Source organism: Zalophus californianus, chromosome 4 (genome assembly GCF_009762305.2).
Source record: "Zalophus californianus isolate mZalCal1 chromosome 4, mZalCal1.pri.v2, whole genome shotgun sequence".
In the NCBI taxonomy this organism is placed as follows: domain Eukaryota; kingdom Metazoa; phylum Chordata; class Mammalia; order Carnivora; family Otariidae; genus Zalophus; species Zalophus californianus.
This window is the reverse complement of record NC_045598.1, coordinates 26,674,251-26,815,734: the sequence shown is the minus strand read 5'-3', so window position 1 is coordinate 26,815,734 and position 141,484 is coordinate 26,674,251. Positions and strand designations below refer to the sequence as shown.

The following is a 141,484-nucleotide window of genomic DNA, read 5'->3' as shown; positions in this document are numbered from 1 at the left end:
AGGGGTTGGTAAAGATACAAATGTAGGGATCCGAAGGGGTATGTGCACCCCAATGTTTACAGCAGCAATGTCCACAATAGCCAAACTGTGGAAAGAGCCAAGATGTCCATCGCCAGATGAATGGATAAAGAAGATGTGGTATATATCTACAATGGAATATTATGCAGCCATCAAAAAGAATGAAATCTTGCCATTTGCAACAATGTGGATGGAACTGGAGGGTATTATGCTGAGCGAAATAAGTCAATCAGAGAAAGACATGTATCATATGAGCTCACTGATATGAGGAATTCTTAATCTCAGGAAACAAACTGAGGGTTGCTAGAGTGGTCGGGGGTGGGAGGGATGGGGTGGCTGGGCGATAGACATTGGGGAGGGTATGTGCTATGGTGAGCACTGTGAAATGTGCAAGACTGTTGAATCACGGATCTGTACCTCTGAAGCAAATAATACATTATATATTAAAAAAAAGAAGAAGAAGAAGATAGCAGGAGGGGAAGAATGAAGGGGGGGAAATCGGAGGGGGAGACGAACCATGAGAGACTATGGACTCTGAAAAACAAACTGAGGGTTCTAGAGGGGAGGGGGGTGGGAGGATTGGTTAGCCTGGTGATGGGTATTAAAGAGGGCACGTTCTGCATGCAGCACTGGGTGTTATGCACAAACAGTGAATCATGGAACACTACATCAGAAACTAATGATGTAATGTATGGTGATTAACATAACATAATAAAAAAAGAAAAGGAAAGGGGGTGGTGCCTGACTGGCTCAGTTGGAAGACTGTGACTCTTGATCTCACAGTTGAGAGTTCAAGCCCCATGTTAGGTGTAGAGATTATTTAAAGAAATAAGTAAAATGAAAAAAAAAAAGAGAGTTAGGAAAAGACTTGAATAGATATTTTTCCAAAGAACATATATGAATGGCTAATAAGCACATGAAAAGATGCTCCACATCACTAATTACTAGTGAAATGCAAATCAAAACTACAATGAAATACCACCTCACACCCATTGGGATGGTTACTATCAGAAAACTATAACAACAACAAAAAATAACAAGTGTTGGCAAGGATGTGGTGAAATTGGAACCCTTGTACACGATTGATGGGAATATAAAATGATACAGCTCCTGGAGAAGACAACATGGAGGTTTATAAAAAAATTAAGAATAGAATTACTGTATCATCCAGCAATTCCACTCCTTGGTATATACTCAAAAGAACTGAAAGCAGGGTCTTGAAGAGATAGTTATACACTCATGTTCATGGCAGCATTATTCACAATAGCTAAAATACATGAGTGACCCATGTGTCCATCAATGGATGAAAGGATAAGCAAAATGTGATATGTACATATACTATACATATATAGTAATGGAATACTATGCAGCCTTGAAAAGTAAGGAAAGTCTGCAATATGCTACAACATGAATAAAACTTGAAGATATTATGCTAAGTGAAAGAAGCCAGTCACAAAAAGGCAAATACTGTGAGATTGTACTTATATGAGGTACAAAGAGTAGTCAAAATCCTAGAGACAGAAAGTGTAATGGTGGTTTCCAGGGGCCATCCAGAAGGGAGAATAAGGACTTATTGTTTAATAAGTATAGAGTTTCAGTTTTACAGGATGAAAAGAGTTAAAGGGATGGATAGTGGTGAAGGTTGTCCAGCAAAGTGAATGTATTTAATATCACTGAAATGTACACTAAAAACTGGTTAAGATGGTAAAATTTATATTATGTGTATTTTACTGTAAAAAAAGGAAAAAAGTTTGTTGTTCAATGTGACTCTTGTTCTACACTCTAGTTAACTGAAGTAATAGTTACTTTTTGAAATTTTATATGTAATTTCTTCTCTCATGATATTACCCATTATATTACTAATCTCATTTTGAACTCTATCTCAGAAGTGATTATTCATTTTGTCATTACTTTTTTTTTTTATTGATTGTACATGTTTGTCCTTTCTACAATCAAATTTCAAAATCATCTCTATCATACCCAGAAAATATCTTTTAATTTCTGGAAATATTGTGCTTTTGTTAGTAGCATATCAAAATATAATATTATTCTTTTAATAATACTATGCCAATGTTCTTTATCAACGTTCATATTTGTTTAGTGCTATCAAATGTTGCTCCCTTTTTAGCCTTTTTTCAGACATCTTATTAGATGTAATTTCAGCACTTCTAGATCCAGAGTGACAGAGGCATCCATGTGTTTTTTTTAATAAATTGTGGTGTGTGTGTGTGTGTGTGTGTGGTGTGCAAGACTCTCCAAAACACAGGGAACAGAGATGGACTTCTTTTCCTTCAATGTAAGGAGGCTACTGTCTGGACCCGTCTGTTTTCTTTCCTAACACTTGGTCTGTAGTAAGAAATTTTAAGTGTCCCAATATTAAGAACAGCCTTCATTTCAAATATTTAGGGCTATTGTCCCCATAAGTGGGAATAGCCAACATTTACTGAGTGTTTCCTACATCTCAGGCACTGTTCCACACATTTTATACTTATTTACTAATGAAATACTCAGTATTTACTCACAAGAACTCTATGAAGTAGGTACCGATATTATCCTTATTTTACAGATGAAGAGACTTAAGGATAGAGAGGCTAAGTGAATTGCCTAAAACATTAAAATATCCCAAGAACGTCAACACTTTGGTATTAAAATTTTCTCTCTCGAATCTAGGAGAAGCACAAAAATGCACAGCATGGTTCCCAGTTCTTGTTTCAGAAAATAAATCAAACCTATCATCTATCTATCTATCTATCATCTATCTATCTATCATCTATCTATCTCCAACCTTTCCCTGGAGTTCGAATACCAGGAGTACACCCGAGTCCTAGAGATAGTCTCCTGGGAGTCCCATGGGCATCTCCAACTCAGTATGTTTAAAATCATATGAATAGTTTTCTCCTCCAGTCTTGCTTTTCCTTCTGTGATTTTTACTTCGGTGAATGGCACTGCCCAGTCATCTGAGCCAGACCCCGTGGTGGTCTCAGCCTCTTCCTTTCTTCTCCTACCAAATCCTCCTTATTTAAACATATACTTTAGTGCTGAGAATGTGCTGTTTCTTGATTAGGACTGGTTATAGGACTGGTTTCTTGATTAGGACTGGTTATATATACTTTTTGACATATTCATCAAGTGATCCACTTACGATTTATGCATTGTATATAAGTAAACATATACATATGTAGGCACATTATATATAATCCAATTGCAATTCAATAGAATTATTTTGTAAATTTAAAAATGTAATTTATTTAACATTTTAATTAGTTTTAAAAAAGAAAAATTTACATTTTTTTAGAGAGGGTGGGGCAGAGGAGAGGGAGAGAGAGGATCCTAAGCATGCTCCATGCCGAACATGGAGCTGGACACAGGCCTCTATCACCCAACCCTGAGCTAAAACCAAGAGTCAGGTGCTTAACCGACTGAACCACCCAGGTGCCCCAAGAAAATTTTGCTTTTGAAAAGTATCTTAAAAACTGCTTTTAAATGATATAAATGTCACCGAATGTCATGGTTGGGTATGAACTGGGGCTCAGGGGTTTCTGAGAAAGGTTGGGCAAATCCTCCTCTCTTTGTAGCCATTCACATCTAGTGATTTACACAAAGTCTGAGGAATCCCCGGAGAGAAGCCCTGAACTCTTTTCAGAGATATACAAATATAGCCAATGGGATGGGTGACCCTAACAGATGTGGATGATAGGGAAGGAGACTGGAAGGAAGGGAAAACCCCCTATATAAATGGGAAAAGTTGTTGAGTACATAAACCAGCTCTAACAATAGGTCATAAGTAATGGGAAAGAGTACTGGTCCCAGATACAGGACAGTGGTTGAGATCAGAGATAATTCCAATCCAACTGCTCTAGCGGCAGGTGTACATCCTGGGAGACATGGATTATGAGTTTGAATTGGAAGAGTTAGATCATTGATCTCTAAACACCATGGGGCTCCATCCACCTTGCTGTGGCTCCGCTCCTCTCTTCCCCTGAGCATTTCTCAGCAGAGTCTCTTTCTTACTTCCAAGGAGTGAAGACATGGGCTTTCTGCCTTGAGTGCAAGGCAGTGTCTAAGTTTCACGGCCTTCAGGCTACAGCTGAATTCTACTTCTGCCAGTATGTGGCACAGCTGAATTCCTGCTTCACTGGTTCCTAGGGGTGATGGTGGGGATAACATCCATAGGAATGGGATTTCAACAGGAGTATGACTCTTATGTAGACATTAGGTCCTGAGGTTATGGAGTCCCTGCCTGGATGTCTGTGGCAGTAAGTAAAAGAAGGATAGGACGAACAGCTCAAGCAATTTCACACTGCAGGACCTCTCCAGCAGAGCATAACAGAAAAAGCATTCTCTCTATTTCACAAGAGATAACTTTAATCTCGAGCATCAAGCCAAAGCAGCAGCATTTCAGCTCCACTAACAATGGCTCATGGCAATGATGGGAGTCAGTTGCCACTGTGGAGTGGCACTTCCATGGATGATTGAGCCCTGAGCATGCAGATTTCTGGCGTGGCTAGCCATGGCCTAAAGTTCCCACTTCCTGTTTGCTTGCAAAAATCCTGGGTTTTAAGCCACCAGGATATAGTTGTGAATGCTGATGGGTGACATTTGTATTCACCAACTGGCGAAAGTTGAGATTTCTGGTTATCTTTGTGCAGTTACATATATGTGTGCACGTGCATGTCTGTGTGTGTGTGTGTGTGTGTGTATAAACTTTGGTCTATACCCACACTCTTGTTAGCCTGTTGTTTCTTTTTTTTTTTTTTAAGATTTTATTTATTTGTCAGAAAGAGAGAGAGAGCATAAGAAGGGAGAGCGGCAGGCAGAGGGAGAAGCAGGCTCCCCACTGAGCAGGAGCCCGACGTGGGACTTGTTCCCAGGATCCTGGGATCATGACCTGAGCCAAAGGCAGACGCTCAACTGACTGAGCCACCCAGGCGCCCCTAGCGGTTGTTTCTTAAAACAGACTTGATCGTGTCAGTCTTGCTCACATAAAAACTCTTCACTGACTCCTCATTGCTTAGGAGTTAAGCTCCTCAGTCAGGTTCACTGGACCCTCCGTAATCTTTGCTCTTGCTTGTATCATTAATCTCATCTCCTGTGGGTATCTCCACATAGTCTAATTATCCTGAAACTTGGATTCCCACTTTCATTGAGTGGGAATTTATTTAAATTTTTCTACAACTATTTTGGAAGTTATATACTCTCTCTGTCCTTTTATTGATTACTCTTGCAATTTTAACATATTTATTTATCAAGTCTGGAGTTAATCTCTTTATCTTCCTTCCCCCAAATACAAGGACCCTAGACACTTTAACTCTACTTTTTCCTTTCCAGAGATAGAGGTTACTGTCATATATTTTAATCCCATCTTTGAAAAACTCAATGGAGCATATTATTACTATTTTATATTCATGGTTTATTTATATGTATCCACATATTTGCCATTTTCTTTGTTGTTTATTAGTTCTTGCATCCTAGACCTCCCATCTGAGATCACTTCTTACACCTGAGATCATATTTTGTCTAAAGAACTTCCTTTATAATTTTCTTTAGTGAGGGCCAGTTAATGGCAGTCTTTTGATTTTTTTCTTTTCTGCAGTGTCTTTATTTCACCATGATTCCTGAAAAGTCTTTTTAACTGTGCACAGATCTCTAGGTTGACTGCTTTGTTCCCTCAGCACATTGGACATACCATTCCACTGTCCTCGGGGGTCTGTTGTTGCTTTGTGAGGTCAGTTGTCAGCTTATCCATTGTTTGTTTGAAGGCAAACTTTCTTTTCTCTGGCAGCTTTTAAATTCTTTGTATCCTTGATTTTGCAGTTTTTTAAAAAAAGATTTTATTTATTTGAGAGAGAGAGAGAGAGAATGAGTGGGGTGAGGGGTATAGGGAGAAGCAGACTCCCCGCCAAGCGTGGAGCCTGACGCAGGGCTTGATCCCAGGACCCTGAGATCATGACCTGAGCTGAGAGGCTTAACTGACTGAGCCACCCAGGCACGCCTTGATTTTGCAGTTTTAACATGATGTCATAGATGTGGATTTATTTCTTTTTTTTAAATTTTTTATTGTTATGTTAATCACCATATATTACATCATTTGTTTTGGTGTAGTGTTCCATGATTCATTGTTTGTTCATAACACCCAGTGCTCCATGCAGAATGTGCCCTCTTTAATACCCATCACCAGGCTAACCCATCCCCCTACCCTCCTCCCCTCTAGAACCCTCAGTTTGTTTTTCAGAGTCCATCATCTCTCATGGTTCGTCTCCCCCTCTGACTTACTCCCCTTCATTCTTCCTCTCCTGCTATCTTCTTCTTTTTCTTTTTTCTTAAAATATGTTGCGTTATTTGTTTCAGAAGTACAGATCTGTGATTCAACAGTCTGGCACAATTCACAGCGCTCACCGTAGCACATACCCTCCCCAATGTCTATCACCCAGCCACCCCATCCCTCCCACCCCCGACCACTCCAGCAACCCTCAGTTTGTTCGTGAGATTAAGAATTCCTCATATCAGTGAGGTCATATGATACATGTCTTTCTCTGATTGACTTATTTCACTAAGCATAACACCTTCCAGTTCCATCCACGTCGTTGCAAATGGCAAGATCTCATTCCTTTTGATGGCTGCATAATATTCCATTGTGTATATATACCACATCTTCTTTATCCATTCATCTGTCGATGGACATCTTGGCTCTTTCCACAGTTTGGCTATTGTGGACATTGCTGCTATAAACATCGGGGCGCACGTACCCCTTCGGGTCCCTACATTTGTATCTTTGGGGTAAATACCCAGTAGTGCAATTGCTGGATTGAATGGTAGCTCTAATTTCAACTGTTTGAGGAACCTCCATACTGTTTTCCAGAGGGGTTGCATCAGCTTGCATTCCCACCAACAGTGTAGGAGGGTTCCCCTTTCTGATGTGGATTTATTTCTATTTATTCTATTTGAAATTTGTTGGGCATCTGTAGTTTTTTTTTTTTTTTTTTATCAATTCTGGAAAATCATCGACCAAATATCCCTCCACATATTGCTTCTGTCCTGTTGTCTCCTTCTTTTTGGGGGGCTTCTGATTCGATGTATGTTTGGCCATCTCACATTACCCTTCATGTTTCGTGACCTCTCTCAGAGCTTTCTCTCTCTATGATCCCTTCCACATATATTCAGCTCTTTCTGTTCACTGGTTCTATTAGCACCTGCATCCAGTTGGCTGTTAAAACCCATTTATTGAGTTTCTAATTATAGTTATTATATTTTTCATTTCTAGGAGTTATATTTAGTTCTTTTTCTTATCTACTTGATCATTCTTTAAAATTCCAGTTCTTTGCTCATATTTCAAAATTGTCTTTTATTTTTTAATGAATCTGAGACACAGAGAATTAGATAAATCTCAATCCTTGGTTCATGGTCACTCACTGTCATCATTGGATATAGACCTCTTATTTTGTATACGAATGTATGTATGTATGTATGTGTGTGTATGTATTTACAAAAGAATGTAATGAATACCTGTAATCCCACCATCCAACCCAAAAGCTAGAAGAGCTACCTATTTGCTTCTTCCCATCCTAGAATTCTGCTTCCCCCTTCTGAAGTTTGTGATTATCACTCACTTTTTTTTATAGTTTTATCAAATATATTGTTCAGTTTGAATAGTTTCTGAATTTTATGAAAACAGTATTGTGGCGTATATAATCTTCTGGGACTTTAAAGAATATCTACATTATATTAACTAAGACTTTTCCATATTTTTGCACACTCTATATAATTTTCCGTTGTGTGACTATCCCATGATTATTTTATCCATTCTTCTGTTAATGAACATTTTGGTTGTTTCTATTTTTTTCTACTACCAACAATCCTGCTATGAATATTCCTGTATCTATCTCTTGATAAACATGAGCAGAAGTGTCCACTGGACACATAGCTAGGGGTGGAATACTGGGTTGTAGTGTACGTGAGATAAATAGCCAGTATGCATCAGTAGAGCTACTGGCTAGCATCCAGTCTGGTTGGCCAGGCATCTGCTCTGACTGTTCAGTATCCATGTGGTATTGGTTATTAATACTTTGAATATTATCCCTAAGGGTCTATGAATGGCAAACTTTGTAATCTAATGACAAATTAATTTAAATGGTTATTCTAATTTATACTTCTGCTTGAAATATATGAGATCCCATTGATCCACATGATCTCCAACATTTGGAATTGTCAGATATCTTAATTCTTGCCAATCAGAACGGTAGGAATTGGTATCTTATTCTGGTTTTGACTTGCATTTCCTGTTTACTACTAATAAGTTCAAGCCTCTCTTCAAGCATATACTGGCCATAGGCATTTCCTCTGAGAATTCCCTGCTCATATGTCTTGCTCATGTATCTTACTCATGTATCATGTACTTTTCTATTTGATTGCCTTTTTCTTATTGATTTGAAGGGATTTATAGAAAGACATTTAAAAATCCTTGATGCCACTTCTTGGTCAGTTATTTATGTTATGGATATCTCTGCACCTTTTATACCTTTTTGCTTTCTTTAAGATGATTTACGAAATAAAAAAATAATCAAAAAATGAAAAAAGATTATTTATGAATAGAAATTCTTCACTTTAATAGAGTCAAATCTATCAAGCTTTTCTTTCCTAGATAGTGCTTTCTGTATGCCTTGTTTAAGAAAATCTTCCTAGGGGTGCCTGAGTGGCTCAGTCAGTTGGGCAACCGACTCTTGATTACAGCTCAGATCATGATCTCAGGGTTGTGAGATCAATCCTGCATTGGAATCCACACTGAGCATGAAGCCTGCTTGGGATTCTCTCTCCCTCTCCCTCTGCCCCCTTCCTCCCTGCCTCCAGCTTGTGCATACCTGTGTGCACATGCACATACTTTTTCTCTCTCTCTCTCTCTCTCAAAAAAAGAAAATCTTCCTAATCCAAGTTCAGAAAGATATTTACCTAATACCTCTCTGAGGTGTCACCTTAATTTTATGTGTCAACATGACTGGGTCATGTGGTACTCAGATATTTGGTTTAATATTACTTCTGGGTATGTCTGTGAAGGTGTTTCTGGATGAGATTAACATTTCAGTGAAGGAGACTGCCTTCCCCAATGTGAGTGGGCCTCATCCAATACATTGAAGCCTGAACAGAATAAAAAGGCTGACTGAGAAAGAATTGTCTGTGTCTGCTTGTCTTCAAACTAGGACATGAGTCTTTTGCCTTTGGACCTGGACTCCAGCTGGGACTTATGCCATCTGCTCTATTGGTTTTCAGGCCTTTGGACTTGGACTAGAACTCTCTACCAGTAGTTCTCTTGGGTCTCCAATTTGCCTACAGTAGATCTTGGGACCTCTATGTCTCCATATTGCATGAACCAATTCCTTGTAATAAATCTTTATATAAATGTATATGTTCAATATATATGTAAACTATATAATTATATTCATATCTATATATTGGTATAACTCATAAACAAATATATTTGTATATATAAAATGTATTAAAATATAGTTCAATAGATTAAATATATATGTAAATATATGTATTTTAAGATTTTTTTATTTTTAATTGCTACATCCAACGTGGGGCTCGAACTCACCACTTCGAGATCAAGAGTCTCATGCTCTACCAACTGAGCCAAACAGATGCCCCATATATTTATATATCTTTAATAAATTTAGTAAATTTACTTTAAAATAAGAAAAAATATATACACATATACAAATATATATATATATATATTTATCTCCTATCGATTCTGTTTTTTGGAGAACCCTGACTAATACAACTTCTATTAAGGCATTTGAATTTATTTGACATTTAAGTCTTTAACCCAACTGGAGTTGAATTTTGTATATTATGTAAAGTAGGGATCCAATTAATTATTTTTCTAAATAGATCATCAGTTCCCCTCCTTTTTCCACTTATCTGCTATGCCACATCTGTTATACATCTAAGTGCCGTATATAATTTGTTTTGAACAATCTAGTCTATTGTACTGATCATTTTGTCTCTCTGAGCCAGCACCACATGGTCTCGATGTTATACCTTCTTAATAAAGTCCTGGTATCTGATAGGGCAAGTCACAGCTCTTTATTCTCTTCTTTAGAAGTGTTCAAAGTAATTAATTAGATCTCTTATTACCCAGTTTGGAACTCTTAATATGATTTAATATTAAAAGGGCCCTGGATTCTTAGAAAAATGGCTATCTTTCATATCTGGATAGAAAATATACAAAATGAGTTGAAATATTTTCTAATATTAGAAAATGAGGAAATTACAAATATTTCTGGGATTGCAAATGACCCAGTAGCCAACCTGAACCCTGGTCAAAGATGGGAAAAATAAAGCATAAATAGAATAATAATTTCAATGGATTAAAATACATCAAATATGTTTAAATCCATGAGTTTGTAATGATCCTAAAAAAAACCCTCACTTTGGAATATGCTAGTAAAACATTACTTTTATTTGATTATCTTAATTTTGTATTGGGTTAAAAAAGGCATAGTTAAATGCATCTTAAATATATAGATCTTAATATATACACTTTAATGTATAATCTTAAATGTATAGATTGATGAAATCTTTTTTGAAGATTTTATTTATTTATTTGACAGAGAGAGACACAGCGAGAGAGGGAACACAAGCAGGGGCAGTGGGAGAGGGAGAAGCAGGCTCCCCGCCAAGCAGGGAACCTGATGTGGGGCTCCATCCCAGGACCCTGGGATCATGACCTGAGCTGAAGGCAGACGCTTAATGACTGAGCCACCCAGGTGCCCCAGATTGATGAAATTTTACATTTATATGCATCTGTGTAACTATCACTTAAAAGAAGGTTTAGAGTTATTCTCAACTCTTAATGTGCATATGCATCAACTGGTGATTTTCAAGTTCTGATTCTGTAGGATTATTGGGAGAACTTGGATCCTGCATTTTTTTAAAAAAGATTTTATTTGTTTATTTGAGGAAGAGAGCACAAGAGAGATGAGAGAGCACAAGTGGGGAGGGGGAGGGGCAGAGGGAGAGGGAGAAGCAGCCCCCCTCCCCTGCTGAGTGGGGAGCCCAATGCGGGGCTTGAGCCCAGGACTCTGAGATCATGACCTGAGCTGAAGGCAGACGCTCAACTGACTGAGCCACCCAGAGTTACCACATTATTAGATAGAAATGTCAAGTTTTCAACAATATATCACAAAGCATACAAAGAAACAGAAAAGTATGACTCATTCAAAGAAAAATAATAAACCAACAGAAACTGTCCCTGAAAAAGACCTAATGGTAGATCTATTAGACAAAGACTTTAAAACAACTCTTTGAAAGATGCTCAAAAAACTAGAAGATGTGGAGAAAGTAAAAAAAAAAAAAATGATGTATGAACAAAATGGAAATATCAATAAAGAGAAACCTAAAAAGATATTCTGGAGATGAAAAATACACTATATGAAAATCCAATTTGGCAGTATTTTTTTTCTTCAACTTTGGAAAGTTGTATTAAAATACACATAACATGAAATTACCATCTTCACCATTTTTTAAAAAGATTTTTTTAATTTATTTGACAGAGAGAGACACAGTGAGAGAGGGAAAACAAGCAGGGGGAGTGGGAGAGGGAGAAGAAGGCTTCCCGCTGAGCAGGGAGCCCCCTGCGGGGCTTGATCCCAGGACCCCAGGATCATAACCTGAGCTGAAGGCAGAAGCTTAACGACTGAGCCACCCAGGTGCCCCCATCTTCACCATTTTTAAGTATACAATCAGTGGCATTAAGTACATTCATACTCTTGTACAACCATCACTACCATCCATTTCCAGGATTCTTCACCCCTTGCAAAACTGAAATTTCATACCCATTAAACAACTACTCCCCATTCCTTTCTTCCTTCAGTTCCTGGTAATCATCATTCTACCTTCTGTCTCTATGATTTTGATTACTCTTAGTACCTCATGTAAGTGGAATCAGACCCTTACACATATGGAATAATACAGTATTTGTCTTTCTATGACTGGCTTATTTCACAAAGCATAATGCCTTTGTCTCTTGAAATGTTTTTGTAAAGATTTTATTTATTTATTTGTGTGTGTGCGTGAGAGAGAGGAAGAGCGCGCACAAAGCAGGGGAGAGGCAGAGGGAGAAGAGGGCTCCCCGCTGAGCAGGGAGCCCGATGCGGGGCTCGATCCCAGGACCCTGGGATCATGACTTGAGCCAAAGGCAGACGCTTAACTGACTGAGCCACCCAGGCATCCCTCTTTGTAAATGTTTTTTGATTTAAAGTTTATTTTATCTGATATTAGCATGGTCATTCCTGCTCTTACATTTACTGTCCTCTCTTGTGTTTGTTTTTTGTAGTGAAATGTTTACATTCCTTTCTCACTTCCTATTGTGTATATTTTAGAGCTCTTTTCTTTGTGGTAACCATGGGAATTTCATTTAAAAATTTAAAGTTAACACACTCTAATTTGAATTTACACCAGCTTAACTTTAATGACACACAAAAAGCCCTATCACCACTGATTTTGGTTGTTGACATCACAAAATTATATCTTTATATATGGTGTGTCCCCACAAGAACTAATAATTATTTTAAATACATTAGTCTCCTAAGTTATGTAGAAAACAAGATCTGAAGTTACAAACTAAAGTTACAGTAATACTAGCTTTTACACTAATACGTTTTTCTTTAAATGCGTTAGTCTCTCAAATCATGTAGAAAACAAACAGAAAATGCAGTTATAAACCATTGTTACAATAATGTCAGTTTTTATGATTGCTCATATTTTTACCTTTATTGAGATCTTTATTTCTCCACACAGCTTCGAGTTCCTGTCTAGCATCCTTTCATTTCAACCTGCAAGACTCCCTTGAGGATTTTTTTGCAGGGAAGGACTAATGGTAACCAACTTCCTCAGCTCTTGCTTATCTGGGAGTGTTTTAATTTCCTCCTCACTTTTATTTTATTTATTTTTTAAAAAAGATTTTGTTTAGAGGCGGAGCAAGATGGCGGAGGAGTAGGAGACCTAGATTTCGTCTGGTCTCAGGAATTCAGCTGAATAGGGATCAAACCATTCTGAACACCTACGAACTCAACAGGAGATCGAAGAGGAGAGTAGCAACAACTATCTGAACAGAGAAGCGACCACTTACTGGAAGGTAGGGCGTGCGGAGAAGTGAATCCGAGGCGATATTCGGGAGGATAGACGGCGGGGGAGGGGCCTCCGTCGGCCGCTTCTGGCAAGTGCTAGAGCCGCGGAGCACAAAATCGGACCTTTTAGAAGTTGGCTCGGCGGAGGGACTCGCTGCAGTGGCTAAGCGGGGGGTGGAATCCTCCCGGGACAGTGTGGTCTCAGGACCCTTGGGGTCACAGAGAGACCGGGGGTGCCTGAGTGCGGCAGAGCTCCCAGGTATCAGAGCGGGGAAGCCGGCTGCAGAGACGGAGCAGAGTCGCGGGCTCTCAGCTCGGGGTTGCCATAATCTGTGATCTGCGGCCCAGTCGGGGCACGGCTCCCCCAGCAGGGACCCAACAAGCAGCAGATCCGGGGAGACTCCCCTTCCTTCCCGGGGAGGAGCGGTGCGGGAACGCACTGCAGGGATCTGCTGGGTTTGGAGACTCCACACGGGGTCGGGTGCCAGAGATAGCAACGCTTGATCACAGGCCGGGTGAGCACGGAGTGCGGCCGGAGACCGGGGACACGGAAGTGACTGCTTTTCTCTGGGGGCACACTGAGGGGCGGGGCCCCGAGTTCTCGGCTCCTCCGGGTGGAGATTGGGAGGCCACCATTTCTGCCCTGGTCCTCCAAAGCTGTACCGAGAGCTTGCAGGGAACAAAAGCTCCTGAGAGCAAACCGGAGCAGCTTCCTTAGCTCGGACCGACAAGGGCGGGGCAATTCCGCCTCCAGCAAAGACATTTGGAAACCACAGCAACAGGCCCCTCCCCCAGAAGATCAGCACAAACAGCCAGCAAGCCAAGACCAAGTTGATCGATCAAGGAGAATGGGAGAACTCCAGCGCTAGGGGAATACTGCACATAGATTCATGGCTTTTTTTTTTTTTTTTACCATGATTCATTATTTCATCAAAGTTAATTTTTGTTGACTGTTTTTTTTATTTTTCTTTTTCCCTTTTTCAACCAACATCTTATCAATCCCTTTTTAAAAAAAAAATTTTTTTTTTATTTTTCATTTTTAGAGTCATATTTTATCCCTTCATAGTAGTTACCCTTATTTTTGGCATATATATATAAGTTCTCTCTTTAAAATTTTGAGGTACAGTTTCTTCTAACCGATCAAAATATACCCTAAATCACTAGTGTATGGCTTTGTTCTAGTCTCCTGCCTGATCACATTCTCTCCCTTTTTCCTTTTTTTTCTCTTTTTTTTCTTAAATCTTCTTTCTTTTTTCAAACAACTTATCTTACCAAGTCCTTTTATAAAATCTTTTATAATTTTCATCTTTACAGTCATCTTCCATCCCTTCATTTTATCAACCCTTATTTTGTACATATATGTCTTTCTTCCTTTAAAATTTTAGGAGGCACTTTTTTCTAACAGACCAAAATACGCCCAAAATCTAGTGTGTGGCACTGATCTATGCACCAGCCTGATCATATTTGATCATATTCTGCTTTTTTTGTATTGTTTTGTTTTTGTTTTTATCTTTTATCTTTTTTTTTTCTCTTTCTTTTTTCTTTCTTTCCCTTTCTTTTCCCCTGCTTTCAGGTCTTTTCTGATTTGTATACAGTATATTTGCTGGGGACGTTGTAAACCTGTTAGCATTTTGTTCTCTCATTCATCTATTCTCCTCTGGACAAAATGACAAGACGAAAGAAATCACCTCAGCAAAAAGAACAAGAGGTAGTACCGTCAGCCAGGGACCTACTCAATACAGACATTAGTACGATGTCGGACCTAGAGTTCAGAATCATGACTTTAAAGATACTAGCTGGGCTTGAAAAAAGCGTGGAAGTTATTAGAGAAACGCTTTCTGGAGAAATAAAAGAACTAAAATCTAACCAAGTCGAAATCAAAAAGGCTATTGATGAGGTGCAATCAAAAATGGGGGCACTAACTGCTAGGATAAATGAGGCAGAAGAGAGAATCAGCGATATAGTAGACCAAATGATGGAAAATAAAGAGGCTGAGAAAAAGAGAGAGAAACAACTACAGGATCACGAGGGCAGAATTCGAGAGATAAGTGATACGATAAGATGAAACAACATTAGAATAATTGGGATCCCAGAAGAAGAAGAGAGAGAGAGGGGGGCAGAAGGTATATTGGAGCAAATTATAGCAGAGAACTTCCCTAATGTGAGGAAGGAAACAAGCATTAAAATCCAGGAGGCACAGAGAACTCCTCTCAAAATCAATAATAATAGGTCAACACCCCGACATCTAATAGTAAAACTTACGAGTCTCAGAGACAAAGAGAAAATCCTGAAAGCAGCTCGGGAGAAGAGATATGTAACCTACAATGGTAGAAACATTAGATTGGCAACAGACCTATCCACAGAGACCTGGCAGGCCAGAAAGGACTGGCAAGATATCTTCAGAGCACTAAATGAGAAAAATATGCAGCCAAGAATACTATATCCAGCTAGGCTATCACTGAAAATAGAAGGAGAGAGAAAAAGCTTCCAGAACAAACAAAAACTAAAGGAATTTGCAAACACGAAACCAGCCCTCCAAGAAATATTGAGAGGGGTCCTCTAAGCAAAGAGAGAACCTAAAAGCAGCAAAAAGCAGAAACGAACACAGACAACAGACAGTTAACAGTCACCTTACAGGTAATACAATGGCACTAAATTCATACCTTTCAATAGTTACCCTGAATGTAAATGGGCTAAATGCCCCAATCAAAAGACACAGGCTATCAGATTGGATTAAAAAACAAGACCCATCCATATGCTGTCTGCAAGAGACTCATTTTAGACCCAAAGACACCCCCAGATTGAAAGTGAGGGGGTGGAAAACCATTTACCATGCTAATGGACACCAAAAGAAAGCTGGGGTGGCAATCCTTATATCAGACAAACTAGATTTTAAAACAAAGACTGTAATAAGAGATGAGGAAGGACACTATATCCTACTTAAAGGGTCTATCCAACAAGAAGATCTAACAATTGTAAATATCTATGCCCCGAACATGGGAGCAGCCAATTATATAAGGCAATTAATAACAAAAGCAAAGAAACACATTGACAACAATACAATAATAGTGGGGGACTTTAACACCCCCCTGACGGAAATGGACAGATCATCTAAGCAAAAGATCAACAAGGAAATAAAGACTTTAAATGACACACTGGACCAAATGGACTTCACAGACATATTCAGAACATTCCATCCCAAAGCAACGGAATACACATTCTTCTCTAGTGCCCATGGAACATTCTCCAGAATTGATCACATCCTAGGTCAGAAATCAGGTCTCAATCGGTACCAAAAGATTGGGATCATTCCCTGCATATTTTCAGACCACAATGCTTTGAAACTAGAACTCAACCACAAGAGGAAAGTCGGAAAGAACTCAAATACATGGAGGCTAAAGAGCATCCTACTAAAGAATGAATGGGTCAACCAAGAAATTAAAGAAGAATTAAAAAAATTCATGGAAACCAATGAAAATGAAAACACAACTGTTCAAAATCTTTGGGATACAGCAAAGGCAGTCCTGAGAGGAAAGTATATAGCAATACAAGCCTTTCTCAAGAAACAAGAAAGGTCTCAAATACACAACCTAACCCTACACCTAAAGGAGCTGGAGAAAGAACAGCAAATAAAGCCTAAACCCAGCAGGAGAAGAGAAATCATAAAGATCAGAGCAGAAATCAATGAACTAGAAACCAAAAGAACAGTAGAACAGATCAACGAAACTAGGAGCTGGTTCTTCGAAAGAATTAACAAGATTGATAAACCCCTGGCCAGACTGATCAAAAAGAAAAGAGAAATGACTCAAATCAACAAAATCATGAATGAAAGAGGAGAGATCACAACCAACACCAAAGAAATACAAACAATTATAAGAACATATTATGAGCAACTCTATGCCAGCAAATTAGATAACCTGGAAGAAATGGGTGCATTCCTAGAGATGTATCAACTACCAAAATTGAACCAGGAAGAAATAGAAAACCTGAACAGACCTATAACCACTAAGGAAATTGAAACAGTCATCAAAAATCTCCCAAGAAACAAAAGCCCAGGGCCAGATGGCTTCCCAGGGGAATTCTATCAAACATTTCAAGAAGAATTAATACCTATTCTCCTGAAACTGTTCCAAAAAATAGAAATGGAAGGGAAACTTCCAAACTCATTTTATGAGGCCAGCATTACCTTGATCCCAAAACCAGACAAAGACCCCATCAAAAAAGAGAATTACAGACCAATATCCTTGATGAACATGGATGCAAAAATTCTCACCAAAATACTAGCCAATAGGATCCAACAGTACATTAAAAGGATTATTCACCATGACCAAGTGGGATTTATTCCTGGGCTGCAAGGCTGGTTCAACATCCGCAAATCAATCAACGTGATACAATACATTAACAAAAGAAAGAGCAAGAATCATATGATCCTCTCGATAGATGCAGAAAAAGCATTTGACAAAGTACAACATCCTTTCTTGATCAAAACTCTTCAGAGTATAGGGATAGAGGGTACATACCTCAATATCATAAAAGCCATCTATGAAAAACCTACAGCAAATATCATTCTCAATGGGGAAAGGCTGAGAGCTTTTCCCCTAAGGTCAGGAACGCGGCAGGGATGTCCACTCTCACCACTGCTATTCAACATAGTATTAGAAGTCCTAGCCACAGCAATCAGACAACAAAAAGAAATCAAAGGCATCCAAATCGGCAAAGAGGAAGTCAAACTCTCACTCTTTGCAGATGATATGATACTGTATGTGGAAAACCCAAAAGACTCCACCCCAAAACTGCTAGAACTCATACAGGAATTCAGTAAAGTAGCAGGATATAAAATCAATGCACAGAAATCAGTGGCATTCCTATACACCAACAACAAGACAGAAGAGAGACAAATCAAGGAGTCTATCCCATTTACAATTGCACCCAAAACCATTAGATACCTAGGAATAAATCTAACCAAAGAGGCAAAGGATCTGTACTCAGAACACTATAAAATACTCATGAAAGAAATTGAAGAAGACACAAAGAAATGGAAAAACGTTCCATGCTCATGGATTGGGAGAATCAACATTGTGAAGATGTCAATGCTACCTAGAGCAATCTACACATTCAATGCAATCCCCATCAAAATACCATCCACTTTTTTCAAAGAAATGGAACAAATAATCCTAAAATTTGTATGGAACCAGAAGAGACCCAGAATAGCCAGAGGAATACTGAAAAAGAAAAGCAAAGCTGGCGGCATCACAATTCCGGACTTCCAGCTCTATTACAAAGCTGTCATCATCAAGACAGTATGGTACTGGCACAAAAACAGACACATAGATCAATGGAACAGAATCGAGAGCCCAGAAATGGACCCTCAACTCTATGGTCAACTTATTTTTGACAAAGCAGGCAAGAATGTCCAATGGCAAAAAGACAGTCTCTTCAACAAATGGTGTTGGGAAAATTGGACAGCCACATGCAGAAGAATGAAACTGGACCATTTCCTTACACCACACACAAAAATAGACTCCAAATGGTTGAAAGACCTAAACGTGAGACAGGAGTCCATCCAAATCCTAAAGGAGAACACAGGTAGCAACCTTTTCGACCTTAGCCGCAGCAACTTCTCCCTAGAAACATCGCCAAAGGCACGGGAAGCCAGGGCAAAAATGAACTATTGGGATTTCATCAAGATAAAAAGCTTTTGCACAGCAAAAGAAACAGTCCACAAAACCAAAAGACAACCGACAGAATGGGACAAAATATTTGCAACTGACATATCAGATAAAGGGCTAGTATCCAAAATCTATAAAGAACTTATCAAACTCAACACCCAAAGAACAAATAATCCAATCAAGAAATGGGCAGAAGACATGAACAGACATTTCTCCAAAGAAGACATCCAAATGGCCAATAGGCACATGAAAAAGTGCTCAACATTGCTCGGCATCAGGGAAATCCAAATCAAAACCTCAATGAGATACCACCTCACACCCGTCAGAATGGCTAAAATTAACAAGTCAGGGAACGACAGATGTTGGCGGGGATGTGGAGAAAGGGGAACCCTCCTACACTGTTGTTGGGAATGCAAGCTGGTGCAACCCCTCTGGAAAACAGTATGGAGGTTCCTCAAACAGTTGAAATTAGAGCTACCATTCGATCCAGCATTTGCACTACTGGGTATTTACCACAAAGATACAAATGTAGGGACCTGAAGGGGTACGTGTACCCCAATGTTTATAGCAGCAATGTCCACAATAGCCAAACTGTGGAAAGAGCCAAGATGCCCATCGACAGATGAATGGATAAAGAAGAGGTGGTATATATACACAATGGAATATTATGCAGCCATCAAAAGGAATGAGATCTTGCCATTTGCAACGACGTGGATGGAACTGGAGGGTGTTATGCTGAGTGAAATAAGTCAATCAGAGAAAGACATGTATCACATGACCTCACTGATATGAGGAATTCTTAATCTCAGGAAACAAACTGAGTGTTACTGGAGTGGTTGGGGGTGGGAGGGATGGGGTGGCTGGGTGATAGACATTGGGGAGGGTATGTGCTACGGTGAGCGCTGTGAATTGTGCCAGACTGTTGAATCACAGATCTGTACTTCTGAAACAAATAACGCAACATATTTTAAGAAAAAAGAAAAAGAAGAAGATAACAGGAGAGGAAGAAAAGGGGAGTATGTCAGAGGGGGAGACGAACCATGAGAGATGATGGACTCTGAAAAACAAACTGAGGGTTCTAGAGGGGAGGGGGGAGGGGGATGGGTTAGCCTGGTGATGGGTATTGAGGAGGGCACGTTCTACATGGAGCACTGGGTGTTATGAACAAACAATGAATCATGGAACACTGCACCAAAAACTAATGATGTAATATATGGTGATTAACATAACAATAAAAAAGTTTAAAAAAAAGATTTTGTTTAGAGAGAGGGGGTGGAAGGGCAGGGACAAGCAGACTCTGTGCCGAGCATGGAGCCCACTGCGGGGGTTTATCTCATGACCCTGAGATCATGACCTGAGCTGAAACCAAGAGTTGGATGCTTAACCGACTGAGTCACCCAGGTGCCCCTCCCTCCTCATTTTTAAAAAACAGTTTTGCTAAACATAAGATTTTTGACTGACAGGTTTTTTTTTTTCTTTTAACAGTTTTGATATGTTGACCACTCTATTCTGGTCTCCAGAGTTTCTGATAAGATATCTGCTCATGATCTTTTTGAGGACTCCTTGTAATGTGACAGGTCACTTCTCTCTTGTGCCTTCAGAATTCTTCGTTTTTTGGCAGTGTGAATATAATATGTCTCAGTGTGGGTCTCTTTGAGTTCATCTTAGATTCTTGGAACTTCTTGGATATTTATATTCACGTCTTTCAACAAATTTGGGAAGTTTTCAGCCAATATTTCTTTCTTTCTTTTTTTTTAAGATTTTATTTATTTGACAGAGAGAAACACAGCGAGAGAGGGAACACAAGCAAGGGGAGTGGGAGAGGGAGAAGCTGGCTTCCTGCTGAGCAGGGAGCCTTATGCGGGGCTTGATCCCAGACCCTGGGATCATGACCTGAGCCGAAGGCAGATGCTTAACGACTGAGCCACCCAGGTGCCCCCCAATATTTCTTCAAATATTCTCTCTGCCCTTTTCTCTTTTTTATCTCCTTCTATGACTCCCACAGCATATATGTTGGTGCCTTTGATGGTATCCCCTTAGGCTCTGTTGGTTTTTCTTCAGTCTTTTTCCTTTCTGTTCCTCAGCCTCAATAATTTCCATTGTCTTACTTTCAAGTTCACTCTTATTTTCTTCTGCCTGCTCAAATTTATTTGAATGAGTGTAATGAATTTTTCATTTCATATAGTGTATTTTTCATCTCCAGAATATCTTTTTAGGTTTCTCTTTATTGATATTTCCATTTTGTTCATACATCATTTTTTTTTTACTTTCTCCACATCTTTTAGTTTTTTGAGCATCTTTCAAAGAGTTGTTTTAAAGTCTTTGTCTAATAGATCTATGATTAGGTCTTTTTCAGGGACAGTTTCTGTTGGTTTATTATTTTTCTTTGAATGAGTCATACTTTTCTGTTTCTTTGTATGCTTTGTGATATATTGTTGAAAACTTGACATTTCTATCTAATAATGTGGTAACTCTGGAAACCAGAGTTGTTCCCTATACCCAGGGTTTGCTCTTTCCTCCCTCCCTCCCTCCCTCTCTCCCTTCCTTCCTTCCTTCCTTTTGAGAAAGCATGTGAGTGGGGTTGGGGAGGGGCAGAGGGAGAGGGAGAGAATCTTAAGCAGACTCCATGCTGAGCACAGAGCACAATGGGGCTCAATCTCATGACCCCAAGATCATGACCTAAGCCATAATCAAGAGTCAGATACCTAGCTGACTGAGACACCCAGGGGCACCCTCCCCTTTTTCTTTAAACATAAATTCTTGTAAGCTGTTTCGGTGCCAAGGATCAACCTGAGGTGTAAACTTAAGGTCTTCTCAGCTCTTTTCTGAGACTGTGTCTTTTCTTGGACATGCACAGTGATAGCCTAATTTCTCCTGTATGTGTAGTTGCTTTTGAATATCTTAGTCTTTAATGTCTGGTTCCCAAAAAGGGAAAAGAGGAAAATGAAAGGAGAAAAAGGCTCTAGCCACTTAAAACCCCTGGAAGTCACTTTAGTCAAGGTGTGTGTGGGTGTGTGTGTGTGTGCTTTCTTGCAACAATGGGAGGAGGTCTGACAACAGTGGCCACCTCCTCTTTGTCTACATCCTGTTATTAGAAGTAACTTTCAGGGGTCAAGCAGAGACCCCTGATATTTGAAGAAAAGGGTCCTTTTGGCACCCTGGTTTCTGCAAGCTGCTCCAAGAACATATGCATAGCTGCCTGTCAGGTTGCTGGAGGTGGGATATAGGCAAATGCTACTGTGCTAAAATTGCTAAATTTGACCAAAATCAATAGCAACTTACTGTCTAAGTTTTTCCTGGAAGTTGCAAGCCTTTCAATAAACTCCAGAGTTCCAAAAACAGTTACATCAGACAGATTGACCAGTGCAATTGTTGCCTAGGTGAGAAGACAGTTTCTTTCTTTCTTTCTTTTTTTAAAAAAGATTTTATTTATTTATTTGAGAGAGAGAGAGAGAGAGATTGAGAGAAGGGGCAGACAGAGAAGCAGACTCCCCCCCCCAGGTAGCCTGAAGCAGGACTTGATCCCAAGACCCTGGATCATGAGCTGAGCTGAAGGGAGATGCTTAACCGACTGAGCCACCCAGGCACCTGAGGAGACAGGTTCTTGGTGCTTCTTACTCCATCATCTTCCTAGTATCCTTCTGTCAGTATTTTATTATATGGTTATCACCTTTTGCATTCTCTTAAGAAAGATTTGCCCATTCCCAAGTTAATAAAGATATTCGCCTATATTTTCATCCAGAAGCTTTAATATTTTACCATTCATATTTAGGTCTGCAATCCATTTTGCATTGCTTTTTTATAGTCAAGGTTTTTTGTTTTTCATATTTTTTGAGGTCAAGGTTCATTTTTAACCAACTCACTGTTTTTCAAACTTAAAACTAAAGGAAACAAATCAAGTGTTTTCTTGCTTTTCTTGTATGAACTATACATTAAGGTAATAAAATAGTGGAGGGGAGAAGTTTCTCTTCATAGAAGTGTTGCAGCTAATAATTGAGGAGGGAATTAAATAATTGGTATGCCACCATTTTGCAATCTTTAATTCATAAAAGAGAAACATCATAAAAGGAGAGATTACCAGATACAATACATCTACTGATGGAAATACACAACACTACCTATAAAGAATTGTTGTCCCCAAATTGAACTTGCATCTGATCAAACCTCTAGATCTACTTACCAATTTATAAAAAATATGGGGGATAGAGAAATGTTATAAACAATTTTGCAAGCAAAACCTGCAAAGTATTGGAAATTCTCAAGATAAACAATATTTTTTTCTGCAACAAATATATTTGCTGAAAAAAAGGGAAGGAATCTATAGATTAAAAAGACTTAAGTGATATCAATCAATTACAATGTATGAGAAAATCAGAGAAATTTGGCTGCATATTTTACTAGATATTTGATGATATTTGATAATATCAAGTGATTATTAAATTTTTATTTATTTTTTTAAAAAGATTTTATTTTTTATTTGACACAGAGAAAGAGAGCACAAGCAGGGGGAACAGCAGGCAGAGGGAGAAGCAGGCTTCCTGCTGAGCAAGGAGCCTGATGTGGGACTTGATCTCAGGACCCTGGGATCATGACCTGAGATGAAGGCAGGCACTTAACTGACTGAGCCACACTGGTGCCCCTAAATTTTTAGATATGATCATGATATTGTAATTATATTTAACAAAAAATGCTTGTATTTTAGAGATACATACTAAAATGTTTGTTAAAAATGTATTATGTCTAGGACTTGCTTCAAAATAATACAAAGAGATGGGGGAGTGGAAGATATAAATTAAACAAGACTGGCCAGGAATTTCTAATAATTGATTGGATAACTAAATAGGTAAATGGAGGATGTATTATATTATCCTCTCTTCTATATTTTTGTTGTGTGTGTGTGTGTGTGTGTGTGTGTGTATTTGAAATTTATCATGATAAAAAATTTAAAAACTATGCCTTAGTCATTCTTGGTTGTTTACTTTTCCATATTGATTTTAGAACCAGCTTATCAAATTACATGGTTTTTTATTGAAATTGCATTGAATCTAGGGATCAATATGAAAAGAACTGACATCATTATAAAGTTATATTTTTTTAATTCATGAATGTGAATTATCTTTCCATTGATTAGGTCTTCTTAAATGACTTTCAGTAAATATACTTTTCTGTATCTTAGATTTATTATTAAGTATCTAACATCATTGTAGATATTGTAAATGATGTACCTTTGCAAATTACATGTTTTACTGTTGTGCTAGTGTAAAAACATGCAAGCGACTTTTGTATATTGATCTTCTATCCAGGCACCTTGCTAAATACAGTTGCATGTAACAATTTGTCTTTAGATTCTTTTGTATTTTCTAGTTATGCCATCTGAGAATAATGTTAGTTTTATTTTCCCTCTTTAATCCTAACATGCATGTGCCTAACAAAGTGCCTTAAAATACATAAAGAAGGGCGCCTGGGTGGCTCAGTTGGTTAAGCAACTGCCTTCGGCTCAGGTCATGATCCTGGAGTCCTGGGATCGAGTCCCACATCAGGCTCCCTGTTCAGCAGGGAGTCTGCTTCTCCCTCTGACCCTCTCCCCTCTCATGCTCTCTATTTCATTCTCTCTCTCAAATAAGTAAATAAAATCTTAAAAAATACATAAAGAAAATTTGATAAGGCTATAATAGACATGAAATAAACAAATCCACCATCACAGTAGGAGATTTCAATACATTTCCTTAAATCATTGATAAGTCAAGCAGATAAAAATCCACTAACTATGTTGAAGACATGAACAATAAAATTGAACAGCAGAGACTTAACATATACATAATTCTGCCTCCCAAAATTAGTACAAAATATTCTGCAGAACTTAGTTATCTATTGCTGCACAAACTCAGTAGTGTAAAAATAAAAAAAGCATTTAAAAAACATCTCAATGTCTGTGGATCAGGAATTCAGGAGAAGACTGACTGGGTGGTTTTGGCTCAATATTTCTCATGAGATTCACAGAGATGTTGTTAGTGACTGCAGTTATCTGATGACTTGACTGAAGCAGGAGTATCTCACACTTCTTTTTTTATTGTTATGTTAATCACCATATATTACATCATTTGTTTTTGATGTAGTGTTCCATGATTCATTGTGCATAACACCCAGTGCTCCACGCAGAACGTGCCCTCTTTAATACCCATCACCAGGCTAACCCATCCCCCTACCCTCCTCCCCTCTAAGAACCCTCAGTTTGTTTTTCAGAGTCCATCATCTCTCATGGTTCGTCTCCCCCTCTGACTTACTGCCCTTCATTCTTCCTCTCCTGCTATCTTCTTCTTTTTCTTTTTTCTTAAAGTATGTTGTGTTATTTGTTTCAGAAGTACAGATCTGTGATTCAACAGTCTGGCACAATTCACAGCGCTCACCGTAGCACATACCCTCCCCAATGTCTATCACCCAGCCACCCCATCCCTCCCACCCCCAACCACTCCAGTAACACTCAGTTTGTTCGTGAGATTAAGAATTCCTCATATCAGTGAGGTCATATGATACATGTCTTTCTCTGATTGACTTATTTCACTAAGCATAACACCCTCCAGTTCCATCCACGTCGTTGCAAATGGCAAGATCTCATTCCTTTTGATGGCTGCATAATATTCCATTGTGTATATATACCACATCTTCTTTATCCATTCATCTGTCGATGGACATCTTGGCTCTTTCCACAGTTTGGCTATTGTGGACATTGTGAAGCAGGAGTATCTACTTTCAAACTGATTCACCCACATAATTAGTAAGTTGGTGCTAGTGGTTGGAAAGAAGCCTCAGTTCCTCATCATGTAGGTCTTTTCACAGGCTTCCTGGAATATCTTCATGACGTGGCAGCTGGTTTCCCATAAGGTGAGCAAATTCAGACAGCAAGGTTGAAGTTGCAAGGTGTTTTATGACAGCCTCAGAAGTCACATGCTAACATTTCTGCTACGTCCTATTGCTTGTACATATCAGCCTTATTCAGTGTGGGAGGGGATTACCCAAGACCATTAATGCCTTGAGATGAGAATAACTGAGGGCCACCTTGAAGACTGATAACCATAAGCATACGTGTTAGATTTACAAACACTGATTATATATTAGTCACAGAGCAAGTTTCAACAAATTTCAAAGAATAGTATCATACAGGCAAGGTTCTTTGATCACAATGCAATTAAATTAGAAGTTAGTAACAAAAATATACACTAAATACCGCTATTTGTAAATGAGAAACACGCTTTCAAGTGACTTGTGTCAAAGAAGAAATCATAATGGAAATTTTTAGATACTCAGAACTGAATGATAATAAAACATGTGAGACACAGTGAAAGTAGTTCTTCACTGATAACTTCTAGCCTTACTATTTACATTAAAAAAAGAAGAAAAGCTGAAAATTAAGAAACTAAGTTTCCAATTTAAGTGGTAAGTTAATGAATGAGTAAACCCAAAGAAAGTAAAAGTAAGTAGGTGATAAAAGAGCAGAAATCAAGAAATTAGAAAAGATTAACAAAACTAAAACTGCCTCTTTACAATGATTAAAATATGGACGAATCTTTGTCAATGAGAACCACAAAAATAGAGAAGACACAAATAAATATAAGGTGGGCACAATTACAGGGGATGCAGAGATTCAGATGATAATGAGAGAATTTTGTCAACAATTGTATGGGAATACATTTGAAAATTTAGACAAAATAGACATAGTATTAGAAAAATATAACTTATTAGAACTGACTCAAAAAGAAATAGAAAACCAGAAATAGTCCTTAAATAATCCTGTTAAAGAAACAGAAGCAATAGTAAAACAGAACAAAACAAAACAAAAAACTTCTGTAAAGAAAATACCAGTTCCAGATGGTTTTACAGATGTGTTTCACCAAACTTAGAAATATCAGATCATTCCAACCTTACATAAACTTTTTCAGAGAGAAGAAAAAAAGATAATACTCTTCCAACTCATACTATAAAACTTAGCTACCAAATAACTTAGATACCAAATCCTAATTACAAAAAATGAAAAAAAAATCAGGCTTGTTTTATTCATTAACACAGATGCAACAATCCAAAACAAATATTAGCTGATCAAATCCAATGATATATGTACAATGAATCATAAAATTCCTTGAGTAAGTTGAGTTTACTTCAGGAAAGAAAATTTAAATATTAGGAAAATCTCTAAATGTAATTGATCACAACAGATTACAGGAGAAAAACCATATGGTCATGTCAACAGATGCAGAAAAAGCCCTTGATAAAATTCAATATACATTTAATTAAAATTTTAGTAAATTAGAACTAAAACTGAACTTCCTTTACTTCATTGAGAGGTCTCCAAAAACTCTACAATAAATACCATCCTAAAGAAATACATCCTAAAGAATGTTAGAGAATTAAAATTACAAACAAGACAAACACACCATTACCACTTCTTTCTAACATTGTGCTTTAGGACCTGGCCAGCACAATAAGAAAAGGAAAATAAGCCAAAGGCGACAGGATTATTTTCTCTAAATATATCAAACATAGTTATTTTATATTCCATGTCTCATAGTTTTGAGTTATTTGCAGATGTCTTTCTGCTATTTGTTGTTTTAGCTGGTTCTTGTTCTTGATGTCATGCTTCCTTGTGCGTTTGGTGATATTTGATCGTGTTCATTCATTTCCTTTGGAACTTTATCTGTGGAATTTATTTGAACCTGAGATTTATATCGGCTTCTACCAGGCACCTGGGGCACTACCAGTTTAGGACCATTTTATACTAAATTCTTGGTTTGAGGTTTTTCAGATCTTCTAGATCTGATTGCATATGGTGTAAAGTCTAAGTTGTAGTTATGGAGTCTTAGGAGGTGATTCTTCTTTCCTGTATTTATTGCTATTGCTGAGGTTTAAAACAGTAATTTTCTGAGGCGCCTGGGTGACTCAGTTGTTTAAATGTAGGACTCTTTATTTTGGCTCAGGTCATGATCTCAGGGTCGTAAGATAGAGCCCTGCATCAGGCTCCCTGCTAAGTGGGGAGTCTGCTTGAGATTCTCTCTCTCCCTCTACCCCTTCCCCTGCTCGTTCTCTCTCTCTCTCTCTCAAATAAATAAATAAATAAAACCTGGAAAAAAAAACCCAATAGTAATTTTCTTGCAATTTCCTGGGTGTGGGGATGGGGCAAGTTTTTTATAGTTCACCTGTACCTTGGAGTAGAGAGAGCCCTTTGGGATTCTAAATTAATGCAAGGGAGCGTTTGCCCAACTTGGAAAGACCCTGCCTGTGCTTTATCTTCTCTCCCATATATACCCTGAGAGACCATGAACACTGAAGTTCAATTTCATCTGTTAGCAAGTACCCCTATATCACTTATTTATTGCCACAATAGTATGGCATAACATACCATTAAAAAATTCAGTGGCTTAAATTAATAAGCATTTATTATTGCACAAGAGTCCTCAAATTCATGGGATGGTTCTCATTCAGCTGGTCTCACTTAAGTGTCTGCATTCAGTTACAGTCAGATATATACCTCTGTTGCTCTTGGCTGGGCCCTCTCATGTTGAGGGTCAGCTGGTTATACCTGATCAAGAGATGGTTGTTTTGATGCTCTTGGCTGGGAAAGCATGGCTCTCTTGCAGGCTTATACTATTCCAGGCTTATACTCATAGTAGAGGCTAGAGTTCAAGAGAAAGAATAGAAGTATGCAAACTCTAAATCTTAGGCTTAGAACTGGTGCACTATGACATTCTCCCCATTCTACTGGGCAAAGCAGTCAGCACAAGTCAGATTCAAAGTGTGGGAAAATAGAATCCATCTCTTGATGCAGGGAGTTTCAAAGTTATATGGCAAAGGACATGGATTCAGGGAGAGGTGAATTGGTGCCATTTTTGTAGCCAATGTATCGCAGCCCCCAAGACTAAAGTTGGCTTCAGTGTTCTGCATACTTCTCTGATTACGCCTTCACTTGGATTTTGGCTGGGGTGTTTTTTATTTTCTTGCCAGCTCATTGATGCATTTAAGAAGATTAAAAAAAATTTTAATCTATCATTTTTTAACACTTAATCACGTTTTCGGTGGGAAGATCAACTAAGCACCTAGTCTGCCATACTGCTTGAATGACAGACAGTTTGATGAGTTCTTGTCTCTGCACCTGTGTGGTTCTCTACCCTAATTCTCTTTCCCAACTTGAAAATCCCCAAATGCCTCCTTTATGCTTCTTTACTTCTTTGACCGCCCCTCTTCACAGAGGCAGAGCTGACTGTTGCCTCTACACTCAAAGTATTTTGTGCCCATCTCTATTAAGGCATGGAATTTCTAACACAGCAATCATAATTTGTGAAGCTCAGGGCCCCTTGTTAAGAAATTATTAAGAATTTCAAGACAGTGACAGCAGAGCATTAAACCAAGAGTGGGGCCTTTTTAAGTAGGGGGCTCTGTGTGACTGCACAGCTCACACTCCTACAAAGCTGGCTCTGAGAGTAAATTATTGGTTTACATCTCCCTCTCCTTTATACATCACTGGATGGCTGTGAAAGAACACTGCCCAGGGTAAGCCTGTCTGATTCTTCTTAATCAGTAAATGGTTGTTGAATTAACAAATGAAAACTACACCATGTTCTCAATTCTAAAACATATCAACCCTTGGATAACAGCTTTAAGAGAAAAGTAAAAGCTGAAAAGCTGAAAAGAGAAAAGAAAACCGTATTAAATGTCCCTATCCATTGTAAGAGGTGTTCCATTTTCAGAATAGTTAACAAACTGTACATCTTGGAACTCAGAAAATGTGGTGTCCTACATGATGGCTGTTCTGACACTTCACGGAAAGCAAAATGGTTCTTTCAGTTCTAAAGCGGGTTCCTGGGACCAAGTTTCTATTTTATTTTCAGCCGTATCTGTTCTTGGCCAGTCCCCGGGCTAGAAATGATCTGTAACCTTAGCTCATGATTGAAAATTCTTGATGGAACCAGTCTTGTGGGGGCAAGATAGGTAACCATTCTGCGGCCCCCCACCCCCAGATTTCTAGGTTTCCTTGCGGAAGGGCTTCCCAAACTCCTTTATGTCATTTATGGCATGTGGCATCTTTAAACATTTCTCTGGAGAAGGGGGAAAGGGCTTAGTTCCCAGCTTTAACTCTTTTGGGCCTGTGACTTCTACGTTCCCTGCCTCAGTTTCCCCCTTTATACAAGGAAGAGAGCCAGCAACCCCAAAGGGGTACAGAGAAAAGGGAGTTGTTGGGTGAATGTTGAATCATAATTACTTCAAAGGTCTGTTCCTGGAGAGAAGGACAGTTGGTCTCCCAAGGCTCCCAAGCCCTCACTTCACCATCCCAAAGCTTTTAAGACCAGAAACGGTGGAGGAAGAAAGAGGGCTTTGAGGATGCACACTCTTCTCCACCCCAACTTTCAGTGCCTGAGGCAGTGTTCCTTCACACCCACCCTGGAAAATCAGAATCCAGGACCGGCCCCTCCCCCCACAGTTTCAGCCCCTCCCCCTGCGGCTTCCCCTGTGGGCGCCCCCCCCCCCCATTACAGCATCGCTTTGGGCGCCAAGACGGATTCCAGCCAGGAACTGCTGCAGTCAGCGCTCCTCCGCCTCTCCTGGCTCCTGCAGCCTTGTGTCCTGGCTCTGCAGCCTCCGGCTTGTGCTTCGGACAGTCCCCTTTCCCTTCCCCACCCCGCCCCCGCCATGGCACAACCCCTGGCTCAGGGCCTAGAGGTGGGCGGGCACAGTGGGTACGGGTGGGGGCCCCAGCAAAGTCGGCAGGTATAGCGGGGTTCTCCCTCCACACTGGGAATGCCTGGGCTGTGCAGACTGTGGGTGGGGGACTCCGGTCTGTGGCTCGGAGGCCGGGCACAGCGCCCCACCCTGGCAGGGGCTGGGGCAGAGAAGGGGCTCCTTGAACCCAGGCCAGGAGCCGAAGTCGGGTAGCTGACCGGGAAAACCCGAAGAGCCTCCTAAGGGGCTTTGTATGGGGGGCTGTGTGTGACATTCAGGGTGTGACTGTGCCTCGGTGGGCGCGAGACCGTGCCCGTGAGGCTGTGCGACTGTCTCCTCAACCGCCCGCCTCTGGGCTTGGGTCCCTGCGCCCAGGTCCGGCGGTGCGTGGTCGTGACACCGTGTGCCTGTTCCTGGGTCTGGCGGACACGGACCCGGTGGTCCCCGGGGAGGGGAGCTGGTTCGCACCCCGGAGCTGGGCCTCCCCAGCGCTGTCCCTCAGCCGGGCGGGCGCTCCTCGGAGACCCCGGCGGCCGTCTGCCGGCTGCGACCTCGGCCCTCCCGGGTCCGGTGCGGGGGCTGGGAGCTCGGTCCCCCTCCCTCTCCCGGGCTCCGGGCTCGGCAGCCCTGCGCGGGGGCGGGGGCGGGGGCGGAGCGCGCGGGCGGGATCCCCCCGCCTCCCCTTCCTGGTCCCCGGGAAATCCAGCCTCCGTGGCTTGGCCGCCTCCCGCTCCCGCGCCCGCTGCCGCTCGGCGCTCGCTCGGGGCTCCGCAGCCGGCGCGGCCCCTCCGCTGGGGGCTCCGCAGTGCCGGGCCCCGTCCCTGCGCGCCCGCCCGCCGCCGCAGCGCCCCCGGCCCGGGCCGCCGGCACCATGTAACCCGGCCGGAGCCCGAGCCGGGCCAGGTAAGCCGCGGGGAGGGGTGGGGACGGGGCCGCGCTCGCGGCGCCCTCTGCAGCGCCCCCCAGCCTCGGCCTGGCTGCGGCCCCGGCGCCGCCCACGCCCCGGGCTCCCGTGGCCTCGGCTCCCGGCCCCGGGGTGGGGGGGGAGGGCTGGGCCTCCGCCGCCGCCCCCGCCCCCGCCCCGGCCTGGCGGCCGCGGGCCTGACCCAGAGCACCGGCGGGGGCACCACGCGGAGCCGGACCGGCTCTCGCGGGTAGAGCCGCGGGGGCCCGCCAGCTCCGGCCCGGTGCTGGCCGGGGCTGGAGGCTCGGTTTTGGGAGGGATTAGCCAGTCGGGTTTTGGGGGGAAGTGATGGTGCTGGGGAGATCCGGGGAGAAGTTTCCTTTGCAGGTGTGTGAGTGTGAGTGCGTGTCACTGTGCCTGTGATGAGTGTATGAATGTGTCACCGTGTGGGTCTGTGGGTGATTGTGTATGCCAGTGTGTGCAGTGTGTGCGTGTGTCATTGTGGGTGAGAGTGTGTGCGTGTCAGTGGGTGTATGCAGTGTGAGTGTGGAGTATGTTACTGTGTATGTATCTGTAGACATGTGTGTGAATGAGTGTGTGTTGTCACCGTGTGTGCCTGTGTATGTCTCTGTGAGTGTGTGTGTGAATAGGATGTGTGTGTGTCAGTGTGACTGTGTCTGTGAGTGGTTCCAGGTATCTGTGGCTTCTGTGTGTGTGTGTGTGTGTGTTGGCTGTGTGAGAATGTATCTGAGCAGGGTTCACTCTGAATCACTGACACCTAGGCTTTGTCCCTCCTTCCCCCCCAGGGGGTTCCTGGCCGTGGTCTGGAGGCAAGGGATGGGGAGATCAGACTTTTCTGAGGTCAGATCATCCCTCCTCCCCTGTGACTCCTCACCCCCAACTCAGGCAAGAGCTGCATTGTACTCCCTACCTTGATCCTCACCTTCACCTACCTCAGGGGCTATCCTCTGTGATGTTACTCATGTCCTTCCTGCCTGCTGGGGCCCCTGGTGGTAGTAGGGCCAGGGGTGAGCTGGAGTGTGTGTGCTGCTTCTTGGAGCCTAGGAACTTGTGTCATCCCAGTAATGTTCACCAAGGGCCCTTTAGTCCAGGAGCTGAGGAGGCCAGGTGGAAGCTTCTGTCCTGTTGTTAGTCATCAGAGCAGGTGGCTGTCTCCGGGACTTCCAAGTCCTAAATTTCCAAGTTCTGGGTCATTTGTTCAGTCCCTTGGCTCCAGGTGGGTCTGTGCTAAAGCTCTTTGAAGTAATAATAGTAAGAAAACAATGCCCTTGTATCTGTCCAGGGCTTTTGAAAAATACTCCACCCTCAATTCCTTCTTCTTATCCCCCCAGTAGCTTCAGGGAGCAAGCAGGCCAGGTTAAGCCATATGAAATTGCCAGTATTCAACTGTTTTTGTTTTTTACCTACAAAACCAGCAACTTCACATAGTTCAACTTAATATAATGCCAATTTACAGATGAGGATGCTGAGGCTTGAGAAGTGAATTGCATTTCTCATGAAAGACTCCAACCCAGGTCTTTGGGTGAATCAAAGAGTTGGGCTGGGCCAAGGTTAAAGAGTGGTACCTCCTGGTGTGTTCTGTCTGACCCTGGGGGCACTGATCTCCATCTCCACCCAGCATTTCCTGAGTTCTGGGGCTACTTCTGCACCCAGCTGCCAAGGCCTAAAAGGGAGAGAGGGGGAGAAGAGAGGAGGGAGGGAAGGGAGAGAGGCTTCGTGAGTTGGCAGTGAATCAGGGTCTAAAAAGGGAGCTGGGAGGGCTAGGGTGGCAGGTGTTTCTAAAAGGAACATGAACATAGGATGAACAGCCTCAGATACAAACCCTGCAGCCCCCACCCCCACTGCCCCACTGATCTAGCAGGCAGTGCCCACTGCATTTTATGCCAGGGGGCTCACGTCCAAGGAGTGAGCTTGTATATAGGAGAGGAACCTTAGAATTGACTTGGTCTAACCTCTTAATTATAAAGTGAGGACACTGAAGCCCAGAAGGGAGGGGACTTGCCCAAGGTCACACAGCAAACTTGTGTGTTCCTGGCTAGTCTTAGCCCAGGAACTTTCCAACCCTCCCTGTTATTCTCCATTCCTGGAACTCCCCCCCACCCCAATCCATGCCCATCAGAGCTGAGAAGAGGGGATTTGAGGAGAAGAATCAAAGGCCCAATAAGCCTAAGGTTGTAGATCCTTTAACCTGGGACCCTTTTTAAAAGAGAGAACTAGATGTTATTGGGGATAGGAATTCATAACCATACCCACCACCGAGTAGGCCATGGGCTTGTCTTGATTCCTGCTGGTGAGGGGCTGGAGCTGCTGAAGGCCAGACTCCCAGACTTTCTTCTGTGGCAGTGCCTGCTTTCAGCTGCTGCCTGGCACCTCACATCATCTCTCTCCAGCTGATGTTGGGGCTTGAGCTGGCTGAGCTCCATTTTCCTTCATCCCACCCAGTTTCTGATGCATTTTGCCTCTAGCTGGCCTGACAATTCCTTATTTCATGGGTTCCTGTTGGGTAGAGAAACTTCTGGGGATTTTCTGGTTTTGGAAGGGTCTGTAGTACCATTAACCCTTTCTAATTAAACTTCCAGAAGTCTAGGGTAAATGATAACTGTCCCCATTTTACAGATGGGAAGACTGAAATTCAAAGAGGGGCCTTCTATTTGTTTTTTTTTTTTTTTTTTTGTCTTAATCTACTAAGATCAGTAGAAGATGTTCTTGGAGTGAGGGGATAAAGGAGGCAAATGACAACAGCACCTTTTGTCCAGAGGGGCTTCTACAGACCCCTTCTACTGTCTTACCAATTCCATGGTCAGGAAACCTTTCCAGAGTTTGATTTTATTCCCACTTGGTGGATTCAATGTTTTGTCTCAGTGGGAGTTGGAAGAACAGATGTGTACCCTCCTCTATACAAGCATTATGTCTTGATTCCTTCTTTACCCACCTGCCCCTCCCCACCCCAGTCTGAAGACTGCTGGCTCAGTGGGCCTCCTGCTGTCTGGGGAGTCTGAGTTTGAGCTGGGGTGAGGCAGTGGCACCATCGTTATGGTAACAAGCTGCCAGCTCATTGTTGCTAATAACTTGTCAAGTCCCTGGGCTCAGATGCAGCATGCCTTCCCACCAGCCCTTCTCCCCATGTCACAGAAAGAAAAAGTGAGGCTGTGAGGGAGGGGCTGACGAATAAGGGTGTCTGGGGAAGTGGATGGCCTTGTCCTTGGGTTGCAGCTAGAGAGCTAGGGGTAGGTCTCTTGGGGGCTGATTTGCACATTTGATTACATAAGTTTGTGTATGATTGCATGGGCTGTTACATGTGAATACACCCAAAACATACTTGTATAGACCTGTACATGCTAGCTGACATGTTCATGCGCTTTTACACAGCAACCCACATGTAAACATGCTTCCAAGCACCAGAACATGATTGCGCATGAATACTGCCTCTACCATCTGCACATAAGGCACCCAAGAAATCTGGGTTTGTGGGGGTGTCCAGGTGTGTGGGTGGGGATCTGATCTTTTTCTGAAGCAGCTTCAAAGTGTCTTGTTAACAAAGGGACAGAATGGTACCAGGGTTCCTTCCTCCTTCCAGCCAGGAGCTCAGAATGGGAGTGGGCTGGGAGTGATGTGGGGGCTCAAGCTCCTAGCTCCTGAAGGCCCTGCTTCTATGTCCTTCGGGTTCAGGTATCCCCTGCCCCCCATCACTCTCCGTTCTTTCTCATCCTCTCTTCTTCCTATGTGTAAATATTAAAGGGCTGAGCCTGCAGGGCTGATGTAGACATGGGGAGGGAATGAAATTGAAAAGGATTCCCTTGCCCCCATCCTGACACCCCCACGCTCCAGTCCCCCGCTCCTGCCTCCTCCCCTTTCCCTTCTCCCCTCCCCTCAATCAGTGCTTCCACATGTCTCTCCTCCCCCCAGTCCAGATGGGAGCTGGCTCCTTCAGAAAGGGGGCTCAGATCAGGGTGTGGGGAGCCACCTCTCTCTGCCTCCCCCCACCACATCTGCCTACAGGGCTGGGAGCCCCCACGTGAGTATTTCTCTTATCTTTGGGGTGGTGGTTAAGAAAGAAAAGTGGTTTTTAGAACCAGCTGTGAGTGGCGTTGAGAGGCTCTGGGCTGAAAGGAGGTGGGTGGGGTCCTCTCTCTAGGCTCCCTCAGGGAAGCCTCGTGTCTGGGTTTCTTTTCTCTCCTTGGACACAGAGGGAAGGGAGCAACACCAGGTGTTCCCGGTGGATGGGAGCGAGCGTGGGATGGGCAGGGGAGAGGGGCTTCTGTTCTAAAGAGCACCGGTGTGTGGTGAGGTAAATCTTTTTGGCATCCTGGGTTTCTGGCCGTCGTGCCCGGAGAGTGGCTGGGAGCTGTCCCGAGTGCTGAACGGGACTCGGCAGGGATTTGCTCCTTCGGAACTGTCTTGGGTCTTGAATGGGGCTGCATTGGAACCCGATGACGGAAATGTGACTAGGCAGTGCCGAGGGCTCACTAGAAAAATTCTCCCAGATGACCCATTTAACAAGGACGGAGTCCCTGGATGGAAAGATAGATTCTGGGATCCTCCTTCTGGCTTTAGGCCTCACAGTTAGTTATTAGTGGTATTTGAAAAAAAGAACTCTTTTCCTGTTTCAGTTCCCTCTCCCCTTTCCCAAATCACCTTTCTGTTAGTGTGGGGATAAGAATGGAGGATGATATTGTGGCTGTAAGTTCTCTTCTCCTGGATAGTTTTTAGTGCAACAAGATTGGGGGTATGGACACCAGCTTTTCTCCTACTGAGTCCCACAAGTTCAGGCTCAAGGCAGTTCTGGATTAGGACAGCTTAGGTTTTGCTAGTTAGGCCTGGGGTAGATAGGGCTCAGGAGTTCAGGACAATTTGACTGACTAGGTGGCACCCCTCTGCCCAGCATACTTTGGAATTGAGGACAGGGGACAGTGAAATATTCCGAAAGCCTGTCTCATTCTCTGCCCTCCCCAACCACAGCTTAGAGCAGCATTTGGGAGAGACTTTTATTGGGGAGGAGGATTTCCAAGCAAAGGATTCAAGGAGTGGGTGGGGTTGTTCAATGCCATGGAGCAGAAAAGGAAGAGGCTACTGGAGACAGGGCAATGGGAAAAGAGGAAGATCCGGGGAAGAGAAAAACCCCTCAAATTAGGGGATAGGGTCTAGGTTTTAATCTTCAGCTTCCTTGGAAATCTTTTCCCCACCAACCTAGCGTCATCTCAATTTTCTGGATTCTTGTGCTTTGTCTTTGTAACTCTGAAGGGAATTGAGCAAGGAGTTATTTCTCCAGGTCCCTTCCCTTGTCATCCCAGGGGAATGAGAGCCAAATGTCAGGACATGCAGATGAGACTGTGGGGAACAACAGGCAGGAAGGGTTGATGGCAGCTTCACCTTCTATCCCCAAGAGCACAATCAAATATTCAAATGGGATCCTTCTTGAGAGGAGAGCAGAGAGGGTTTCCAAATGATGCTGGGCAAAAATTGGGTGTGGCAGGGAGTTCAAGAAAAGGGGGAAGTATCTAGGGACCCCAAACTGAGCCAGTTCATTCTTTCCCAGATGTGACTTTTAGTTAATAAGGAGCCCATCACCCATCATGTTTTTAATGTAACTCATCAAGATGATTCTTCTCTTCTCTAGCTACTTGGGAGGAGCTGAGTTTTCCTATGCTGTGGGTGCTGGGAGGTGGTGGGTGTGGGTGTGGGTGCCTGTTTGGGGAGGGGAGGTGTTTGTGCTCCACTCAGCTCCCTTGGTTACATAACAGCTTTGATAAGATTTTACTTTGGAGCTGTAGCTACTGCTTGAAGCAGTCACCCCTCCACCCCCACATGGAATACTGGATGTCCACCCCCCTCTCCCTGGCCCCTTGGAGAGTCCGGCTATTCATGATCCAATGTTCCAGCAGCCACTTTCCTGCTGGGAGTTGTCTTCAGTTCCCCTCCCTGCTCCCTACCCAGCTCCTGTTTTTTAAATACTTGCTTCTTTTGTTATCTTGAGCCAAGGTCACCACCGTTACATTTTCAAGCCTTAAGGTCTGGCCTCTCTTTGGCAGGGTCCTTGGGCTGGGATGGAAGGGGTTCACTGGACATCATGAAGTTGCCCTCTAGGGAAGAAGAGCAGCATCCCAGGAGGTTTGAGGGCCCAGAGATAATCTTCTGACTGTTCCCTCCTGTGCCCCAATAACTGTTTTGGAGCCTGGGAGCAGTGGACTATACACAGAGGTACTGGGAGGAAAAACTCTGGTCTTGATATTTTCTTTTTATTTCCCCTTTTTGAATTAAAAACTTGTATATGTACATGGGGATGGGGGTGGGGGCTGCCTCTTGGGTGGGGAAAAAGTGCACCCATTCCAAGGTGCCCTTGCTTCGTTGCAACTGATCCCCCAGGTTGTCTGAGGAAATATTGGTTACTACAGGCATGGGACAAGGGCATAACAGACCATTTTTAGAATGACTTTTTTTTTTTCCCTGAGAGTGGGTGGGAATGGGGTGTGTCCAGGAGTGGGGGATATCCTATTGATAGTAGGAACAACTTTCCAAATGGAGAAGTGGGAGACTGGCAGGGAAGAGAGCAAGTGCAAACTTGTGATGTCCCTTGGAGAGAATATGGACTCCTGGCTTTGTGCGCAGGACAGAAACCAGGGGAGGGGCTGGATAGCTCCGCTATTCTGGTGCACATGCATGTGTATTGCTGCCTGTGAGTGGGTCTGTGACTGCGCGTATGTACACACATATGCATGAGCATGCTGTATGAATGTGTCAAACACATTTATGATTTTGTGTAGAAGTGTAGACATGTATATGTAGGTGTACGTATGTATACCTTTATGTGTGCATCCATGTATATATGTGATTTTGAAGGCAATGACTTAATTAAACCCGTGTGTGTGTGTGTGTGTGTGTGTGTGTGTGTGTGTGTGTGTGTGTTGGGGTGCTCACCCAACAATGCATATATGAGAGTGTAAGTTTGCTTGTGAGCATGTGTGTGGGGACACATGTGCACACATGAATTAATAGCATGTGAATATATCTACATAAGCTGGGTCATATGAATAAATGTGACAGAGAGAAAGAACGAGAGAGAGAGAGATTCTGACTGAACACTGGGGCTGTCCAAAAGTTGTTTTCCCACACACTTGAATTTGATCCCCCCTGATGCCTGTGGCTCTTCTCCAGAAAGCAGCCTCCTGGGGTGTCTCAAATTCTCATTCACAGGGACCCAACTGTTCCTCACTACCATCCATATGATGGGGATTTGCAGAGGAGAAACCTATACAGGCCTTGGAGACAGCTGAGTGAGGGAGCCCAACCCAAGGCTGATCGGATGCTATGGTGCTCAGGAGTGTATGTGGGAAGAGGGTATGGGAGCTTAAACACTAACATGACGACAGACATTTTAAGAATCCAGCAGAACGAGGGGGGCTTAGAGGGTGAAGGGAGCAGGGATATTAGAGAGGGCCAAGTGTGTGTATGAGCTTCACATTTGTGGGGCATGTGGCAGTATGTGTGTGTGTTACCTGTCTATGCTTTCATATGCCTATCTTGACATAAGTGCACTTTCTAACATGTACACACATGAACGAATCTACAGGAATGTGTAGATCAACACAAGGATTTGTCAACATGTACATGCATGCTAACAAACATACACATATGAACAGAGTGTGCAGAAATATGTGGGCATCTGCTAACACTGGCCCGATTGCAACTGGTGAGCACATACATGTGCACCTCACTCACCCACTTACATGTTAACAACAGCCTGCAAATAGTCCCTTTTCCACCACCTGCACCTCACCCAATGCATCCATTCATTCAGCCAATGTTTATTTTATGCCTGTGATCTGCTACATTCCGTGCTGGACACTGGGGGATGGTCCTTCATCTCAGGTAACTTATAATCTAGGGAAGGTGAAAGACCTGAAACCAAGTAAGGAGAGCGTTAAGGAAGGTGGGAGGACGTAAGTGGTCACTGGGGTGGTGGAGGCCTATAGAGACGTTGGTCAGTTCTGGAGTGGGGAAGGGAGGGCTTTGGTGAAGGAGCCATAGGAGAGGAGGCCTTTGAGCGACAACTTGAAGTTGTAACAAGTGTTCCCCAGGTGGACAACTGTAGGAAAAGGTGTTTCAGTGACAAGAAATGTCCCAGATGGTCTCCTTACTCCCACCATTGCCAGGCCCTCCTCCATAGATTCTCCCCTGCAAAAGCAGCCTGACTAAGATGAGGTCATGCATTTCCAATGGCTTTTCATCTCAGAGTGAAATCCATAATGCTTAGTGGGGCCTCAGTGACATAAGTGCCATGTGTAAAATGGCTTCCGGTGACCTCCCTGATCTCAGGTGCCACCCCTACAAGGGCTTCCTTTTGGTTCCCCGAAGATGGCAAGCACAGGCCAACCTCAAGGCCATTGTACTAATTTTTCCCTCAGCTTCATAGGTTTTTCCCCCAGATACCCATGTGATTTGCTCTCTCACTTTATTCATCTTTGCTCAAAAGTCACTTTTGTTTTGGAGAGGCCTCACCCACAGTCTACCTTAGATACCCCCTTGTCTTCCTGTCCCCTCAGCCCACTCCATTGTTAAATATATGTGAGCCGAGCCCAAGGCGGATCAGATACTGTGGTGCTCAGGGGTGTATGTAGGGAATATACATCTTATACGGTCTAACATACATTCTGTACTAGAAAATGAACTTCTTCAGAATGAGAGCTTCATCCGCTGTGTTTGCTACTCTACCTGCTGTGTCCAGAGGAGTGCGTGGCTTTAGTAGGTGTTCAATACATATTTTTTGAATAAACACAATTTAGGTAGATCACGTTGGCAGCCAGTGAGAATAGATGGGGTTGGACCAAGATGCGAGACAGGGAGATCAGTTAGAAACCCACCGAAATAGCTTTGGTGAGAACTTAGGATGAGGGCCGCTTCGATGTTGAACACTGGCAGTGGAGGTGGAGGAAAGGAGATAGAATGCGTGCACTCTCATGCACACATGTGCACACCTATGACTTTAGCCACTCAGATCTATTGTCTTAGCTGGAGAAGGCTAAGGAAGAAAGTAAAAATGTCTTTATGTGTGTATGCAGTGCGTATGTCGTGAACACCCATGGCAAGCTGGACACCCTCCAGCTAACCTTGGCTGACCGTTCTCCCTTCCTTTTGGATCTTGGCACCGCCACCACGCATACGCCCACCCCTGCCAGCCAGGTTGCAGAGGGCTGCCGTGTCGGGGTCCCTCTGGCTCCATTGGGTCAGTCATACGGGGCTCCTGCCTTCGGGAACAACGTCCTGAACAGTGGGAGGGGTATTAGGAGGTCAGAGCCACGGAGACTTAGAACTGGGACAGAGGCATGCGGACCCCGAAAGGAGTGCTCAGAGCCGTTGAGCTGAGGCCCAGTCCAGACTTCCTGAGGCCCGATGTGGAGGGAGGGCAGCCTCCTCAGACAGCATTTTCCCTCCTCTCTTCCTCTCCCTGCTCCATTCTGGGTCCTCTCTCTTGGGGTGGGTGCCTTGGCCAAGTATGGGCTCAGGAGTGAGTGGTCCCCCCAGGCTGTGATGTGAATTCAGGTATGTGGGGGTACCCAGGGAAAAGGGACCCGATTTCCAGAGGACAGGCCGGGGGTTTGGGGGTAAGGGAGGAATCTCTCTTGAGAGTCTCAACTTTGGCCGTTATCCTTTCTCCCAAGAGACACGGGGACTCGCGTTCGTGTAGCACCGTGAGGGACTGAGGTTAGACCTCAGGCGGGGCCAATCGGCGGCCCGCGGGAAGGGACAGAGACTTGGGGCGCGGGGAAAGCTGGGAGGAGGGCCGGCTGAGAAAGGGAAGAAGTGGGAGTGGTGGGTCAGCCCCGCCCCGTGCCGCTCCCGGACCTAGGGTAGGGGCGGTTAAGGCCTGAAATCCTTTGAGGGTTCCTCCCCCAGACCTCCAAGCTTGCGTCCGCGTAGCCTCATCCCGCAGAGGCCAGGGCTCGAGCCCCTTGCAGGTTCTAGGTGTTTGGGGGCCTTCTGCCCATCTCCCCTCCATCTGGACGAGGGGCGGGGGCGCTGCCGCCGCTCCCCTCCCACCTGGGCTCGGAGCTTGGGGGTTGGGCCGAAGCTGCCGCCAGAGCCGCCCACCTGCCCGCGGTGTCATGGCAACGACTCTGCCCACGTGGACGAAGAGGAAAGGGAGAAGAGAGGAGAGGAGGTATCACGACAGACGTGAGGATGGGAGGAGGCTCCTCAGGGTCCTGCGTGCTGGAGCCCCCACCCTGCCAGTGGTCCGGTCCTAGCTGCTTTCACCCCAGAGCCCCCAGGGCAGGGTGGGGCTTGAGCTCCAGGCCTGGCCTCAGAGTGCGCATGCCTTTGGGTGTCCTGAGTAACGCTGATGACCTTGGCCTCTTGTGCTGGGGGCCTCCCCGGGCAGCGTCCTGGGGAAGATGGGGCTGTGGCATGTGCAGATCTCTTCTCTCCCCACCCTGCAAGTCCGGGATGGTGCCTGGGGCTGAGGGGATGAGAGCCCGACCTACTTCTCCATTTTCTCACTATTTTTCAAAAGGAAAATGACCCACTTTTCAGCCAATGGGACTGGGGCCCGCTCCCAGGCTGATTTCCCTGAGCCCCCCTGCCCAGGCCTCTGCCCCATCCTCAGCCTATTAGTCACGTGCTGGACCCACTTCCTGAGGGAAGCAGGTGCACCTGTGTGGAGGGGTCCTTCCCTGCCATCTGCACCAGGCTGGGGAGGGGCCTGCTCTGAGTGAGGCAGGGGTGTGCCAGGGCCTTACGGATCCTACGTCGGCTCCACTTCGGTCGGAGCCCATTGGCAGCCACAGTCCTGGGCAGTTTGAGTGTCCTGTCTGCCATCTCCATACACTCCCAGGATGCATCCTTGGAGGGGCAGGAAGGCTCTGGGGAGGGTTGGAGGAAGACCGCTCTGTATTAGTGGATGGTGGTATGCTCTCTTCTCAAGCATGGACAGGGAGAGCTTGTGGCCCTTGAGAACCATGTCTGTCTGTCTCCCTGCCTGCTAGAGCTCCTCCCAGAGAACATTCCTAGAGGGTTCTGTCTACGCCTTTCTTCCCAAGCCCCTCCCCCTCTCTAGGATATTGGTCTGGGCCTCAGAGTCCCCTCCCTCCCTCAGCTATATTGGCCTGGGCTGGCTTGGGGGGTGATTAGGGATTTAATTATTTAGTTTCTCCAGCTCAATAGATTAATTCCATCCATCACAGGCAGGCTGAGTCTTCTCCCCGTTTCAGGGCTGCCTGACCAACCCCAGAGGGAGGGAGCATCATTGCTCACCTGGGCCTAGTACGGGATCTGGGAACAATGGATAAAGTTCTTGTTGGGGGAGGATTTGGTGTATGACATTGAGCAGATGTGGGTGCCTGAGTGGTGTGAAATGAACATGTATATTTGTTGTATGGGGATAAACACGTGAATGAACATGTATGTGAGGTTTGTATCTGTGCAGCTTCTGTGTGTATAAGCATCAACGTCCGTTGGATAAAGATGCAGAGGTGTGTGAACTCTTATGGGAACAAGTTCATGTGTATCTGTGCACATTATGTGACGATGACTATATATATGACATGCCACGTGAGTTGTGTTGGATGATCTGCATGGCTTTGTAATCTGACTTTGGATGAGCACATATGTTAAACTGTGAATAAGCAGCATGTGCCTGTGTGCGCGGGAGGGATGGCAGGGATGGAGGTTTTCTGAGGCTGAGTGATGAGTCAGGGCACACCGGGGGTCCACTTGGTGGCTTCATCAAACCACTCTGGTCAGAGAGACATGCTACTTTTGACCTGCTGGGGCTTGGTCTCTCCGTGGGTGAGAATGTTGGGCCTGGACTCAGACCAGATTCCCATCCCTCTTCCACCACCTCGGTGATCTTGGGCAGTTTTCTTTGCATTTCTAAGCCTCAATTCCTCATCTGTAAAATGGAAGTAAAAATGGTAGCTCCTGCAGAGGAGGGTTTGCGAGGGCGCCATGAAGAAGTGTAATGAAAGCGCTTGATACCGTGGCTTTTTAGTTGTAGGCATTCAAAGAGCTGTGCCTTGGACTCCGGAGTTGAAAGGCACCACGGCTTGTCTGTCTGAAATGTGTTCGGTGCTTGAGTCCATTCTATAGCATCCTCCAAAGCAGCCCTCCAATCTCTGCTTGCATGCCTCACTAGGCAAGACACGCCCAGTTCTTCAGGGAGCCCACCACCCTGGAGCGGCTCTGCCTGTTGGGGCGTTCTGGTCCAGCCGCACGCAGTCATTTCCCTCCTGCCTTCTTGTTTCTCCTCTGCTCCCTGTGCCCCAGCTGAGGGGTACTCCTTCTTGATGGCTCAATCACGGATCCTGAACTTACTGAGCACCTACTGTATGCCAGGTCTTGTCCATGCTGAGACAGATCAGATGGATCGGTTTTCAAGGAGCTCAGGGTCTGCAAACAAAATTTACCCTACTGTGTTGAAGTATGGGACCTAAGAGGAGGTCGCGACTGCTTTGTCCTGGGATTGATGGGGGGGCCACTCATAGGTAAGTTTTCTTGGAAGAACACCTCAGAGGGCAAAGCTGGGAGGACAGGCCTTCCATACAATACAGAAGGCTCTCCTCTTCCCATGCTGTCTCCCCCTGTGGTCCTGGCTCCTGCTAAGCCCAGAAATCTAGAGAGGACAGCAGAGGCTAAGACAACCTGGAGGCTGGATCAGGCAGAGCTGAGGAGTGGGAGGTGTTACCCTGTGAACCTGGCAGTCTGCCAACCAACCAGCCTTCATGGGGCCGTGTGGGGCCTAGCCCTGTGTGTGACTCCCCTGCAGGAGAGGTCCAGAGGAGGAGCCAGGCCCTGATGCAGGCAGCCACCATCTAAGCTCACACAGATTGCTTATAGGACAGTGTGCTAACCTGGGAGGCAGACCTAAACTCTGGACTCCATTAGACAGCTGGGCCAGAGGGTAGGAAAGGCCAGGGGCCTGGCCAGGCTGAGAAGCTGCTGCCCAGTGGACCCTTGCCATGGCCTTGGGATCCTACCTGTTGTTCTTTGATGGTTCTGGTAGGATGAAGTCTGGAGGCCAGAGCAGAGGCAGCAGCCCAAATTTCATCAAACACATACAAATAACAGAAGGCACTCGGGTGCTAAAGTCCAGAGAAGCCAACATATGGAAACATATGTGTCCATTGCTTTGGACAGATCAGCTTATTTTCTCATTGCCACAACCTTAGGAGGTAGGTATTATCCCTATTTTACAGATTAGCAAATGGAGACTCAAACAGATAAACAAGTTTTTCAGGGTCATGCAGGTAGGCTACAATATAATAGCTGGAGGCAGAAGACTGTCTTTTCAGTACCCAGCAATAAGGTCACTGGGCTTCTCCTTCCACATCCCAGCTGGAAGGGATTCCACCATCCCTGGCTGCAGGGATTGGTGGGGCCTGCAAATCAAGGGCCTCTAGTTGTCTCAGGCGCCACCACCTTTGGCCACCAGGGCTGCTCTGCTATCTTCAGCATTCTCAAGGTGCGGGGGGTTCTCAGAAGGAGCTCAGGCAAACAAAGTCCCGGATGAAACATGAAACAAATGAGTTTTCAGAGCACCCATTTTTGGTCCAAACCCAAGTCAGGCATGGCTACAGCCTCTGCCCAAGGCCATTTGAGAAACCCTCGTAGAGACCCTGCTTCCAGACCTCACACATTTTTGTGGTTCTCCCCCCTCTATTGTTAATAGCATCGATGGACATTTTACCTGCATTATCTTAATTTTTGGGACATCATGATGAGAAAGGAACCATTCTTGTTCCCATGTGGAAGTTGAGGAAACTGAACTCAGGAGAGATGAAGGGCCCCCTTAAGCCCCATGTCTAGTAAGTGGTGGACTTGGGGCATGAACCCAAATAGTTTAACTCAAGACCCACATTCTCTCTCACTAGCTGCTCCTGACGAGGGTCCTATAGGAGTCTGGTCCTGGGAGTCCTGCCTTGCAGCAGTGGGCAGGGATGACTGCCCCCAAGAAGGCTTCTGGAGACCTTCAAGAGGGAGAACATGGACATGACAAGGCAGAAGAGCCTGAGAATTGGTTCACTTGGCAGAAAGGGAAGAGCAGGCCAAAAGCTGTTGGCCATGGCTGCAATTAGGGAGCATGAGGTGGGGATGGGGATCAGGCTGAATTGTGTCTCACAGGGCCTTTGGCAGCCCCCTGGAGAAGGAGGAGGAAGCCTGAACTTTGCTTCTGGTGTCTCTTGGCTCTATGGCCCCAGCTGGGAGAGGAGCTGGGGCCCAGAGCATCTGATTGAAGGGACCTACTCGGGGCTGGCTGGTAGACCCTAGACCCTGAGATTCCCTCCCCAGAGTCTCATTCTTCTCTGCAGGGTGGGGGGAGAGTCATTTCCCCCACCCTTTCTTCCCATTTCCCCCAAAGGCTTCCTTGAACTGTGCAAAGGGGCACATCTGGAGAGACCCAGATGCAGCTGGAAAAGAACCATCTGTGTCTGCCCAATTGAGAAGGGCTAGATAAGTACAAAGAGCAGGCTGGGTGTGGAGGCTGGGTTTGGAGGCTGGATTTCTAATACCAAATCCTTCAGGGGCTCTCTAAAGCCTTTAGAGGGAAAGGAGTAGAGGTCCTTTCTGCGGGCTGTTGGGCACAGGAGAAGAGTGGATGAGGGTGGCAAGGGAAGACTTTCACTCATGCAAATAGATATATATTTTTTAAAGATTTATTTATTTACTTTAGAGAGAGAGTGTGCATGAATGGGGGGAGGGGCAGAGGGAGAGAGAGAATCCCAAGCAGACTCCCTGCTGAGTGCGAAGCCTGACACGGGGCTTGATCCTTGGACCCTGAGATCAGGACCTGAGCCAAAATCAAGAGTCGGCCACTTAACTGACTAAGCCACCCTGGTGCCCCCAAATAGATATTTTTTGAGCACCTATTAATGCCAGGCATTGTTCGAGACACTCAGAATACTGCAGCACATGAGACAGACATAGTCCATGTCCTGCTGGGGCTTATGTTCTACTATCAGAAGACATACTATAAACATGTAATAAAGAAGATAATTTCAAAGAGCAATAAGTGCTATGAAGACAATGAAACAGGGTGATGTAGAGCGTACCTGGGGGATGGGGTTCAACTTTAGTTAGCGAGTGGTCAGGGAAGGCCTCTCTGAGCTGAGACCTGAAAGATGAGGCAGAGGAAGCCATGGGAATATCTGGGGCAGAGCGTTCCAGCAGAGAGAACATCAAGTGCAAAGCCCCCTGAGGTGGGATTTTCAAAGAGATTATAGGTAGTGTGGGTTATTCACAGACTGAGCACTGTCCAATGGGTCAGGAGATGGATTTAGACTTGGCTCTGCCTAAATGTCTCGAGTGTTTTGGAGCAGTAAGCCTGTTTTCTGTAAAATTCCTACCCTAAGCCCCCAAGGAAGAGTTGATTAAATAAAGTAATAAAGGTGAATGAAAAAGACCCTGAGCCTCCCTCCTTCTATTCTTTTCCTCCTGCCTTCTCCATTTTCTGAGGAAGTAGGGGTTTTTCTCTGGGGTCCTAAGGGCAGGGGCTGGGCACAAGACATACTGAGTCTTCAGCAACAGGGCTGGTGGTGGGGTTGAGAGAGGCCAGGGACAAGGGCACCAGCCCAGCTACAAGAGATCCTGCCAAAGGCAGCTGGGCCGAGCCAGTGTGGAATGGTTCAAGGGGGCTCAGGCAAAACTGGATGCAGGAAGAGGCAGGCAGCCGGGGGAGGAACGCCCACCCCTGTGTAGAGGACAGTGGGCTACCGGTCCTTGGCTTTGTGTTAAGGCTCCCCAGTAGCTAGCCCTTTTATAGTGGATGTACAGCCCCCACCACAAATGCTGCTGTCAGGACAGGGGGTGGGGGAGGACTGGACAGGGAAACCAAGGCAGAGTCCTGGCCATTCTGGTTGACACATGGAAAGGGGATGGGTGGGCAAAGCCTGAAACTTTGGGGTTCCAAGAGCACACGTGGCCCACCCACAGGCTTGTAGGAGGCCAGGCCTGCAGCAGCAAAATGAGTTCCAGACCTCACTTGCTACAAGTTCTGCTGTGTTGGAAGTGGTATGGGGATGATCTCATAGGTTCCCGTGTGAGGGGACTAGATGGGGCTGATCCCCAGCAAGAGAGCAACTGTACCCCTTTGCTGCCATCTGGGCCGCTGTGTCCAGCTTGTAGCTTTCCCAGACAGCTCCATGGGGAAGGCATGAATTGGCTAATATTTGATTTTTGGAATCTTTATCTTCGCTTTGCCTACCGCATCGCTTTGTGTCAGCCTCTGAGACATTGGCCGTTGCCAAACACTCCTGGTTCCCTGGTGCCTAGGCGTGGACAGTCTTGACTAAGACCTGCCGCCTTTTCCCCAGCAGAATACCTTTGGTCTTATATGGTTGTCCAGGGGAGATTAAGTGACCCACACAAGGGTCACACTGTAAACCAATGGAGGAAGTTAAAAAAGAAAAAGAAAGAAAAAAGAAAAAGAAAGGAAAACAGATAATGAGAGCTCCTTTTATTAAGCATTCACCACGTGCCAGGTACAGTTCTAAGGGCTTTATATGCTTTACCTTGTTAACCATCACATTGTTGTTAATCCCTTTCTGATGGCTCTAATATCATCGCCATTTTACAGATGGGAAAATAGGCTAAGAGAGGCGAATTGGCTGCCCAAGTACACGGAGCTAGCGAGTGAGTGGAAAGGGACTTGAACCCAGAGAGCCTGACCACAGAGTCTGCACCGGTAACTGCTTCGATCCAGGGAGTTTGTGAGTTGCCTGGGTCTCAAGAAAGGAAAAGCACCTGAGTTGGCTGGGCAGGGCCCTGGGGGAGAGAAGAGGAAAAAACTCTGACTCGATCCTCTGCAGCCCTTTTCCTTCCTCCCTGTTCCATTCTTTTTCTGGAAGGTAATTGCTTGGGGCAGTGACAACCTCCTGGCGAATTACACAGCTGGTTTCCCAGTGAGATTTGTAACAACAACCCCGCCAGCCTGGCAGCCCCCAGCAAGTTCCGGTTTAAGAAACTAATTGCTGGATTGTGTAGTTGGTGCTAAATTGGGTAATTTCTTGGTGACGGCATGCGTGCCAGTTCTTCCATTCCCAGATAGATTTGAGCTGCATCAGAGAATTTGTCATACACGGCACCCTCCCAGACTCCTCCACTCCCCACTTCCCAGCTAGCGCAGGCAATTGCAAAAGAGGCTGCTTCCCTGGGCCCAGAGTTTCACCATCTGGGCGGCCCTCTCTGCCCTGGGATGGTAGATAGATGCCTTGGTGCAGGAAAATGGGGAAAATAGCACCAGCCCCCAGAGTTGTCGTAGGGCTTTAGGGAGCTTCCTTTATTCGGTACTTATCTGACCTTGGACTTGGTACAGACTCAGCACTTACTGCACAGGGGAAAAGGCGAAACCACACTCTGGTTAGCTCTGGAGGTTTTGTTTGTTTGTTTTCCTTTTCTTTTTTGAACAAATTCACTGGCATTACTGTGTTTACTTCAGAATGGCGGTTTAGTAAGGTTGGCTTCTCTGGGCTAGCGACATAGGTCAGAGGAAAGCTAAAGCATTGGGGTGAGGCAGCCCTGGGTGCGACCTCGGGCTTTGCCACCAACTCTGGGACCTGGGCTTCTGTCAGCCTCAGTGTCTTTTTCTGTAAAATGGAAGTGGGGGATAGTATCTATCCCTTGGAATAGTTGTGGGAGTTATATAAGATGGCATAAGTGAAGGGCTTACATTCACCCAACAAACACCTGCCCTGTGCCAAGCATCATTCTAGGGGTTGGGGTAATGCGGTAAGATGGACAGAAATTCCTGCACTTCCATGGAGCTTACATTCTGGTGGGAGAGGCAGACAATCTCCAAATCTCGCCAATTGAAAATGGTAACGGGTATAAGAGCTATACAGGTACCTAGTGCCTTGAGAGCAAACAGCAGGGAGATCTGACCTAGTCAGGGAGGCCAGAGAAAGCTGCCCTGAGGAAGCAACAACGGGGCTGAGATCTGAAGGGTGTGTAGGAGTTAACAAGGCAGAGGTGGGCGGGCAAAGCTTTCTGGACAGGGGGAACAGGTCCCTGATGGGAGGGATCGTGGGACTGCAAAAAGACTGGCCTGTTTGGAGCAGAGGAAGCAAGGGGGAACACGTCGTGAGAGGATTGTTGGAAACGTAGGAAGGGCCGGACCCTGCAGGCCTTGGTGGACAGGTTATGGTGTTTTATCTTAAGAACATCAATAAGCCATTGATGAGTTTTAAACAGAGAAGTGACATGATCAGATTTCTGTTTCCAAGTGGCCATTGGGATTGGAAGCCGGGTAGGGAAGGAAGCAGGGAGACCAGTTAGGAGCTTTTGCAGATGCTCAGGTAGGAGATGGTGTTCTGAGTTAATTGAATTAGTTAGCAGTGCTCTCTACTTACAAATACAGGAAATCTGGCTCACAATGGTTTAAGTAGAGAGGAGTTTATTCCTTACCACATTTAGGGCCGGAGGAAGGCAACTGCTTCTGTTGGTTCCAGGGCTCAATGATTCCAGGACCAGCGTTTCTGTGATTCTCTAGGTCTTTCTCTCCTGTTGGCAAGGTAGTTACCTTAGCTCCAGGCATCATGGTTGTATTCAAGCCTAGAAGAAAGCGGGGGAAGGATGGCACTAGCAGGCTCCACCCCTTTCATCATGAAGGCAAACTACTTCCCGGAAACTGTCAGATTTTTATGCATATATCATTAGCCAAAAGTGAATCGTGTGGCCTCCAGTTACGGGGGGGGGGGGCGCTGGGAAAGGGGAAAGAAGGTTGAGAGTGAGTTTTAGCTAGTCAGTCAACAATGATTTGGTGGATATGGAAATAAGTGGGCAGATCTATTTTTAGGAAGCAAAATCCATAGGACTTGGTGATGGATGGAATTATGAGTCCCCTCCTAGCTCGTTTTGGCTTCCGATCACTTAGTAATAGGGTGGCAGCAGGAGAATGTGGTGGTAAGCCATACTATATAGGAGGAAGACTATACAATTCAATCTACATCAATGAAATCTTTTCTTTAGGAAATCCATAAATTGGGTATCTCCTTCCCTCGTTAATTTGTATTTGATTACAGTTTAGTATTTGGACAGTGGGGATTTTGGAAATCCAAAATAAAGGCTTCACAGGAGGGATTATATTGTGTAATTTTTAGAGTTTATAAAATGGCTTCATATATATTTTATCATTTAATATTAAGATCCTGGGAGATAGATGAGCAGGCACCATTAGGTCACCTGTCTAGTGTCACACACCTTCTGGTTTCAGAACTTGTGCTTTTTGCACTGGACGGTGCTGCCCTATAGGACATGGGTAAGGGAGGTGGGGGTAGCTCGTTTGGAGAGGAGCAATTACAGGGGCCTGTCTCCCTTGAGACTAGAGCTGGAAGAACATGGATTGATGCTAAAGAGACTGAAGTTTGATAAGCTCTTGATGGAGGCTCAGAGGCTTGGCAGCAGCCCCTGTGCAGGGCGGGGCTGCAGAGTGGGGCGGGGGGCCGGGGGGGGGGAGCCTGGGAATGTCCACCATTGGGAAGCTCCGAGTGAGACTCCAGGTTGATGTGACCACAGACAAAGCAAATGAGATGGTCTGGGCTTTGGCCAAAGTGGACTTCTGTGCTGTGGGTCTTAAACGTGGGTCCTGCCTAGGGCAAGAGGAGGAGGACCATGATGTGGACAAAGGACCAGGCTATCAAAATTTCTCTCCAAAGCAGGGAGATGCTTCCAAGAGCTTTTCCAACAGCTGCTTGTGAGGCCCTCTTGGTCTGAAGTCACCTCTGCTCTTCCGGAGAAGGGAAGTGGGGAAGAACTGTTGTCTAAAGCCAAGCTGTGAGGTCACCCCCGGCTCCCTGCAGGCAAGATAACCAACAGCTTCTTCAGTCCAGGCCACAGGGTGGGCCAGGGACTGGGCGTGTCTCACCCTCTGCTCTATGGAAGATTTCCAGGAGACTCCACAATTCCCTTCATTGTCTCACATCCCTCAGGGTCAGGAAGTTCTTCCTGATGTCTGACTGTGTCTCTTCCACTACTATTAATCATGCCTGCAAAGCTAGCTCTTCTTCCTGACATCCCTGTGTCTAATAATGGCATCATTAGTCTTCCAGTCACGGCTGCTGCAAACTTCAGAGTCGTCTTCCTTCATGACTCTCTCTCTCCCCCACCTCGTCCCAGTATTTGCCGAACCCTAAATGTCTGCTGGAACTCTCACAGCCCACCCCCTAAGAAGTCCTTATTTGCCCACCTCTTCTGCCTTTGTGCTTCCTGTTTCCTCCTCCGGGAATTCTCTCTCCCCCACCACTTTGTCTTTGGAATACATGGCCATCTTGCTTCACAACACGAATGCATTCTTCTCTGGGAAGTCCTCCTCAATTTCCCTCTTTTGGGTCTGGTCTTGTTTTCATCTGAACTAGTGTAATGTTTTGGTACCCCTTTCTAGTCCAGTCATTTATTCATCTACTTGGGGAACATTTATTGAGGGCCTGCTCTGGACAAAGCCCTGAGTTAGGTGTTGGAGATTCAGAGATAATTAGGATATGGTTCCTACCCTGCAGAAGACCACATTCTAGTTGGGGAGACAGAAACTGAAACAGACAATTTCAGTGCAGTGTTATGGTTTCTTTCATGGAGGAACCAAGGGTGTTATGAAAGCCCAATAGAGAGACATAACCCAAAATAAGAGTACAGAAGGTCTTTGAGGGTAGGTGGGGCTTCATCTAAGTAAGTGTTAGCCAGGGGAGAGAGTTGAGGTGAGTAGATGTTGAAGGAGATTCTAGGAGGAGGGTACAGCTTGTGCAAAAATACTGGGACCTAAAATAACCCTGTCGTGTAGGACAGGGTTAGAGTATAAGCCTCTCGATGACAGAGACCACACTTAAATCACCTCTATACACTTCTCACTCGGTCTTGCTTATGGTAGCTGCTCAACAAATTTTGTGGAATGGAATCGTATTTGAGGGCAATGAAAACAAAATTGCAGTGGCTCAGCACCACGGACAGATCACACAGACACCTGCAGTTGGAGGTAGTCCAACCTGTAAGCTCATTTGCATGTATTTGCATAATGAAGCCAACTTCATTTCCCTGGGGGTCCAAAGGCTCTGCATCATGGGGGATCCAATCAGTCCTGGTTTGGGGGGTTGGGAAGGGAAACTGTCAAGGCCAGACACTGGTCCTCTGAGGACTCTGGGACAATCTCTTTCTCCCTTTGCTCACTACCCTTTTCTTTTCCATCAGGAGCCAGTGATCCTGAGCCTTCTGAAGTTAGGATTCTGTCTGGTGGTGGGGATCCTGACACCGAGGATGGGAAACCCCGGATGGTGAGTGGTAGGAATCTGGGAGATGGGGAGTAGATTGAGGTTCTGAAATCAGAATAACTTGGGTTATTCTGGAAGCAGCCTGAAACAGTGGGTATGGAGAGGTTGTGGTTGGGGAGGAAGGAAGGCTGGGTCTCGGAGGTGCTGCTGTCTGGAGTCTTTGAGGCTGTCATCCCTTCCTAGTCAGCAGATGGCCCAGGAGCCTGGTCTGGGATGAGGGAGGGCACCGTCTGCCAGCTCCTCAGAGCTGTCCCTCCTGCTGACACCCCCTCCTGCTGTAGCTCCTGTCCTGGCAGCTCTGGAGTCCTGATCGGAGGCAGTTCTTGCTGAGAGCTGACCTCTCTGTCTTGTAGCCTTGGCAAGCCTGGGATGGGGGCCAGGGGCACTGGTTCCAGTGCTTTCTCTCCATCACCTCCCTGCTCTGCCAGCCCACTGTTCCTGGGAGGAACTCCTGAGTTCCAATCCCAGTGTAGGGTTTATTTATTTTTTTCATTTTTAATTTTTTTTTAAAGATTTTATTTATTTATTTGGCAGACAAAGAGATATAGCGAAAGAGGGAACACAAGCAGGGGGAGCAGGAGAGGGAGAGGGAGAAGCAGGCTTCCCGATGAGCAGGGAGCCCAATGTGGGGCTTGACCCCAGGACCCTGGGATCCTGACCTGAGCCGAAGGCAGACGCTTAACAACTGAGCCACCCAGGCGCCCCGCAGTGTAGGGTTTAGATGCTGCCTTGGACAGCCAGCATTCCTCTTTTTTATGGTTTCTTCTCCCTTGGTGACTCCCCTACCGTGGAATGGGGGTGGCCAATGGGGGTAAAAGGCAAAAAGGGAAATTTTACTGGGGAACACTTGGAACCCAGAAGAGGAAGAGGCAGTCATCTTAGGTTATTCCTTCCTGTCTCAGCCCTGGAGTGGGTGGGTGGGGGCTTGTGGGAGGGAGGAGAATAAGCCTGCAGCCAGATGGAAGGAACAGGGTGTGGAAGGAAGGGGAGGGGGTGGATACGTAGATGAGGGTCCGGTGTTCTGTTTGGTTACTGCTGCTGGAGGCTGTGACCCTGAGGTCTGGCTCTTCACAGCATTGGGGCAGACGTATGGCTCTGGATCAGTTTGCCTAAAGCCAGCTTGTTAAAAAGCTAGTTCACCTAATGACTGCTTTCTTTGAATATATATATATATATATACACGTGTGTGTGTGTGTGTGTGTGTGTGTGTGTGTCTGCTTGGCTATCCTTTTATTTTTGGTAAGCTAAGGATTTTTATTTATTTATTTTATTTATTTTTTATTTTTTAAATATTTTATTTATTTATTTGACAGAGAGAGAGAGACAGTGAGAGAGGGAACACAAGCAGGGGGAGTGGGAAAGGGAGAAGCAGACTTCCTGCCGAGCGGGGAGCCTGATGCGGGGCTCGATCCCAGGACCCTGGGATCACGACCTGAGCCGAAGGCAGACGCTTAACCAACTGAGCCACCCAGGCGCCCCAAGCTAAGGATTTTTAAAAACCCTTTTGGCTGAGGGCATTTTATCTTGTGAATAAGTATCAAATTTGCAGCATTTGACGAATGATGGCATTATTTTGTGCCCTTGTGAGTATCTTTTTTTTTAAGATTTATTTTTTTTAGATTTTATTTATTTATTTGACAGAGAGATAGAGAGCACAAGCAGGGGGAGCAGCAGGCAGAGGGAGAGGGAGAAGCAGGCTCCCCACCGGGCAGGGAGCCCAATGCGGGGCTCGATCCCAGGACCCTGGGATCACGACCTGAGCCGAAGGCAGACGCTTAACCGACTGAGCCACCCAGGCGCCCCCTCTGTGAGTGTCTTTGTCTAGTATGACTGTTTTAAGGCATTTTAAGCTCATTTGGGGAAAGATAGTACTATTACTCACAATAAATTGATACGCATTACCTAAAGGGATACCAGAAAATCTAAGAATAGAGTTTTAGGTGAAGTGGCCTGTTGTTCATTCTGAATCCTTTTTCTCTCACTTCCCCAGGAGGTTCCTGGGGCCTGGCCCCCAACACCATGAAGAACCCTTGCTGAGGCCATGAGGGGTTACCATGGCGACCGCGGTAGCCATCCCCGCCCAGCCCGCTTTGCCGACCAGCAGCATATGGACGTGGGCCCGGCTGCCAGGGCCCCGTACCTGCTGGGCTCCGGGGAGGCCTTCTCCACCGAGCCCCGCTTCTGTGCCCCGAGAGCTGGCCTGGGACACCTTTCTCCTGAAGGGCCCCTGAGCCTGAGTGAGGGGCCATCAGTAGGCCCCGAGGGAGGGCCAGGGGGGGCCGGGGTTGGGGGGGGCAGCAGCACCTTCCCCAGGATGTACCCCGGCCAGGGCCCCTTCGACACCTGTGAAGACTGTGTGGGCCACCCTCAGGGCAAGGGTGCCCCCCGCCTGCCTTCTGCACTCCTGGACCAGTTTGAAAAGCAGTTGCCCGTTCAACAAGATGGCTTCCACACACTCCCATACCAGCGAGGTCCAGCAGGGGCCGGGCCCGGGCCAGGGCCAGCGTCCGGCACTGCCCCGGAGGCCCGCAGCGAGAGCCCCAGCCGCATCCGGCACCTGGTCCACTCTGTGCAGAAGCTCTTCGCCAAGTCCCACTCTTTGGAGGCCCCAGGGAAGCGGGACTATAATGGGCCCAAGGCTGAGGGCAGAGGTGGCTCTGGAGGAGACAGCTACCCTGGCCTGGGCTCTGGAGGCCCCCACACCTCCCACCACCACCATCACCACCACCACCACCACCACCACCAGTCCAGGCATGGCAAGAGGAGCAAGAGCAAGGACCGCAAGGGGGACGGGCGGCACCAGTCCAAGGCCGCTGGCTGGTGGAGCTCCGATGACAACTTGGACAGCGATAGTGGCTTCCTGGCGGGTGGGCGGCCCCCTGGGGAGCCTGGGGGTCCCTTCTGCCTGGAGGCTCCAGACGGGTCCTACCGGGACTTGAGCTTCAAGGGGCGCTCAGGCGGGTCGGAAGGCCGCTGTCTTGCCTGCACTGGCATGTCCATGTCACTGGATGGACAATCGGTCAAGCGAAGTGCCTGGCATACCATGATGGTCAGCCAGGGCCGGGATGGATACCCAGGGGCCGGGCCAGGCAAGGGGCTCCTGGGTCCGGAGGCCAAGGCCAAAGCCAGGACTTATCACTATCTGCAGGTGAGGCTTTGGTGGGGTGGGGCACAGGGTCCTCAACCTTCATCGGTGCTGTCACCCAGGGAGCTATCAGAAGGGTTGGATGGGAGTCAGTTGTCCCTGTGGTGGAGGCCTGGAGGCAGGGAGGGTCTGCCCTGCCTCACTGTGTCACTTTGAGCCCCTTTTGGTTTCTCGCTTTCCCCATTGGTACAATGAAGGGGCCCTTCTATTCTGACATTGCGTGTCACTGCCAGGAAGACTTCCCTTCGACCTGCTGCTTGGACAAGCTGTGCCGGCCTCTGTCTCATGAGCTCGGAGGCAGAATGAGGTTGAGGGTAGGCAGTGGGCAGGACAGCGTGGCACTCCCTGGCTGTAGCTTCCTTTGAGATTGGAGGTCAGCAGTTGGAAAGCAGTTCTCCTGCCCCTAGGCCTTCTCCAGACCTCTTTTCTGCTCCGATCTGGGTGGTCCAGATACTGTTTGAGTATGAAGGTCAGTTATTTCCAGAATGTGCCTCTGCTGGGGTTTGTCATGCTGGGGTGCTTGCAGTAGGACGCCATGAGGCCGTGGAAAAACCCTGGGAGCCTGTCCTGTGGGTTTTCCTGGGCTGGGGACACACTGGTCTGAGCCCCGGATACAACACCAGGGTGGGGCTTCTTGGGAGTGGGTGGTGCAGGTGATAGCTGGCGTGCTGTGCCCAGCCTGTCTCCCCACTTGTACGGTTTCTGCAGATGGGGTGAGGAGCTCTGACCCCTTCTGCTTATGGCGTCCTTACCCATCCTACACTGTCCCTGCTCTGTCTCCTTACTGAGCTGGGGTCAGGGTGCTTCTCGCCATCAACCTTCCTCTTCTCTGCCTCCGGCCCCTCTCCTATACCCCTTAGCTTGCTTTTTTTTTTTTTAAGTTTTATTTATTTAAGTCATCTCTACACCCAACATGGGGCTCAAACTCATGACCCCGAGATCAAGAGTTGCACACTCTTCTGACTGAGCCAGCCAGGCGCCCCCCCTGCCTTGCTTTCTTGAGGCCTGCCATAGGTTTGGGAGGAAAAGTCAATACAAGTTCTGGAAGTCCAGCAGACTTAGAGTGGTCCCCCAAACCCACATGCTACATATTTAATCCACAGTCGTTCACTCGGGGAGCATTTCTTGGGGACTGTGGATGCAACGATGACCCCACAGACATTGCTTGTGAAGAGCTCAGAGGTCGGGGTGGGATAGACAAGGAAGCAGGTAGAATAAAGAGATGAGGCTGTGATAGGAGAGAGCCCTGGGCGCCATGGGAGCACCGAGGAGGCACCCTCACCCACCGGGGATGGTGGCGGCTGGGGGCTGCTCAGAGGAGCTTGTCGGAGAGGAGGACTCCTGAACTGAATCCCAGTGGAGCTGGAGATGGTCGAGCGCAGACGTGGATTCAGGGTCTTCCAGGAAGAGACCATGTTCAGAGGTACAGAGAATTGACCTTGCATGTGTCTTTTGGGTGTCCTTGGCCTTGCCGGTAAGTTCTTCACACGTTAGGGCTCTCCTGGGTGGAGAACTTACGAGAGAGCTCAAGGGAAAAAAATAGGGTCATGTGGAAGCAGGAAGGGCGACGTGGAAACAGACAGTAGGGAAGGTGGGAGACTTCTAGGATTCAGGACTTCCGGATTGCCCCCTCCCTGGGTAGAGAGGTTCTCTAAGCTGGAATTGAAGGGTCCAGCAGAAAAGGCCAAGGAGGGGACACCAACCTTCCTTCTCCCCTGTCTGAGCCCTGGCCGTCCCTGGAGCCTCACTGCCACACTGCTCCCTGCTGCTTCTCCAGGGCTGCCCTGACCTCTCTGGGGGCTTCCTTTTTAACATGCACCTCACAGCGTCCTGCAGAGGAGTGAGGAGCCGCAGTGGCTGTGGAGTGGGAGCCCTGCATTGTGACCGAGAGCACCCTGGCTGTCCGATCTGCTGGCCTGCCTCTCTCTGCTCGCCTGTAGCTCCTCTCTGGAGAGTACGGGGAAGGGAATGATCCCTCAGGGCTTGGGGGTCCAAGGCATCTTAGGATTGCCTAAGGAATCACAATAAACGTGTGCGGGAGAACTAACAGACTGCCGGGGCCATGCCCCAAAGCAGGGGAAGTTGGCCCCATCAGACTAGGTGTCTTTGTTGGATCCTTAACCCTTTTGTTTTGAGACCCTATTTCTCCCACTGGACCCCAGCTCTCCCTCAACCCTCTCCTGAACCCCTCCTTCTACCAGAGCCCTTGTTCCTTTATGGAGTCTTGTCTCCTCCCTGTGTTCCCATCTTCTCATTGAGCTCCAGCTTCCTTGCTGAGCCCTGCCCCTATCTGTGGGTTCTGTCCATCTTGGGACCCCATTCCATCCCTGGGTCACTGTTCTCATCCTGGTTTCTGTACCCTCACCTAGCTTCACCCCCAGAGTCTGTGTCCCTCCCTGAACTCTATGTTCTCCCTGACTCTTGACCCCCTCTCAAAATCTCCATCCTCACCCCATTCAACCTGTTCCTTACAACATGTGTTTGAAATCTTCCCTACCTGCCCTAGCCCTCTTGCCCATGCCTCCACTTATACCTCATTCCTCCTAGTGTAGGCCAACCATCACAGGCTCCCTCGCCTTCCTATCAGCCCACCTGCACACTCATCTAGATCCCCAGCCACCCCCATCCCCTTCCTTCTTGGCTCAGAGAAGAAGCCAGAACCACTCATCCCAGGCTGATCCCTCCAGTAGGGCTTGAGCCCATCTCGCCAGGATCCCCTCTATCCCGGAACTGACTACTGACTGCCCCCCCCCCCCACATTTAAAGACTATCTTTATCTTTACCGGCGCTTTCTCTGATCCTGGACATGTGCCCAGGTTTCTCGTCCTAAAAAATCCTTCCTTCATTCCATACCCCCTTCCATCTCCTGTCTTCCCTTCATACCCAAGTTCTTAGAGCATAGACTCTACATCTTTACTTCCTTTAATTCTCCCCTTTACTACAGTCTGACTTCCACGTCCCCTGTCCTCTAAAATGTTCTGGCAGTGGTCACCAGTGGTCTTTTGAGAGCTCTCTTTAGAAGGCCCCTTCAATGCTTATAATAATAATGGCTAACATTTATTGAGGACTTACTATGTGCTGGGCACACTATGTTGGCTTATTTGTCCTTCCCACCAACCCTATGACATCAGCATAATTGTCATTTCCAATCCACAGACGAGGAAACTGAGAGAGTAATCATTTTTTGCTCAGGTTTGCCTAGCAAATGATGGGGCGAGAATTTGAACATGGATCTAACTCCTGAGCCCGAATTACTAACCTCTGAATGCACTGTGGCATTTGACATTATCAACTCTTTTTATTCTGGAAATGTCTCCTGTTTCCATGACATGGCATTCTCCTGACTTCCCTCCTACCCCTCTGCCCACTCCTTCTCAGGTGACTTCATAGGCTTTTCTTCCTTTCTTTGCAGTCCCCTTTTAAAATGTCACTGGATCCTTCCCCAGCTCTCTTTTCTTTCCCCTGGGCTGTTTCATTCACCCCTGTGGATTCAGCTGCCGCCCATGACTCCCACATGTCTGCCTCCAGCCCAGATTTCTCCGCTGAACTCCAGAACCGAACACCCAACCACCTGCTCGGCATTTCACTGCCAAACTTAAGATGCTTAACCCTAACCTATCACCTCTCCCCCAAACTTGTTTCTCTGGGATTCTGTGGCTCCATGAGCGACAGCACCATCCCCCAGGTCCTCAGCCAGCAGCCTCCCAGTCATCTGCGGCTCCTCCCCGCCCCCTCGCCCCCTCGCCCCCTACGTCTAATCAGACTCACTGACGCTCCTTAACACCTCATTTCCATCTCCTCGTCCCCCTCATTGTCATGGTCTTAATTTAGGCTCATCATCTCTTGCCTGGCTAACAGCATCAGCCTCCTAATTGGTCTCCCTCCTGCCACTCCATCCCCTGCCCTGCTCCCAGCCCTACACAGTGCATCCCCCCTTTGGACTGTCAGAGCGCACTTTCTGAAACAAATCTGATGGCACTTGCCTGCTTAGAGCCCTCAGTGGCTCCTCAGAGAGGGAAGGAGGGAAGAGTTGGAGGATTTGAGATGTCAGCAGGTTATGAGGAGGAAGGAGAAGGAGGGGGGAAAGGTGGGGGCAGGTGATACTTCACTGCTGGGGTGGGTCAACACAGGTCACTTTGGCCTCTGATCTTCATCCTCTTGACTCCTGGCATATCACCTCAATTAAGTAGTAAGAGGTCCATGAAAGATGATGAGGCATCTCCTGTAAGGGAGGGGACAGCCTGAAACCTTACTTCTGGCTCTGCTTCTGCATGTCCCTGAGCGAGGCCTGCTCCAGCTAACAGAGCGCCTCCCATTGGCAGTGGGGACAGAGGGTCCTGGCTTCTAAATGTAGTAGGGACGCGTCCGAGACACAGAAGCCCCTGTCCCCGCAGGTGCCGCAAGATGACTGGGGGGGTTACCCCACTGGGGGCAAGGACGGGGAGATCCCCTGCCGCAGGATGCGGAGCGGCAGCTACATCAAGGCCATGGGGGATGAGGAGAGCGGAGACTCAGATGGCAGCCCCAAGACATCTCCCAAAGCGGTGGCCCGGCGCTTCACCTCCCGCCGTTCCTCCAGCGTGGACCAGGCCCGGATCAAGTAAGGACAGGGAGGACCAGGGCTTGGGGTGGGAAGCTGATACTGGGGGATTCCCTGCTTAGGGTTCAATTGGGGATTCTTGCCCTGCCCCACATAAAGAGGGGTCCTTGGTGATCGCTCCAATCTGAGTGCCTCTTTGGGAGAGTCCCTTCACCCAGGAGTCTCCTGGGAGGATCCCTGTCTGGGGGTTTCTGAGGGATAGAACCTGCTCAGGGGCAGGTTCTATCCATGCTGTTATTTCCCTTTCTAGCAGACCCCCATTTTGAATATGGAATTTTGTCCTTTCCCAGCTGCTGTGTCCCACCCCGGATCCATCCCCGGAGCTCCATCCCTGGCTACAGCCGTTCCCTCACCACCGGACAGGTAGGGACAGTCCAGCATGCCTGAAGGAAAGGGTTGGAAATGGGGTTCAGTCCCATACTCAGTCTATGCCTTAAAATCAGAGGTCCAGCCCCTGGAGAGAGCACAGGTCTGGTTCTGGGGGAGCTGGGAAACCCACCTTGGGATTCCTGGAGCTGACTCAGACTGGGGATCTCAGTCACATCCTTCAAAACCACCAAGGGTCCTCAAAGTGATGAGTTTGTAGGGGCGACATCAGGTCTCTGAGGTTCCCCAGCCATGTCCTGGCCTGATTAGTCTCAACTAACCCCGTGCAAAGGGCAGGTGTGGTGGTTCAGACCGGGGATAGGCAGAGCTGTGGTCTGAGAGATGCCCACACTTGAGTTCTTTCCCCACTGCCCCCCACCCCCCCATGGGACCATTAGTGAGACCCAGCAGATCCTCTGTTCTCTCACCTTTAAAATGACCGTAGTAGTGATATTTATCTCAGGGTTTTTGTGAGAGTTCAGTGAGCAAATGTGTGCAAACACGAGGCACCTGGCCCCCAAATCGGTACTTTATAAATGTTGAGTTCCATCCCTAAGTGTAGACTTCCCCTTAACTAAGCAGAGGTATGCATGATTACATGCATGACATGGATTGGAATTCCAGCTCAGCTACTTACCAGCTGAGTGACCTGGGGCAAGTTATTTGACTTTTTTTGAGCCCCACTTTCTCTATTTAAAAATAGGCATCATAATAGTGTTCTTGGCACATAGCCAGCACTCAGGAAAGGTTAGCTATTTTTACTGTTTGCTGTGGGGGGGGGGGAGGCGGTGGTGGAAAGCAATGCAAAAAAGCAATGCAGAAGACTGTCCAGATTGGCTCCTATTGTTTGCTGCTTCGATCTTTGTTACATTTCCTGCATCAGGGAATCTGACTAGCACAGCTGTCTTTTCACATCAGACTAGCCTATGTTGCTAACCAGTAGTTAATGCTCCGTCCTCATTTTATTTGACCCATCAGCAACATCTCACACAGATGATGACTCTCTCCTTCTTGAAACACCGTACTCAGTTGGCTTTGAAGATACCATACCTTTTAGGTTCTCCTAGGTTCTCTCTCTAGCTGTTTATGCTTAGTCTTGCCACCGGTGCCTCTCCAACTCTCCAGGATCTGAACACTGGATTTTTCCAGAGCTTAGTTCCTGGACTTCTCATGACACTCATTCCTTAGGTGAGCTCATTCAGGCTCATGGCTTTGAATATTATTGAGGGCCTGATGACTTCCAAATGTGTATCTCCAGCCCCAAATCCTCCGATAATTGCCGGGCATGTGTGTCTAACTGTGTATTGAAATCTCACTTGGGATGTTTAGTAGACATTTCAAACTTAAGACATCCACAGTGGAACTGCTAGTGTCCTTAACCCCCACTCCTTCCCCCGCAAAATGTCCTGCTCCATCCCCTGTCTTCTCCATTTCAGATCATGGCAAATTTATCCTTCTAGGAGCTCGGATCCAAAAGCCTGAAATCAGTCCCGACTTTCTTCTCTGCCTCGCATGCCTCCATCCAGTCCTTCAGCAGATCCTGGTGGTCCCACCTTCCAAGCACATCCAGGGTCCCAGCGCTTCTCACCACCTCCACTGTCATTACTCCAGTCTGCATCACCATGGCTTTTGTCTGGGTTATTCTCTTGCCCCCTAAGTGGTCTCCTGCACGTGCCCTTGCTCCAAATCCATTCTCTCTCAGCATTGCCCAGAACGATCATTTCAAACTAGAATTGCGTCCACTCAAAACCCTCGCCTTACTCAGAGGACTTTACTACGACTTATAAGGCCCTGCATGATCTGGCCCTTGCTACCTGTGAGTCCCTCTCCTAATGCTGTTCCCTCCCCCCATCTACGGCAGCCACATTGGTCCCCTGGCTACCCTCTGACACCACAGGTGTGCTCCAGCTTTTTGTCTCCTTCTGTTTTAGGTATGTCTTTTGTAAATAGTTTAAGGAATTTATCTTACATCTATTCTGATAGTTGCTTGAGGGTTTAGTACATTTATATTTATTGTGATTACTGATCTGCCTGGATGTATTTTGCTGTTTTATTTTCTGCCCTTATTTCTCCTGCCTTTTGGGTGATGCTTTTCTACTCCTCTGCTACCTTCTTTTGGATTGGTTTTCTTAATTTTTCTTACTACCCAATCCCACACTGGTTTGGCAGTTCTATATTCTATTTTCATTCTTGTGGTTACTTTTGTAATTTTCATGTGCATATCTGACTTTCATTTGACAATTTCTTCTATTCTTAGGACACTTTTGTTCTGACCACCTTCCCTTCTTATCTGTACATGTTGCCTGGTATTTTAGTTCCATCGTTTTACCTCTCCAAATTAGTCTTTATTACTGTTGCTACATTTTTATGCTATTAAGACTTGATTATAGGGGCGTCTGGGCGGCTCAGTTGGTTGAGCGACTGCCTTCGGCTCAGGTCATGATCCTGGAGTCCCGGGATCGAGTCCCACATCGGGCTCCCTGCTCAGCGGGGAGTCTGCTTCTCCCTCTGACCCTCCCCCCTCTTGTGCTCTCTCTCTCTTTCATTCTCTCTCTCAAATAAAAAATAAAATCTTAAAAAAAAAGACTTGATTATAGACTCACATTTGTACCTCTCCTCCCCATACCTTCTTACATTTCATTCCTTCCTTTCGAATATTCTTTAGTAATTTTTCAGTCAGTGTCTGTTAGTAGCAAACTTTGCCTTTAACAAAAAATGGAGTCTACCCTCATTATTTAACATAAATCAGCTTATTTTAGAATCTTAGGTCAACGTTTATTTTCTCTCGGCGTTTTGAAGATACTCTTTTGTCACATTTATGTTCTGTTGTTGCCGTTGGGAAGTCTGCAATCAATCTAATTGTTTTTGTGGATAGTTTTCATTTCTTTCTGATTGCTGTTGAGATCTTGTCTTTGATTTTGGTGTTCTGCAGTTTCACTATGTGTGTATGCTCCCTGAATCTGAAGATTAATGCTGTTCATCAAATCTGGAAAATTCTCTCATGGTTACTGTTTGCTGGTACATCTTTTTTCATCCTTTTACTTTCAACCTACTTGTGCTTTTTCGAAAAATACAGTCTAACAATTTCTGCCTTTCAAATGGGCTTTCTTGTTCATTCACATTTAACGTGATTATTGATATGGTTGGATTGTATCATGTCATTGTTTTTCCTCTGTTCTTTCCTTACTGTCTTCTTTTGTATCACATAAATGTTTTAGTGTACCATTTTAATTTTTTTGTTATTAATTCCTTTTTACTATATTATTTGAGTTATTAGAGTTGCTCTAGGAATTATAATGTATATCACAACTGATTAAAATCTAATTAATTCTGGCAAAATATAGAAGCACTGCTCCAGTGTATCTCTTTTTATCTCTCCCCTATTTGTGCTATTGTTGTCATGTACTTTCCTGTGTATATGTTCTAAATCTAACAATTATCATAAAGTAATGATGATGTTATAATAATAGTTTTATAAAATTTTGTGCCTTTTAAAGAAGTCGAGAGAAAAAATGAGAAAAGTATATCTATAGATTCTTTTATATTTGTCATTTATGGTCCCCTTCATCTCTTTCTGTGGATTTGAGTTATCATTAAGTGTCACTTCCTTTTAGCCTGAAGAACTTCCATTAATGTTTCTTGTAAGATAGGTCTGTAACGAATTCTTCAGTCTATATGTATTTGGAAACGTCTTTAATTTTACTTCATTGTTTTTTAATTTTACTTCATTTTTGAAGAATAGTTTTGCTGAATATAGAATTCCTGGTCGACAGTTTTTTCTTTCAGCATTTTGAATATACCATTCCACTACCTTTGATGCTTATTGTTCTGATGAAAAGCCAGTTGTTAATCATATTATTGTTTTCTTGTGTGTGGTGAATTGTTTTTCCCTTGCTGCTATTAAGATTTTCTCTTTGTCTATGGCTTTCAGCATTTTGACTGTAATGTATCTGGCTATGGATCTCTTTGTATTTAACCTACTTTGAAGTAATAGAGCTTCTTTAATCTGTAGATTAATGGTTTTCATCACATTTGGAAAGTTTTGAGCTGTTATTTCTTCAAGTATCGTTTTCTTTCCCTTTCTCTCTTCTTCCTTTGGGATTCCCATTACATGTATACTGCTTTGCTTGTGATTATCCCATAGGTCTCTGAGGTTCTGTTTATTTTTGTTCTTTTTTTCTCTCCATTCTTCAGATTGCATAATTTATACTAATCAAGTTTACTGATCATTTCTAATGCTGAGCCCTTCTAGTGAATTTTTCACTTCAGTTATTGTACTTTTCAGCTCCAGAATTTCCATTTGACTCTTAAAAAAAAATGCTTTTTGTTGTGATTTTTTTTTTTATTCATGAAGTCATTGCTGTGCTTTCTTTTAAACCTTTAAACATTTCTCTTAGTTCTTTTAATATGTTTGTAATAGCTGCTTTGCAGTTTTTGTCTGATAAATCAAACATTTGGGGACATTCACATTTTCTTGTTTATTTGCATGTCTCATAATTTTTTTGTTGTACACTGAACATTTTAAGTAATATATTGTAGTGACTCTGGATTCTTACTTTACCTTTTTAAAAACTTTTAAAATTTACATTCTAGTTAGTTAACATACAGTGCAATATTGGTTTCAGGAGTAGAATTCAGTGATTCATCACTTACATACAACACCTTGTATTCATCACAACAAGTACATCACAACAAGTGTTGTGATGAATACGACAAGTACCCTCCTTAATACCCATCCCCCACCTAGCCCATCCTCCACCCACCTCCCTACATTAAGCCTCAGTTTGTTCTCTACTGTTAAGAGTCTCTCTTACGGTTTGTTTCTCTCTCTCTCTTTCTTTCTCTCTCTCACTCTTTCCCCTTCCCCCCCAATATGTTCATCTGTTTTATTTTCCACGTATGAGTGAAATCATATGGTATTTGTCTTTCTCTGACTGAAGTTATTTCACTTAGCATAATATACCCTAGCTCCATCCACATTGTTGCAAATGGCAAGATTTCATTCTTTTTGATGGCTGAGTAATATTCCATTGTGTATATATATATATATATATATATATATATATATATATACACTGCATCTTCTTTATCCATTTTTGTCAGTCAGTGGACATTTGGGCTCTCTCCATAGTTTGGCTATTGTTGTTAATGCTGCTATAAACATCAGGGTACATGTACCCCTTTGAATCTGTATTTTTTTTTTTTATCCTTTGGGTAAATCCCTAGTAGTGCAATTGCTGGATTGTAGGGTAGTTCTATTTTTAACTTTTTGAGGAACCTCCATACTATTCTCCAGAGTGGCTGCACCAGTTCCCATTCCCATCAACAGTGTAAGAGAGTCCCCCTTTCTCCATATCCTTGCCAACACCTTTGTTTCTTGTGTTGTTAATTTTAGCCATTCTGACAGGTGTGAGGTAGTATCTCACCATGGTTTTGATTAGTATTTCCCTGATGATGAGTGATGTTGAGCATCTTTTCATGTGTCTGTTAGCCATCTGGATGTCTCTTTTGGAAGAGTGTCTATTCATGTCTTCTGCCCATTTCTTAACTGGATTATTTGTTTTTTGGGTGTTGAGTTTGATAAGTTCTTTATAGATTTTGGATACTAACCCTTTATCATATATGTCATTTGCAAATATCTTCTCCCGTTCTGTAGGCTGCCTTTTAGTTTTGTTGATTGTTTTCTTTGCTGTACGGAACCTTTTTATCTTGATGAAGTCCCAGTAGTTCATTTTTGGTTTTGTTTCCCTTGCCTATGGCAACGTGTTTAGTAAGAAGTTGCTATGGCCAGGTGCCTGGGTGGCTCAGTCAGTTAAGCGTCTGCCTTCGGCTCAGGTCATGATCCTGGGGTCCTGGGATTGAGCCCCATGTCCGGCTCAGCAGGGAGCCTGGTTCTCCCTCTCTCTCTCCTGCTGCTCCCCCTGCTTGTGCGTGCTCTCTCAAATAAATAAATAAATATTTAAATAATATAAATAAATAAATAATAAATAAATAAATATAAATAAATAAATAAATAAATCTTAAAAAAAAAAAAGTTGCTGCGGCTGACGTCAAAGAGGTTGCTGCCTGTGTTCTCCTCTAGGATTTTGATGGTTTCCTGTCTCGCGTTTAGGTCTTTCATCTATTTTGAATTTATTTTTGTGTATGGTGTAAAAAAGTGGCCCAGTTTCGTTCTTCTGCATGTTGCTGTCCAGTTTTCCCAACACTATTTGTTGAAGAGACTTTTTTCCATTGGATATTATTTCCTGCTTTGTCGAAGATTAGTTGACCATATAGTTGTGGGTTCTTACTTTACCTCTTGAAGATTATTATTGCTTTGTTTATGTGTTTGTTGATCCCTGGATTAATTCTGTGAAATCTGTCTTCCCTGCTAAATGTGGCCTCTGATATATTCACTAATTTGTTTTTTCTTTCTTGTTTTTATTTTTAAGCCTGGTTTCCTAGGGCGTTTGTCCCTGTGTCTGCATAGCTTAGTGTTCAGCCAGAGATTGTGCCCAAGAACTTTGAGCCAGAAAAGCTTCTCTCTGCTTATGGTTCTATGTGTGGACTAGGGAGTACAAACTTCAGGCTGTTTTTCAGCCTACCCTGGATTTTACTTTTTTGCCAGGCTCTCTTACGTCACCGCTACACATGTGCACAGGCTCCATTGGCCAGAGAGGCATGGGCAGCTCGAGGCCTCTTTGTCTCACTCACCTCTACTTAACGCAGGATATGTGGCGAGGTCATCAAACCTTCTCTGGCCATCCTGGAACTCCTTTATTAAATCCCTGCCTAGTCTGCCAGTCCATTGCTTGTCCCAAACAGTGCTGAAATCTCAGCTTAGCCATGCTGCTGGCTATTCCTCTATTACTGTTCTCCCCCCAGCTTCCCCCCACCCCGCCCCGTTCTTGACATTATACGACAATGTTCCAAATTAAGTGAGCCCCTTTTGGCAGTGGCAACGAAGCAGCTGGTTTTCACAGCCTGCCTCACCCTGGTTGAACTATTGCAAGTGAGAGAGCTGGGAACTTGAGTAATGGGAGCAGCCCCAGGCAAGGATGCCCCGGACTCATGCTGTTCAAGAATTTTCATGTATACGCTTCTTTGTTGTATACCTTGGATTGATTTTCAGAGTGATGAGGTGGTTGTCTTTGACAGTTTTGTCTAGCTTTAGAGCTGTCTTGCCTGTCACTCTGTCATGCGTGAAGCAAGGAGTCTGAAAATTCTCCATTAGTCTAATTAACTCTTCAAATATTGCTGCTTCTATATGCTATCTAGTCTCTCACCTGGAGCTCCTATTAGTTGTATGTGGGACCTTATTCTTTCCTCCGTGCATCTTATCCTCTGGTTCATATTTTCCATTTCTTTGCCTCTCTATGCTGCCTTCTGGGTGAGTTCCTCAGATGTATCATCTGATCTACCAATTTTCTCTTCAGTTGTGCGTCATCTACTATTTAACTCATTAATTGTGTTTTTAATTTGACTTTTTTTCAGTTCTAGACATCTGGTTTGGTTCCTTTTAAATTTTTCTAGTCTTCAAAGCTTATATTCTCTCCTGATGTTTTCAGTTTTATCTTTTAAGTTTTAGAAATTTAAACATAGTTTACTTTGTTTTTTTTAAAGATTTTATTTATTTATTTGTGAGAGACAGAGGGGGAGAGAGAGCAGAGGCAGAGGGAGAAGGAGGCTCTCCGTGGAGCAGAATTCCCCAACGCGGAACTCTGATTCCAGGACCCCAGGATCATGACCTGAGCCGAAGGCAGATGCTTAACTGACTGAGCCACCCAGGCGCCCCAGGAGTTTTAAACATAGTTTAAAAGCTAATCTGTTTTAGCTAAGGTAACACTACCTGCTGTAACAGATAAAGCTTGCATTCTCAGTGGCTTAACTTGATAAAAGCTTAGCTTTTGTTTATACCACAGTTTGCATTACTTATCTATTGCTACACAACCCATTACCCTCAAACGTAGTGTCTTAAAGCATCGAATACTTGTCTCACCGTTTCTGTGGGTCAGGAATCTGAGTGCAGCTTAGGTGGGTGGTGTCTTCTGGATCAGGTGACTCATGTGGCTTCAGTCAAGGTATTGGCCAGGGCTGTTGTCATCTTAGGGCTTGACTGGAGGACTAGCTGCTTCCTCACTCACTCCCATGGCTCTTGGCAGGCCTCAGATCCTCCCTGGCTACTGGCCAGAGTCATCAGTTTTTTGACATGTGGGACTCATCATCGGGCTACTCATAACGCAATAGCTTGCTTCTCCCAGACAGAGCAGAGACTCTGAGAGAAGGAGCGTGTTCAAGATGGAAGCCATGGTCTTTTTGTAATTTAATCTCAGAAGTGACATTCCATGTTCTGTTCATTATAGTAAGTCTAGTCCCTCTTCAAGAGGAGGGGCCCAGACAAGGGTGTTAATTCCAGGAGGTGTGGAGATCATTAGGGGTTGTGTCAGAGCCACATGGTCTGGTATGAACTCATTTTCAGTGGAACTTTATCTGTGAGAATCCTGAACAGCCTGGGTTAAGAGTGGGTCCCTCAGAAAATATTTTGCAGTTGCTTCTGTTAGACTCTTCTTGGTTTGGGACCATTTTATGTTAATTTTTAATTTGCAGGGAGGTGTCTGAGCCATGCAGGCCCATAGGCCTACAGAATCCTGTGTCTATGTGAAGACCAGCTTGTGGGTCTAATCTTAGGAGATTAGCCTACTTTCCCCCTCCAATGCCTAGACTACAAACTAGCTTCTTCTCATCAGCCTGTGCTGATAATTGGTTTTTTTTTTTTTTTTTTTTAGTCTACCATTCATGAAAGGTTTTCCCTTTCCTACATTTATGGAGGTTCTCATTTCTAACGCTGTGTTTCATGTGGACCCAACGCCTTACTCCTACACCCAAGTGGGTGTTAATACCTAAGCCCTTTGGTCCGTCAGACCAGCAACCTGTGCCCCCACCTCCTACCACCACTGGGCTGTTTGCAGCACTGACTCACACAGTTAATATTCTGATTTTCCAGTCTCCTCTTTGCTTTTGTCCTCTGGGGACATATCTCGCTTTCTTGTGAGCTCAGCTATGCATATAAAACATTTCTTATATTTTATCCAGTGTTTTAGAGTGTTTTGAGTTGGGAGTGTTTTCCAAGGTTAGCTAAATTAAACGACACAGGTAAAGTATACAGGATGTTGTCCAGCCCCCAGAGGAAACCACTGACTCTAGCACAGACAATTTTCAGTTAGACCCAAGCAAAGTATTTTCTTCTAAATATCCCACATCCTTGGAAATATTTACTGATCCTGAGTCTGGTTTGGGCAGAGGCTAAGGTTCCCATTTTCTAAGAGGATCCTTTGACTTTAACTCTACTGAAAGTGGGTCTGGGGGCAGCAGGTTGGAAGGCAGGGCAAGGATAATAGGAGAATTCACAGCACAATGTTACAGTTTTATAATCATAATACGGTAAAGATCAACATAGGCACAATATTCCTCCAGGAGTCTATACAAGTCTGTGTTTCCCTTGGGTCCTGGTCCTTTGTGGGAACTTCAGAAGCTCATCTTCACCAGTAGAGATGGAAAGCATGTGGCCCCAGGGAATTTCTCACCCTCCCTCTGTCTGCCTTGGATGGAGTTGGTCATAGGAATAGCATATGGTTGGGATTTCAAGAGCTTCAGAGACCCTGGGAAGGAGAAGTCTCTGAAAGGTATTGTCAGTGGGATTTAAGAACCTCTTACTACTAATAATAGTCTATTATGTTTATTGAGCATCTGCTATATGCCAGATATTATGCCTAATACTTTATACACAGAAGAGGCTTGGAGATACAGAGATAAGCTGCAGAATGAAATTCCTTCCATCTGTAGGATCCAGAATTGAGGCCAGAATTCTCTCTACTGGGGTTCTACAGGATCAACTGTCCTGTACCCCAGGAAGGATCCTCTGAGCTGGATTGGTTCTAGTTGGGGAGTATCTTGAACCTGGCCTAGAAATAACAGGAGTTAAATCAGCTTCTAAGCTTCAGGAAATACCCAGGCACCGCTGGTCCTTCACACCTCAGGGGTCCAGAGATAGGAAACTGAGAGGTGGACTTGCAGAGGGTCATGATGAAAGCCACGGCTGCCACAGGATTGTGGCTTATGCCAAACATGGCACAACTTCACTTCTACAGGATCTCGAATTCATTTTTCCATGACCTGTGATTTCTGTACACTTGTAATGAAGTTCCTTTAGAAGGAGCTGCGGAAGGAAGTCCAGACACTCCTTTGTGATTACTGGGCCCACGCTGGAACCACTGAATCTGAATTTCCAGCAGATTTTGTCCCTGAGCTTCAAGGCAGCCAAAGCAAAGAGAGGCATCTAGTTAGAGAGCCCTGGGTTCAGATCCTTGGGGTAGAGCTTGAGTTAATGTAGGTTTAAAAGTTCCCCAGGAGATTCTGATTCAGCCTGGCAAAAGAGCCAGGAAACCTGGCATTTGACTTCGGTGAATCACTTACAAGCTGGACATCATTGGTCAATTCATCTGCCCCCTCTGAGCCTTAGTTTGCCCCTCAGTAGAACTGGATGGAAATTTCTGCTCAATTTGAGGTAGATTTTAGTGATATCATGTTATGCTTTGGAGGTGGAGTTATGGAAAGGTTGAGCAGCATTTTACACGTGGATGAAGCCACTACTTTATCTGTTGATTGCACATATGATGCTCTGAATCCTTCCTGGGAGATGTCACAAGATGCAGCCATGGGATATCTGCTATCACATTTACGATGTGGATGCTACTGAGGACCTTGTCCGAGACTTCATCCAATGACCTCTACATAATCACTTGGGGAGATTTCTCTTGGGCTCAGTAACAGGACTAGTTGTGGTTCTCATGAGTGGTGGCCTATTTCCAGGTAGGTCCTGAGACCTTCATGTGCCGCTTACTGAGGGCTTAGTGTGTACCAGTACCTGCACCAAGGGCCTCCCATGTTTTTCTTTGAGTCCCCTAAATAGCCACCCCATGAAGATAGTACCATTATCATTCCCACTGGGCAGGTGCTTCAACTGAGGCCCCAAAGCTTTAAGTAGCTTTCCCAGGCCACAGTACTAGGAGGTAGCTGAGCCAACTCTTGAGTCTAGGTGTGTCTCTCACCATAGACTATGCAGGCAACCTGCAGGCTATATTCCTTGATGCTTTGGAAGCTCAGGGTCAAATGTGCACCCATCCTGTGCTCTGGGGGTAGAGCTTATCCCTGGGACCACCTGCCTTTATTTTTCCTTTGTGCTACTTTTCTCATATAATATGAATAGAAGCTGCAATCTCTGTAGTATATTTAGTCTTACTGCAGTGCTGTGGGACACGGTTCCATGAACAGAGTTTTTGTTTTGCCTTTTTCTTAGTTGCTTTAATTTTTTTACACACCATGGATTCTGTACCACAAAATACCAAAACAGAAACAAGAACCTCAGTCAGCAATGGCTGGACTTGCTTTAGAGGATGAGGGCAAGGAAGGAGCCAGCAGGCCAAATCGGAACCCTAGTTAGTGGGGAGAAGGTGGGAGAAGGCTTGGAACACTTGAAGATTAATAATTTTTGCTCCATATCTTACTTACCCATTAATTTCTGCCCAGCCCCATGGTAGGTGTCTCTATAGGTTGCTGTCAATCAATTTTGTAATGCAATGGATCATAAATAATAAAATAAAAAGTGGCCTTCCCTGCAGTTCCCCACCTGCAGACTGGTCGGGAGGGTGGATGTCGCTGGTCCTCTCCCTCAGTGTTAGGTGAGAGAAATGTGAGGGGCTGGACTAGGGGGAGAGGAAGATGGGGGTGGTCCTAGGAGTCTGGGAGAGGCATTGATGGGGTAGAGGGAGGAGTATTTAGAGGAAAAACTAGACCCCAAGACGGGCCCCAAGGCAGGCCTGGACAGCAGCACAGGGCGGAGGTGCCTCCATCTTTCTTTGCACAGAGTGAGGGTTTCAAAGGCAGAGGCGTCACACAGAGACCGTCTCTGCACTTGTAGATATATTCCTAAGGCAAAGCGCCTCAGAGATGCCCGCTTCCAGCCCAGCACCCCAGTAACTGTTCTCCCGACCCCTGCCCCCAGCTCAGTGAGGAGCTGAACCAGCAGCTGGAGGCCGTGTGCGGGTCTGTGTTTGGGGAGCTCGAGTCCCAGGCGGTGGATGCCCTGGATCTGCCCGGCTGTTTCCGCATGCGGAGCCACAGCTACCTCCGGGCCATCCAGGCCGGCTGCTCTCAAGACGACGACTGCCTGCCCCTCCTTGCTGCCCCTGCCTCTGTCTCAGGGAGGCCCGGCTCCTGTGAGTGTGCCCTCTCTGCCCCTGGCCGGGCCCTAGGTTGAAGAGCTCCCAGGGTTCTGGCGCTGGCCCTCGCTACGGGGGTGCTGTGTGACCTTGGGCATCTGGCTTGCCTCTTTGGGCCGGATGATGGGGAGAACAAGCCTTGGCACGTGGAGTACGCGTGCCTGCTGGGTCCTCCGGCGCCGTGTGGGCGTGGGGGTGGTGGGCCACGGACACCCGCTGGGACGCGTTTCTCACCCGCTGCGTTTCTGCGTTCCTGGCCACAGCCTTCAACTTCAGAAAGGCCCCGTCCCCCATCCCGCCGGGGAGCCAGGCCCCGCCCCGCATCTCCATCACCGCCCAGAGCAGCACCGACTCCGCCCACGAGAGCTTCACGGCGGCCGAGGGCCCCGCTCGGCGCTGCAGCTCCGCGGACGGGCTGGATGGCCCCGCCATGGGCGCGCGCACCCTGGAGTTGGCGCCGGTGCCACCCCGGGCCAGCCCCAAGCCCCCTACACTCATCATCAAGACCATTCCTGGCAGGGAGGAGCTGCGGAGCCTGGCGCGGCAGAGGAAGTGGCGGCCGTCCATAGGGGTGCAGGTATGGAAAGAGGAGGTGCCGAACCGAAGCAAGCTCGGGCCCTGGCGGGTTGGGGACGGGCTGAGGGGGTCGGTGAGGTTGCTCTGAGCTGCACAAAAGCCCCTGTGCCTGGTCATCGACAGGGCTGTTACACCAGTGCCAGCCCCACTCCCTTGTCGCTTGTCCTGGAAACATCACCTCTACTGGGGAGTGGAGAGTGGTGGCCAGTGGTACGCCTCTGACTTCCTGGGCCTCTTTTCTTGTTCGGGCTGACTGTGCGGAACCTGCCCACTGCCTTGGGGCTTAGCTTCTGCTCACCCCTCTGCCCCCGGGGAGGGCTTGTGTCCCTGGTCTGACCCTGGCCCACTGACTCCCACAATCCTGCCGCCAGGTGGAGACCATCTCAGACTCGGACACTGAGAACAGGAGTCGAAGAGAGTTCCACTCCATCGGCGTCCAGGTGGAAGAGGACAAGAGGTAGGTCTGGGTGGGACCATCTCAGGCTTCCTTTGGGGAGAAGAAGAGAGAGGACTGCATAATGCCCTCCTTGGTCCGGTCTGCCTGCAAACCGTCTCTTTCTGGACGGGAGACCAAGCCCTTCTAATAGCGAGCAGCCGCAAGGTTATCCTCAGAGATGTCACCAGTCATCAGACCTAGAGTGAGTTCTCCTTGTACCCGTGCCTGTCCCGCGTGCTCCGAGGCGACCGGAGTGGTTGGAAGAAGGGGACAGTAGGGAGAGGTAACAGGTAGGTGCTGAGCAGGCCTCCAACAATTGTCGTTTATGGGGGATAACAGGATTTTTCCAGTCCCTCCTTGCTTCCTGTGGTGTACAAGTATGTGAGCTCAAAAAGAAACAAATAAACATGAAGATTGCCTCTCAGGGACCCCTGGCAAATGTAACACTCCTCCTCACTTGGCTCACACAAGCGTTTAACCAGTCAGGGGGACCTATCATATGCCTGAGTCTGTGGTGTACTCGAGATGGTAGAATTACCAGCAGCCACTATTTTGGCATTACGTGGCCTCAGAAACACGGTTTCCTTACTTTCCAGCTGAAAAATTAGCATTTCCAGCTCTGGAGGGGCTACTGGGAGGAGTCCCTCAGTCTTTGGCTTCCTGTGGGAAGACCGCTTTCTCTAATGACCATGTGGCAGTTTCACGGTGGCCCATCTGTCCCCTGGGCTGTAGTGCCATCAGGCCAGTGGCCCTAAGTAGGGTGGCTGTAAGGGTTTCCTGGTAATCTCTGTAGCCCAGGAGGAAGAAAACTAGAGTCCTAGTAGCAGGCCCTCGTAGCTCTGTTCCCAGTTGCCACTGTTGGGCCTTTTGCCTTCCCCTAAAGTTCCCCTAGTTATTTCTGGGGGTCCCTGAGGGTATCTTGTGTGTACCTGATCAAGTCTTCTTGGGGTTCCCGTGGCTGTCACCATTTTTCTCCATTACATACTCCAGCTCCTTGGCAGTTCCATATGCTCCTGAGGCTGTAAATGCCTCCATCAAGGGTGATAGATAGTTGCGTTATTGCCCCCATCAGTCCTGAAAGCTGCTGTCCGCCAAACTCCTTTTTTTTTTAAAGATTTATTTATTGGGGTGCCTGGGTGGTTCAGTTGGTTAAGTGTCCGACTCTTGGTTTTGGTTCAGGTCGTGATCTCAGGGCCGTGAGATCGAGCCCTGTGTGGGGCCCCGTGCTCATCAGGGAGTCTGCTTGGCTTTCTCCCTCTCCCTCTGCCCCTTCCCCCCTCAACTAAATAAAATAAGTCTTTAAAGATCTTATTTATTTATTTAAGAAAGAGAGAGAGAGAGTGGGGGAGGGGCAGAGGGAGAGAAACTTCAATCAGACTCCTCACTGAGCCAGGAGCCCTATGCGGGGCTCAATCCCATGACCCATGAGATCATGACCTGAGCCAAAACCTGAGTCAGGATGCTCAACTGACTGAGACACCCAGATGCCCCTCCTTTAAATTCTTAATATTCCACAAAGGTCCCAGAAAAGTAGCACTTTATGGCAAACCCAATTTGCAAGTCCACGACCTGGGTTCTTGAGAGGTGGGGTAGGAGTCATGGAGGGATGTAGCTCTGTGTTGAGAACTTTTCCCCCAACTCTTATTACTGCCCCAGGTACCATAAACCAAGCCCATTACCCCCACTCACTCTCTTACAAGGTTTCTTGGTCCCTCATCCAGTTAGGCCCCCGGGGTCCCCCTCTTCTTCCTAATAAGCCTGAATCCTGGGAAGAGTGCAGTGGGCATTCTACTGAGATTCAGGCGAAATCAGCAAACTCTGTCATTCATTCATTCATTCATTCAGAAAAATACTTACTGAGCATCTGTTATATGACTATTCCTGTTAAAGGCTCAGGGAAGCATCAAAGAAGTGAGTCTTGCCCTCATAGAAGTTATGGTCTAGAAGGGAATCGAGGCAATGAATAAATGATCCACAACTAAAAATATGATTATACACTATGGTATAATATGTAATGGGATATTATTACTTGTTATGGTGGGACTATGAAAGACAAAAGCTACGAGAGACTCCATCTTATTTAGGGTAAGCAGGTGACATTTAAACTGAGACTCGAGGATTGACTAGGAACACTCAGGTGATGACTTGGGGGGGAAGCTTTGCAGAAAGAGGGACTAGCATATGTGAAGGCGCTAGAGCAGGACAGAGCTTGACACGCATCAGGAACTGAAAGAAGGTTCTGGGGTGGTGTGGAGTGGGATGGGGCAGTGGTGAGGGAGTGGATCGGAGAATAGGCAGGCGCCAGGTCATGCAGAGCATGGGCATGATAAAGAACTGGAATTCAATTATAAATGATGAGTAGCCATTAAAAGGTGAAAGGAGCATGACAGGATCTAATTTATGTTTAGAAAAGATCACTAGCTGCTAAGTGGAGAATGAATTTGAAAGAAATAATAGTGAGTGTGGGGAGGCTAGTAAGCAGGAATGTTTCCTGATCCAGAAGAAAGGTGATAGTCTTTTGCATTATGGAGGATCTTTTTTTCTATTGTATTTTATAATTGGGCACTACTAGTGTATGGGAAGAATGTAAAGCTTTATATAGTGATTTTGTATTTAGCAACTTTGTTGCTGTCTCTTACTGGGACTCATAGTTTATCTGAAAATCATGATGGGTTTTAGTCAGTCATGTTTTCTGTAAATGAGGATATTTCTTTCTTTTTTTTTAAATTTAAATTCAATTAATTAACATATAATGTATTATTGGTTTCAGAGATAGAGGTCAGTGATTCATCAGTCTTATATAATACCCAGTGCCCATTACATCACGTGTCTTCCTTAATGTCCATCACCCAGTCACCCCATCCCCCCACCCCTCTCCCCTCCAGCAATCCTGTTTGTTTCCTATGATTAAGAGTCTCTTACGGTTTCTCTCCCTCTCTGATTTAGTCTTTTATTTTTTCAAATGAGGAACTTTCTTTCTTTCTCTTTCTTTCTTTCTTTCTTTCTTTCTTTCTTTTCTTTCCCTTTCTTTCTTTCTTTCTTTCTTTCTTTCTTTCTTTCTTTTTCTTTCTTTCTTCCTTTCTTTCTTTTCTTTCCCTTTCTTTCTTTCTTTCTTTCTTTCTTTCTTTCTTTCTTTCTTTCTTTCTTTTTCTTTCTTTCTTTCATTCTTTCCTTCTTTCTTTCTGTCTCTCTCTCTCTTTTTTTCTTTCCGAGAGAGAGAGAGAGAGAGAGAGAGAGAGCATGTGCACGAGCAGGGGGAGGGGCAGAGGGAGAGGGAGAGACAGGATCTGAAGCAGGCTCTGAGCTGGGTGTGACAAGGGTTTCGATCTCACAACCCGAGATCATGACCTGAGCCAAAATCAAGAGTTAAATGCTTAATTGCCTGAGCCACACAGGTGCCCCTAGGATGATATTTCTTTTAAATCCAGATTCTTTTAATTTCCTTTTCTTGGAATAATGCATTGAATAGGACTTCTAGTTCACTCTTGAGTGGAGCAGTCTTGTCCTATTCCTGATATTAGTGGATATCTTCTCAAATCCTACTCATAAGTAAAATGATGTTTGGTACGGATTTTGATGGTTACTATTTATCAGGGTAAGGAAATTCCCTTCTATTCCTAGTTGGCCAAGAGGTTTTACTTTTATTTCTTTTTAAACAGAAAATGAGAGTGGAATTTTATTGAATGCTTTTTCAGAATCCACTTAGATGATCATAGAGTTTCTCCTTTCATCTGTAATGTGAATTATATTAATAGATTTTCCATGTTGATCCATTATTTCATTCCTGGCACGAACCCTGCTTGATGCTATTATCGGTTTGGGTGAAGTTTGGCTGTAACAGGACCTTGGTAGTCTCTTCAGTGCATTTGTCTCTCACTTAGAGAAAGAAGAAGTGTGGTGGGGCGCCTGGGTGGCTCAGTCGTTGAGCATCTGCCTTCGGCTCGGGTCATGATCCCAGGGTCCTGGGATCGAGCCCCGCATCGGGCTCCCTGCTCCGTGGGAAGCCTGTTTCTCCCTCTCCCACTCCCCCTGCTTGTGTTCCCTCTCTCGCTGTGTCTCTGTCAAATAAATAAATAAAAAAAATAAAATCTTTAAAAAAAAAAGAAGAAGAAGAAGTGTGGTTGGCGAAGTGCAGTGTTGGGATCCAGGCTTTTTCTATCCTGCTGCTCTTTCACTCTGTGTATCACCTCTGTCCCAGGAGCTGAAGCTCAAGCTCCTGCCATCCTGTCTGCGTTCTGAGAAGTACCAAGGAGAAAGAAAGGAGGGATGCAGTTCTGCCTCTTAAAAAAAGATTTCCTGAAAGCTACACCCGACAGCCTCACCTACAGCGCATTGGCTGAAACCACATCATGTGGTGGCATCTAGCTGCAAGGGAGGCTGTGGCATGTAGTCTTAGTTGGGAAGCAGGGCTCAATGAACAGGGCACATAGCTGCAGATCAGGGTGCTTATGGCTAAAGACAAAAAGAAGAAGGGGCATATGGAACTCTAGCAGTTTTTGTCACAGTCTTGCTGTGTTATTTTCGTATATATTACTGGATTTTTTGAATAGCCATTACTTTAAGATTTTTATAATCTGTTCATAAGTGATATTAGCTAACAATTTTGCTTTATTGTGGTTATTCAGTTCAGGTATTTAGGTGATGCTGGACTCCTGAAATGAGTTTGGTAGCATTTCTTTGTGTTTCTGTTCCTTGGAACCATTTGTGTAAAGGAGGAATTATCTATTCCTTAAAGGTTGGATAAAGGTTGCCTATAAAACTATCTAGGCCTGATGCCTTTTGGGGATAGGAGAAAGTTTTGAAATTACAGCTTCAGTTTCTTTCATGGTTATTGACCTGTTCTGGTTTTCCTTTTCTTTTTGAGACAATTTTGATGATTTATAGTTTTCTAAAAAATGGACCATTTTACAAAAATTGACAGTTTCCAAAAATTTTTGGCACAAATATTCTTTAAGTGTTATAGTGTTATAATTTTATAAGTTTTTATTGTATCTGTAGCTTATGTCCCCTCTTTTCATTCCTAATACCATATATGTATGTCTTACCTCTATTTCTTGATCAGTCTTGTCTGAGGCTTGAATATTTTATCATTCTAATATATTCTTATTTATTTATGAAAAATTATTTTATTTTATTTTTTTAGAGAGAGAGAGAGGGAGAGAGCACATGTGCAAGCGGGTGGGGTGAGGCAGAGGGAGAGGCAGAGAGAGAATCTTAAGCAGGCTCCTTGCCTAGCCTGGCCACCAGTTGTGGGGCTCCATCTCACAACCCTGAGCTCGTGACCTGAGCTGAAATCAAGAGTCAGACGGTTAACTTACTGAGCCAACCAGGTGCCCATTTAATACATTCATACACAAATATGTGTATATTTACATGTACATATATATATATTTAAATATTTATTTACTTATTTTAGAGAGAGATATCGAGAGTGTTAGTGGGGTGAGGGGCAGAGATGGAGAGGGAGAGAATCTCAAGCCGACTCTCCACTGAGTGGGGAGCCCCATACAGGGGCTTGATCTCATGACCTGGAGATCATGACCCCAGCCGAAATCAAGAGTCCAGTGCTTAACTGACTGAGCCACTGAGGCTCCCCTTAATATATTTTTTTAAAGTTATATTTTATCAGTCTTTAAAAAAACTCACCTTTGGATTTGGTTAGCACCTTTATTGTTTCTCTCTCTTTTATCTTTATTTTCTTTCTTCTACCATCTCTGTCCTTTTTTTTACAGCCTCTTAAACACTATTTCTTATTTTTCTAACATGTGTTTTTAAGGCTATAAATTCCCTTTTAATTATACTGCTATAGCTGATAAGTTTTGAGATGCAGTATTTCCATTGTTCAGTTCTAAATAGCTTGTAGCTTTTATCATAATTTCCTTTTTTTACCAATGAATTATTTTGAAGATTTTTTTTTTTTTTAGTTTCTAAATTTTGGTGGGGTGGAGGGTTGGGGAACCACCTTTTCACTACTGATTTCTAAATTTGCTGCATGCATTCTGTATGATATTTTTATTCCTTAGAATTTGTTGAGACTTCCTCTGTTTTATATATACATTTCTTATATAGATGGTCAGACTTATACATTATATTTTTCAAATGTTTGTTTTTTCTTTTTGATGTTTGATCTACCAGTTCTGAGAGAGTTGTATTAAAAGTATCTCACCATGGGGTGCCTGGGTGGCTCAGTTGGTTGAGCATCTGACTCTTGATTTTGGCTCAGGTCATGATCTCATGGTCGTGGAGCCCCATAATGGGCTCTGTGCTGGGCATGGTGGGGCCTGCTTAAGATTCTCTCTCTCCCACGAACCATGAGAGATGATGGACTCTGAAAAACAAACTGAGGGTTCTAGAGGGGAGGAGGGTAGGGGGATGGGTTAGCCTGGTGATGGGTATTAAAGAGCACTGGGTGTTATGCACAAACAATGAATCATGGAACACTGCATCAAAAACTAATGATGTAATATATGGTGATTAACATAACAATAAAAAAATTAAAAAAAAGATTCTCTCTCTCCCTTTCTGCCCCTCCCCCACAATGCTCTTATTCTTTCTTAAAAAAAAAAAAAGTCTCACCATGATTGTGGATATGTCATTTCCTTTGGTAATTTTATTAATTTTTCTTTAGTTTGAGAGTACTCTTCGTAAGTGTTCAGGTTTATGATTGTTATATCTTCTTTGTGGGTTGGTTCTTTTATCGTAAATAGGCTCCCTTTCGTCCTTACTATGGGTTTTTGCCTCCAAGTCTATTTTGCTTGATTTTACTATTATGGCTGCTTTCTTTTGGTTAACTTGCCAAAATATCTTTTTCCATTCTTTGGTTTTCATCCTCCCTGTACCCTCGTGTTGTAGACCTGTTGCTTGTAAGCCATATGGAGCTAAAGTTTAGTAGACATATTTAATCTATTTATATATATCTTCATTACTGATTTATTTGGACTTATTTTTATTATCTCTTTAAATATTTTCCATTTGATATGCTCTTTCTTCCTTTTTTTTTTTCTTCTTCAAGTAATCTCTATGCCCAACACAGGGCTTCAACTCACAACCCGGAGATCGAGAATCAGGTGCTCCACCGACTGAGCCAGCCAAATGCCCTGTCAGGCTTTTCCTTTGTTTTCCTCTGCCCTTACTTTTCTGCATTCTATTGAACTGATCACATTTACTTTATTTCTCTTTGTCCTTCTCCTGGTTTGGAAGTTTACATTTTAGTTGTGATTGTCCTCAGATTTTTAGCAAATATGCTTAATTTAATATTTTTCTAATAAAGTCTAAAATTAGTGAGTATTTCTGTCCTGCATAGGCAAACACCAAGAACCTTGGAACACTTTAATTTCCTTCTTAACTCCCTCCTTCCATCTCCCATGTTGTATTTGTCTAGTAATTTGATTATACCTCTTTAAAAAAACTTCACTAAATCAGTTGTTTTGGTATCTTTTATGGTTTAATAGTTTAGATTTACAAACATGTTTTAACAATTTATGTGTTCACAATTACTTGTCGCTGCCCACTCCTTCCTCATGGGCTCCGCGTTTTTTGTGCTAAAGTACTGCTTGAGCCTGGGACCGGTTTTAGAGTGCCTGTCTCAGCTTGAGGTTGCTGTATTTCAGTGGTGGTACTCATTGGAACTCACACCCACACACAGAGCAGCCTTAATGTTCTTATTCTCCGCATCCTGTTTCCTGGCCACATTCCTGGACCATGATCTGAGTTTTCCAGTCCACGTTTGTGAGTGAAATTGACCCTTCTTGGCTGCTGGCTTTATGCACAGGATCTCCTTCCAGCTCCCCAGGATGCATGGGTTTGGGGTTTCTCCTCTCATCCTCCCTGGGTACTACCATCTAGCCTCTAGCATATGTCTGGCCCAATATTCCTGTGGCTCACTTGGCTTAGATTCCCTCTCACTTCGTAGGTTTTGATTTTCCTTTTTGTCTCTAGTACCTGAAGATATCTCTCTTCCTATTTTCAAGCGTGGCACGATAGCAGAAACACCTTTTGACTTTATTTTACCGGCATTTCTGTGTGCTTGGGGGTGTGTGTGAGTGGGAGCTTCTTACGTTAGTTCAGTCTACTATATTGATCAGTTGTCTGGACCAGGCTGATAGCAGCAGATACAGAGAGAAGTGGACCAATCTGAGAAGCATTTTGGAGTGAAGTCACAGAAGGGCGGGGATAGGCACAGAGTGAGGTCTTCCTTGCTCTTGTGTAGGTATTTGTGAGGTCTTGGTGGGGTGAGCTGGGGAGGGGGAGATGGTGTTGGATAAATGTCTGAAGAACTGACTTGCCTGGGACAGGTGATCACACTGGGAACCCAAGGGGGTGACAGGTGGGGAGAGAAGAAATCTGGCGCATGTCTCTGGCCAGGCTCCCTCGCCTGTCTGCTGCAGGCATCCTTCGTTATACACCTGCACTGTCCTTTCTGTCCCTTATGTCTCTGGCACTTTAAGTCTGACTTACCACACACCATGCCCCAAATGCTACATAAAAACGAGCCATGACTACCAGCCGCCTCTCTAGGCAAACGTCCAGGAGCTCCCCACCTGCTGCCGCTCCATTTTCTTGGACTCTCTTGTCCTTACTCCTGTCTCACTGGTCCCAGGATCTGTTGTCTCTCTCTGCACATTCGTTTTAGAAATTGCCAGGGAGGAAAGGTCTCTCCTTTTCTGCCTTTCAGTGTGTTCCCTGCCAACCTGTTGGGTGAAGAATTCAGATTTATTGCTCCTTATACCTGTTGTCAGTGGGTTTTTTTCCAGTTGCCCACCATCAGAGACTTGGCTTGGAAATACACAGGGATGGTTGTTGGTGCTTCTTTACTTCCATCTCCACTGTACCCCCACCCAAGATTCATTTGCCCACAGATATTGATTGGATCCCTCTTATTTGTCAAGTACTTTGCTGGGCACCGGGGATACACAGGTAGGTGGAACCAGACAGCCCTTGCCCTGTGAGGCATACTGCCATGTTAATCTGAGAAGCGCATAAATGACAGGCAAGTATAGCTGTGGTGGTGCCACAAAGGAGAGGTTTGTGCACAGTGAGAGTGTGCCACAGGGGGCTCTGACCTTGTCAGAGTGGTTTGGTGTGACTTCCCTGAGGAAGTGACATTTAGGCAGAGATCTCAATGAACAATTAACACAATTTTACAAGATGAACAAGAATTAACTAGGTGGAAGTCGGAGATAAGAGTGTTCTAGGCAGAAGGAACAGCATGTGCAAAGGCCCTGTGGTGGGAAGGAGCATATTAAGGATCAGTTACCAGCACTGTCACAGGGCATCCTATAACACCTATCTATGCAGACCCAGCATACTCTGGGCCAGGATAAAAGAATGCATCAGATGTCCTTGCTAAATATTAGAAGAGTGTTCCTGGGGCCCTTTAAGAACATAGAAACCAGGTGATTTTTGCCTCAAATGCTCTCTAACTATGGGGATCCCCTTGTATCTTTTACCTCTAGGTCCTTCCTACTAAGACCTTACCTTAAATTCGAGATTTAGCCAAAACAAACAAAATAAATGAACAAAGTACAACAGAATGCTCAGTTAAATTTGGTTATCAGATAAACCATGAAAAATTTTTAGTATAAGTAGTTTGCAAATATTGCATGAGATATGCTAAAAAAATTGTTATTTATCTGAAATTCAAATTCAAGAGGGAGTCCTGTATTTTATCTAACAACCCTACTTATAACCAATTGAGCCCAAACAGGGCCAGCTGGAGAACTCTATGTAGGAAGGTCGCCCCCTCCCTACCACCCCTTCCTTAGCATCATGGTAATTTCTGGCTTTGGGACCTTGAGCATGGCATATACTGAAAGAATAGAGCCCCCTGAGGCCTGGGAAAGAAGCTTCCATCCTCATGAATTTTTTTTGTTTGTTTGTTTATTTGTCAGAGAGAGAGAGAGAGAGCACAAGCAGGGTGGGGCAGCAGGGAGAGGGAGAAGCAAGCTCCCTGCTGAGCGATGATGTAAGTCCCGATGCAGGACTTGATCCCAGGACTCTGGGATCATGACCTGAGCCTCAGGCAGACGCTTAACCGACTGAGCCTCCCAGGTGCTCCTTCATGAATTTGTACTCCCAGAGCAGTCATGCGAAAGCAATGCACTGCGGATTGACCACAAGCCCTGGGTGTGGACACTGCTTGCATTCCTCAGTCTTCTACTGAAGGACGGTTCCTGACTGACCTATGGCTCTTCCTAAATCTCCCATCCTGGCCCTACCTCGGCATCACTGTCACAGCCCCCAGGCTGGGGTGGTAGACTCAGGGCCCCCAAATGATTATATGTTTAAGCCCTTAGATGCTTTCTCAGAGAGGGAGCTAGTACCATGCCTGTGTCTTGCTGAAATGCTACTGCCCTTTGCCCCTCCCTGCCCAGTGCCCCCTCCCACCCCTGCCAGCCTGCTGCCAAATACTCCTCATAAAGCCTCTTGACAACTCCTGGATGTGGAGCCTTCCTTGGACACTGTGTCTCTTGGGATAAACCAGTTTCTTCCTAGAGCCCTTTGTGTTATCCCTTAGAGAATCACAGTAGAAATGTCACCCTGAAATAACCAAGTAACAACTTCCAGAATCATCAGGAATGTGATCATTGTCACCCCAAAGAGCTCGAGGGGGGAGGCCTCCTCAACCTTGTTTAAAAGCTTGGGGAGAAAATATTTTGACAGGCATTGTTATGAATGAGTCATGATTCACAACTGAGGCCGGTCTCTATCCTGTGTTTACAGCTGTTGTGAAGACCACAGCAAATACTGCCAAATCCAGAACTAAATAGGGACATAAGCTCTGGACTTCACTACCCTGAAAATTCATCTGTTATCGTTAGGATTAGGTTTGGCTGTGAGTTCCAGAAAAACCCCCAAGATGACAGTTTATTTCTCTCTTGCTTAGAAGTCCAGAGATTCAGTTGAGAGCTGGTAGGTGCTATGCAGTGTCAGAACCCAGGCTCCTTCTATCTTATTGCTTCTCCATCCTTAGCGCTTGGCTTCCATCTCGTATTCCCACATGGCTGCTAGAGTCCAGCCATTGTGTCTGCATTCTGGTCAGCAGGGAGGAGGAAGGAACAAAAAATGGCACGTTTTCCTTTTAAGAACATTTCCTGGAAGTTGCACATACGCTTTTGTTTTTATCCTGTGAGCTAGAACCCATATGGCTCTACCAGAGAAACTGGTAAAAGAGTTGTTACTCGAAGTGGCCATGTGTCCAGCTTCAAATTGTGGGATTCTATTACTGAGGAAGAAAGGGAGAATGGAAATTGGGGGATGAATAGTGCCATCCTTCCTTCCAACCAACCAATCCACCAACCAACCCACCAACAGACCCACCCACCAACCAACCCACCAACCACTCAGCCTGCATTTATGTGAGGAATGGCTCTATTTATAAGGGAGACAAATGCAAATTACTAACTATAATACAATGTGCTTTGGAGTACAAAAGAGGTTTTATTCTGAATGCTGTTTGAGAACAGATGGAAGTGATCAGCAGCAATCACAATGATTAATAACTACAATGCCCTCACTGGGTTCTCAGTGCTACATTCCCATTATTGTATTTGTCCAGCTTCCTTTCTTTTCAGTGAGAGCTACAAACCTCCCTGCCTCTCCATATAATAGCTAACATTTACAATTGGTAGGCCAGGTGCTGGTCTAAATTCTTTACATATGTTATCTCATGAGAATTCTGTGATCATTTTCACTGGTAGACAAGGAAACTGAGGCACAAGCCATAGAGCTGAGTTTTGACTCCAGGCAGTCTGGCTCCAGGGTGCATGTGCTAACCCTTTGCTGGGCTGCTTCCCCTAAAGCTGCTCATTCTCACTTCTTCCCTGACCCCCCCCCCAGCCCCCAAATTTCCAGAAGACCACCTCCCTATTCACTTCCCTGTAATGATTGTGGTCATGTGGTGGGAACTGTCTCCACTTCTGGACCAACCCCCAACTTCCTTGCCTCCCTTCCCTCGCCTCTGCCACCAGTCCTGCCCGAGGTTGAGGCATATCTCCGCAATTACAGCCACCCCTCTCCCTCCGTCCTGGGGAGGCAGTGGAGTGGACTGGAGTGGTGTAAGCACTGGCCTCCACAGCCAGACTGGGTTAAAGTGATAACTGTTCTGATCGTAAGAGTCCACCTTCTTCTTTAAACCTCAGTTTTCTCATCTGTAAATAGGGATGATACTAACACTCTTAACGTAGGACCAATTCTGAGGATTGAGCATGTTTCTGTGCAAAATAGTCTAGCGCATACTAAGTGCTCAAAGGATGTTATTCTTTATTTATACTCCTTATGTTTGGTCCTTGGACTACCGCCTCTTTCCTCTCAATCTTTAATCGATTTCTCTTTACAGGTTGTGTTAGTTTCCTATTGCTGCTGTAATAAATGATCACAAATTTAGCAGCATCATATAATGCACTATTATTGTCTTACATTTCCAGGGGTCGGAAGTCTGAACTGTGTTTCACTGGGTTAAAATCAAGGCGTTGGCAGGACTGATGCCTTCTGGAGCTCTGGGAAGAATCTGTTTTGTCCCTTTTTCCTGTTTATAGAGGTTATCCACAGTCCTTGGCTCGTAGGCCCCTGCTGTCTTCAGAGCCCCAGTGGCAGGTCGAGTCCCCACATTACATCATTCTGGCCTTGATCCTGTCGTCCCATCTCTGATTCTGGCTTACCTCTCTCCCTCTGTCGCTTACAAGGACCTTGGTGATTAAATTGGACACACCTGGATAATCCAGACTCTTCTCGTTTTCTCAGCATCTTTAACATAATCCTATCAGCAAAGTCCCTTTTGCCATGGATGGTAACCTATTCAGAGCTTCTAGGAACTAGGACGTGGACCTCTTCGATCATTATTCTGCATAGCCTGCAGTTTCTCTCCTCTCGAGATATGGCATGGGAGAACCATCCTAAATAAAACATCCCTCTCTTCCTCTTCCTAACCCAGCTTTATTGAGATATAATTGACAAATAACCAAAATATCCCTCCCTTAAAGGTACACTGTCTTTTCTTTCCCTCCTTTCTCAACCAAGCTCTTTGAAAGAATTGTCTTGCCTAGTTTTCTAGACCTCCTGCCAACCTCCTGCCGTCTGTGTCAGCCCCCATACTCCACTAAACTGACTCTTGCCCTGGTCCCCAGTGGCTTCTATTTTGCCAAATGAGTGGACACCTTTAATTCTCGACTGGCTGCATTTTCCATGTTGATTACTCATTCCTTCTTGAGACCCTTCTGTCTCCGCTCTGCCTTTAGGTGACTTTGCTCTGGTTTCCTTCCTCTTCCTCTCTGGCTTAGATGCCTCTGGGGCTATATTGTCTCCACCCGCCCCTGAATGTCCATGTTCCCCAGGGCTTTGCATCTTTGTTTCATTGCTCTTTTCTTGGGTGATCACATCCCACACTGCTGGTTTTATTATCTATTTTGATTTTTCAAAAAGATTTTATTTTTAAGTCCTCTCTATACCCAACATGGGGCTCGAACCCAGGACCCCAAGATCAAGAGCCGCACACTCCACTGACTGAGCCAGCCAGGTGTTGCTCACTGCTGGTTTTATTATTTTATCTTATTTTAATTCTTCCAAATTTTTATTTAAATTCAAGTTAGTTAACATACAGTGTAGTTTGGGTTTCAGGAGAATTTTTTTTTAGATTTTTATTTGAGAGAGAGAGAGAGAGCACGTGAGCGGGGAGGGGCAGAGGGGGAGGGAGAAAGAATCTGAAGCCGACTTTGCACTGAGCACGGAGCCTGATGTGGGGCTCGATCCCACAGCCCTGAGATCATGACCTGAGCCGAAACCAAGAGTCAGACACTTAACTGACTAAGCCACCCAGGTGCCCTCAGGAGTAGAATTTAGTGATTCATCTTTTACATACAACACCTAGTGCTCATTACATCGAGTGCCCTCTGTAATGCCCATTACCCATTGAGCCCATGTCCCCATCTACCTCCCTTCCAGCAACCCTCAGTTTGTTCTCTCTAGTTAAGAGTCTCTTATGGTTTGCCTCACACTACTGGGGTTTTTTTTTTTTTTTAAGATTTTATTTATTTATTTGACAGAGAGAGACACAGCGAGAGAGGGAACACAAGCAGGGGGAGTGGGAGAGGGAGAAGCAGGCTTCCCACAGAGCAGGGAGCCTGATGCCGGGCTCGATCCCAGGATCCTGGGATCATGAGCTGAGCCGAAGGCAGCCGCTTAACGACTGAGCCACCCAGGCGCCCCAACACTGTTGGGTTTTAAATACCACTTGCATAAGGTTGACCGACTCCTGCTGGAACTGTGCCAGTCTCTGGCCCCCAGCTGGGAACGTTGGTGAAGACTGTGCTTCTAGTCAACCCATGAGCTCCTCAACTTTTTTGGTCTTCCTTGAGGCAGGCATGGTGAAGAGACCTCATTGAATTTGTGACTTGAGAACCATGAAGCCTGAGGCACTTACCCATGCTTCTGTTCCAGACCACGTGGCCTGTTTCCACCCAGACTGGATGTGATCTTCTCAGGACCCCTCAGAGGCTAGGTGAAAGGCAGCATGCGCAGTGGTGCTGAAGGACAGATCCATGTTTTGGGGGGGGACCGGGGAAGCAGACAGGGAAGGCAGCCTTCGATGATGTCTTTCCTGGGGCAAGCCCCACCTTTACCTGTGTGGTTTGCAACTGCTGGAGCTCTGAAGGAGCCAAAGGTGAACTGGAGCTCAGAGGCGTGAAAATATTTGCGGTGGAGCCAACATGCATCCAAACAGTTCAGTTAGACACACAATACTCTCACCTGAAACAGAACAATTTAACGGAACAGTGGGCTGCTTCCACATGCAAGAAGGCTACTGAGGGAGGTACAGTGCTGGGGATGGTCTTGGGGGCAGTCAGGAGGCTCACAGAGGAAGAGATGACTGGAGGTGGGAATGGACAGGGAGGGAGGAGGAGGAAGGCCATTTTAGGAAGGGGACTAGCACATGCAAAGGCTTAGAGTCAGGGCCAGAATCGTCTACTTGGGGAACAAGAAGAATGCAGGGGGGATGAGGTTGGAGAGGATGACTGCTTCCAGAGTCGAGGCTAGCATTGGGTGAATGCCAGCAGAGAAAACGTGAACTTTTTCTGGTTGGCGGTGGGGAGCTGTGGAAGAGTTTTGGGCAGGGGAATGAGTGGGCAGAGGTCAGCTCTAGGAAGACTGCTCCAGATCTGAGTGGACTGGTGAGGGAATATTGGGCCCCTGATCTGAAAATATGCAAGGTATAATTTTTGAGAGAGGAAGTACCTTGGTGATTATTGGTCCGTTCCTGTCATTTTATATCATATATATGTGTGCATGTGTATTTATATATAACCATATGTATCATATTAATATATTTTACACACACACACACACACACACACACACACACACACACACACACACACTAGATGGAGGGTGAGTGACTTCCCAAAGGCACATGGCAACAAAGCCAGCATTAGAACTCAGATCTGACTTCTCATCTAGTGCTTTTCTTTTGTGCTGAGTGGAGCTGGAGGTGTCTTGAAAGGAGGCTGATCTGATACCAAGGCAGAGGGTGGTACAATCCTGACCAGGGCAGGACAGGGCGGATGCCGGGGTGAAGGCCATGTGGGAGGCAATGCGGATATGTTTTCGCTTTCTCTCTCTCTCTCTGGGTGGGGGTGGGGACACAGGGCTTGTTGGAGACTGCACATGAGTGCATCTCTCTTTCCTGGGTCCTGCAGCATCCTTCTGGGCCTGGTTTCTATGGCAACAGGCTCCCAGCAGGCAGCCCGCCAGCTGGAGGGAAGCAGGCAGGCAAGGCAGGCAGGGAGAGAAGGCCTGGGCAGCAAGAGGAAGGCTGAAGTTGTGGGGGTTGGAGGAGACTCTGGGGAAGCTGGAGGGGTCCACCAAGAGCTGGCCCCCCAAGTCCCTCTCTCTTCAGACCATAATGGGGTGGAAGTGGCTTAGGACACATGGGTCTTTCTTTTATGGTCCTGAAATTTCCAGACGTCAAACTTTTTTTCACCTCTCCCCACCACCCCCACATCTCCTGACTCCCACTTCTTCAAGGATTGTCTGACCCCAGCTCCATGCACTTCGGGGGCCACAGACTTCTGGAGAGCAAAGAACTCTGAACTGCGGGGCGGGGGGGTGGGGGGAGCGGTGACAAAGAACAAGGCCAGTTGACTTTCTGTTTTGCAAAGGATTTGCATATTAACTCAAAGACCAGAAATTTCCAGGCCCTGTGTCATTCCTGCCAACAACTTAATTCAACTTCACTGGCGCTGGCTGACCATGTCTGGCCAGACTCTGGGCTGGGCTTTGGGGGTCCCTAGAGGAGAAGTCCTTTCAGCTGCAGGCTCCTCCCACCCTCTGGCCACTCCAAGGCAGTTCTTTCTGACGTTCTAGCCGCCGCTGGTGTGGTGGAAAGTGCTTGGGCTGAGGAGCCAGCAGCCCTGGATCTAAATCCTGGCTAGCTACTTTGTAGCCCGGTGACCACCCACCTCTCTGGGCTTTAGTTTACTCATTTCTGAAGGGCTGAAGACAAACCCATGCAGTTGGTGTAAAGCAGCAAAGACACACTATTTGTTAAAATGCTGAAATACTTCAGTAGTCACTGGGAAAGAGCCACCACCCTGGCCCCTCTCTTGCCCTTCTGCTCTGCCCCACAGTCCAGCTTCTGCAGGCCATGCTCTGGAACTCTGGGTCTGTCCATTCTGATCCATACGGGCCAGCATCTTTTCTGCCCCCCTGGGGTACAGATTGTTAGATATTTTGAATATCGCCCCTGTCCAGACGCAATGCAACAGGAATTCTGTACCCACCTGCAGGGAGAGGTATATTTAAAGGTCGTGGGGTTAATGTCCAACCCATTGTAGGTTTCTTTTCTCATTCCTTTTCCTTTTGGCCTGGGGTGGGGGGGGGGGGTTGTGAGGGTGGAGATGAGACTGGGCAGGGGCAGCGATGACGGCCACCTCTCTCGCCAGGCGGGCAAGGTTCAAGCGCTCCAACAGTGTGACGGCGGGTGTGCAGGCCGACCTGGAGCTGGAGGGCCTGGCCGGCCTGGCCACTGTGGCCACAGAAGACAAGGCCCTGCAGTTCGGACGCTCCTTCCAGAGGCACGCTTCTGAGCCCCAGCCCGGGCCCCGGGCCCCTACCTACTCAGTCTTCCGCACGGTCCACACGCAGGGCCAGTGGGCCTACCGCGAGGGCTACCCACTGCCGTATGAGCCGCCGGCCACCGACGGGTCGCCAGGCCCTGCCCCTGCCCCCACCCCCGGCCCCGGGTCCAGCCGCCGTGACTCCTGGATGGAGCGCGGCTCACGTAGCCTCCCCGACTCAGGCCGCACGTCCCCTTGCCCACGGGACGGCGAGTGGTTCATCAAGATGCTGAGGGCAGAGGTGGAGAAGCTGGAGCACTGGTGCCAGCAGATGGAGCGCGAGGCGGAGGACTATGAGCTGCCGGAGGAGAGTGAGTGCAGGACCCTGTGTGCGCGGAGGGGTCCCAGCTGGGGCTGGGCGGGGAGCAGTGGAACGCGAGCGCCCTCCGCTTGGGCTTGAGTATGCCTCCTCCTGGTTTGCTGCTTTGGCCTGGATATCTGTGGGGCCCCCTTGGCCGCAGGGTATGCTGGGAGCTCTTGGAAGGAAGTGGGGAGCAGCTTCAGAGGCCCGGGTGGGACTGGGCAAGTGACCAGGTGGAAGGGCCGGGCCTCTTAGGAGATGGGGCCAGTCCAAGTCACCCAGTCCTTGGGGGCCAGGGGGACTCTGTTCCCATCTGGCTGGTGTGGCAGTCCAGGTCTGATCCAGGGGGTAGGACCACACTTCAAGGCAGAGGGCGAGCCAGTGCCAAGGTCAGATCACTGTCTGAGGCCTGGGTGAAGGAGATTCCACCCGAAGACATGGGCCTAGACTGAGGGAGGCCATGGCCCTTCCCTGCAAGTCCATCTGAGGGGAGACGTGGCCATACCTCAGAATCCCTCAGTTGATGGGATAGTGACTAGGAAGGCGAGAGTCATGCACATGAAATTTTCAGTAACCCTTGATGAGCCAAGGAGTCATATACTGATGAGTGGCAAAGTTCTGCCGATGGGTGGTCATTGAGCTAGTGCCTGGGTAAGCCTGAAGGGCCAGGCTGGGGCTGGTTTCCCTCTGTTCCATGACATCGGAGGAAAGAAGGACACAGGAGGATAAGTGCTTAAGAAATGGAGATTGTCGAAGAAACACTGGTGTCCGAGGATACAGTCTTCTTGGTGCCGTGGGATAGGAGCCGCTTGTTAGGAACTTGAAGATTGGGATGAGGAGGGCCTGGAGGGGACAGACTGACAGAGAGTGCAGGATAAGGCAAGGTTGAGTCGTGCAGGGCAGACTTCCTGGAGGCTGGGAAAGGAGAGGCATCCGTCCCTCCCCTGAATCTCCTCCTGCTCCCCAGTCCTGGAGAAGATCCGCAGTGCCGTGGGCAGCACACAACTTCTCCTGTCCCAGAAGGTTCAGCAGTTCTTCCGGCTGTGTCAGCAAAGCATGGTGAGTGCCCATGGGCTGGAGCCTACCAAGGGTGTATATCCCTGGAGGTGAGACCAGGTGTTTGTGCTCAAGACGGAGAGGCCTGGGCTCTTTCTTGTCTCCCTGCCTCCCACCCCCCAACCCCACTGTCCCGGGCTGAGCTTCCTGACGGGGAGGGTGGATGGGGCTTTCTCTGGTCTTGGCTGGGGAGCAGATCTTCCTGACTGGCCGCCTCTCCTCTGTTTCCCTCCACTGAAGGACCCCACTGCGTTCCCCGTGCCCACCTTCCAGGACCTGGCGGGTTTTTGGGACCTCCTGCAGCTCTCTATTGAGGATGTGACCCTCAAGTTCCTGGAGCTACAGCAACTCAAGGCCAACAGCTGGAAACTCCTGGAGCCTAAGGTAGGGGGAGAGTCCCTTCAAGCCAAGAGGCCAGACCCTGGAAAATGCCCTTCCCCACAGAGGGCCTGTGTGGGGAGAGGAGGGGAGCTGAGGGCATTCATGGGCAGCAAAGGCAGTCCTGGACAGGTGAGGGTGATCATCTTCTTCCAATACGACCACACTCTTGGTCACTGCCATCTGCTTGGCCCTGTGCCCATCAGTGCCTGAGCTGCCAGAACCCTGAGGTGGCTGCAGCCCCCTCAGACCAGCTGTAGTCTGAGGGAGCGGAACTAGAGCTTTCAGAAGAGGGGCTGCCCTTAGCTTGGAGCTAGGCACGGAGGGGATCTTGGAGGGCCTCACTAGACGTTGTCTGTGATGAGGCCCAGAGGCCTGGTAGCGAACCCCCATTGCCCCGCGTGAGTCGGGGCCGCGCATTCCTCCCGACTGGGGGGAAATCGCCCACTTCCCACCCACGACCCCAGAGGAGCGATCGATCACTCGGATGCGAGTTGTCACGAACGGCGCCACCAGGGGGCGCCCGGATTCGTAATTTTTAACAAGACCTTGTCCCCGGCACACCTGGGGCTTCTGGCCGCCCTCCCGCGTGGGAGCCGCGCGGTGTTCGTCCCCTGGGGCGGCGGGGCGCGAGTGGGGGACTGGCGGGGGGGGGACCCTGCCCCCAGACTGAGTCGCCGCCCCCTCTCCCGGCAGGAGGAGAAGAAGGTCCCTCCGCCGATACCAAAGAAGCCCTCGCGGGGCCGGGGCGTGCCGGTGAAGGAGCGCTCCCTGGACTCGGTGGACCGGCAGCGGCAGGAAGCGCGCAAGCGGCTCCTGGCGGCTAAGCGCGCCGCCTCCTTCCGCCACAGCTCGGCCACCGAGAGCGCCGACAGCATCGAGATCTACATCCCCGAGGCCCAGACCAGGCTGTGACCGGCCCGGCCCGCCCAGCCCGGGCCCGGGCCCGCGGTTTTCTACCCGTACTGTACACCCAGCGTCGAGGTCACTGTGAACGCGGGCCGCCCCGTGCGCCCGCCCCGCCGGCACCGCACGCCCCGGCCCCTCCTGCCCGTCACACTCTCGTGGGTTTTTTACCTTCCTGACCCCACGCGAAGGAGCCCGGGCTGGGCTGGGGGCCGTGCCTCTCCGCCCTGCGCCCCCACCTGGACCCCCTTCTCTCCTGGTCCGACGCTTCGTCCTCACCACCTCCGCAGGGGCACCATCTCTGCCATTACTTCCCCCACCACGGGCCAGGCCGGGCCGGGTCCCCCATCTGGGCTCTGCGTCCCCCTCTCCCCCCCCCACCCCGCGGGGCTGGGCTTCGTGGGGATCAAGCTTCGTGGCTTTTTATGAAGAATCCCGAACCCCACCTAGGAGCCTGCCCCACCCTCCCAGGGGCTCCACACTCAGCCCTCAGCCCACCGGGCCCAGGGACCGCAGTGGCTGGACCAACCCAGGACCAGGGCGCCTGGGCCTCTCCCCTTTCCCAGCTGATGGGGAGGGGAGATGGGGCTTCCCCTCACCACACCTGTGGCTGTTCCCACATCCCCTTGAGTATCCCAGGAAAAATAAAACGGCAGAACTGCACTCGAGCCCGCTGCTCTCTCCAGGAGCCACCTCTGCCCCGTGCATGGGAGCCGGGAGTGTGTGTGTGTGTGGGGGGGGCAGGGAAATGGGGGGTGGGTAGGGGAGTGGGGGGAGGGGAGGCCAGGAGCCACGCTCCGTTTGGGGAGAGTGTGGTAACCTGGGCCAGCTGGGGCAAAGAGGATTCGGCCCCCTGGTGGCCACAGAAGGACCTGAGCCCTCCTGGAGCGGCCCAGGGGCGGTGAGGAGGGCAGGGTGTTTTCCTCACCACTCCTAGTTCAGTCCGTTTTTGTCTTTCTGCCCCCCAGTGCTCCCAGGCTTTCCTGCAACCGGGCAGGCCAGAGCCCAGTGCCTGGCCCACCGGCCTGTGCTCAATAAACAGGGAGTGCTGTTGTTCTTAGACGCGGATGGATACTGGTTTCCCTTCCTCTAAGGGTCCCGTGTTATCTCTGTTCCGCTCCTTCCTGATCAGCAGCAGAAACGCTGTTCAATTTAGTGTTGTCACCTTTTCTGATGCCTTCTCTGGGTGGGCACTTCGGTGGCGGCCCAGGAGGAGAATGGAACTTTCCTGGGAAGCTAAGTAGCAACGCCGCTGGTAGTGATGGCTAATGTTTATGGGATGTTTGCTCTGGGTCAGGCGGTGGGGTGGAGGGGGAGTGCTTTACATGAATGTAGCTCATCCTTAGGACAGGTGAGAAAGCTGAAGCTCAGGAGAGGTTCAGTGACCTGTCCAAAGTCACAGGCAGGGCTAGGAGTGGTGGACCCAGGTCTGTGTCATGCCAAACCGGGAGCTTTTAACTCTACAGCTTTCAGAGTCCAGAGAGGGTTTGATGGCAGCCCCCACCCGGTCTGGCAACCCCATCCATTGCTTGGGGTTGATGTGTCACCCTGAGGCAGGAAGAAGAGCCATCCAAGGCTTCGACTGCCCTTCTGGGCCACACTGGACTGGACAATTCTCATTCATTTATTCAGCAGCCATTTATCAAGAACCAGTGTTGGCACTGGCCAGCACCTGGGAGATAGCCCTGAACGAGTGTAATTTCCACTCTTATGGTGCTAACGGTCTTATGGGAAAAACAGACAAGTAAACAAGCAGTTACAGAATAAGGGTGAGTGCTGGAAAGAGCCACTGGAGGAGGGCCAGTGCTGGGAAGAATGTTCCAAGCTCAGACAACAGCTATGCAAAGGCCAGGAGGAGAGGGAGCATCGGGAGTGCAGAGGCATGACCATGCTGGGCTTTTGGGTCAACTTGAGGTGGGTGGGCCTGCGTCCCCAGAGCCGTGGAGAGCCACGGAAGGGTTTTGAACAGGAGAGGGGCATGAACAGCTATTTTACAGGCCAGCGTGCAAGACTGCTTGAAAAGCAAGAGGTCGTACACACACACTTATATGAGACCACTGGAAAGTGGAGAGGAGCCCCATGTGATCCAAATTCCCGAAAGTGAGTCAGCTTGGAGCTGATCCCACACAGATTCCTGGGCCCTGTCCAAGACTGTGAATAGACTCTCTGCCCCCAAATGAGTTTTTAACAAGTGTGCCAGGTGATTTTGTTGGACAGCCAGGTTTGGGAACACTTAGGTTGGATGATCGTCCAAAAGTTTCCACTGGAAATGCCCATTTGTCTATTTCCCCTAGACTTGCGGAGCCTTTAGCTGGGTCACGTCACTTCTCTGAGACTGAGTTTTTTTCATCTCTAAAAGGGGGACGTGGGCAAGGCTTGTACTAGATGATACTCAGAGCAATCCTTGAAGCCGATATTGTTGTTACCACCATTTACAGGTGAGAAAACTAACACTCTGAGGTCTAAACAACTTACCCCAAATCACAAAGCCGAGAAGTGGCTGAGTCTGAGTTTAACCTTCTATACTCTACAGGTTTTTATGGCTCTATGTCTTTTCCTAGAAACTGGGCCACATTTCCCAGGACCAGGAGGTATAAGGGGTGGGCACAGAGGAGCAGGGCAGCCCTGAATGAATGTAGTGGGCATCTTGCTACAGACTGACATCTAAATCTCCCCATGTGGAGCTGATGTGGTGGGGAGTCTTTGGATGTTGAGGGCTGGGCAGTTGTACTGGGCTCCATGGACAAGTGAAGGATTAGATCCAGTCCCTGTGCTTTTCAATTGCTCCCAGGTGGCCATAGTCAGGCACATAAAGAGAATGGCACATACAGAGGGAGGCTTCTCCCAGAGGGGCTGAGGATACCAAAGGAGGAGGCCTCTTGCAGTCAGTTGAGTCTTTCTGCAAGAGGGGCCTTTTGAACTGGGTCTTGCAGGATGAGTTAGAGTTTTGCAGCAGAGGAAGAGAGGGAGGACATTCATTTCAGGCAGAGGGACCAGCTTGGGCAAATGCATGGTAGGGTATGTCTGTGTGTGTGGGATCATGGGAAGAGCAGAGACTGGAGGGTGGTGACAGGCTCGGACAGAGGTATAGAGGGCATAGAGGAGATGTGGCCAGAAGGGACCCGTGTTCCAGAAGAGAGGGGGTTTAAGCTGGAGATTTCACATTTTTTTTTAAGATTTTATTTATTTGAGAGAGAGTGAGAGAGCAAGAGAGAGCAAGTGTGCACAAGCAGGGGGAATGGGAGAAGGAGAGGCGCAGGCTCCCCACTGAGCAAGGAGGCCAATGCAGGGCTCAATCCCAGGACCCTGGGATCATGACCTGAGCCGAAGGCAGATGCTTAACTGACTGAGCCACCCAGGTGCCCCGGAGACTTCATGGTTTTATTTAAACTTTTGAAAGGCCCTTTGGCTAAGAATGGAAATGGACTGGAGGGAGCAATAGAAGGCAGTGAGACCATTGAGGGAGTTGCTTAGGTAGTCCAGGTAAGAGATGAGGATGATGAAGAACTTGAGAGACATTCAGGAGACTCAGGTGCTCTAAGCTGGGTTTGGGGAATAGTGCAAAGATGAGATTTTGAAGATGTCAGTTAGGTTTTTGGCTTAGTGAATAAGTAAAACCATAAGTGGACATAGATCATTACAGAAGGAGGAATCAATTTGGGGAATACTAAACATACCAGTGGCCATTTACTGAGCACTCAGGAGGCGCCAAGTACCGTGCCAAGCGTTTTATACACATTAGGTGAATAGGACTCAGAACCACCCTAGGGGATGGGTACTCTCATTGCATCTGCTTAAACAAAGAATGTAAACAGCTTTTCTGAGATTAGCAGGCAGCAGGGCCAGGATTTGAACCCACTTTTGATTCCTAGGTCTGTGCTCTCAAGCCCCACTCAGTTCTGCCTGACTGAACTACTAGCCATCACTTGAGACTCAGCTCAAGGGCAGGTTCCTCTGGTGAGCCCTCCCTGATTCTTCCTGGGTTCCTCCTCTGCGCTACCCATGCATGCTTCTGCTGTCACGTTTCTCACACTCCCTGGACAGTTTGTAGAGCCCTCTGCTTCCCCAGCGGTTGGTCCGAGAACTCCTGAAGGCAGGGGGGGTTCTAGTCATTTTTGTATCCCCAGTGTCTAGCACATGTCGATGTTCTAATGCTAATTGTTCTAGGCAATTCTGTTCCCTTCTCTTCTCTACACATTCATCTAGGGAACAAGTGCTGCTAATAATGGTTTCTCACATATTTCTCTATACTGTTCTTTTCTCTCTATCTCCGCTGCGAGAGCTTAGCACTGACCTCTTTGAGATCATAGAGGAAGGGCATCTAACGTGATGATGCAGTCTAGGAGGCTTCCTCTGGAGGTGTCCCTTAAGCTCGAAAAATGAGCCAGAGCTACTTTGGTAAAGAAAGGTGGGAAGGGCACTCAGGTAGATGAAAAAGCATAATAAATGAAGGCACAGAGGTCTGAAACAGTTTGGTCTGCATGGGGGAATATGAGGGGTTTAGCCTGTGTTACTAAAGTAAATATGCGTGGCTGAGACTCGTGGAACAGAGGTGAGAAGGTAGGGCCAGTGGGGGCATTCCAGAGCTTGAGCTTTGGTGTTATTTTTCTATACAGTTGACCCCTGAACAATGACAGCACTAGGGGCACCCACCCCCCGAACAGTGGAAAATCCATGTATAACTTTGACATCCCCCAAACTTAACTACTAATAGCCTACTGTTGACCAGAAGCCTTCCTGATAACATAAACAGCTGATTAACACATATTATGTATGTTATATGTATTATGTACTGTATTCCTACAATAAAATAAGCAGGCGAAAAGAAAATATTATTAAGAAAATCATAACAAAGAGAAAATATATTTCTAGTACCATTCTGCATTTATTGAAAAAAGAAATCCATGTGTAAGTGGACCCACACAGTTTCAGACCCCTGTTGTTCAGAGGTCAACTATACCTGATAAAATAGATGTCTGTACAGGGCATAGTGGGGACACAAGGGGAGTGAATACTTGTATCAAGGGGTCAGGCAAGACTTAGATTTCATTATATTTCAGTTCTTTGTATACTGAGAATAGTACCATTTATTTCCCTGTTGCTATGTACCTGGCACAGCACTTAACATGCATTATCTTATCAAACCCTCACAACATCCTTTGAAATAGATGTTATTACCTTTATGCGTAAGAGGGAAAAGAGGCTCCAGCAGATTAATAGTGTTCCCAAGGTCACATGGCTAAAAACTAGCCCAGATTTGAAGAGGTCTCAGAGTTCTAGACTATATCCTGCTAAGGAGATCTTCTTGAAGTTAAGGAACATGTCTTTTGTTTTTGTGTGTCCAGACCTAAGTCTTAGAGACGCCTAATAAACATCAGTTGAATAAACGAATGGATGACCTTCCACTTTCTCCACGCGGAAAGCACGTGCTGACGTCACTGGGAAACTCTCCAGGCCACGAGGGGGCGCAGTCCTCATCTCGGCGCAGCGGGTTCCGCTGCGGACTCTCAGCTTCCTCCGGTCCTTTGGAGCTCAGCCAATCGGCGCGCTCCGAGAGAGCAGGCGCCGGTGGGCGGGGTCCCGGGGCCAGGCCCCGCGGGCAGCTGGGAGAGGCGACGTCGGTGCTCCAGGCGAGCGAGCAAGGGAGAGGGCTCGCTCGCGGGCAGGCGGGCGGGCAGGCAGAGGGCGGAGGCAGGACCGTGGAGTGCGGGCTGCGGCGCAGGTGAGCACGCGGTCCCAGCGGGCAGCTCCCTTCCCCGGAGCGGTCGCCGGGGCCTCCCGTTGTCCGGGTGACGGCTCCTGGCAGTGACCTCTGAGTTAGGGAAGGGTGATTGCGAGTGTCCGCTCCGGCCCTGGCTGGGCCTGACAGCTCTCTTCCCAGGGCTCGGAGGCCGTGTCTGGGCGCCCAGCGGAACCTCTGCGGCCAGGGCTTCTCGGCCTCAGGCACGTGGGTGAGAACGGACGCTGCCGAGGCCACGAGCTTGGTGGCACCGGGAGCCCAGAGGAGGGAGAAGGAAGGCTAGATACTTGGGACTCGGACTTCAGTTGCGCCCCCATCCCCGGGCTGGGCTCGAGTGACGGTCAGGGCCAGTCTTTCCACCCTGTCAGGTCTCCTCTGCTCTTGTTAACAGTTCTTAAAATCTCGGACTGCGGCTTCGGGTTTCGTTGGGCTTCCGGGGGCGTCCGCACAAGGGCAGGTTTCCTGGCAACCCACTTGACCTTTACCGGGACGCTCAGGCTTCCTCTGTGCGGGGCTGGAAGGAAGACGTTCCAGTATTTGCGGGACGCTTTTGCCGCCTTCGTTTTCATACTCTGGGGGTGAATTGTTAGGGAGCATTTAGCTTCTTCCGATCAGCAAAGTAGCCCGCTGTATTCCTGCCGCCTTATGAGGGCGTGGGGGTGGGCGACTGCTGTGGTTTTACACTGGTGCGTTGTTTGAGCTGTCATTCATTCATTTAACAAACTTTTTGGGAGCACTTTATGGCAGGCAGGGCAGGAAGGGTGGGGGATGGGTAGCACACAGTGGGGGCCGCACAGATGTGGTCCTTGCCCTCTTGGGGCTTAAGTGTTTTGGAGAAATGCAGACAAGTGGGGTAGGGCCGCCAGCACAACGTCTGTCACAGAGAAAGTGGTTCTAAGTGTTGAATAAATGAACTGACGTATTTGGGAATGATTAGAATGTGGGCAGGACAACGGAGAGAGAGACCTTTGCTGCATATGGGAGATGATATGAATTGTGGACTCGTGTTTGGTATTTTTTACAACAAATTGGGGATCTGAATGGAGAATTGCTGTTTAGGGTAAGTGTTCACTTATAGAGAGCTTGCATAAAAGGTAGGAAAGAAAAAGAAGTATTAGGCTTGAGGTTCTTCAGGATTGTTTGATTTAACAACGTCTAAGTCCTGTCATTTCTCAAATCTCTGAGTAATCTTAGAGTTTGCCAAAAGGGATGCTCTTCCAGATAGTGCCATGCCAAGTTGGTGGAAAAAAATGGCAGGAAGCGCTCCCCAAGTCCAGGATTTGGACAGAAACAGCACACCTATCTGCAGTGTGTTCTTGCCACTAGAAAGAGCACAAGTGTTGACGTTTGGAGAAGCCTGGATTCAGAAGCAGTGGTTCTGTCACTTCTAGTGATCTTGGACAAGTTCACATAATGTCCTTGAGCCTTTGTGGCCTTAGACACAAATCTGGGCTAATAATTCCTACCTCATAGAGGCGTTGTGAAGATCAGGTGATGACCAGCGGGTGACTTGTCTGGCATAGGGGCTGGTGCAAAGACAAAGGACCCAGAGGCGAACCTTCTAGCTGCTGCAGTTTTTTCCCTGATAATGGCCCCTTATAGTCTTGGGTCCACAGAGTGCTGGGATTCCTCCAGAGAGAATTGGAACCAAAGAAAGAATCATTTTATCCTTGGTGAGATTTCAGTTGTACACTTTAGACTAGAGATAGCCAAGATGGAGAAACACCTACAGAGGTGCAAATGAAATGAATGATCTTTTAGTTGGGACTTTGGGGCAAGTTACTTAACCCTCTGATAATACCATCTACCTCATAGAGTGGACATGAGGATAAAAGGAGATACTGTTTATAAAGTGCTTGGCCCAAGGAATGGTACATAAGTGCTCAATAAATGGTAGGTATTATTATGATAATGTGAGTAATTTTTTTTTTAAAGACTTTATTTATTAGAGAGAGAGAACAAATGGGGGGAAGAATAGAGGGAGAGGGACAAGCAGACTCCACACTGAGTGTGGAGCCCGACTCGGGGCTTGATCCCATAACCTTGAGATCATGACCTGAGCTGAAAACAAGGGCCACCCAGGTGCCCCGGGAATAATCTTTGATAATTGTTAATGATAATAGTCATGAGACTAAATGGCCATTAGAGTGAACCAATTTGTGTGTTTCTGTATTTTTTTGGTGTTGTCTTACTTCATTTCAGGACGCTCCAGGGCCATTCCACTTTTCTCCCCCCTGCCATGGGCTTGTACAGTGTTGTTTTGTTTTTGTTTTTTTGTTTGTTTTTACAGAAAAATTCAAGACCTATCACGTTCAGAGTATGAATAATGCGTTGGTGATATTTTTAGGAGTTTATTATGCAAATAGGAGGGTATGGGTTTGGTTGAAGACAATGTATTTTGAAAGAGGTTTGGCCGGCAGTTTTGTAAAGTATAGGTATGTCTCATTGTTAGAAAGATCAAGTTCAGAATAGGAAAAAAATCATTATCTAAAATCCAGAATGGTTGAGTAATGGATTAGGGTTTGGGCCATTTAAATAGACTCCTTATTCTTCTTGTGAGGTAAAGGAACTATTTCTCATTATCTTGGACCAGGAGAGTCACAGTGGGACTATACACAGTGGGAAAAGTGTGGCTGGCTGTGTTCATGGAGAAATTGCATAGAGCAGGGAAGGGCTCTTTTCCATCCCTGAAATGTTGGTAAACTGTGGAGGGAGGGCCTGGGGCCAATCACAGGCTTGAATCTTTGTTAGGTAGGCTCAGAGGTTCCCCTTTTGGGGAACACTGCCAAACATGGTCGCATAATGGTCAGTGAGTATAGTACATAAAATAGAGATCCTTCCCCTTTTCCCTAACAGTCATGTCTTTCAAAATTTTCTAGATTGTTTCAGGGCCCTAACTGTTGCCTAAGCAGGGTACCATCTTGTGGTACTCTGCGTGGGGTGGGTGCTTGGTAAATTCTGCCAGGCTGCCTGGTAAATGGAGAGCCTTGGTGGGTTGTCCTCATTCGGTGGGGAGGGGGATGCTGGTTTCTCCCTAATGCTGCCTTGTGCTCTTCTGCAGATGTCATGTGGCCTGTGCTTTGGACCGTGGTGCGTACCTATGCTCCCTATGTCACATTTCCTGTGGCCTTCGTGGTCGGGGCTGTGGGTTACCACCTGGAATGGTTCATCCGGGGGAAGGATCCCCAGCCTGTGGAGGAGGAGAAGAGCATCTCTGAGCGCCGGGAGGACCGAAAGCTGGATGAACTGCTAGGCAAGGACCACACCCAGGTGGTGAGCCTTAAGGACAAGCTGGAATTTGCCCCTAAAGCTGTCCTGAACAGAAACCGCCCAGAGAAGAATTAACGAAGGACACAGAGCCCCATGGGTCCTTGTGTGGGCCACGACTGGCCCTGCACCATGTCTACCCTGCTCCAGAACCCACATTGGATTTGCTGTGTCGCTCATTCTGTCCCTTCCTGTACCACCCAGCCCCTCACACACCGGCTGCCCTCACGTTGCCAGGCGGACACTCGAGCCGCCGAGGGGCCAGGGAAGAGGAAGGCCCTTGAGGGTTCTGGCCTGAAGGCTGCATGTGTTGTATGGTGGCCGAAACTGCTCAGGCTTCTGCGCTTCTGGGCGCGCCGCGGGGAGGAGTGTCATGAAATGAATGATGGCTGTTTCTTTGGGGAGGCACTTTGGCCTCAAGTGGGAGTGGCTGGGGTTGGGGTGCTGCCTTAGGGATGCCTACATGCCTAGTCCCAGTGTACACTGGGAAGAATTCAAAAAGCTACCTGGCTCCCTTCACTAGTTTGCCCTCTTCTTGTACTCATTCTCCCGGAAATCCTGTCCTGTCAGCTCAGGAATGAGACTCCCTGGGGAGGAAGGCCTTTTTCTGTTCTTGGAAGCCCAGGTTGTTTACCTTGGGACAGGTGAATTTGCTTGAAAACAGTCACATTTTTCACCACCCCGCATCACTGTATGGTACAAAACGATTAAAGTGGCATCTGAGAATCATATTGATCTCATCCTATCTTCCAGATGGTGTTGGAGTCTCCTTAGGAGTTATGCAAATGCAGGCATTTCAGGGTCGGATAACATTGACCTTTAACCAAGGGCTCATGGGCCCAGGCACTGAGTCCTGGGGGTGCAGGTTCCGAGGAGCCTTTTTATCATGATGAGAAAAGGCTTATAGGACCTTTCAAAGTGTGAATTCAGTGTAGACCGGGGAGCTTAATAGTTGCTATCAAATTTTTCAATTATACACAGGCATACATTTTCCCCTATAAATGTAATATATGTACATTAAAGAACATTTGGTAGAGATTGATAAATGGTCGCCCCCCACTCCCTGGGCTCCAGTACAACTAAAAAGGTAGCATTTATTACCTTTCACTAATTCTTTTTTTTTTTTTAAAGATCTTATTTAATTATTTGACAGAGAGAGACACAGCGAGAGAGGGAACACAAGCAGGGGGAGTGGGAGAGGGAGAAGCAGGCTTCCCGCTGAGCAGGGAGCCCCATGCGGGGCTCGATCCCAGGACCCTGGGATCATGACCTGAGCCGAAGGCAGACGCTTAACGACTGAGCCACCCAGGCGCCCCTACCTTTCACTAATTCTTGGCATAGTTCTTTAAGTTTTTTTTTTTTTGGATTTTTATTTAATTATTTGAGAGCGCAAGCGGGAGAGTGCATAAGAAGGGGGAAGGGGAGAGGGAGAGGGAGAAGCAGACTCCCTGCTGAGCAGGGAACTTGATGCAGGGCTCAATCCCAGGACCCTGGGACCATGAACTGAGCCGAAGGCAGGTGCTTAACCAACTGAACCACCCAGGTGCCCCGTTTTTTAATAATCTTATCATTACTGTCCCTTTAATTTTATATTCCTTTTTTTAGTGTTTCATATCATAATCATTTTCTGTCTTATCACATGGTCTTCATAATCCTAGTTGTTTTTAATAGCTGCATAATTGCCCATCAAGTGGGAATAAAGCATAGTTTGTTTTTAATAATTTCCCAGTTGCTGGACACTTGGGTTGTTTTTGATTGTTCACTAGTGTAAATATTGTAGTGACTGTCCTTTATAACTTCTGCATTTGGGGTGGAGTAAATGGCAGGACCAGCAAATGGCATTTTGGATGAAATGGGATGAGCAGTTTTAAGGGTCTAAATGTCTTTCCTAAATGGCTTCAGGAGTTTATACTAAATGCTGCCGCTTAAGATGTTCCTGGTGCTGTCGGAAGGGCAGTGAGAGCAGGGGGGCAGGAAGAGGCGTGAGAACCTATTGTCTCATGAAGTCCACTGACATTTAACCTAAGTGAGCAAAAGGAAGTGAGGAGCGCATGATGAAGGATGCACTGTCTTTAAAAGTGGGGGAGGTTGTCTGTCCTGCTTTCTTATCTCAGGATCTGAGGCCTGATGGTGTTAACAGGTGGGTGAAGGTGGGATGCCTGAACAGGTAGAGATGCTCCTGTGGAATGGGAGGAGCTGGGAAGATGTGGAAGGTGGTGGCCAGAGAGGAGCAGAGCGGAAGTGGCTAGTGGCTCCTCCTCTTTCCCTGAGGCTAGGGGGTGCGCTGAAATGAGCCGCTGTTGCTTTTTAGGGAATAAATCTGATGGGGAGTGGAGGGGATGAGTGCCCGCTGCTGAGGTAAGGATGAGATTTCTGGTTCTGAAAGGATGTTCCAAGCTCAGCTGGGTTAGTCACTGGCAGGTGGGCGGGCCTCAGGGACAGCTCAGTGCTGCCGCCCCGTGGCCGTCCTGAGCATGACCAAGCCTGGCATCGCTTCCCTGGGCTTAACGAGGAGTGACAAAGCCATGAGTGCACAGGGGTCAGTCGGGTGACTCCAGTGAGCAGGCCAGGAACTAGAAGGAGGGGCCTGCCTAATGGGGGCGGTGGCCGTGCGGCCTTCCCCAGTTTGTGCTGCTTGCCCAGTGATGCCACATTTTTCAGTTTTTTCCCTAAAAGGTGCTAGAAATTTAGATTTTTTTTTTTTTTAAGATTTTTTTGTGTTTGTTTATTTGTCAAAGAGGGAGCAAGTGAGCACAAGCAGGGGGGAAGGCAGAGGGAGAGTGAGAGCAGGAAGATGCAGGGCTTGACCCAGGACCCTGAGATCATGACCCAAGCCAAAGACAGATGCTCAACCAACCGAGCCACCCAGGTGCTCTCTGGAAATTTAGATTTTTGGGCATTTTTTTTGAAACTTGATTTTTAAATGTTGGCATTTTATTTTATTTTATTTTATTCTAAGCATGCTCACATACCCATGGGGTTAATTTGACCCACTGGCCGCTGATTTGTGACGTCCCAGACTGCCCTGTCCTTCCAGTGAAGTCTGATAGGTATACATTTTTTTTTTTTCTAGCAATCTAACAACTTGTGGCAAATATTAGGGCCCAGGAGTGGTTTCTCTTGAAACACTTTTGGGTGTTGTGCATGTGTGTCGTTTAATATCTGTCTAAGTAGAACACTGGGGGACAGAAAACCTACAGAAACAACAGCAACAGAGTTTTCCCCCAGCCTGAGACATGTTTGGATTTGCAGATCTTTCAGGGTAAGCTGTCACTGCGGCTGTGCCTCCTCCCAGGGCCTAGCCACAGGAGCCCCATCTTTGGAAACCCAAGTTGCTCTCTTCCAGCCGTCTCACTTTATGCCTCCTTTTAAATAATTTCATCTCCTAGGGCTTTGCCCTCACTGACTCTCTGCCTCTGGCAAGTCTATTAATATCTGCAGCTGGGTCTTTCTTTCCCACGGCCGGTTGGGACCTGCTGCCTCGGGGGGGCGTGGACATGGTGTGTGCTTTCTTGCCTCTGCTCGGGTAGCAGGGTTTCTGTGGATGTGGGCAAAGGCAGGCTGAGCTTGCTGGGATGCCCCAGGGCACTGGTTTTCTTCCATGCTTGCTGATTCACCTTGGAGGCATGTGTCCCTTTTTATGCGCTGGCCCAGCAGTCACGCTTCACTGAAACACATTAGTAAGTGGAGGCGCTTGGTGCTCTTTGCTTGGTGTCTGCCCCCCCGCCCCCCCCCACCTTGGGTGTTTTCCCGGCCTAGAGATGGTGATGGCTTTAGAGCGGGGTTATCCTGTCTGAGCTGGGTAGGAATCACTTCTCTCCCCCCTCAGCCGCCCAGTGTCTGGTGCTTTTCCACTCTCTCTAGAGCCTTTCCTGTGCCTGTTGCTGTGTTAGCACAAGTCAGCTGGGAGGCCGCCAGAATAAGCCTGCCAGGGAGCCCTTTGACTCTTGTCGGCCTCCCAGGGTTCCAGGCTGGTGGGGCTGGTGGCCGAGTGAAACGCTCTGGGCTGGGCCTCCCTGGAGCTGCCTGGGAGCTGGGCAGCAGAAATGGAAGAGCTCTTGTCTTGCCTCCCTTTTCCTTTTCCACTTTGATGGGGGTGCCTCTGCACTGGTAGAGTGGCGAGCCAGGCCTTGCCGGCAGAGTAAAATAAAGTGCGCTCTGCAGTCTGACAGACTTGAGTTCTGATTCCTGCCTCAAGGACTAGCTGACCTTGGGCAAGTCAACTTAGCCTTTCTGAGCCTCACTATCCTCATCTGTCAAATGGGGATAAGAATACCCATTTTTGCCGGCTTATGTAGTAAGGCTAAGGTAACCTATGTGAAGTTTTTAGCAGAGTCCCCGGCAACCAGTAGGTGCTCAGTGATGTTAGCTGCTTTCATTTGGCTATAGGAAGAACCTCCACTTCCAGCAACAGTGGCGTGTATGCTTGTGATCCTGATGAAGTGGAGATCCGGAGGCAGGAGGAGCCTTGGCCGGGAGAGTGATGACAGGGACCCTCATAGGCCTGGCAGTGGAGGGCTGCTTAGGAATACTTTACAGAAAGGACCATGTTGCATAAGAACCCAGGTGGCCAGACCTCGCTAAGTAGGAGTTCCATTGGTGCTGTCTGCGGGGTCAGAGATGGAAAGCGGGGAGCGAGGGGTTGCAGAATGCCCAGGAGTCACGGAACCGGACAGGTAGAGGAAAGAGCTGTTGATTTGGGGGCAAGGAAACTGGGTGACCTGGGACATGACCTTCCACTTCTCTAGGCCTTGGCTTCTCTGCCTGCAAACCAGGGATGTGGGTGTGCTCCCTGCTGATGGCATAAAAGGAGGGAGAACCAGCTCCGAGAGTGCTTGGGAAATGTCGGGTGCTAGATTCTAGCCCAGTGAAGCCTCACTGTTAGCGCATTGGGGTGGCAGCCAGTCTGGGTAATGAAATTGAAATAAATGCTCTTTTATTCCTTTTCTGTCCACAGTCTCTCAAAGTATTTGCTAAAAAGCAGTCTTTGGGATGTCGGCTTTTCAGAATAAAGAAGATTATCTGGATGCCCCTCCCATAGCGTATGATGGGTTTGCTGAGAACTCCGCCATCTAGTTTGTGACTGGGAAAAGTCCCTTTGCCTCTCCAAGCGTTCTCTGTGGAGTGGGGTTAGTTCTACCTCCCTCGCGGAGTTGGGATGATTGAGGGGATGTTTGTAAAACCCCCAGCATGGTGTTTGGCCTGGAGCCCATCCCCCCTGTCCTGCTTCTCAGGCTGTCTGTGACTTCCCCACCCCCTCAGGGGTTCGCTCACCAGCCTGTGGCCACCCTCCTCTGTCCGGCCCACATCTCCCGTCCCCACTTCAGGGCTCCCATCATCTTGCCTCAACGTTCGGTCTCTCCTGGGAACCTCTTCCTATTCCCGCCGCATCGCCCTTCTACAGTACATCTTTGTTGAGGTCACTGCTTGAAGACCTCCATGGCTACTTTCATCCTCTGGCCCCAGTCTCCCTCCTGTCATCCCCGGGGATGGAAGCCAGGCGCTGCCTCTTCCTGAACACATCGTGCTTGTTCAAACCCTGATGCCTCCGGGGGCACCATGCATCGTGCCTCCTTGGCTCCTTGGCGAACTCCTATTACGCTCTAAGAGTTGACACGAGTAGGTCCCTACCTGCTTTCCGAAGCAGGGGCTGCCATTGCCTTCCTGCTGCTCCAGCCCTGGGGTCATGCTACTGTGGCATTTATTACAAGGCACTGTAATGGGGGTGTGTCTGTCCCCCGCCCAGACTGTGAGTTCCTCGAGGGCAGGGGCCATGGCTTAGGCACCTCTCTGCCCCTTGCAGAGGGCCTGGCACAGAGTCCTTTCCAATAAATGCTGAGTGAATGAAGAGGCCCCTGAGTGTGATTCGGGGATGGAGCAGGTACTGGGGCTGGGCGTGGAGATGAGCCCCTACAGGGAGCAGGGCTGCCCACAGCCTTGAGCTCATGGCTGCAGTGTTTGGCTGTGGCTTTGCCTTCCCCAAGGCAGGTAATAAGCTAAACCCGAAGGAACTCCCCCCCCCCCCCCCGCTTAAATTTCCCAGGGGAAGAGGGGCTTGGGCAGAGGGCAGGTTTCCCCACTGGGTGGGACCTGGCCAGGCAGAGCCCATGATGAATTTGACCCTGATGACTCTGTAGTGGGGAACAATGTCCTCAGGAAAGCATTCAGGAAACCCTTCGTGTAGTAGTGATCAAAGCTCTGCAGCAGCTCAGCGGGGTGGATGGGGACTCTCCAAGGAACCAGCAAGGCCCTGGGTTGCAGCCCAGAGACTCACTTAATGTCCTTCCCAGATGGGGCTCTCCCTCAGCCTCCGCAGAACCATGGGCCAACACGGGGGACATGGAAATCCTGGGGAGGCCTGGGAGTCTGAGGGAGCCCCTGTTTCTGGAGTGTCTCTGCTTTGTCTGCATTTATCCCTTAGGCCTGGGAGGGCGGGAGGGCTGATCAGTGAGGCGCACTTTAGTTTCCTCATTTCTCCTCAAAGCTGATGTAAACCTTCCCGTATTCACATGAAGCCCCTTTCTTTGTCCCTCATCCCCAAGGAGTTCAGTCAGAAGGGAGAGAAGCGCTGGTTCTCCTCATGCTAACAAAGGGGCTCGGAGGCTCCAAGCGGGAAATGGCTCACCCCAGATAACACCAGGAATTCTTGGCAGAGCTGGGCTTGTAGCCACCCCGTGCCCCCTCCCCCTCCCAGTTTATGTATTGTCATCACACCAGACTGAGGTCAGCTGGCCTGCAGACTGATTGACTTGATGAGGGAAGCACCCTTTGAGTGCCTACTGGTCAGAGGGCCCAGCTCGGGCCCAGCTCGGGCCCTCTGTGGGCGGATCCCGGGACTTGCCTCAGATGGAGGCTGCTGCCTGCTTCGCCTGCCCCTTCCCGCTTTCATTTTCCCTGTATGCAGACCAAAGATAAACCTTTAGGGGTAGCGCCGCCTCTCGGATGCTCTCCAGACTGCTTTCCCCACGTGCGGGAGGGTAGGAGGTCACAGTCTTTCCCACAGATGGAGTTCTTTGTGTTTATAGTTTGGTCAATTGATTTTTTATCTACTGTGGTCCCTAAAGTCTTGTCCTTGGCTGGCTGTCACCTCCCTGACATGTGTTGGGGCCTCGAGGGGCTCAGATCCCAGCCCTCCCTTTCCCCTCCAAGAAACTCAGCTCTGGAGTTAGGCTGTTTGGGTTCAAAGCCCAGCACTGCCCCGTGTAGCTCTGAGGCCTCTGCCAAGCTGCTTGGCTTCTTGGGTTCAATCCCATGTGTCAGATGGGCTAATATGGGACTTGCCTCGGAGGGTTATTGTGAAGACTAAGGGACAACATGCAAGGTGTTTGGAACAGAGACTCACTGATAGTTAGCGCTTGGGAAAAGGTAGTTATTATTTTTTTTAAAGATTTTATTTATTTATTTGACAGAGAGAGCCAGAGCAGGAACACAAGCAGGGGGAGTGGGAGAGGGAGAAGCAGGCTTCCCGCCGAGCAGGGAGCCCAATGCGGGGCTCGATCCCAGGACCCTGGGATCATGACCTGAGTCGAAGGCAGACGCTTAACGACTGAGCCACCCAGGTGCCCCGAAAAGGTATTTATTTTGATTGGTAGTTTTTCCATTCCATGCAGGTACTCTTGCCTCAAGACCCTGTTCTCTCTCCGGGCTGTAAGAGGGAGTGTAGAGAGGAAACAGGACTACAGTAATGCTGTGGCGGGGGCGTCCTGATCCTCAGCCCTGAGGCCCTTCGGCTTTGCCATTGGATGCGTCTCTGCTCCCTGCCTCCCCCACTCCCCCAGTCCCTTGGCATCTCGAGGCATTCCCCCGGCTCCAGCTGAGGCCCCGACACCCACACAGCCTTGCCTTGGTCAGCTCACTGATTGGCCTGCGGGCAGATGGAGGTTTCTGGAGGGGGCTGTAGAAGCTGGGCATCCGAGGGCTAGGGCCAACCTGAAGGGGGCCTGCCGGGGTTATTGTTGCAGCAGCCCAGCTGGTGGTGTATGAGGAGGAAGCCCCCCCAGAACCCTCCTCCTGATCCCCCAGCCCAGGGGAGGGTTGCTGCAACACAGAGCCACAGGCCAGGTGGCCTAGGGCCGCAAGTCTGAGATCAGGGGCCAGCAGGGTTGGCTCCCTCTGCGGTCTCTCTCCTTGACTTGGGGGTAGCTGCCCACTGCTACTCTTCACACGGTGGTCCCTCTGTGCCTGTGACAGCTCCCTGAGGTCTTTTGTGTCCAAATCTCCTATTCTTAGAAAGGTTGGATTAGGGCCCACTCTAATGGCCTCATCTAATTTAATCACCTCGTTAAAGGCCTTCTCTCCGAATACAGTCCCAGTGTGATGTACTGGGGGTCATGGCTTTAACATAGGAATTTTGAGGGGACACAATTGAGCCTGTAACAGGAGAGTAGGGCAGCGGTGCAGAAGAGGCTGCTTCTGCCACCGGGGAGAGCCTTGGGCAGGGGGTACCCAGCCCCCTGAGGCGGGGCCCCGCTGGGCTCTGGTGCTGCCCTGGTCCTGGGTGAAGCTGGTGCTGGCTTCCCCCGACTCCCCTCCCCAAGAAGCCTTAGGGTAGGAACTAAATGCCTGGGGCCGGAAGACTCTGTGAGCTGATTATCCCTGTGGTCTCTGGGGTGAAGGAACAGTCAGCGGGCCCCAGGCACGGGTCCTGTCCTTCCCCTGCCTTATCAGAGCCTGGACGCCCTTCCGCCTCAAGGCAGCCGCTCCAGGCTGGGCCGTGGCCCCAGGCTCTCGCAGTGGGGGCTGGCTTTGCGGGGATCATTCCGCTGCCCTTGTTTTAGCTGAGCTCTGCAACTCACAGTAGTACCCTTTCAGGTAGGGAGTGGTGGAAAGGCACAGAGACTCCGAGTATCCCTTCTATTATTTTTCCAGAAATAATTTTTTTCCAGAAAAAACCCACCTGCCTGATTGGGTAGGTTCACACTGATATTCCCATAAAGACTTTTTCCTTTGAGCTCGTGTGTTTTTTTGATAAAAGCTGAGCAGGGTGGGAAAGTGACTCAGATGTTTGCTGGGATTCAGAATTGGCCACAGATAACAAGCCAGCACCTTGCCTTGGCCTGGAGCCCACCTCCACGTCACTTTTTATGCGGCCCCATTAGGTGGACTAATGAATATTTTAGGGGCCTCTGATGGTGCGCTGCCCTCCCCCAGCCCTCGGTGTGTCCCTCCAGGTTCTGCAGCCCTGGGCAGAGCCAGCAGTGCGGGCAGGGGTGATGGATGCTTCAGGACAGGCTGCCAGCCACCTCCTGCCCAGCTAAATCCATGAGTCCCGGGATTGCGATGTTCCCGGCTTCTTGGAAAAGAGCTAGCGGACAGCCACCCTGTTTCTCCTGCAGACCTTTTTTCATCTCAGGCACCTGAGGCAGACAAATCCCAGCCAAGAAGAAGGAAACAGGCTTGCTCGCTGAGCTCCTGCAGGCGAAGGAGAATAGTGGTTGGGCTGGGTGGTTCACCATATCTCACTTAATCCTCCCAAGCTGCCTGCAGGGCAGGGGTCATCTCCAGGGAAAGGAGGTAGAATCTGAGACTCAGAGGCTAAGCCACCCTCGAAGTCACAGGTGAAGGCAATGGTACTTAAGCCCAGGTCTCTGGCTTCCGAGTTCTTTTCTACCCCAGGGAAGCTGGCTGTCCCTCCTGATTTCACTGTGCCCTTGGCCTTTCTTCTCCTGGGACAGGGGAGGGTGGAGGGTGGGAAAATTGGTGAGGGCTTTCTCCCCTCCTTTCCATCCCCAGAGACCTCTTAGTTCTCCCCATTCCTGGACACTGTGGGCCTGGGACTCCTCAGCAGCTGAGCTGTAGCTCTCAGGTCTCCAGTGGCCAGGGGGGAATGAATGGGTTGTCACCCTTTGACCTGTCCTGCCTACCTCCACCCCCCCCCCCGCCCCCCGCAGGCAACCACAATGGCCTGAGGCTGATTCAGTGCCTCCTTTATCGACAGTGGAAAACAATACTCAGAAGCAGGCTGCTGGCGGGGTGGTGCAGCCCCCTGCCCTCCCTAGCGTTGCTTCACCAGTGCCAGGAAGCTGGGGGAGGACTTCCAATGTCGGGGATATGGGGTGCAAGTCCTCAGAGGGTGTGTGAGAGGAGGGGGTAAATGGTACCTTCCCCATTGCCTTAGACCGCAACCTCTCTCCCTCTGCCAAGCGAGGCTGGGGGTAGTATGGCTCCAGCTCTCAGTAGCTGGGGGACCCGGGGCCAATGGCTTAACTTCTCCTTGTCCTGAATATGAGGCTCTACTACCAGTGTCAGCAGGTAATGGAGGGAAAAGCTCTTTGCCTAGTGCCTGACTGCAGAAGATGCCCAGGTGCATTCACTCCTAGTTGCCTCTGTCTTGCTCTCCCTGATCAACCTCTGTGGGGAGCCAAGGTGTGTGGGGAGGTACGCCCAGGGAAAAGCTTTTCTCGAGTCTAGCTGGAGCCTGGAGGGAGAGGAGGCCTCCCTGCTCTCTTGCTGCCCTGGGCTTTTTGTGACACAGAGGAAGCCGAAGGAATCGTGACCATCCACCCTGGGAAGAGAAGGTTGAAGGGGTGACTGAAGGAGCATTTGTAAGACTATTGAAGGTTATCGTTTGGAGTAGAACTGTGTTCAGTGTGCACCAGAGGAATGTGAGGAGACCCGGGAAAGTCTTTACCAGCAGAGGCCTGAGATCCTGGAATTGGGGGGTGGGGGGCTGTTACTGAGGAAGGCCATGCAATCTTTAAAAATAGGTCATTTTGTTCTGCCTGGGCTTGGGTGGGGTTTGGCCAGGAGGTGGAGGAACTGGTTAGAGGGCAGCAGAGAATTCACCCTTGAATCAGAAATGAGGTGAGATGGGTGACCTTGGGGGGGGAAGAATTGAATCCTGCCCGGGCCCCCCCGGGGGGGGGGGGCAGACAGAGAAGCTCTACCGCTACCCCCGCCCCCAGCCTTGCCGAGCTGTATTTTCGGAGACAGCACAGGAAGTGGGCCTTCACAATGTCAGGATACAGGAAGCTATCGGACTATTGAAGGCCACTTCCTGTGAGCTGGTCATTCACATACATTTGTCACCGGCTATCAGGCCTTTTGGGCCCTGCCATTGTCTGGAGGGGCTGCGCAAGCCGGGGGGCCGCCAGCGGAGGCTCTTGGACACAGAATGCACTATTGTGCCGAACTGGCAGCACCCCGTGGGGTGGGGAGGAAAACGGTGGGTAAGAAGGGGACGCCTGCCTCTCATTGTCACTGACTGCACAATGGGGTTGGGGGCTGGGGGCTGCCTCTGTTCATGGGAGCCTGAACTTCTGGGAGAAGGGATAGATGCCTGCATCAGGAGCCTGGCTTCGGGCATGGTGCCAGGCAGAGCTGGAGAGGAATTGAGGCCCTTTATCAGCGGTGCTGGGTTTTCCAGATCTCTGCCAAGAGCCAGTGTGATCTAAAACGGGCTGGGAGTCAGGCAGACCTAGATTTTGAAGTTGCACTCTACCCCATCACCTATGTGACTTTGGGCAGGTCGCCCCGCCTGTCTGTGCCTCAGGCCTGCTCCTCTAAACTGAGAATAGTCGTCACCACCCCATACGGATGATCAGTACTCGAGACGGTCTGTCGAAGTTCTTAGCTTGGTACCTGGCACAAAATGAGATGTCTAAGAAATGTTAGTCCCTTCCCCACCCTCATCTCCTTCCCTTCCAGCTCACTTCTGACCCCCCGTCTGGCCCGGCTGCAAGTGAGCAGACCAGCATGTGCAGGGGGAAGGTGAAGAGGTATTTTAATAACAGCCCGGACAAAGCACAGCTCTGCCTTCCCCTAAGCCAAGAATATCAAATCAACTGTTAATTATCCACACTAATGGATGGCACAGAAGCAGATCATTTGTCTTTGGCCATGTGCCTTTGGCCTTATGTGTGAATCTGGGTGTGCCTGAGTTCTACAAATTCACCTCAGGTCATAGCATGAAGTCGTAACAGGGCAGCCTGAGCTCAGGAAGAGGCAGGTTAGGGGACCGTGGGCAGCCCTTGGCCTTGCCCTGCCCCGCTCTGACCCGTCAGCGCCAGGAAGGGGCACTTTGTTCCTCAGCTGTGTAATGAGGTGGAAAACCAGGGGCTTTGAGGCCAGACACTTAGGGTCAGACCTTTCCTCTGGCCTTAACTAACTGGGTCACCCGAGGCAGGTTATTAGACCTGACCTGTCTGAGTCTCAGTGTCTTTTATTCCTAAGGTGGGGATGATCGTATTTACTTTGCATGGTTTCTGTGAGGAAGAAATAAGGTAATACATATACGCCTTTCTTTTCTTTCCCTTTCCCTCTTGTCCCTGTCACTTCAGCCCTACCCTGAACAGAGAGCCATTTCTGATCGCTCCTGGCACACAGACATGGTGAAATGTTCGGATCTCAGAAGGTTTTACTGCCCTGCCATGTGCAAGAGCCAAGACTCCGCTGTCACATATGGTGACCACTAGCCGTGGGCAACGATGACAAGTACAAAGTAATGAATTAAAACTACACATTCGCTTCCTTACTAGCCACATATAGCTGGTAGCTACTGTACTGGATATCACTGTGGAATGTGCTACTGGACAGCACTGAGCTGGAGGGTGTGCTATACCACAGAATCTGAGAAGGAGGAGGAGATAAATTAGTGGGAGAGAGAGGCTTTGAGGCAAATATTGGCTCGCTCCTACTTGGACTCTCTAATGCCAGGGGCTTCTGAGGCTGGGCTGAGAAAGCTGCCCAAGTGGGCCCTGTGCTCCAGAGTTGGGTCATCTCCAGCCCTTACGGACAGTTTGCCCTGTGCGCCACGGCCGCCACGCAGGTGTGAGTTGTGGCTACTTAGGCCCCGGGGAGCCACAACCGCCATAAGACTCTTTATCTGGACTCTCTTGCCACCCCTGGTGTAGGAAGCAGGGCCATTCACGTGGCCGGCGAGGACACCACCTCCTCCCAGGTGCAGTCCTGCGTGTGACTCAGTCTCATCTTACTTTTTGCTTAGCTGCAGGGGCCAATCCCACCAAGCAGCCTCGGCAGACTGCGGGGCTCTGGAATCAGCTTCGTTGCCAACAGCCTGGTGTGTGTGAGTCCTGGGCACCCCTGGACCTTGGCTGTCTGGCTCCAGCTCTGCTTTTCCAGTTTATACAGTTTATACGCCCTTCTTTACTTCCTGATGCCCTGAGTGGGCTCGTTTGTGTCTCCTTACCCTTCTGCCTTTCTCCTCTGAGGGGCTGGGCTGGTTTCCATGCTCCTAAGCAGTGGACTGGGATCCTGCTCAGAACACAGACATCTCCTAAAACGCCAGTTCCAGAGTCTGTCTGCTTTGAGGATCAAACTGGCCTAAAGACATCAGCATCGGGCTGGGTTTTGCCTTGGAGTAGCTCAGCCTCCCTGCTCAGGTCCTGGCTTCCTGTCCTTTCCCCTCAGCCTGCACCAACAGCAGAGTCCCAGCAGGCCTGGCAACTGAGGCCACCAGTGTTGGCCCCGTGGGCTTGCCCACCCCGAACGAGTACACAGTCACAGCAAATAGAATTCAGAGGAGATTGGCAGGTGCTAAGGTCAGGGGTGGGTCTGGTGGGAGGCCAAGCTGGGAGAGATCAGGGTTCTCTAGCTCAGAGTCTATTCGGCTCCCATTGTGTGTTTCACGGAGGGTGGGTGGGAGGTGCCCTGAGGGAAAGGAAAGAGAACTGACTGACTCAAGGCCACACTGGAGGTCTGAGTGGGTGCCAAGCGGCCATCTTTGCTCCTGTTGACCCCTTTCCCCACCCAGGTCTGGGGTCCCTCCCGCCCCAGCACAGAATGAGCTGTTCTCCTGTCCCCCACCTGACCTCTCCTCTTTCCCTCTCTGTCCTCATGAAGTTGTCGTTAGAGCGGTGGTCCGCAGGCATCAGGTTTCCAAAGACACTAGAACTGCCTCTACCGCCCATTCCTGCCTCGGCCTCGCTCGGCTGCCGGCTGAGCGGTGTGGGTATCTGGGGAGGCGTCTCAAGCCAGAACAAACAACGCGCTGCCCGTGCCATTGTCGGGAGAAGCCCAAGGGTTGGCCCGGCTGGGGCCCCCTCCCGCTTTCCTTCTCCCTGGTGCTGCTGCTTGGTCCTGCCTCTCCTGGGATGGATGGGAAAGGGCACGACGTGGGGGCTGGACAGTGCTGTAGGCCAGTCACCGAAGTCCAGCGTCAGGCTCTTCAGGCAAAAAGAAGACCTTCCTAGTTTGTAGAGCAGCTTCAGTGGCGGCCGTGAAGGTCACCAGTACTTTCTCTGCGCCTCTCACCTCTGTGTCTCTCTCTGTGGTGGTTCCAACCTCTCTCTGCGTACGTGTTTCTCCCACATGGAGGAACACGGCTGCCGAGAACGCCCAAGTCTGATATATGGCAGGTTCTCTCATAGGACTCACCGCGATCCTTGGTTTCCAAACTCAGAAATCCAGAGAGGAGGCACACTGGCCCAGGCACCCGTCCCTTGAAAGGGCAAGTGTTAGGTGAGAACGTGGCTGATTCTGCAGTGGCCCGGGGAACGGGGCCAAAGTTCCCAGAGAAGGCAGGCGGTTTCTTAGGAGGCTCGATGAGGGGGCAGGGGTTCACAAGGTGGCCCCAGCCATCTCTGCTGCTGCGAAGGCTCAGCACAGGTGTGGCGGCCTCAGGAAGGGAAGTGGGGTGGGATGGCCGAGAGGATTTCTGGGACCTTGGCATTGAAGTGGGCATCAGGGGTCCTGGAAGGATCATGGCTGTGGAGCCAGGGACCCAGGTGTGGTGCTGGCTCTACCACCTGCGCAACCGACTTGGCCTCTTTGAGCTTGACTGACATCCCTAACTAAAAGTTCGTGAGAGACGGCTTTCCCTGGCTTCACCAACCTGCAGCTACAAATGAAATTGTTGACGTTAAGGCCCCACCTTTGCTGCCTCATAGCTCCCCGTCGTGAGGACCCCAGGCTTCTCCCTGCTCACAGAGTGCGCAGGGTACATCACACGTCTTCATAGTTGGCTATTGCATGAGTGGCCCTGGTCTGCGAGCCACAGAAGGGCTACAGGGACCCTTATCCCAAACCCAGTGCCGCCCCGGTGCCCTCAAGCCTATGATAGGGTGCCAGGTGGCATCGTGTTCCCCTCAGTCCTTGCTGGACTGGAGCCATGGGAATTGTATGAAGAAGCAGGGAGAAGGGTTCTCTCACCAAATCCAAATCATACTTGGTCACCGGGCCCCAAAACAGAGGGGCTTGTGAGCCTTCTCTCACATAACCCCCAAGGAAAGGCAGTTTCCTGGCTAGGTGCCCCCTCCCTCTCCCTGAGGTTCCAGCCCAGTCCTGGGAGCTGGGCCGGGGAATGCGCATCTTGCACTGGCCTCCTTTTCTCCAGGAGCCTGCCTCCTGTGTATGCCCCCGTGCCCAACCTTCCTCTTGTGGAGGGAGGCTAGGAGGAGAAGACACGGTCCCTTCCGTGTGTCCGACTCAACCTGACTCTGAGTCCTCACTTAGCCTCCTCTGGAAATGCCTTCTTCACCAGAACAGGAATTCCCCCTTAGAAGGGTTGGCATGTTAATTACAGGAGATACATGGTGGGTGCTCGACAAATGTTAGTTCCGTTTCCTTAGGCCAGGTGTTCATTAGTCTCCTTTTGGGAGGGCTGGGATGATGGCACCACTGATCTGCCAGGGGAGCAGTCCCACTGGGGCCAGGAAGCAGCCTGGACTGGCCAGATGAAGCCAGGGTAGGTCCAGCCTAGCATCTCTTCTGTGGTTTTTTGGGATGAGCTTCATGGGTCCCAACACGGTGCAATCAAAGGTCCTGGCTGGTTGTTAGGTGTGTCAGAATTTGAGCCAAAAGGTCAGAGAAAGTAATCCTGGCTGAGAACTCAGACCCAAGAGAGTGAGGAACTACCTTGTTTCCCCTGGATGACCTCCTGCGGTGTGCATAGCTGCCCAGCTGAAAACCAAAGCTCTGCCTCCCTCCCAGGCAGGAATCTCCTCTGTGGCAGCGCAGCTCAGCTGATGGCTGCCCAGGCTCTGCTCGAATGTTTCGGAAAGCAGGTCCATCAAACAGGAAGAAAGTGTGCTCTCCATTCAAAGACATCTCCATGCGCTGGAATGATAAAAATCTAGCAGGGGTAGAGGGTAAAATATTAAACTGCATAAAGGTAGAATGGAGAGCTGGTTTCAAGAGAGTCTGAAAAACAGCCTTGGGCTCGTGGGGACAGGTACCCAGTGAGGAGCGTGGGAGAAGGTCTAGGCTGAAGTCGCTGCTGGATGTTTGGTATCTCCCCCAGAGGAAGATGTCTTTCACAGTGAGATGTTCTGGGTTCTGGGAGCTAGGCCTCACTGTCCCCCGACCTCTCCTCCTGTTCCCTGGTAAAGGTCCTCAGAGAAGGTTCTGGATGAATCACTCCTTCCCCCAGCCAAAGTTGAGACCAGGGCATTGACCCCTGAAGGGAGCACACAGAGGTGGTGCCCTTGGGGAGCAGGCAGGACAGAGTCAACTGGGAGCTGCTCCTAGAACGTTGAAGCTGGTGGATTCCCAGAGGGGATGGCTTGTGTCCTCAAGAAGGCTCTCAGAGCTGCCTTTCACCCTGGGACATAGGACAGGGAGGTGTCCACCAGGACCTGCTGTCTGTTCATCCAGCCTTCATGTTCCACGAAGAGACCTAGAACCCAAGGATTAGCCACATCCTCGCCCACACCCTGGGAGCCCTCATGCACACATGTGGACCCTGACATATGCATGCCACTTCCTTCCCATCTTCAGCCACTCTTGTCCCGGACAGTTGATGCAGGCCCAGGACTTCTTGTCCCCTCCTCCTCTGCCCTCGCTGCCCCCCTCGCAGCCAGCCCCACCCCTGAGAAAGTACAGCTCAGGGGTCCCCAGGGCTGCACAGGAAATGCTTTGCACACCACGGGTCAGCCAGGCTATTTTCTGTCCCAGAACCGGAGGGAGGCTGGGCTGGGAGCGGCCACCCGACACAGTCAGCTCTTCTCTGCCTCTTTCTCTGCGCCTTTCTCTCTGCCTCTCCAGTTTGCGGTGTCTCTCTGTCTCCCCCGTCTCTATCTTGTCTCTGAGTTTCTCTTTCCTTGGACTCACTGTCCTTTGCTTCCTTTCACTTGATGATTGCCTACATGCCCTTCAAAACTCAGCTCAGTGCCACCTCTTTCAGAAAGCTTTCCCTGAGCTCTCCTATCCCGTCTGGGCTCCCCTCCCCTTTGCTTTCAGAGCTCTGAGCAGGATACTCTCAGAGCACTGCACCGTGTGCATGAGTGTGTCTCTGCCTCTGGGCCAGACTGTGAAACACGCGAGCACAGGCTGCTGGGGATCGAGCCCTCTTGTCAAGGGCTATATCCTTGCATAACAGCGGACAGCTGCTGAACTGCCTTTTGAGGAGGGTGGGTTGGGGCAACTGCAGGGCTTGCACCTTAGCTGGGTGAGCTGTGCAGGTTTGGGGCCAGAGCAGAATTGCTTGAGATGGGAGAGTCCACGGGGTAAGGGGCTTGGGCAAGAGGAGGATGTATTAGCGTCCTGTTGCTGCTGAAACAAATTGCTGCAAATTTAGTGACCTAACACAACACAAATTTATTTTTATAGCTCTGGAGGTCAGAAGTGTGAAACAGGCCTCATTGGTCCAATGTCGTTTCTCTCTGGAGTCTCTAGAGGAGAATCCGTTTCCTTGCCTGTTCCAGCTTCCAGAGGCCACCGAATTCCTTGGCACATGGCCCCCTGTCTCTTTTCTCCATCTTTACAGCTATCTCCAGTCCTCATGTCAGATCACTTCGACATCCACTTCTGCCTTCCTTTTCCACTTTTTATGACCCTTGATAGCCTAGGATAATCTCCCCATCTTGATGTCAGCTAACTGATGACCTTACTTCCATCTGTAACTTTAATCCACCTTTAATCTACAGGTTCTGGAGATTAGCATGTGAACACCTGGATGGGGGCAGACATCATTCCACCCACCACCTTGGTCTACTAGTGTGGTGGGAAGGAACCTGGGATTAAACACGTCTGATGGGTTTGGGGGGGGGATCTTGCTGTGGGGTGTGCACGTCCTCTGTATTTCTTACAAAATCTCCTGCACCTGGACACTACGTGTATTTTCCTGGGGGTAGATGTGAAGACAGGCAGACTCTTGCTTCAAGGGTTGGCCCGAGGGAAAAACCCCAGGCTTCCCACAACAGAAAGGGCCGAAGGCTGGGTTACACATTCGTTCACTCAAGCTGTATGCGCCAGGCTGGGTGTACAGGCTCACGGCCCCCAGCCATTCACAAGCTCCTGGGGGCGGCAGGTGTACGAACAGGTGAGATCACTCTAGGGTAGGAGGTCAGTCGTGAGGCTCTGCACAGGTGGGGTACAGGAGAGACCTTCTGCTTCGTCTGGAGAGAGAAGAGGCCAGGAAGACCCAAGGAGGTTGCACCTCAGCCTCATCTGAGTTTTGCAGGATGAATAGGAAGGAATTCGCCAGGTGAAGATGGGAAAGTATATTTCCGGCAGTCTGGACTGACTGTCAGAGCGAGGACATGGAGATGAAGATACAAGCCAGCATGAAGGGGGTGTGGGGGTGTGTGGAACTGTAAGCGCAGGTCCTGGCACATGATTGGCACTCGGGAAATATTTCTGGAAGGAGTACTTCAGCGTTCATGCTGTCCTGTCTGTGTTTCTGGGCAGGTCTTGGCCCTGCCAGACATCACGGAATAGGAGACACCTCCTTTTGTGGAAGTCCCCCCAGAGTTGCCATGACTTACCCGAGAAGTTTTTCAGGGTCTTTCCTTAGGAAAAGGGGGCAAGTTTATTGCATATCTGATCTCCAATGTAAGAATAACTCTTCATATCTGAAGAAGAATGCGTCCCGCTTTACCGAATCATTTGTAATGTCTCAAATGATCTTTTTTTTTTTTTTTTTTTGTCCCAGCTGAAGAAACCGAGGCTTAGAGAATTAGTGAATCTTTCCCAAGGCCCCATGGCCAAGGTCCCACAGCTGGACTCCAGTCCACCTGCTTCTCAGCCAGGCCCTGAGCGGCCGCTAACTGCTGGGTCCCCTTCCGTCTGGTGTTGGGGCAGCTGGGAGCTGGGCCTGGGTTGCCAAGTACTGCCCAGGACTCTTCTCCGCCTCTTCCCCAAAGGGTTTTCCTGAAGGTGGAAGTGGGTCCTGCGGCCCTGGAGGGTGTGCATTGTTCAGCTGCACCTGGAGGGTGAGCTCATGTCAGCAGACAGAGCAGGGAGGGCAGCGCCAGGCAGGGGAGGGCCTGAGCAGTTCCCTTGGCCAGGGTCCCTGCTTCCACCTTTACCTCCTCTTCCCAGGAGTGGGTCCTTTCCCCGAGTCCTGGGCTGACAGTCAGGAGGCCAGGGACCCAGTGAGGCCAGGAAAGTCCCTCAGTTTCCCTGTCTGAAAATGAGGGTTGAGATAGATTGGGCTTTCCCTGTCTGCTGAACAGTACTCCTACAGAATATTCTCCAAGAAAAGGGTTGCATAGTCAAATGAGGGAAACCTGGTGACCTCTTCTGCTCCAGTTGGCGCCACAAGAAGAGCCTGGGTTTTGGGACCAACAGCCAGATGTTGCCACTTAGGAGCTATGGCTCAAGCAGGTCGATTCCTGAGCCTCAGTTCCCTCATCTGTAAAAAGGCACATAATAAAACTCAGTAGAATCATTGCAAGGATATGAGACATATATGATTTAAAGTACTTGGTGTATAGTAGGCGTGCAATAAAAGATGATTGTGTCATCGTCAGATCCCTGTGCAAGCACTATGAGCCCCTTCACTAGATGGACTCCCTGAGCGCAGGGATTGTGCCTTTTATCTTGTCATCCTGAGCACGGCTGCTGACACAAAGTAGATGCCAGGTAGCATGTTTGATGCAGATGGATGGACGGAGGCTGGTAGCTGGTGTGGAGGATGGGATGGTGGGGTGAGACTCCCTGTCCCCGCACTGGAGACAGCTGTGTGACTGATGGCTCTGCCACACTTTCACTGCAGGGGCTGAGGAAGAACAAGTCTTCAGAGACCCGAGAGTCTTGCCCCGTGCAAAACAGAGAAAAGAGAAGCTTTTGATTTTGGACATGCTGACTTGGAAGCACCAGGAGAGAGAGCTGGAACTACTTTTGTGTGGATCTAGGAGTCTGGCCCAAGGGTTAAGTACATGGAGAGAGGTTTTAGCTCCAAATATGATTAGATTTTTGGGACTAGGCTGCCTTTGAAGGTGATCGGAATCCCCTTGATGGAGCTGTATGAGCAGAAGCTGGCCAGCCATTGGTTGGTCCAAAGGCCAGACCACAGTCCAATACCTGGTTGGGTCGTGTATCGGCTTTTTCTGCGTAATAAAACCTCAGTGGCATACAACAATAAGGATGCCTGGCTCACAGGTGGGGAGTACACTGGGGTGGGCTAGGCAGCTCTGCTTATCTTGGATGGGCTCAGTCTGGGAATTGCTGCCTCGGCTGGGGTGACTGCCGTGGCTTGGCTCTGTTTGGCGTGTCTCTCATCCTCCTGGGCTAGCGCAGGCATGCTGTATTGGCTGTGGTAGAGATGCAAGAGAGCAGAGGCAAACATGCAAGACCTCTGGAGGCCCAGGCTCAAAGATGGCACACAGTCAGTTCTGTTGCATTTTGTTGGTCAAAGCAGGCCACGAGGCCAGCCCAGATTCAAGGGGTGGGGAAGCCGACTCCATCTCTCTAGTGAGAAAAGCTACAAAGTCCTATACAAAGGCGGTGGGGCCTGGGAGGGGTAAAGCTTTAGAGTCATGAATGCAATGCAAAATGGGTGGTGATTAGCCCATTGTTTTAAAATCTGAGTTCCGTGTGTAAACCTAGGTTTTGAACATTTTCCTCAGGGATCCTTGGAAGGCTTGGGGGAGGGTGAATGGGTTAGAAGTTTTCTCTGGACTTTTATAAAAGCCTCTTAACTTAGTATTAATAATGTATTATTAGTTTGGCATTAGCGATGATAAACACTACTGAGTACTCTTTACATCTGGTGTATTTTAGGCTCCCTAGTTAATCCCCTTAAGAATCTTTGAGACCGGCATTATTACTTTCCCATTTTGTTGGGGAAAAGACACCAAACTTTACTGAGGTCCGGCAATCAGCCTGTCTGATCTCAGGGTCCTGGCTCTCAAATGGGGAGCAGGCAGGAGAGCCCAGCAGGGCTGGTGAACAGAGGATGGGGTGTTAGAAGAGCTTGAGATCCAATCTGGGGTGAAGGGCATGTGTGCTCCGAGGGGCTCAGAGGCAGAGCCGTACTGAGTGTTGAGGTTACCCCAGGTGGGTCTGGACCTCTGTGGCCAAGGTGTGGGCTGAGGAAAACTCATCTACTTATTCTTTCAGCTGCTAGATACTGAGTGTCTCTCTTGTCCCAGGCACTGCTCTAGGTACTGGGGACACAGCAGGGAAGAAGATGGACCAGGTGTCTGCCTTTTTGAAATTTACTCTCCAGTGGAGGGAGACACAAACCTATAAGCAAATCCATAACAAAACTTTAGATAGTGGTTAAGTGCTAAGGGCCAGGTCTCCATTCAGGGGATTTCCCAGAGGGTTCAAGGTTGTGTTGATGACACAGTGCACAGGTGAGAAGTCACCTTCCAGTGCTCCCTCTGGGTCTGTGTTGTGTAACCATTGGGAGATCATGGCCCCGAGGTAGACCAGCTGGAGGCCAAGCTTTTTTGGATTGAATTCTCAGGCCAGGGCCCTAGGTGCCCTGGGGGCAGGAAGCAGGTGTGGAGTTGGACAAGAGCAGAGCAAAAATAGCGCTGAGCACAGTCAGGGAAGATTAGTGAGGATTGTGACATCAGAGACGTAGGCGTAGGACCCTGGATTATGTGCGAGAGGATGGGGTCCAGACCCCTAGGCTTAGCGAACAGCCTGTGGGATACTTCTTGAACAGGGGGTCTGGTCTAAGAAACTTAAAGATCCCAGGGATTAGTTCTGATGCCAACTCAGAATATGGCTGCTTAAAGTGTTGTGTGGAGGATGGGTTTTGAGGCAACATTCCCCTTTAGTGGAAAAGAGCCCCAACTGAATCAAAGTTTCTGTTCTAGATACAGAATGGGAGACGAGGAGCAAAGGACAGTGGGGTATGGCAGGGGTGGGGTGGGGGTGGGGTCGTCCGCCTGCGTAGGGGACTATGTTGTCACTAATATTCTTTTTTTTTTTTAAAGATTTTATTTATTTATTTGAGAGACAGAGAATGAGAGATAGAGAGCACGAGCGGGAAGAGGGTCAGAGGGAGAAGCCGACTCCCCGCCGAGCAGGGAGCCCGATGCGGGACTCGATCCCGGGACTCCAGGACCATGACCCGAGCCGAAGGCAGTCGCTTAACCAACTGAGCCACCCAGCCGCCCCGTCACTAATATTCTTGAGAATGGCCAGTCCTTGGTGATAATAAAAAAGCTGGCTGAGTTTTAGTCAGTCTTATTGTTCTTTGCTGCAGACAATGCACCCCTTTATTGCCCCTACCTGGGATAGACCACGCCCACCTCCACCCTGCCCTGGCATCCTTCTGCACACATGCAAATGGTAGGACAAAAGCAGAGCAGAGCAGCCCTTTCTGTCATCTGTTATAAACCCCCAGTGACTGGATGCATACTGCCTCTTTGCCAAAGGCTCGGAATCGGAAGATAACTTGCTATATGGGGCATCTGGGTGGCTCAGTTGGTTAGGTGTCCGGCTCTTGATCTCACCCCAGGTCTTGATATCAGGGTTGTGAGCTCAAGCCCTGCACTGGGCTTCACGCTGGGTGTGGAGACTACTTTAAAAAAAAAAAAAAAGATAGCTTGCTGTGTTGAAGTTGGACAAATCACTTGAATTTTTGAGCTTTTCCTCATCTGTGCAGCGAAGTGCCCAGCGTGGTGTCATTTGTATACCAGCATTGGGCACTTTTCACTAGTGACTAGGCCACCAGAGAGCCCTTGGGCATAGTGAGAGAAATGGTGAAGAGAATTTGGGGATTGATTATATGGCTCCTGGACAGTAATATTTTTTTCCCTTTTTTAAAAAAAAAATTAAATTCAATTAATTAACATATAATGTATTATTGGTTTCAGAGGTACAGGTCTGTGATTCATCAATCGTATATAACACCCAGTGCTCATTACATCATGTGTCCTCCTTAATGTCCGTCACCCAGTTACCCCTGCCCCACCCCCTCCCCTCCAGCAACCCTCAGTTTGTTTGTTTCCTATGGTTAAGAGTCTCTTATGGTTTGTCTCCCTCTCTGGTTTCATCTTGTTTCATTTTCCCCTCCCTTCCCTATGATCCTCTGTTTTGTTTCTTAAATTCCACATATGAGTGAAATCATATGATATTTGTCTTTCTCTGATTGACTTATTTTGCTTAGCATAATACCCTCTAGTTCCATCCATGTCGTTGCAAATGGCAAGATTTCATTCTTTCTGATGGCTGAGTAATAGTCCATTGTATATATATATACCACATCTTCTTTATCCATTCATCTGTTGATGGACATCTGGGCTCTTTCCATAGTTTGGCTATTGTGGACTTTGCTGCTATAAACATTGGGGTGTAGGTGCCCCTTTGGATCACTACATTTATATATTCAGGGTAAATACCTAGTACCTAGTAAGGTAGCTCTATTTTTAACTTCTTGAGGAACCTTCATACTGTTTTCCAGAGTGGCTGCACCAGCTTGCATTCTTTCTCTGCATCCTCGCCAACATCTGTTGTTTCCTGACTTGTTAATTTTAGCCATTCTGACTGGTGTGAGGTGGTATCTCATTGAGGTTTTGATTTGGATTTCCCTGATGCCGAGTGATGTTGAGCACTTTTTCATGTGTCTGTTGGCCATTTGGATGTCTTCTATGCAGAAATATCTGTTCATGTCTTCTTCCCATTTCTTGATTTGATTATTTGTTCTTTGGGTGTTGAGTTTGATAAGTTCTTTATAGATTTTGGATACTAGCCCTCTATCTGATAAAACATTTGCAAAAATCTTCTCCCATTATGTAGGTTGTCTTTTGGTTTTGTTGACTCTTTCTTTTGCTGTGCAAAAGCTTTTTATCTTGATGAAGTCCCAATAGTTCATTTTTGCCCTGGCTTCCCGTGCCTTTGGAGATGTGTCCAGCCAGAAGTTGCCGTGGCCTGGACAGTAATATTAAGACCTTCTCCTCAGGGGCTCCTGGTTGGCTCAGTCTGGTAGGTGTCCAACTCTTGATTTCGGTTCAGGTCTTGATCTCTGGGTTGTGAATTTAGGCCCCTCATTGGGCTCCACACTGGGCACACAGACTACTTAAAAGAAAGAAAAAAAAAAAGACCTTCTCCCCCAAAAGGAGGAAATAATTTCTGCCCCTACCTTTTGGAGGGGCAGGTCATGAATGGGGTTGGAAGACAGAGGTGGAAGGGGGGAGGAATCCGAGGACACGGCTCTCTCTGGACAGGGTCAGAGTGGGTCAGGATGGTGAGGCTTGTTGTCTCTGGGTGGGGTTCAGACCCTGTGGGGTGGGCTGCAGGGACTGTGACCCTTGGTGAGAGGTCATCCCCTCACTTAGAGCTGAAGACAGGCCCAGGGTGTCCGGGTCCCAGTATGCAGGGGGTGTGGGCGTAGTGTGGTCTTGCGGGGGAGCATTTTGTAGTTACATCTACGGAATGAGGTGATGTTCTCTGTTTACTAACGTGGCAGAGTCTGTTGGGGCCCCACTCATGTCCCCTTGGCACTGACCGTGCACATGCTGTCCACTTGTATGCCTCCTCCTGAGGGCTTTCTCTGGCTACAGGAGCCTGCTCAGCCCCTCACAGCACAGTCTCAGGGGGCCAAGGTGCCAGGAGCAGCCGTCAGATAAAGATGGGTAGCAGTGGTGGGTAATTATGTCAGCTTCCTTGCATCTCTGGGGGACAGTTCTGTTCTGTGTCGCAGGGGTCCCCAGTGTGACTGAATCTCATTTGCCCACATCTGTCTGGGCTCACTGATATGCCTTATGGGAGCTTCCTAGGATCGATTCCTGAATAAACTGCTCTGCATTCAAACCCTTAATTCAGGGTCTGCTTTGGGGGGATCCCAAAGTGAGACATGATCCTCACAGGTCTGTTGTGAGCTTCTTGATAAAAAATGTGGGGCAGCTATGGCAGGTTGATAATAACCCCATAGCAGCCCCAGTAAATGCATAACTACAGTAGCCTGCAAGAACTTTGTAAACTGAAGATCCCTACAAATATGAAGGGCTGTGGGGCTCGCCAGGGCATGAAAAGAACGTGGGCTCTGTGGTCTGGCAGATGCGGATTTACATCCCAACTGTGCAGCAGGAGCTGTGTGGCCCTGGACAAGTCACTTTGCCTTTCCGAGCCTCAGTCACCTCATCTGAGAAAGGCAATGGGGAGCAATCCTTCTTATATCCTCTACAGCATTGAAAATGGTGATGCTGGGAAGGGGACTGTCACAGAGACCAGCCGAGAAGCGGCGCCCGGTGGATATGTGCACGTCTGCTCTCACAGGTAAACGTGCTGTGCTGCTGAGGTCAGCGAGGGTACTTGTAGCCTTGGCAGCCCCCGTCTTCTCTTTCCAGTGAAGGCAGGCTTGGAGTTGGGTGCTTTGTCCCTGGAGTGGCCAGGAGCTCACTGTCCCCACCCTGACTCTGAACCTGGCATTTCTGGCCCGAGTGACCTCCAGAGTGGGCCTGGCCCTGCCCCCGCCTCTGCAGCCGCAGCCAGCAGCCTGGCAGCCAGGCCTGTCCACGCTTATCAGCTTCCTTGTTTGCTCAGGATGGGCATGGGCCTCCCCCTCCCCCTCAGAAAACAAGAAAACATGTTTTGCCAGTGGTGGGGTGGAGTGGGGTGGCCTCTCTGGCTCCAGGCCCGCCCCCCCAGCAAGCCCGCCAGCGGGCAGCAACCTGTTGTTATTGGAGGGATAGCTGGCTCTCCAGCCGCCTGTTTCCTCCAGCTGTCCAAGCATGGCTGGCTGGGGAGGAAGCCCCCGGTCTGCGGGGCCCTCGCTGAACCCCCTGTCACAACAAGGGAACAATGGCCTGGATGGGCCGGTGGGTGGGTGGAAGGGCAGCCTTCTCTGTTCCCTGCTCCCACCAGCGAAAGGGACAGGTTGTTGGGAGGTCTGCTCCCAGCTTACCTCGCCCACCCCATCTTGTTTTCCACCTTGTTGGGCATACTGTCTCCCATCACAGGGCCAAGGAAAACAGCGGCCTCAGGAAATGTCTCTGGCCTGTTGCTGGGGTTCTGCAGCTCTGGGAGGTAGCAGAGCTGGGGGAGGGAACCAGAGAGGGATAGGCATTACACAGGCTCTAATATGCCTGGGACTGTAGCTAAGGAGTCACAGTCTGTTTCCACAGAAACATTTGGCCATTTGGACTTGAGGACTCTGTCTCCCTGCATCTTGCGACTTCAGGCCCAGCACATGGCTAGGCATAGAACAGATGGCAGAAATGATTTGTTGACTAAATCAATGAAAGATTGAGCAAATGAATAAGTTCAATGTCTAGATCTGCTACCTGCTGGCTGTGTGACTTTTAGCAGGTTACTTAACCTCTCTGAACCTTATCTCATTTGTAGAATAAATACTTCATAGAATTGTTGTAAAAATGAAATATGCTTCTAGCATTAAAAAAAAGTTATTTATTTATTTGAGAAAGAGAGAGAGAGCAAGAGCAAGGGTAGGAGCAGAGGGAGAAGGACAAGCAGACTCCGTGCTGAGCACGGAACCTGACAAGGGGCCTGATCTCACAACCCTGAGATCATGACCTGAGCTGAAACCAAGAGTTGGATGCCCAACAAACTGAGCCGCCCTAGTGCCCCTATGCTTCTAGCATTCTGATTTTCCTTGGGAGGAGTCTGTGACACAATAAGCCCAAGAGATTGTAACTGATGTTAGTCCATGGTTGTTGCCATTGTTGTTGTTATCAGAGTGTGATTTGGAGGAGGATGCCACACTATGTGCAGTAAGAGGTCTACAGTTTTGTCTCCTTGAGTATGGGGGGAGTGGGGGTTGAGGAGATGCTATCTCTCCTGGGGCCAGGAGTGCCACTCCCCACATATTCACAGCCCTCTCCATTGTAGGCTGGCTCCTGGGAGCTTGGCCAGTTTTGGCAGCCTGTGGGGATGAGGCCAGTAGTTTTGGGTTCACTGCAGGACTTAAGTGTATCAGAGGCTGTGCAGGCCCCTACTGTCTGTTATCTAGTGTAATCTTCACAACAAGGCCACGAAGAAGACATTATTATCTCCATCTTACAGATGGGGACATTGAGGCTCACAGAGATAGAGTCACATGGCCAAGGTCACATGGCTGGTAATTTATAGAGAAATTTGGATCTAGGTCTTAGAAACACCAAGTTTTGTCCCTTCTAGTGTGCCTCACCACCTAGATATAAAGATGTGCTACTTAGATGTGGGATTTGGTCTAGCAGTGACTTTAGACTCAGGATAATAACAGAAAGTAAAGATGGAAGTTTGAAGATAAAGCCAGGGATGGAAACTGAAGAGTGGGATGCTGAGCCCAGCATGAACTAGGGCTTTTGAGGAGTTGTGTTCAGAGTAAGAAGGACAAGGATAGAGCAATTATATATCTATATCTCTCTCTATATATATTTTATATATATATATCTATATATATATATATATTAGCCAGGTATTCTAATGGTGTAACAACAATAATAAAAACCCAATTCTTTGTGGCTCAATACAATAAAGGTTTATTTTTTACCTACTTCACAGTCTAGCATAGTGGGTGGGGAGGGGAGCTCTGCTCCATGCAGTCATTCAGGGACCCAGGCTTCTTCCATGTTGTGGTTCCATCATCTTCTAGGGTCTGAGTCCTCCACGAGCTCCTCTCCATCCTCCAGGAAACAGAACATGGAGAAGGCAATCATTCTTTTTTTCTTTTTGAGAGAGAGAGATAAGTGGTGGGAAGGGGCAGAGGGAGAGGGAGAGAGAGAATCTTAAGCAGGCTCTATACCCAATGCAGAGCCTGACATGGGCTCAAAGTCATGACCCTGAGATCATGACCTGAGCCAAAATCAAGAGTCAGACACTCAACCAACTGAGCCACCCAGGCACCCTGGCAACCCATTTTTAATTGCCTTGTCCAGCAGGAACTCATATCACATTCATCCACATTCTGGCAGTAAGAACTAGTTTCATGGTCCTACCTAGATGCAAGGAGGCTAGAAATGGGATCTAGTAGTATATCCAGGAAGAAGAGACAACATGATTTGGGTGAGCCCCAACAGGCTCTGCCACAAAAATATCAATAATTTATTTGTATCAATAATTTATTTGTATCAATGATCTATTTGTATCAATGATCTATCTATCATCTATCTATCTATCTATCTATCTATCTATCTATCTATCTATCTATCATCTATCTATCTATCTATCTATCTATCTATCTATCTATCTATCTATTATTGAACTCTTTCTATGTGCAAGATACTGTGTTAAGCTTTAACCCACTGGGTACAGGCAGGCACTCTGTGCTCAGGTAGTTGCTAACAGGACTGATGCTTTCTTCATTTGAGTTAATGGATCTGAACTTGTACGGAAGTATGTAGGTGAGGGGGCTTGGATAGTTTGCAAGCTTTTTGAAATGGCCAGAACAAAAAAAGCCTGCCTTATCTTTTTTGATGAAATTGATGCTATTGGAGGGGCTTGTTTTGGTGATGGTGCTGGAGGAGTCAATAAAGTGCAGAGAATGATGCTGGAACTGATCAATCAACTGGACAGTTTTGATCCTCGAGGTAACATTAAAGTGCTGATGGCCACTAACAGATCTGACACTTTGGTTCCAGCACTGATGAGGCCAGGGAGATTGGATAGAAAGATCGGATTTAATTTACCTGATCTAGAGGGTTGGATTCACATTTTTAAGATTCAGTGAGTGTTGAAAGAGATACCAGATTTGAACTGTTAGCATGACTGTGTCCAAATAGCACTAGTGCTGAGATTAGAAGTGTCTGCACAGAAGCTGGTATATTTGCCATCAGAGCAGGGTGAAAAACTGCTAGTGAGAAGGATTTCTTAGAGGCTGTAAATAAGGTCATTTAGTCTTATGCCAAATTCAATGTTATTCCCCATTATATGACTTATAACTGAGCCCTGAAGACTTTCGTGAAAACACTTCTTTTCTCTTATTTTTTTAAAGATTTTATTTATTTGACAGAGAGAGACACAGCGAGAGGGAACACAAGCAGGGGGAGTGGGGAGAGGGAGAAGCAGGCTTCCCGCTGAGCAGGGAGCCCCATGCGGGGCTCGATCCCAGGACCCAGGGACCATGACCCGAGCTGAAGGCAGACGTTTAACGACTGAGCCACCCAGGTGCCCCGAAAACACTTCTTTTAATTGGAATCCTAACCTTATTATAGACTTGTTAATAACCATTACACAGAAAAAAAATTAAAGGGTTTCAAAATTGTATGCTTTTTTCGGATGTCTTTTCTCTGTAGTGCAATAAAAGGTATAAGCATCTGCCTTCAGCTCTGGTCATGATCCCAGGGTCCTGGGATCGAGCCCTGCATCGGGCTCCCTGCTTGACGGGAAGCCTTCTTCTCTCTCTCCCATGCCCCCTGCTTGTGTTCTCCCTCTCGCTGTGTCTCTCTCTGTCAAATAAATAAATAAAATCTAAAAAAAAAAAGGTATCTAATATCTAATATCATTAGGCAGAAAAGCTTATTACAATATATGTTGACTGTTTTTGATCCACTACCATTTAAGAGTCCCATATCATAAAGTGCTTCCTTAGACCACGTATGTTCTAGGCATATGTTGGCTGGGTGATGATTGTATCCTACCATCTGCCCAGTGAGGTGAATATAATCAATGCATCTTAATCTAAAGCAGACAAAAACTTTCCTACCTAATTTACTTGTAGCAGAGCTGGGATTCAAGTCCAAGTTTTGTCAGCTCCATTGCCTATGTTCCTCACCTTCATGCTCTTCTGTCCCTCATCAGAATAGCCCATCTAGGCATAGGACCACATGTGTTGTTTTGTTTTATTTTGTTTTCCTACCACATCAAGTAATAAAGCTTTGGTCACCTTTTTTAAAGTGGAAGAAGCATCTGATATATTAGGTTTAGCTTTGCTATTTGAGTTGATTTCAAGTTAATCAAGAAGAATTAGTGATTTTAATCACTAGCAATGTAGTAAAGCCGAAAGAAAAATATATACACATAATAATCCAATTTAGAAAATCCAAATTGGTTTCATTTAGAGGAGTACTTATTTTCATCTTATAAATTAATAGTTTAAAATTTTGATGAAGATCCTGTTAGACCTCTGGTCTACAGTGAGGTATTTCTAAAAATAAAGTTGTATTAGGATTCTAAAAAAAATAACAAAATGATACCGTGCCAAGTTCTCTATAGAGGTCATCTCATTTTATCCTTGCAACAACCCTGATTGGTTGGTACTAATGGAGATGACTTTACTCTTTACAACTAGCCACCATTGATCTGCTTTCTCTCTGAAGTTTTGTCTTTTCTAGAATTTCAGATAAATGGAATCATATAGCGTATCATCTTTTATGTTTGTTTTTTTTGTTAGTGTGTTTCTGAGATTCATCATGTTGTTGGTATGATCAGTTCTTTTCATTTTAGCCATTCTGGTGGGTTTTGTAGTGGTATTTAATTTATATTTCATTAATTTCCAAAATGTTACTGAACATCTTTTCATGTATTTCAGTTATTGCTTTTGATGAAGTCCCATTTATCACTTTTTTCTTCTGTGATTTGTGCTTTTTATGTTCTAAGAAGTGTTTACCTAACCCACAAATTTCTCTTCTTTTTACTTGTAGAAATTTTTTATTATTAGTTCTCATGTTTAGGTTTTTGACCTACTTTCAGTTAATTTTTGTGTATGGTGTGAGCTAAGGGCTCAAAATCCTTTCTCCCCCTCCCTATCCAATTGTCCCAGCATGGTTTGATGAAAAAACTATTATTTACCTTGGCATCTTTGCAAAAACTCAATGGGCCATGTATGGATGGATCTATTTCTGGACTTTCTATTCTGTTTATTGATCTATATGTCTATCCTTACACCAATACCACACTTGTTGATTATAATAGTTTTATAGTAAGACTTGAAAACAAGTAGTGTATGTCTTCCAACCTAGTTCTTTTTCTAGGTATATTACATTTTTTTATATAAAGATTTTATTTATTTATTTGACAGAGAGAGACACAGTGAGAGAGGGAACACAAGCAGCAGGAGTGGGAGAGGGAGAAGCAGGCTTCCCGCGGAGCAGGGAGCCCAATGTAGGGCTCCATCCCAGGACCCTGGGACCATGACCTGAGCCAAGGCAGACACTTAATGACTGAGCCACCCAGGCGCCCCAGTATATTACATTTGTATATAAATTTAGAATCAGTTTGTCAATTTCTACCCAAAAAGCCTGCTGGAATTTTGATTGTGATTGTATTTAATCTATATTAATTTTAACTTATGTTGCATTTAATTTAGAAATCAATTTCAGGAGAATTGACATCTTAAAAGCAATGAGTTTTGTTATTCATGAACATGGTATATCTCTCACTTATTTAGACCTTCTTTATTTTCTCTCTGCATTGTGTTGTAGTTTTCAGGGTACAGTTCTTTTACATTTTGTTAAATTGATCCCTAGGTTTCCATATTTTTGATGCTGTTGCTAATGGCACTTTAAAAACCCCAATTCCGTTTATTTTTTGTGGTATATAAAATGAAGTTGAGTTTTGTGTATTAATCTTATAAGTTGAGATCTTACTAAACTCACTTATTAGCTCTAGTATCTCTTCTCTTATAGGTTCTTCAGGATTTTCTAAATAATCATGTCATTGGAGAATAAAGACAATTTGACTTTTTTCTTTACAAAGCTGCCTTTTATTATTTTTTTTCTTGCCTCATTGTACTGGTCAGCATAATGTTGACTAGAAGTGGTGAAATCATACATCTTTGTCTACTTCACCATTAAGTATGATGTTAGCTATAGATTTTTTGTAAACACTCTATCAGATTGAGGAAATTCTCTTCTATTCCTAGATTACTGAAAGTTTAAAATCATGAATACATGTTGAATTTTATTAAATGCTTTTTTTCTCATCTATTGAAATGATCATGTGGTTTTGATTTTCTAATGTTATATCAAACTTGCATTTCTGGAATAAGGCTCACCCATAAAGTGACTTCCCTCTTTTATATATATCCCTAAACTTTTCTTAGAGACTTCTGTTGTCTATGTTCATAAGAGGTACTGACCTGTAATTCTTTCCTTCCTTTCCTTTCCTTCCTTCCTTCCTTCCTTCCTTCCTTCCTTCCTTCCTTCCTTCCTTCCTTCCTTCCTTCCTTCCCCCATCCTTCCCTCACTCCCTTCCTTTTTTTTTTTCTTGGAATCTCTTTATTTGTTGCTTTTATCAGAGTAATGCTTGCTTCATAAAGTGAGCGGGTATATATTCCCTCCTTTTCTATTTTCTGGAAGAGTTTGTGTAGGATTGTTAATATTTTTTCCTTACGTGTTTGGTAGAATTCACTAATGATGTCATTTGGGTCTGGAGGTTTTTGATTTTTAATTTTTTTTTTTGGCAGGAAGATTTAAACTACAAATTCTATTTTTAATAGATATAAGGCTGTTCCTGTTACTTCTTTCTTCTTCTTCTTCTTCTCCTCCTCCTTCTTCTTTTTCTTCACCTTCATTTAATATATTATTTGTTTATTAAAATGAAAAAAATTCAAGACCCAACAAAACAGCTAAATGATAAGTTTAAATGATATGTTATTTAGTGAATTGAGAATCTGTCCAAAAATATTTTCTGAGAAGAACAATAATTGATACAAATGTGAGTGCAAATTTGTCTCTTTTTAAACTTTAAAGCATATTGTTCAAAGTTTTAGCTTGCGTGCATGATAGAAAATCCATACATTGTTTTCTCAATGACAATAAAAAGCACACTTTATTAAAAACTGAAGTAAAAATAAAAATAGCTTTTTAAAAAATTGGTCAGTTTTATCAATGGTATATGGAGGTTGTTCCAGGGACCCATCCAAAGCTCATCATCTGAGTGTCTGTGGTCTCTATAGAATTCCAAAGTCTCCTAGATGTTCTTACTGTCAACCACAGACTCTTTCCTGTTCAACTGTACTTTTCAACCTGTGGCCCAATGGCTTCCCTACTGTACTGTCAGTCCCCAAAGGGCAAGGGACAGATGTAACCAGAGTTGGTCTCATGTTCATCTTCTCAGTAGAAATTGGCCCCTTTGGTAATGTGTTCAGGTGGACATTTTCCTCATGCATCACTGCCAACTTCTCGAGTTTCTTAAAGGACCTCCCCAGTCAGACAGGAGAAGTAGATTTTAAGGTATCAGTGAGGCAGACAGAGTGGGTTCTCACCATGGAAACGTTCTATATATATATATATATATATATATATATATATATATATATATATATACATATATATATATATATATTACAGTATATATATTGCCATTGATGTTACTGTGTGTGTTTGGATGGTGAAGACATTTTCTCTGACATTCTGGAGCAAAGTCTTCTCTAGTGGAGCTAGATTCATACTCATGATTGACAACCAACCTGATCATTCTTTATCTTACCCGCTGCCAAAATAAAAAACAATGAGTCACTGTCAAAGGAATTAAAAGGGCAAAGATTACAAGAGGCCTGTGAAATTCAAAGCTATCAAAGGTAAAAAAAACTCGAAAGAGGTAGAGAAAATCAACTCTTCATTAACATCAGATTCTTTCCCAATAACTGTCTACTGGTTTTAGTGCTCAACTTCTGAAGAAAGTGTTGCTCAGTTAAGAAGCAGATATTTCAGGAAGCACTTGTTTATTTGTTTCTTCTTGAATGTTCTTTGGTGGTTGTGTCTTTCAAGGAACTTGCCCATTTTATATGAATTGTTGAATTTGTTGGCATGAAGTTGTTCATAATATTTCTTTATCATTCTTTTAATGTTTGTAGAATCTACAGCAGTGGCCACTCTTTCATATTTTATATTTGTGATTTATGTCTTTCTTTGATCCATCTTGCTGGTTGTTTATCAATCTTATATGTTTTGTTAAAAAACCAGCTTGGTTTCATTGACTATTGTTCATTTATTTTCTATTTTGTGGACTTCTGATCTTATCTTTGTCATGATTTTTTTAAAAAAAATTTAGATTCACTTTGATCTTTTTTCTAGCTCTCTAAAGTGGAAGCTTAGATTGTTAATTTTAGAACTTTTTCTTTTCTAATAGAAGCATTTACATCTATCCATTTCTAGCACCATTGAGCTGCATCATAAAATTTTACGTTGTGTTTTCATTTTCATTCAATTTAAAATATTTTCTAATTTTCCTTGTGATTTTTTTTTTTACTCCTGGCTTATTTATAAGTGTGTTATTTTCCAAATATTTTGGTTTTTTTTTCCAGGTATCTTTCTATTGTTGATTTCAAGTTTAATTCCATTGTGAAGGGAACATATTTTGGATGATTTCAATTCTTTAAAATTAATTCAGATTGGTTTTATAGCCCCAAATATGAACTGTCTTAATGATGTTTCATGTGAACTCAAAAAAAGTGTGTATTCTGTTCTTGTTAGGTGAAGAGTTGTATAAACATCAATTGGGTCAAATTGGTTGATAGTATTTTCTTTTAGGATTTATTTGTTTGAGAGAGAGAGAGCACATGAGCAGGATAGGGGCAGAGGGAGAGGGAGAAACAGACCTGAGCAGGGAGCCCAATGCGGGGCTTGACCCCAGGAAATCCGAGATCATGACCTGAGCTGAAGTCAGATGCTTAACTGACTTCACCCAAGTTCTCCAGTTGATAGTATTGTTAAAGGCTTTTATATCCTTAATAAATTTTTTGGTCTATTTTTTCTATCAGATTTACTGAAAGGAGGGGATTGAAATCTTTAGCTATAATTACAGATTTATCTATTTCTTCCTTTAGTTCTATCAGTTTATTTATTTATTTGAGAGAGTGAGAATGAGAGAGAGAGAGAGAGAGAATACATAAGAGGGGGAAGGGTCAGAGGGAGAAGCAGACTCCCTGCTGAGCAGGGAGCCCGATATGAGACTCGATCCCGGGACTCCAGGATCATGACCTGAGCTGAAGGCAGTCGCTTAACTGACTGAGCCACCCAGGCACCCCTAGTTCTATCAGTTTTGCTTCAGGTATTTTGAGACTCTTACTAGGTGCATGCATATCCATTTAGGATTGATAGATCTTCTTGAATTGGTGCCTCTACATTAGGAGATGCTCTCTTATCCCTGGTTATATTCCTTGTTTCGAAGTCTATCTTGTCTGACATTAGTATAGCTACTCAACTATCTGTTAGTATTTGCATGATATATTTTTTCCATCCTTTTTACTTACAAAACAATATATTTTTAGAGCAGTTTTAGGTTCACAACAAAATTAAACAGAAAGTACAGAGAGCTCCCATATACCTCCTGTTTCCTGCCCCCATGCCCAAACCTCTCCCACCTATCAACATGTGGCACCAGAGTGGTACATTTGTTATAATTGATGAAACTGCATTGATACATCATTATCACCCAAAGTCTATAGTTTATGTTAGCGTTCACTCTTGGTGTTGTATATTCTATGGGTTTTGACAACTGTATAAGGACATGTAGTATCATACAGAATAGTTTCATTGCCCTGTCAATGATTGCCAATCATCTGTTTGTTATTCATCTTTGCTCTTCAGGGTTATTCATCCCTCTCTCCCTCCTAATTCCTGGCAACTACTGTTGTTTTTACTATCTTCATAGTTTTACCTCTTCCAGAATGTCATATGGTTGAAATCATACAGTATGTAATCTTTTCAGATTGACTTATTTTACTAAGTAATATGCATTTAAGGTTTATCCATCTCTTTTCATGGCTTAATAACTTGTTTCTTTTTAGTGCTGAATGATATTCTATTATTTGGATGTACCACAGTTTATCTATTTACCTACTGAAGGACATCTTAGCTCTCTCCAAGTTTTGGCAATTATGAATAAAGCTATAACCATCTACGTACAGGTTTTTTTTAAAAAAGATTTTATTTATTTATTTATTATTTTTATTTTATTTTTAAAGGTTTTATTTATTTATTTGACAGAGAGAGACACAGCGAGAGAGGGAACACAAGCAGGGGAAGTGGGAGAGGGAGAAGCAGGCTTCCTGCAGAGCAGGGAGCCCGATGTGGGGCTCGATCCCAGGACCCTGGGATCATGACCTGAGCCGAAGGCAGACGCTTAATAACTGAGCCACCCAGGCGCCCCTACGTACAGGTTTTTATGTAGAAATGAAATTTCAAATTTGGGTAGATACCGAGGAGCACAATTGCAGGGTCATATAGTAAGAGTATATTTAGTTTTATAAGAAACCACCAAACTGTCTTCCAAAGTGGCTGTACTATTGTGCATTTCCACCAGCAATGAATGAGAGCCCTTGTTGCTCCATATTCTCACCAACATTTGGTGGTTAGTGTTCTGGACTTTGGGGATTCTAATAGGTGTGCAGTGGTATCTCATTTTAATCTCCCTAAGACATCTGATGTGGCATATCTTTTCATATGCTTATTTGCCATCTCTGTATCTTCTTTGGTGAAATGTCTGGTAAGGTCTTTGGCCAATTTTTTAATTGGGTTGTTGATTTCTTATCACTTAGTTTTAAGAGTTCTTTGTATATTTTGGATAATAGTTCTTTTGTGAATAGTTCTTTTTCTCAGTCTGGGGCTTGTCTTTTCATTCTCTTGACCGTGTCTTTCACAGAGGAGAAATTGTTAATTTTAATAAAGTCTAGCTTTTTAATTACTTCTTTTTTGGATTGCGCCTTCGGTGTTTATTTAAAAAGTCATTGCCAAGCCACTCTGGAAAACAGTATGGATGTTCCTCAAAAAGTTGAAAATAGAGCTACCCTACGACCCAGCAATTGCACTACTGGGTATTTACCCCAAAGACACAAATATAGTGATCAAAAGGGGCATGTGCACCCCGATGTTTATAGCAGCAATGTCCACAATAGCCAAACTATGGAAAGAGCCTAGATGTCCATCAACAGATGAATGGATAAAGAAGATGTGGTATATATATACAATGGAATATTATGCAGCCATCAAAAAATGAAATCTTGCCACTTGCAATGATGTGGATGGAACTAGAGGGTATTATGCTAAGTGAAATAAGTCAATCAGAGAAAGACAATTATATGATCTCACTGATATGAGGAATTTGAGAAACAAGACAGAGGATCATAGGGGAAAGGAGGGAAAAATGAAACAAGACAAAACCCAAGAGGGAGACAAACCATAAGAGACTCTTAATCTCAGGAAACAAACTGAGGGTTGCTGGAGTGGAGGGGGGTGGGAGGGATGGGGTGGCTGAAGGATGGGGTGGCTGGGTGATAGACATTGGGGAGGGTATGTGCTATGGTGAGCACTGTGAATTGTGTAAGACTGATGAATCACAGACCTGTACCCCTGAAACAAATAATACATTATATGTTAATAAAAAAATAGTCATTGCCAAACCCAATGTTATCTAATTTCTCCTATGTTATCTTCTAGGAGTTTTATTTTGCATCTTATATTTAGATCTATGATCCATTTTGAGCTTATTCCTGTGAAAAACTTAAGATCTGTGTCTAGATTCATTTTTTTTTTTTTTTTTTGCATGTGGATGTCCAATTGATGGAACTACATTTGTTGAAAAGGCTATTCTTTCTCTATTGTATTGTCTTTGCCCCCTTTTCAAAGATTGACAATATTTATATGGGTTTATTTCTGGGCTCCCTATTCTGTTTCACTGATCTACTTTTCTATTCTTTCTCCAATACCACATGTCTTGATTCCTACAGCGTTATAGTAAGTCTTGAAGTTGGGTGGTGTCAGTCTTCCAACTTTGTTCTTCTCTTTCAATATTATGTTGGCTCTTCTGGGTATTTTGCCTCTACCTATAAACTTTACGTCTGGTTTGTTGGTATCCACAAAATAACTTGTTAGGATTTTGATTTGGGTTGCATTTAATCTATAGATCAAGTTGGGAAGAACTGACATCTTGATACCATTGAGTCTTCCTATTCATGAACATGGAATATCTCTCCATTTATTTAATTCTTTGATTTCTTTCATCAGAGTTTTGTAGTTTTCCTCACATAGATCTTGTACATATTTTGTTAGATTTATACCTAAATATGTAATTTGGGGGGTGCTAATGTAAATGTTATGGTGTTTTTAATTTCAAATTCCAATTGTTCATTGCTGGTATATAAAGAAAGTGATTGATTTTTGTATATTAAATTTGTATCCTGGCAACCTTGCTACATTTCTTGTTAGTTCTAGGAGTTTCTTTGGTTGATTCTTTTGGATTTTCTACATAGATAATCATGTCATCTGTGAACAAAGACAGTCTTATTCTTTTCCTATCAATATCACTATCAACTAATCCAAATCCACTTTCCTATGATATTATACCACTTCATGGGTAGTGTGAATAGCTTATAATAATGAAATAATCCTAGTCCTTTCCCACTGTTCACTTCACTTATATATAAACATACACACACACACACGAATAGATATTTGCTATTATTGTTTTTGAACAAACCTGTTAGATCAAATGAAAATAGAAAAAAATAAAGGCTTTTTATTTTATCTTTACTTACTCCTTCTCTGATTTCTTTCTTTATGAATTTCTGAGCTATATAATTTTCCTTCTCTCTAAAGAACTTCTTTCAACATTTCTTTCATGGCAGGTATACTGGCAAACAATTTCCTCAACTTTGGTTTGTCGGAGTAAGTATTTCTTCTTTATTTTTGGTTGGTGACTTTTTCC

The 141,484-nt window shown here is 46.9% G+C and overlaps 2 protein-coding genes and 1 long non-coding RNA gene across 12 annotated transcripts; 2 read left to right on the top strand and 1 right to left on the bottom strand.

Moving 5' to 3' along the window:
- The first annotated feature begins 31,365 nt into the window (after nt 1-31,365).
- On the top strand, nt 31,366-94,471 carry DLGAP3 (DLG associated protein 3). 7 transcript variants are annotated; one of them, XM_027600638.2, is made up of 13 exons: nt 35,065-35,111; nt 35,349-35,457; nt 52,605-52,687; nt 54,710-55,832; nt 60,224-60,429; nt 60,720-60,792; nt 72,836-73,049; nt 73,316-73,629; nt 74,000-74,085; nt 90,999-91,483; nt 92,441-92,532; nt 92,770-92,913; nt 93,604-93,822. In XM_027600638.2, exons 4-13 carry the CDS (start codon nt 54,726-54,728, stop codon nt 93,820-93,822), a joined length of 2,940 nt encoding a protein of 979 aa, XP_027456439.1. In that variant the 5' UTR covers nt 35,065-35,111; nt 35,349-35,457; nt 52,605-52,687; nt 54,710-54,725. The 7 variants fall into 7 exon arrangements, with proteins under 7 accessions (XP_027456103.1, XP_027456439.1, XP_027456169.1 ...); XM_027600368.2 differs by having other exon boundaries at nt 35,066-35,111; nt 54,675-55,832; XM_027600302.2 differs by lacking the exons at nt 35,065-35,111; nt 35,349-35,457 and adding an exon at nt 31,366-31,420 and having other exon boundaries at nt 54,675-55,832.
- LOC113926030 lies at nt 32,908-34,323 on the bottom strand. The gene is made up of 3 exons (XR_003521164.1): nt 34,232-34,323; nt 33,696-33,938; nt 32,908-33,105 (listed from the first exon to the last, which is right to left on the bottom strand). It is a non-coding gene; the product is annotated as an uncharacterized LOC113926030 (long non-coding RNA).
- Nucleotides 94,472-99,380: 4,909 nt separating the features above from the next.
- Nucleotides 99,381-103,549, top strand: SMIM12 (small integral membrane protein 12). Of its 4 annotated transcripts, none has more exons than XM_027572164.2 (3): nt 99,383-99,535; nt 101,369-101,446; nt 102,615-103,549. In XM_027572164.2, the coding sequence occupies exons 2-3, from the start codon at nt 101,422-101,424 to the stop codon at nt 102,896-102,898; spliced, it is 309 nt and encodes a 102-aa protein (XP_027427965.1). In that variant the 5' UTR covers nt 99,383-99,535; nt 101,369-101,421; the 3' UTR covers nt 102,899-103,549. The 4 variants fall into 4 exon arrangements, with proteins under 4 accessions (XP_027427977.1, XP_027427965.1, XP_027427984.1 ...); XM_027572172.1 differs by lacking the exon at nt 99,383-99,535 and adding an exon at nt 100,360-100,613; XM_027572176.2 differs by lacking the exon at nt 101,369-101,446 and having other exon boundaries at nt 99,381-99,535.
- The last annotated feature ends 37,935 nt before the right edge of the window (nt 103,550-141,484 follow it).

Bases quoted from the DNA above. Each gene is read 5' to 3' on its own strand.
- SMIM12 (XM_027572164.2), top strand. From the start codon at position 101,422: ATGGTACATAAGTGCTCAATAAATG. The intron at 101,447-102,614 runs GTAGGTATTATT...GCTCTTCTGCAG, and splicing joins ACATAAGTGCTCAATAAATG to ATGTCATGTGGCCTGTGCTT.
- DLGAP3 (XM_027600722.2), top strand. From the start codon at position 54,726: ATGAGGGGTTACCATGGCGACCGCGGTAGCCATCCCCGCCCAGCCCGC. The intron at 73,630-73,999 runs GTATGGAAAGAG...TCCTGCCGCCAG, and splicing joins GGCCGTCCATAGGGGTGCAG to GTGGAGACCATCTCAGACTC. The intron at 92,533-92,769 runs GTGAGTGCCCAT...CCTCCACTGAAG, and splicing joins GGCTGTGTCAGCAAAGCATG to GACCCCACTGCGTTCCCCGT.